The sequence below is a fragment of the Centropristis striata genome, chromosome 23 (genome assembly GCF_030273125.1).
Source record: "Centropristis striata isolate RG_2023a ecotype Rhode Island chromosome 23, C.striata_1.0, whole genome shotgun sequence".
In the NCBI taxonomy this organism is placed as follows: Eukaryota; Metazoa; Chordata; class Actinopteri; order Perciformes; family Serranidae; genus Centropristis; species Centropristis striata.
In genome coordinates this window covers 20,887,710-21,031,888 of record NC_081539.1, presented here as the reverse complement: position 1 = coordinate 21,031,888, position 144,179 = coordinate 20,887,710, and the positions used below count along the sequence as shown (strand labels likewise).

Genomic DNA, 144,179 nt, shown 5'->3' with positions numbered 1-144,179 from the left:
CTTGGCTTCTACCCTTATGTTGAGAGAAAGAGAGTGCAGTCATAGTTCCTGATCGAACATCGTCCAAGCATCATGCCATTAAAGAGCAAGGGAGCAGGTGAGCAAGAGACATAGAAACATAAGAGAGAAACAGGAAGGGTGGGGGTGCCCTCCGTCATTTCATCTTTTCATTTTTCCATACAAGTGACGGCAGCGTTTGATGGAGAAGCCGATTACTGTGGGATTTCGCTTTGTTCTCGGCCATTAGAGCTCAAGATAAGCGGCGGACAAGCAAATGGAATTTTCTCATTCAAATCCTCCACCTCCTCCTCCGCCATCTCCTTCTCTGTGACTTCCTTCTTTCTTCTCCTCCTCTTCCGCTCCTTTTGCTTTCTTCTCCTCATCGTTTTCCCAGCTCTGTGTCCACTTCTGAGGCGCTGATCAGATTTAGCCCTTGGAAACGAGATTTCAAGGGACTCAGTTCATCACACAATGCTGAGCCTGACCTTTGCTTTGTTTCTGTCTCTGTGTCTGCTTTGCTACGCTTCTGCAACGCGCACACATGCCGGGGCAGGCGTACACTTGCACGTTCAGATGAGCACACACTCACTCACATGCACAGATTACTTCTCTTTGAAGTGCGTTTGACACAAACCCACAGCACACTTTATTAAAAGTGAAAATGTGGGTACAGAACAATAAAAGAAACAAAGATGACAGAATGTGGATAAAACAGGCAACATAGTGTAAACTTGCTGTTTGCTCTTGCAAGACTGGGGCCTTTGGGTCTTGACTTGGTCTTTGAGGTGGAAGTGTGGGTGTTAGGTCTGATCTAAAGAGCAGGTACAAACTCTGATTCCCTTACATGCTTACACGTATTGTTAAATAAACTGCTCTAAGGGAAGAACTACACTCTTGTGGCTTCTTTTTGAAATGATAAACTCGGTGTAGGGGCTGCAGCAGGAGGGGAAAGTTGGTAATAATTTCACTTGTTTCTATGGTCACCCACCTATTTCCTTTCATTTCACATAATCTTTAAGTTTCTTTATTTTTTCGACCCCCTTCCTTCGCTGTCTATCTCCCTCTTCAGCTGCTAATACGAAAAATAAAAAGGTCTGTATACCACCTCCGCTCTGCTGCTTCACCTTGAGGAACAAACCCCCCTCTCCTACCCTCCCCTCCCTCCCCCTTCCTCCATCCATGGGATCATTCCAAACAAGTATTTCATTCAGGGATGGTAATCAGACAGACAGTCACACACACACACACACACACACACACACACACACACACACACACACACACACACACACACACACACACATACACACAGTAATGGCAGTAAGTGATTAGGTTCACAGATGAGGGATCATTTTTGTCCATTTTCTGGGAAACGGTGATTGCTCACAGCATTCATTAGCAAATCACAGAGGTCAAATGCTTCAGAGGCAGCACTCGCTCTTTTAAAACCACCTCGCACAGTCCAAGATGAATAAAATGAGACCGCAAATTAATAGACATACCACTAAACTAGCTCTACGGATGAAAAGGACACAGCGTTGTTATGTCCTTGATGTCTCTGGGAAGTTTAGTAAAATATGTAAACACCAAAACAGCACTTTTTATCCAGGAGTGTTAATGATCATCAAGAACCAGTTGCATTTTTACAACAAAATCTCTTAGCGGTGCAGTCGTACAAGGGGAACATGCAGCCTATTTGAATGGCACCGTGTGTGAATGTGTCATTGAAATGTGTAATCCCCGAGCAGCTGGGGAGCTGTGTGTGATGGAGAGAGCTGGGCTTCATCATAGCCTCCACAGGAGACGGGATGAGTCCAGAGTGAGAGAGACAGACAGAGACGTAGAGACTGAGAGAGAGAAAGAGGGAGGAGGAGAGACACCATACTGACAGTATGAATGATACATCATATGATTGTCTTGGACAGAGCTGTTCTCTCTGACTGCCTATACTGCACTCTCCAACTGTCCTCCATTTCACAAGCCCTGGTAGACTGATTTATTACTCTCAACAAAACTGCTATAGACTAGACTTGGTGTTGCTGCCCATAAGTTTTCAAACTTTTTCTCAGGGCAATATTCCCAGAATAAATGTATGTGTATGTGTATTTTTGTTTTTGTTTATTAATAATTTATCAGATATCTCCCCTGTCGCAGTGATGACTAATCTAAATTAACACGAGGATGTAAACTTTTTTTCATATTTCAGAATTTAAACCAGTATTATTAAGCATCAGTCCATACTTTTTTTTATTCCTCCGATGACAAGTTGTAAAAAGTTCACCTCTGTTTTCCAAGTGCTTTTGAGGTTGAGATTTTTTTTTTTTGCCTTGTTTGCCTGGTTCTGGAAAATCAAATAAAGGTGGCATATGAAGTCATATTTAAGTGGATATATCTGAAATGCACTTTTGTTTTATCTACTATCAACTGCTCAATAACAATCAATAATCTTTGAAGTGTGAAGCTTTTCCTTCCTTTCCTCCCTCCGCTCAACAAGCAAAGGGCCGGAATAAACACATGTCATCAGTTGGATAACAAGAATGGTGTGTTTGTGGGATGTAGGTTACATTTCAAAGGTTTGAAAGGCCAGAGAAAGCTACCGTGTGTGAATTATTGAAGAGGTAAGGGATAGGATGGAGAATATGAGTGAGTAGCATTTAGAGTTCAGAAGAGAGAGAGATGGCCGGCTCACAGTGAAGTTCTGTGTGCATGACTACGATGGGAAATCTATATACGCTAACCTTTCTTTGTCTGTAGTTTTATTGAAATTGACTGGTCAGAGGGACGGTATTTCATCAGAATAGTATGGAGTAGATTCAGTCCCTCCAGATTCCAGACCTCCTTCACTCCTCAACTTACAAACTGTGTTTGCACTGTATGCGGATGATGAAATCTTGTAATATGTGAGCTCCTACTTCCCAATTCTGTCTGGAACTCGTATCCAGCTTTTTCTTTTTTTTTTTTTTTACTTTCCTTGTTGATATAAACTCACACTCATAATAAATGTGTGTGTGCAAGTATTACACTCACAATCCAGCAGTTTTTAGATAATAAAACACTTCTGTTTTTCGGATGATATATGCCACACAATCAACGTATCGAAATATCATACAGTATGGCCATATGTCCTCAAAACACTTATGGGACTACTGTTTGTTTTGCACGAAAAGATATAAATTTTTCACTTCCATTTTTGCACCTATTTTCTAAATGTGTCAATTTACCGTAAATAGAGACAATCATCAGAAATGACAACATATAGAATTGCAAAGAGGATTAGGCGTAAACATCTCCCATATCTCCACCAGCCACCCCGTTGAGGGAGGGCAGGTCGGCAAATGGGCTTTTCACATTTCAGACACCACAATGTCACTCCATCTCATTGCGGCATCCATTACGTGCTACCTTGGGAATGAGGAGAGGTCCATGCTGAGAATCAGGGCAGAAAATGGCCGCCCGCGAGGAGGGGTAAAATGGCCAGCGTTATTATTCTGGCTCCCCCCCAGGGGGAATTGGCCTGAATATAGATATGCAACATTATAAAACCAGGTTATTATCTGGGTGCAGGGTAACGGCCTCTTGCCTCTCTCCCCTATGACACATACACACTGATAAACACACACGCACACGCATGAGCACGCGTAGCCTGCACATGTATTATAAAATGTGTGTGCAGCATCTGGGTGGTGTAGCACACAGTGATGATTGTAGCCCTTCTGGTGATTGAGAGATGTTTACTGCCCCTCATTGTTGCCGTTTGCTGCTTTTCATCATGAGTCTTTGTTTTTCTGATTATTTTCTTGCTTCTTTTATTTACAGAAAAATTAACATCAGACTTCCCTCTATTCTCTGTGCCTCTGCTCTCCCAGTGTACATAATGTCATTTTATGGTGCAATGATATTTCCGATTTCAGTCATGTAGACGGCAGCCTCATATCAGAGAGCATTATTCACTTATGGGCTGCTTGCTTTAAAATCTACTATTACTTTGGTAATAAATTTGTTATTTGAGTCGATATCTCTCTGTTATTTTTGTGTGTGTGTGTGTGTGTGTGTGTGTGTGTGTGTGTGTGTGTGTGTGTGTGTGTGTGTGTTTGTGTGTGTGTGTGTGTGTGTGTGTGTGTGTGTGTAGAGCAAGGATTATGTGGAGGTTTTACAGAATATACCTGGCATGTTCAGCTGTGTGTAGATATTCACCACCACAATGATCTTGCTCTTTTCACAAATGCACACATGGACAAATGGACATGTGGCACTATCTCTACATGCAGCATAGGATTGACACAAGCAATTTAAATTAGAAGTAAAGCTGCCAGCCCTCTCTCTCTCTCTCTGTCTCTATATGTCTTCCTCTTTCTATTTATGTTCTTATCTTCCTCTCCTCCTCTGTATCTTCCTCTCTCAGTTCTATCTTCCTCTTTTCCTCCTTCCTCTCTTGTTCTAAATTTCCCTTTTTTTCTGTTGATCTGTGCTGATTATGCCTGCCTTCCGTAGATTTGCCCCTTCCTTCCGATGCTTTTCATACAATTTAATAGCTCTCTCTCTTCTCTTCCTCCACCTCTCTCTATCTGTCTATCTGACTTCTCCAGGTCCACGCTAATTCCCTCCTTTATTCATGAACCTAACCCTGCTGGGTTAGTTGGCTTGGTGTGTGTGTGTGTGTGTGTGTGTGTGTGTGTGTGTGTGTGTGTGTGTGTAGCTTTGTGTGTGTGCACGAGAGGAGAGGCTGACAGTAAATAGGAATATGAATCTTTAAGGGCCTGCTGCTACTGTGGCTGAAATGACTTTTCAGAGCCGCAGTGATTTTCCAAGAAGGATGTTGATGAGGGCCGGATTGCAGGAGATGTGTATATGTGTGTGTATGTGTGTGTGCTTTGGTTACTGCATGTCTGTTTTGTCTCTCTGTGAATATAAATAAAAGGCAGCGATCTCAGTCTTCTTGTCTCCGAATCTCCTTTATAAATCTACAATCCTTTTAACTGTATAATCCGTTTTGTTTTCAGCAAAAAAAGCAACACTTGTTCAGTGCTTTGTTTCTCTAAATATGGATATAAAATAGCTCATCCATCCAATAATGAGGCAGGTTTCACATAACTGCTATATATGTTTCAGTTACTTGTAGATTAACTAATTTTTTATTAATTTCCCTGCCTGTCAAGACCATATAAACTCTAATAAATATTCCCGACGTCCATTCAAAATGACAAAACTTGGATTAACATATCTAAACTTCAAAGCGCCACTCTTGTTTTGGCTTTTTTGTTGTTACTGTTTTTGCCAAATCTGAGCTCATGGGCCCCCAGCTCCCCTGTGAGTGTGGGACCTAAATGACTATTTGAGCACCACAGCCATGTGTTCTGAGCCGAAAGTGTCAGGCTGATTACTCACTGCTGACCATGATGAGTCAGCAATAATTCATTAGCGGCCCGAGAGCACAGTTGGGAGAGCAGCTGGGGGTCAGGGTTGGGGTTGAAGGTCACATTTAGGGGGGGGCTGCTCACTGAATTAAAATAAGTGGCTGGCCTCGGAATGTATGCTATCAAAAATATTTGACATTTGGTGGAATTCAGTGGGGACATGAAATGCCAAATGTCAAAGAAAATGGGACGATATTTTTTTTAAAGATAACAAGTAAACTAAAACAAAAAACCTCCTGCACTGATAAAACAGTGCATGTAAATATTGTTGCTGATGTGTTGTATGTGATGTGACTGAGAACGAACATTTGCTGCCCAAACTGTATTCATAAATCCTGCATACATTAATCCTGTTTTTAAGGTGCAGCTATTTCACACAATTTCCTTTTCTCAAATTTCTCATTGATGTTTATAGGTCATCATTGTAGATAGTCCCCGGGACACACAGGTGGTCATTTCAGTGGGTCTTAATATTTCAGATTTTTGACAATTTGTACAAAATTTGTGAACAAAACAATGGTTATATCTATATGTTTATATTCATTATATTATTCATGCTGAAAATGAATCTAAAAATTAACCAAATAAAATCCCAAATCATGTCACATTTTGAGTTGAGTATAGAGAGCAACAAAATCAATCCACCCAGTATCAGGTGAACCCAATGTGATATGAGTGATGGGAAAATAAAGGAGTCAAATTATGTGAAACTTTGCAACAAAGCGTTTGTTTGAGGCTATGAAGGTGGGGTAGATAATGCCTGGATTTCACTTGGCACAGCTGCACCGTGTTCCCGCTGTATGACGAGACCACAGAAGCTGACTGCAGCCACTCCAGACGATGCTTGTGATTTCCCCAGATGTGTTTCAGTAGCGTACCAGAAGCATCTCTTTTCTGTGCTCCTCTAAAAATACTTTTGACTTTCCTCTCCTAAAATACGACCCTTTGTGTCAATGTACAGCAGCTTATTACGACCCTTATTTACGTTTGTAGATGATGGTGCCCTCTAGTGGCCATAGTAATATGAAGGATGTTAAGTCAAAAGTAATATTACGAAGTGTAATTGTCTGTAGTCTACAGCACCAGATAGTAGAAAATAAAAACAAACAAACACAATAGCTGTGTTTCCATTTAAGACGTAGCAAATTTTGAAGCAACATTCTGAAATGTCGCATTTAAGAAAATGTGAATTAGGGACGATTCCCTCAACTGGATTAGAATAAATAAAAATGTGACAGAAAACACACTTTTATCAGAAGATGGCAGTGTAATTTATTCAATGTTGGCTAATCCGTAGGTAAATAGTAGAAGAAGTAGAGAACTGCAAGTGAGGAAAAAACAACAAAACAAAGTTTGCTAATCGGAAAACTTTGGCCACCCACAAGAGAAAATCTTCAGGAATTAGATTCAATTGAAAAACGTATAATTGTTTTTTCATGTCAGCTCGACGTTGCTGGCGGAGTGGAACCAGATAATCAGTCGTGTGTTAAATGTCCGATATGTCAGAATTTATTCAGAAAAAATGTTTCCATCTCTTGTTTAGCGCATTAACTACTTTTTTTTTTCTTCCCCTCAAGTGAAAACTTTTTCAAAACTTTTATCGGATTTTGGTGTTTCCATCCTTTTCTCATGCAAATCTTTATAATGTGCATAGAAATTTGTTGACGGGAACAAGACTAAAGAAAACAGGCAGAAAACAGGGGTGGAAGCAAGTTTTTTTTTGTTTATTTAGATTCTCTCAACATGAATGTGTTGTTCAAAATGAAGCATTATCGAGGAATAAATAGGGTGCTGCGATAATGAGTTTACTGCATCCTGTCAGCGTACCTGGCAACATCACTGGCTCGTCTATGATTAGTATCTTACCTTTTATGATTTGTGCGATCTTAATTATGGAAACCAGTAATGGGACATGGATTTTACACAAATTGACCTCATTAAGTAACAGTTTGGTCATAATTCACATTTTATTGTCTGAGCACAAAAGAAAAACAAATCAGACATCATTTTTAATGTTTTTTTTTGTTTACTTTCACATTTTAACTTGCCTCCAAGAAAAGCTCATCATGCCTCACAAGGTTTGCTCATAGGCTACAACTGTTTTTACATTAGATTAGATTTAGCTCGAGATGGAAAGCTTAGAAAGGTCAGTGGGTGAGATACTCCTGTTTCATAAACTAATCAAACCTGACAACCCCATCAAAAAGGTCCAGGCAACTGCTGACAGATTCTAAAAGAAATTTGACTGTGTGTGTGTTTGTGTGTACATTTACTTCTTTGGTGTGTGCGGCCCTGACTCTGTGGATCTGTACCTGCTACTCTGGAGTGTCTGTCACTAGCCTCCATCACATTACCATACAGCCGTGACATCTCTGGCAGCCTTCTGAAGCCTCAAATCTGATAAAAACAGAGATAAATCTGATCTCTGATCTTCCTGATGAATATGATAAGACCTGCTCCAGGTTAATGGACCTTGACACCTATCAGGGCCCCGGGAACCGCTGATCCTGGATCAGAGGTGGAAGAGACTGTGGAGGTGGAGTAAGAGGGAGTGAGATCCGGGAGGGGGGGTTAGTAGAAGCTGCCCTGGAGAGGTGCTCGCTGGCTGGGCTTGGATGACAGCCATGGCTGGGTGACGGTCCAAAGCTCCATGCAAAGCCCCTCTCTCTTGTCTGTGGGAGGAGGGGGGGCTCTTTCTCAGACACACACACACACACACACACACACACACACACACACACACACACACACACACACACAAATACAAGCACACACACAACTTTCTGTCTCTCTTTTCCTGTTTTTAATTCTCCCATCCTATCTCCTATCTCCTCTCTCTTCTCTTGTCTCTCTCGTGTATTCTTGTAGACTCTCACTCTCTTCTATTTCTGTTTTCTCTCTCTATCTGTCTCGCACACACTCACACACATGCACACTCACACACAGGGATCTGGGGGATATATAGGGGTGTGGTAGAGCTAGTGATGGGGCTCTGCTTTGATGCCCAGTGGGAGATTACAGGGCCAAGAAGCAGAGATAAAAGTACAACCGAAACACAGGTATCTGCTCTTGCTTATGCCTTACAAACACATTCACACATACACTTACACACATCCATAACACATGTTCCGAGTCAAGCTAGGATGCGCACACACACCTACATACACACTAACATCTAATGGCTAGTCAGTGACACTGAGGTCTTAGCCCCTGTCTGCCAGTCCTCATTTGTTTCCCCAGCCCCTCCTATGTGTGTGTAGCAGTAGCACTTGCTACCGGGTGTCTTGTTACTCCTCAGAAGGTCTATTGATTTAACTCTTGCCACAATCTATAACACTATTGTCTTGCCTTAAGTGTCTCATCTGTACAATTCACTGGCAGGAGTCTATACATCAAAAACCCTGCCTGCTTAAGGATATTGGTATTCTGCAACATGCTGGGAATTCTTTTTTTTTTCTCAGTGAATTTCACATTTCTTGCACACTCAACCTTACTTTTTTAAAGCGAAGATGCTCGCAGCTAAGCATAACACAGGCTGGTTTATTTTTACTACTGTTGTGTTTACGAAGTCAATAATTTATTTCACAATATCATATAGCAGTGGTGTAGGGCAGGAGTTATGTTTTAGATTTTGTCAGAGTGGGACGTAGGTTCAGCGTTGTGGGATTTTGACATATTAAAAAAAAAAAAAAGTTATATATATAAGACATTCGCCCTGACTGAAATATAGACATATGCCTACAGTTGAGGAAATAAACACATAGAATACAACAAATCTTTGAGTTTGGGGCTCAAAAGACTTTGGTCTAGGTTTGTTGCCAGATCTGTTTTAGTTAAAAAATGTAAGTGCCTTCATTGTAAAAAATTCCATTTCTGTTTTTGATTATTAAGCAGGTCTAGCTGCTTATAAATACGGTTAAAGTATCAAAACACTCAAATCACAGAGCATTCAGCAAATAATAAGCCAATAGGACTTCTCTTAACTCTTTTCTTAACTCAAAACTTTACTAAACTTTATTTTATATATATATATATATATATATATATATATATATAAAGTGCTGCCACAATGACATTACAGTCATTCCCTGGCTGTAATGATGGTGCAGAGGCACAGGAATACAGACCAATCAGAATAAACTAGGCTTTTTTGGGAGGGCTTAAAGAGACATGCGCTAAAACAGAGTGTTTGTAAATACAGATATATTCATACAGACGGTATCATCATTTGAATATTAAAGTATGTAAACATTTTCTACTGGAAAACCCAATAAAAAAGGTATAAACCTCAAAATGAGCATAACTTCACCTTTTAAAATATACTTTTAGTAACACTCTGATAACATAGATTCTGCATTGATGTATCCATTGATATTTGTTCCTTTTTGTCCATGTACATCAAATCTTCTTGCAAGTAACAAATCACCCTGCTGGAAAAAAGGCAATCGCCTTGACTGGTGTATGAGAGATGCTTCTAGCAAGCAGCCTATACACTCAGATGTTTGGTCTGCCCTAAAAACCTTACAGTCCAATATTCTTTACAATATTTGTAAGCCCTGTATTGATATTACTTTTATACCTTTCTGAAGCAATAGCGATAGGAACTATAAAAACCGTCAGTACTTACATAGTTATTCAGTGGATGTACAATATTTTATGAGCTTTAGTCCACAGTGCACGAATCTCAAGGTTACCTCTCAGAATCTGGCAAGAGTTTTACAATTCAAGTGGCCCCTCGATACAAATGGTTGACAAGGGAGTTCGTCCACTTCTGAGAGCATTAATTGATCTGGTATGAATGTTTTGGAGGAACCAGGATGGGTGGCTGAGCATGTGAATAGCGCTGTCGTAAAATAGCAGAATTCCAGAACCATACAGTTTCTTTACCTTTTCAGTGACCCACGTTTCTTTGAAGATCTATGCTTCTTGGACCAGAGTTGAGACAGACTTGTACATTCAATGTTGGCAGGTTTGCTTGAAAGGTATAATTGGGTTGTTGGTGCTGTTTGGCCTGCAGCATTGTAAGCAGCTAATTGGTAACATGACGGTAGTTTTTACAAACCAAATGGAAGATATTGGCCTTGCTTACTTAAAAATTCACCTGAAAAAGCGAAAAAAAAAAATTAAAAAATACTTTTAAGCTGACATTATGAAAACTCACTTTTTCAGTGCTTATGCATATGCGTTTGGGGACCTACCAACCCACAAACTTTGAAATAAGACAACCGAGTCAGTTTTTGTGGGCTATCTAGATCAGAAAACACAGGATTCAACAAGCCATTCAGATTTGGCTCCCCTTCTCATGTCACAAGCAGATTAATTTGAATATACCGGCCCAATGATTGAGTATCTCCACCCACAAATGCCTACCTTTTGCAAGAATGGGTCCGATTTTTCTCACAAGCCAATCAGAGCAGAAAAGGCTTTTTTCAGGTGGCGGGCTTAAAAAGGCATGCACTAAAACAAAGTGTTTCAGACAGAGGGTGACAAACTGTATAACTTTTGTTTTTATAATATAAAAGCATGTGAATATGTTCTAGTAGAAACCTTAAAAAGAGCAAACTTTGTCCCCTTTATTGCACAGACAAAAATGTGTTTCTCATGATTGTTATTGGAGCATCACTTCTGTGATTGGTATACCAGCATTATGTACTGTAGAAATATAGGGAAACTGTAATATATGTATGCACATTTGCAAGCCTAAACTCATGAACAATGAATCTTTTTTAACTTTTAGGCATCATAAGGTAATACTAAGTTCTTTTTACTGACAACGTTTTGTATAAATCATTACTTAATGTGAAAAACAGTATAGTTAATGTTGATTTTGAGGTATATTCCATTTTACGGCTACCATAGCATACAGTACATGTGGTAGTATGCTTTGTTTGTTTCCCACGTCTCTATCCATCCACAGGCTGCTTCCTGTGTCCATACTGAATTAGCCTTCAGGTTTATGTTTTATCTCTCACCATGTTGCCAGTGCGCTCTGCCGCTGATCTCCATCTGCCACTCCATCTATCCCACCATCACGCTAAGAACCTAAAGTCACACAGAGATCTGGTTGTCACGGTGAGGGCCTCTGTCACCGTGGAGACATCAGCGGTGTAATCCGCAGGAGGTACATGTACCTCATCCTAGTTACCGTCGTCTGGCTCAGCAGGATATGACACGGGCCCAGCAGGAAGTGGTAGTGATTAGAGAGCGACAGGGTTATGGAGATGCCATTACACAGGGAAATGATCAGAGGTGTTTCATTAGGAGTCGCAAACACACGGCGGTTGTTTTTACCCAGCATCAGTACACAGAGTGCAGTGATATAACAGAAATATTCATCTTCTAATGGCAACTCATCTGTCTATCTATCTATCTATCTATCTATCTATCTATCTATCTATCTATCTATCTATCTATCTATCTATCTATCTATCTATCTATCTATCTATCCATCTATCCATCTATCCATCTATCCAAAAAAAAAAATAGTATTCCCTCTCTGATGCACACATTTTCACAAATAATTCATTCCATCTCTGTATTGGTCCAGAATATTTACACTGGAAATCAAATTCTGTTGTTGTTTCTGGTGCAGGCATGAATAAAAACATGAGGGTGATTTTCCAAGGCAGAATAATGTGCCATTGGCGCCTTTTCCTCTGGAGTTCCATTGCCCTAAAATGAGGCCGGTCAGACGGGGAGTGATGGCGTTCCATGATGGTATTATACGATCACTACCTACCCGCACGCTTCCTTCACCCTCTCCCGCGCTCCCTCTCTCTGTATCCCTCCTGCCTCATTTTAGCCTCACCCCAGTGTCCAAATACTAAAACCAGCCATTTTGGATTCGCATCACTGTCATTCCATTATGATGGGAGCATGCAAGCGTGCACGCACATGTGCAGAGATCACAAATATGTATGGAGTAATGCACACACGGCCACACACTGGCATTGTTTCACAATGGTAAAATCCCCCACAAAAAATATCTAACATTGTGAAATGAATTTGTGATGGAGAGATATTGTAGCTGCTATATGCTGACAGGCGTTCAACGTTATAACAGTTTTAAATGTCAGTATACAGCACAGCTGGAAGGGAACATGGTATACTGTGACTCCACCGATCTATTTCAGTAGTGGCCTAATTGGACTGATACTCCACATACAGGAAATACATATGGGTGCACTATAAATATATCCTTTGACTAGACTCCTGGCACCATAGATGTCATAAATACATAATTTAACCAGTGTTCACTGTCCAAATTATGTGTTGCTCTCTCCCTTTGCATGGTATATGATTGGTCCTGTTGTCCTTGAAACGTGTCAGAATGTCTTTTTTTAGTCTGTAAGCCATCAATATGTCTCAGTGAGCATTCAACATTCCTTTATTACTGCACTCTGGCCATTACAGCGGTTCTAATTCTTATTCTGTCTTTGAATAGGCAGTACATCCGAGCCAGGCTGTTCATTTATCCAAGCTGAAGGCTTCTATTGAATGTAACAACGGGTCTACGCAAAGTAATGTTCATAGCAGGAACTTGATCCTCGGATGATGGCTGTGTTAAGATGGCAGATAGGGAAAGAAATCCTCCCCAGTGGTGCCTTCATCTTTGATATGCAGGCCCTCCTCACATATGGCTCCCTCTATGAATATTTCACACGTTTGTTTATATATATTTACGCACATGTTTTTATTAGGGGGAATTATGTCTTGGAAATGTCAAGGTTAATTTCCTGGTAAGAAGAGAGAGTGAGACATGGGGGCGAGGCCTGCAACAAGGAGAGGAATGTAGAGGATTTGAACGTGTGTGTGTGTGTGTGTGTGAGTCACTCAGTGGGTGCATGTCTGTGTTAAACAACCACCCAAGAGACGACAGTAGCCCATGTAGAAGGGATTGAAATACCTTTATTATTCAGACGTCTGTGCCACAGCCATAGGGAGGGTTTACTTTTTTCCACCACAGATTACTGAATACATGCCCTAAAATGTCATTTGTAATGTATTCTATTAGATTATTCAAATTAAGTAATGAATTCCAAACATTATGGTTTACTTTTGGAGTACTTCAAAATTCTCTTGCTGAGTTCATATATTTCCATGCCAAAAACCCATTCCTGATAGTGTCCTGGCTGTGCATCTCCTCTGCCACTGCCGTGTAGCAGGTGCACTGCACATGCACAAATATGTTTATGGGAAATGCGAGCCACATAGAAATTTTAGAGCAAAAAAACAAACTAGAAGGATGTCAAGAGTGTGCAGACTTCCACCAAGGCCATCCCACAATGTTAATGAAAGAAAAAAAATATTTGTGTACCTGCCCGTGACTGGATCCACCCCAAAAGGTTTTGGCTTTTTTCCTTGACCAACCTTCTACCAAGTTTCATGAAAATTGGACCAGTAGTTTTTCCATAAGCCCCCTGACAAAAAAAGAAACAAACAAACCAAACTGAAAGCAGAACTTTGTTGGTGGAGGTTATGCAGTTATCCCTTCAGGTATTCCTTTTTTTAAAGACAGTAACTGCATTCAGAATACCACCAATTTAATGTCACTGGAATACAAAATATAAGTATTCCATTACTCCCCAGCCGTGGTCATAGAAAGCATTTTCTTCAGATTCAGAAGGAGAAAGGGAGAATCACAGGATCAAGACAGGGAAAAGATGTGTAGCAGAATTATGCATGCTAAATATTTTCTTCCATTTCAGCTAAGGCTACATACATGCTAGAAAAAAAGAGAAACAGGCAGGGCAAAGGTAAATCATTTTTATTTTATTTTCTCCAACAAGATAATTCAAGTCAAGCACATGTAAAAATGTGTTACTCAGAAACAATAAAGCAGTAGTTTCAGTGAAAAAAAACCCTCATGAATCAACAAAACTATCTGGACATGAATGCAGTCGTGATGATAACAACTTTTACCACTCTGTCATGAAAGTGAAAGGTTAACACACCCAAAAAGAATGAGAGAAACCAGCAAAAGGTGAGCTGGATGAAATAGTTGGTGTTCAGTGAAAAACAAAATATCGCTGTATCTTTACATGCACAAACAAGAATTAAAGTGCATGTCTCTGTTTCATTCTGTGCCCCTGCTCTTCCTTCCATCCAATTTACCCTCTTTCTTTCTGTTTGGTGAGACATTTTCTCCTCCGCTACAAAGCCAACGTCATGTTCAGAGCTTTTCTACATAAGTGTTTCATGTCACTCCTTTTCCCCTAAAACACACTTGCCTATTCCGTGTGTTCTTGGTCTTATATTTGGGTTTGAGAGAGGATAGGTAACATTAAAGAGCTATCACTTTCTCTCTCTGTCATTCCCCTTCTTCATACAGCATTTGATCTGTAGCCAGATATGGCTTTTAGATGTTGATGCGGACACACACACATACACACACATGGAATACCTGCATGCAAACACATGCAACAACGCAAACACACTGTCTGACTGACAGATAAACTGTTTGAGGGAACACACGTACATGCACACTCAAACATGTGCAAAAACACACCTTTATCTCGCAAGGCTTTTATTTTGTGTATTTCCTCCTAGCCAAACATCAGAAGGCGAATACCATCTCACATCACACAGACAAACAACAATATTACAATCCTCGGTACTCAACAATGCCATTTTCAAATGCCCCACCCTTGACAACTTGTGGAATGGGTTGAAGGAAAGGAGGATTCAAACAAACAGACATGAATACACAACAAATACCACCTACAGCCAATAAAATATGCATGGCAGAGGACGACTACCTTTAAACTGACTACTGTCAGAATTAATAACATGCACAAAAACACAATAACAGCGACTGTCTTCCACAGGTGTTTGTCTGCGCCTCTTCATATTCTATTCTATCCATGTTGTGCATGTTAGTGCTCTCAAGTATTACACAGCTCAATAGTGCGATGTCAAAATGCACGAGGAGCTCAGATTATTTGACAAGAAAAAAATAAGCAGAAAAGAAAATATTTTTCTTACTTCTCTGTTTTATACAAATTTCTATGACACCCAAATAATAAAGTACCTCTTAACAAGACATACATCATTTCAACGGAATTATGGCACTTAATACAAAATGTTCTTGTCAAAATTAATGCACTCAGACTGTAAGAATGTGCCCGTTTGAAAAACCTTGATATCTTAGATCCCAATAACTCATCTTTTCTTTTACTCCTGCCTTTGTTCACTCTCTTTCTGATCTGTAATTGAAAAAGCATTCCATTTTTATTTTTCACCGCTATCCAAAGGCTAAATCCAAAACACCAGCCAAGAGGTTAGCCTGGTCACCTGGCACCCACAGGCACTCTCTCTCCCTCTCTCTCACTTTCACACACATGCACACACATACACACACCTGGCTGCTGTGCTTCAATAAACTGTAAATTCCTCCTCTGCGCCCACCATACCCAAGCTAACCCTTTAAAAGTCACCCGCCTCCACCTTGTAATGCATGAACACACACACACACAGACACACACATACATACTTACCCACAGTCACACACAACAGACAAGCCCAAACACACAAAAAAACAATGTGGCTTAGTGGATGGTATCAAATTTAGTGGCCACGGGGATCTGGCTGGGGTCGTAAATCTATATCTAACATGTGAGAAAATCTCTACATGAATATCTGGAGACACAGAGGGAGAGTGAGACGGAAAGACAGACAGCGGGATGCAGGGGGAGACAAAGGAAAAAGAAGCAAAGAAAGAGTCTTGTAGGGAGAAGGAGAGACACAGACAAACCGGCATCAGTAGGAGACAGGAGTCTGAGCGAGGTATAGAAAGAAATAAACAAACAAATGCAAGACGGTAGAAAAACTGAGTGGGAGAGTGGGCGACAAAGCACAGCGGAGGAGAGAAGGAATAAGTGAGAGAGATAAAGATAAACCGGCAGAGGGAGAAATAGAAAGATAGACGGAGCAAGAGAGTCACAGACGGAGACTATGACAGTGAGAGATATATGGGCGGAGAGACAAACTGAGGGAGAGAAGGAGGGCTGAGAGACAGACAGACAGACAGACAGACAGACAGAGAGCGAGAGAGATACATGACCCCTCTCTCTCTAACAATGGCTCTTCATGTGGTGCCCAGCTTAGCAGGCGAGCCGCTGGAATCAGGAATGTGGAATGTGGGATTTCAGGCTTGGAAGTGATAGCTACTGTCTGTGTGTAATATTTAGGGCCGACACAGGGAGCCTCTGGCACGCCATGAAACACATGGACGCCACTGCTTTTCTCAGCGGCGAGTCGCTCTATGTCTCTTGAGTGTGCGCGCACACGTATGTATATAAGTGTCGTCGCTTTGTGCACAAAGCCAGATATATGTACAATATTGTAGGAAATTTTAAAAAATGTGCATGTGTGAGAAAAACATTTTTCTTTTCACTGAATCGTCCTGTCATATTATTTCTGTCAGCTTAATGATAGTTCGTATGACATGTGGTAGAAGAAATCTCCAGAACTTTTACAGAAGTAAAAGTAGCAATTCAAAAGTTTAAAAATACTCTGCAAGGAAAGTGAAATTTTGACTATAAATAAAATTAAAATAAAAATACAAATTATTGCCAAATGGAGTGTTTTATTCTTATATACAATTATAAACTTTTTATAACAGGATTAGGATAATTAATGCATTATTTAAAACATTGTTAATTTAAATACTTTAAGTGTTTTTTCATAGTTTAATCTATAAAAATGCATTATATTTCATTTAGTTTTTCTCTATGAAAATTTCTATCTTCCATCAAAGTGAATATAGTTCAGAAATATATGTAGTTTGCTTCCAAAAATGTAGTGTTATATTAGGAAATAGCATAAAATGGTACAGTAAGTGTTTAAACCCACTCCGTTACTGTTCACCACTGTTCTATGTACAAACTTGATTCCAAAAAAGTTGGGACATTGTCTAAAACATAAATAAATCAGACATATTTTATGCTTACACTGATTATTTACACTGATTGTTTGTTTTTGTAAATATAAACTCTGAAGTCTTAAATTCGATGCTTTCTGTTTTTATTTACATTTTACACAACGTCCTGACTTTTTTTGGAATCAGTGTTGTATATCATAAACCTTCGTAGAAGCCCTTAATAAGTGTCAAAACTTCGATCCACATTTAAAAAGTTGAGCAAACTGTGTTACGATGAATGCAATCTCCCCGGCATAAAAATGAAGTTGCAAGCATACACACACTGTGTATTGTCATTTTAGGTCTCTCACTCTCCGTCTGCCTCTCACACACAGTGCTAACACACACACTGCTGCTAACACAGGAGACAGTTGTTGCTGGCCGCCCCAATGCCTGTCATGGCTGTTAGGCCAAATCCCATGAATTATGGCTCTTCCAGATGTAAGAGATTTCTAAGCTGCCTCCAACGGCCTGCGGTCTGTGGTGAGAGAGAGAGGGAGAGAGAGAGAGAGGGGGAAACAGAAAGAGAGAGAGAGAGAGATTTGGGTTTATGCCGTGTCATCCAAAAATCCATCTTCCTGTCTCTATCCCTCATCTTTATTATCTTTCTGTATTCTATCAGAAGAAAAACTGTCATTACTTCCAATTACCTTCGGACAAAAATATTATTTTACTTATAACACATTTGAAATTTCTCAGGAATATGTGACTTACAGTACATCTGTGAGGAAGAATGACTACCTCGTACGCTCCTATTTTTTAAAAGTGGGCTGGAAATTGGATATTTCTTGGATGAATATATTTTTCCAGCTGAATGAAAGTGTTTGTGTGAAATGAAATCACGACACATTTCACATTTCCCATTATATTACCTGTTGGTGATTTTAGAGCATTGGATGTAAAATTGTATCATATTTAATGTACCTGTGCAACATTTACATATTCATCATTAATTACCAGACTGATTGATTTTATCAGGAGAAATTTAGTACCCGTGATTGATTTCCTAAAAATACCAGTTGCTGCGGGATTATTGACACATGGATCATTTTGTCTGACCAGTGCATTAGCTTAATTTCCCCGTACGCACGTCAACACTTAAAATTCAACCCCCATCGTTCTCTTACTTCGTTTGGTGTGCTCTCACTCTTTCTCTCATTAGTACTTCGTAACCAGACAGTTTATTTGAAATTATGAAAGCATTACACTCTCTGATGTAGCAGTTTAAAAATCAATAGCTGAAACCCTAGCCGCCTCACTTAAGCCCTCTCCTATGGCAAAGGGGATGTCTCTTTCTCCCTCTCTCTTAAATGGTAATTTCATTTGCAGTCACTAAGACCTCACCGATAATTACCAATGCCCTGAGAGAGAAAGGCGAGTGAAAGAGAGATGGGAGACAGGAGAGGGAAAGAGGAGAGATGGATTAAGAAAGGAGAGTGAATGCCAGTCATTAGAAAAGCTTTCCTCTCTCCCTCCTTTGATCAGAGTTAAGAACACATTGCCTTCGCTCTATCGCTCCCTGACACCAACCTCTGAAAAGAAAAGATGGAGCACAGGCGGGGGAAAAAAAGGTGAGCGAGGAAGAGACAGACAAAAAAATGATCCCTGAAGTCTTAAATAGCAGGCCTTAATTTTGACATTGAACCCTCTCTGTTCTTGGGTTACACCAGGGCCGTCCATTTTCAGAGAGCTCCACCATCCATTTTTTTCTCCCCCTCCCGTCTTCATCTCTCAAATGAACTAATCAGAAAGAGGAATATGAAGTGTCCTGCAGGATCCATTTCTCTAGAAGCATATGGCAATGATTGATGGGGGACAACTTTGACTTTCTCAGGTCATCCTCCTTGCACACATCTGGGAGCATGCAATAATTCTCTTAATTTTAGACCCCGTCTCTTCCTTCTGCTCCTTCTTTTTCTGTCCTTTTTCAAAGAACTTCAATTTCACTTCGGGAAAAAAAAGAGCCTCCACTCAGCCTATTCCTCCTCTTTCTCTCTCTCAAGGCTAACACAACCAGTCATTTTGGCTGAAATAAAGGTACCGTAGTGGTTGCCAGATGTTTATAAGGACTGTTGGGGCAATCCCCTTGTTTTTTTATGGCTCCCATGATTTTTCTTTCGTGCTTAAAAAAGCCTTAAGAACCACTTATGTCATATGACTACGGTAACTGAATTTACCATATGTGTAATGCTAGTTGATATTTCATCATGACAAATACTGTAAAAGAGCCACAAGGAATATGAGTTACCTATGTTTATTGCTGAATGGTTTTCAGTCTGAAGGAAGCTTCTTTTACAAAAATCCCTAGATTTATGCACATCCAGTTCAGACTAAGAGGGAAAATATATTGTTTTGATTGCTCTATTAATTCAAAGCGAAATGAAATAAATAAAAAACTTAAAAGTTATAAGAAATTATCTATATTGTTACTTAAAATCCAGCAAGCTTTAAATTTTCAGTGTGTGTGCATGAGAGAGAGAGGGGGAGAGAGAGAGACAACCATCTCAAACCGCCCCGACAGCAACTGGGCCTTGTTAGCTGTGCATTGAAATCATCTTTGACTCCGGGTTTACAATAACAGAGAGGAACTTCGACCACTAAATGCTTTCGGGAAACCCGCCCGTCCTCCTTCTGCCATGTGATGATCCCACCTCTGAAATATTCAGCACCATTAACATTCCGATGGGTATCATCCCCTTTCAGACACAATTCGCTCTGCTCTTCAGACCTGTGGGCCAAGGCAGGGAGAGGCCCGGAGCAGATGCTATCTGTTCTCATTCTTCACAAGATCTCTCCTCCTCAGAACGCACACTTATGACTGTTATATTTGGTGCAGAGGAAATGATACACTGGCAAGTAACACGCTCTTGTTTTTAAACTAGAAATAAATATATAAAATAGCATTTAATATGCAAAAATTGTAATAGAAAATGATTTTCTTTAAATGCTGAAACATTTGCTTCCATTAACAACCAAATCAGGCAGATTAACATTTAATTTAATTTCATGTCGTTTTAATTGTATTTTTACTTCAGCTTGTTTCAGCTAACTTCATTTCTCTCTTTAGATAGTGTTCTGTTATCTTTAGATACTCAACCATTAAAAACTTCCATCAGCGTTATTGGCCAATAAAAGCTGAAATGTGTTTGATCTTAATTGCTAATGATGTGACTATGTGGCTAAATTGTTTTGCCAATCAAATCTTGTGTTCTCTCCGATACTTACAGCTGCTTTCATGTTGTCAAGGCTCACAGTTGAACTGCCCACAATTAGCTAGGTGTGTGTGTGTGTATGTGTTCGTGTGTGTCTGTGTGTGTCTCTAATTGTGTGTGATCATGTGAGAGATGGAGCACTACACTTTAAGCACAATTAGCCAGGCATTTAGGCATCTTAATTGGTGACATTCGATCTCAGGCACTCGCTGATGAACCACTTAGCAGCAGACTTATGGATTAGCAACCAGCACATCTCTCTCTTCTCAGATGTAACTAACAGGTCAGGAATTAGTGCTCTTAACGCTGCCTTACAAATGAAGACAGCAGTATTGACTAACATGGAAAACTACTTTATCTTCCAGTTTGCTTTTGCTAAATCCAGTCTTCCTCCTGTCCTCTCTTCTTATCATCTCACGTCATGTGTTTTCTCTTCTTATCAACTAAAAGCAAGCTTTTGTTTAAATTTTGCTCTCTACCGGACGTTTTCAACCCGCCATGCGGGCCACTCACATTTGGCTGAGACAGTATTTGGCGTTTTGTTGTCATGACGCTGAAGCTGTCTCAGTTGTCTGGGCAACATGCGCTCGGGCTCATGGGAGTCTCATAAATGTCATGTATCGACGGAACCGCTCTGAAGAGCAGGAAGTCCTTGCCAAAAAGAAGATAGATAGAGCGCCACTGGTGTTGGGGATGCCATGTTGCATTAAATCATGTTTGCGCGTGAATCCAGACGTACATGTGCACAGATGTACATGCAACCATGCATACAAATACACTGACACTTGCCAACATTTGTGCTTGTAAACAGGCAGGTATGCATGCAGTGATCAACAACAAAACTTGAACAGATATTACAGATGTGTGAACAAACTGTTCCACCTCTACCCTTTATTCTTGCCCTCCCCTTTCAAAGTAAGCCACGTTCAAGGAGCCAATTCAGCAGCCTCCATCCCGCCCTCTGTAGGTGTGTCACATTTTCGCCACACTTTCCCCTCCCCAGGTCACTGTCATGTGCCTGGACCTACTGAGCAGAGAAGCTTTAAACAGGAGAGACAGCACTTGTCCGTTAGATTAGCGTGTCCCCGACGTCACATGCCTTCGCTTGCACACGTCACCACTTGTCTGGAGGTGCCTGTCGAGCCTCATTAGAAAATGCCAAGATTTAAGGAACAGAGAAATTTTGTCAAAAGGTAGACAAAAATCTCTGGGATGCATGTAACATGTTTTCCCTGAATGTGAGGACATGTATTTGATTTGATCTTAGGTATGGTATTAAATAAGTTGTTTTATTTTCTTTTTTATTAATAAAAATGCCTTTTGATTTTTTTTTCTTAGATCAGAAATAAATATTTCTGACCCCACGTTATTATTATTCAACACAAAACACATATTCTAACCAACAAAGCAACTGCAGGCCGAGGCGAGGGCCAGTCGGCATTTCAAACGCCCCTGAGATTCCAGATATTCTAATACCGTGGGACCTCCTCTCATATTTATTGTGGGAATCAGAATTTATGATGAGTAAATTGGGCTTCTTCATCTGTGTGCCGGGGGGGTTGCAACATGCGGCCGAGATGGCTTGACTTATTGATTACAGGGAGCAGTATGCCCCATTTCAAAGGGAAGGAGAGCCCCCGCCACGCAACTTCTGAGAATTAATTTGCCCGGCATGGGCCTTCATGAGAAACACATGTCCGTACACACACAGAGAAACGCAAGCATAGACACAAACAGGCACACAAAAACCAAAGCCTCCAGGTAAAAGAATCACACACACACAAAAAGAGCTACACATGCATGCAGCCTCCCTCCACCCTCCCTCCCCGACACACATACACACATACATGAGACCAATTTTTGCAGTGCTCCAGGTGACAAGACAAGGCCATTCTGTTGTAACCAAAGATTGTGATCATATTTGCCAGCACGGGCATAAAGACACACCGAGGCATCTCAAACATTTTCCCACTCTCTGTGAAATTTTTTTTTACCTAGAAAGATTTTTGTTTTAAAAAAAAAAAAAAAATTGTAGCTAATTTGTGGTGTTCATCTTAGTTGCAGGTATTTCTAAATTTCAAATCTGAAACCTTTTTTCTGTTTCCTATTGTAAATTCAGGCTATTTTTCAGGAAAAAAAACTAACAAGAACTGAAAAGTGTTTAAAAAAATATTTTTGGCCTTTTCACCTTTCACATAAAGTAGCATCCAGTGACACTGTAACTGTACTGGAAGCAAATGCGACTCCGACACAGTCTCATCCAAAGCGTTTCTCCAGATCGAGCCACAGCTGAACTATCAGTGGTTCATCCCTGGCATTGTCCACTGGATCACCCTCTGCACTCAGACACCAGCTCCTATTTCACCAGCAGCACCCGCGCTAATTTATCATCATGGTCATGACAGACAACACATCTGTGTGTGAATGGATTGAGTGAGGACAGAGGGAAGTGAAGGAGGGACAGCGAGGGGAGAGGGGGGTTAGAGAGTGGGTAGAGTAGGAGGAAATATGGTAGCAAGGAGGATTTGGATCGCACAATCGGCGAGGCTTTTTAAGGGTCATATTTTGTTTGAAGGGCCCCATCCTACCCTTCGCTCGACCTCTCTCTATCCCTCCTGCCTCCTCCCTCATAACACGCTGTCAGCTAACCCCCTCGGCAACTGGACAGCTCATTGTCTTGGGCTATCTTATATTACAGCCCATATACTGCAGGTGTGATATGGAAAAGCATTAAAGAGCTTAAGGAGTGAATTGAGAATGTGGACCTGCAGAGGTTTACATTGTCATATAAAAAAAATATAAAACTGCGGCTCCGCAAGCTACGAAAGGGCAAGTCCATAACGACCGGCTTCTTGATGCTGCTCCCATATAAAATATTCTTTAAAAAATATTTATAATTTATTTATAATGTAATGTCGGTTGCCTGACGCCGCCGTGTTTGTGAGCGTGGCCGAGCTGAGCACACATTTTAGTGATGAGCCTGATGGGCAGATAGGTGGAAATACGGATGGACGGCAGATGGGAAACGCACTTTTACACACGTGTGTCTTGTGTTCACATGTGCATGCTCATATTCATACAGTATTTGTGTGTGGTTGTGCGTACATGCATGCATACATGTCGAGACAGCAGGTGTGCGCATACACGCGTTCTCATGTGTGTGTTCAAGCAAGCATATCTGTTTACTTTTGCTCCCAAAAAACCCACTCACATTTGAATGCAGGAGACAGGACACATCTCCCTGCTCTGTGAGCCGCTAGACAGCTCAGTCAGAATATTTTAGAGTACACACACACACACACACACACACACATACACACACACATATGCCTCCCTGGGGTACCCCATATGCGGCGCCTGGGGAGTGCAAAATGGAACTTTTTAAAAGCCAAAAACACTTCTCCCGAACAAACTAGTCTCGCTTAATAATACCACACCCATGTTTCTCTCTCCTCTCTCACGACAGGCCGTCATTATCTACAAGGAGTGGGTGTTTCGGCTGCTTTTTAGGGAAAGGTCGTGGTTGTTGTTTTGGTGTCTGAAAGCCTTGCTACATGACAAGGCAAATAGACTATAAACTATTTGGAATCTATGCATCAACAAATAGATTTTGCTATTGAAATAATAAAAAAAAAAACAGAATGAATTTGGGGATTTTGCGTAAAGGTACGGGGACTTGCAAACTTCTGAGACATTCAACTGACTGAATTGCTTATTTTGGACCTGCAGCAATATTTTGATGTGCATTACATTTAGGAATCAAGAAAATCTATGTTGTTGGGCTTCTTCATATATATATATATATATATATATATATATATATATATATATATATAGACACCACACGAAAGGAGCTTGGGTCTTTTTTCTTCAGTTGAGGTAAATGAACTTATGTACACACAGACTCACAAAAACAAACACACGCAGACTCCAGGCACACAACCAGTATGTATACAGACAAACACACATGCACCTTCTGCTCTTATGAAGATAAATATGGCAAGGGGTAGATTTTCACCCGCACCCACTGAACGGGACACACACATTCATCTTTGCTGTATTTGGTGTTTTGGGGTGTGTGTGTGTGTGTGTGTGTGTGTGTGTGTGTGTGTGTGTGCGCCTGTGCAGAGGGGGACGCATATTGGGGATACAGCAACAAGGGTGTATGCACCTCACTGCTCTTTCAATGTATGGAAATGTATGTGCATTTTTAAAGTAGGGGGGCTAAATTTATTTCTCTTCCCCACGTGTACCCTTCGCCCCTTCCCCTCTCTCCACACCTCATTCCCGAAGCTGATAGACCTATGGATGCATGATAGATGGAGAGAGAGGGAGAGGGAGAGAGATGGAGGGGGTCTCTGCATGGATGCATACATGCATGCATGGATGTATATACACCCCAACCCCACCCCTTTCCTCTCAAACACACACTATAAAGCCACTAACACACACACACATGCATACACACCTCTGAATGCAGGATTCATGCGCATACCAAACGTAATCCATAGTTTTACATAATGGGGAGGTGGAAAGAGGGGAGGCGAGCCGGCTCCTGTAGCTGGGTGATAAAGATAATATGAATCATCTGACTCCTTTTCTTTCTCTGTGTATGTATACACATTCACCTAGGGAGATGCTGATATGCTATAGGGGAATATAATGAGATATGGAGAAGGTCCCCCCTGATCGTCAAGAACACATGTGGGTCATATGTGTGCTTTGTGCAATTTTCACAATGTATAAGGATTATGCTTCACGGTATGCAGAGATTTAAGGAAATTGCTCCAAGTGCAAGTCACATGTGTGCAGAATGGCAAAGCTATTGCACTATTTGCACGTATTGCATAAACGCAATCGCATTGGGAATGCACAACTGAGTGCACTGTTTTGATATGCAATTGATGGATTTTTTTGCATGTTTGTATAATAGTATGTATATACTGAAAGATTGGAGTTTGTTTGTCACTGGATTTAATTAAGCAAAAAGTATGCAACACACTCTACATACAAACAAAAAGAAAAAGTCACTGTTAATTATTCAGAGAAAGTTAATTTTTCTGAATATAATTAAAGGCATTTAACCATCAGGGACAGAGTGAGATCAAAGATGTATATTTGATGTCATGCAGATAGCATTTTTAAATTAGCAAACCCTCTTAACTTTATAATTATCTTTGGTGTGAGAACTGAGGCAGGAAGTTCTTTTGTGTTAATTCTGGGGCTGAAATAGTCTCCTAAGAATTAGATGAAAATTAATTAGAAATAATTGCAGATAGACATGCAGATTGCATTTACAATGCAAATAAATCTTAGCAGAGCAGAACTAAAGTTTCTTTTTTTGCCAGTGTTTTTCTGTAATAACAGTAAAAATATAAATATTAACTTTACATGACATTTTAAAGCTTTTTATAGAATTTAATTATATATTTTAAGTAAATAAGGTTATGTTTAAACTAAACAATTTATTCGTTCGCCTTAATTTCAACACACGTGATAATATTTCCCTTTTTTATTTCTGGCAAAGGATTCATGTTTTTAGATGTGTGTATCACTACCGCTCTCTCTCTCCCCCATCTCCCCATGTTTCTGCTGAAGCTGACACACACAGTAATGTCCAGATATATCAAGAAAGAGAAATAGAAAGAGGGAGTGAGATAGGGTGTGGTGTGTGTGTGTGTGTGTGTGTGTGTGTGTGTGTGTGTGTGAGAGAGAGAGAGAGAGAGAGAGAGAAAGCGGGAGGGAGAGAGGTTGAATTCTATCTCCAACTATCAGTGGCCCCACGGAAAAATAGAATTGTTTCCTCCATATTAGGAATCAAAGCTAAGCCCGGTGTTATTGTGTCCACCATTTTGACTGCAGCCGACAGACCTTGAGGAAGCAGGTGCACTGGGATGAGTGTGTAGGTGTCAGTACATTTTATTTATTCATTTTCCTTTTTGGATTTTTGCAGGTCAAAACGCATGCTTCTACAATTGTTGAATATTTATGTGTGTGCATTTGTGTTGTGTTCATATAAAGTATATATATCTATGTATTATCAGGTGGTGAATATGGGTGACCATGTGTGTGCCTGGTGCATAAGCATGTTCGCCTGCAGGTGTCCATGCCTTGTGCATTTATAGTCCCAGGGAACTGTTGACCTCACCCACCGCCCCCCGCACAGCCACACTGTGTGTTTCTAGAGGACCCTTGAACTTGACCATGGAGAGAGAGGGGTTACGTGGTTGGAGCTGAGGCTTAAAACAAACCACTCTGATGGACAAGAAAGACAAGGGGGGAAGGGGTGGTGTTGGCTTGGGTTGGGGGGTGCATAAAGGTGGAGATTCAAGGGGGAAGCTCCCCAGGGTGTATGTGTGTTGGCGTCGGTGTGTCCATATGTAGTTGATCAGGTCTTAGAAATCTCTTCCCTCAGTCAGTCATCCTTTCATTTGCTCATTTCATAGCTCCACTTTCACTATGCTGGACAGATGAAAACTACATATTATATCAATATTAATGCTTTTTCACAATTAATGTCTTTATTATCAAAAAAAGGAAATTATTACTTTTTTAACAATAAAACAGCATGGTGTGATTAAAAACCTAGTTCACTTCAGCAACATGTGTGTGCTGAGATATGCATGCTGTGTGTGCTCTTAGTTTTAAAATGATGCATTGATGCTCATCAGGCTCATCATGAAAACAATATAAAATTGTCTATCATATATTTTTCTATAGTGTTTCCATCATGATGTTGAAATATTTACGTCATTTTGACGGCGCTTTGTCTTGTGATCCTTGCACATATGAGAGAAAGTTGGAGGGAACCAAAGAGGCAGTGTTTTGTTAATAAAGAGTACACAAAAATAGGCTTTACCATGTGGTTATTTCATAAAGACTTTTTATTTATTTATTGAAATACCAGAAAAGTTTCCATATTGTAATATATATTGTTATCAAGGTATGAAATGGCCTTTGTTAGGTGTTTTGGCTAAATCACCCAGCCATCGTGCTCATTTTAATATTATTATTGCTTGTGCCCTTGCATGGTCTTCCACAAATGTAGATAGTATTGTTTGGATCATATAGTGCGGCATAAATGCAACACAGGAAACTAAGCAAAAGGTAAACCCTGAAGATGTTTAAATAAGAAGTATTTATGGTTTTATAAACTACTAAAATATGAGCAAAACACCACCAAATTAAACAACTAAATACTTCCAAAATGTTTGAGTACATTGTGAACAGGTGTTTGTTTGAATGTGTGTGTGAGACACCAATTTACCAAATAGATGTGGTCAAGATGAGTTTAAATAAGAAGCTGCAGGAGAAGATGAAAGGAGTCAGACGTAAGGGAGAGAGAAGGAGAGGAAGAAGAGAGGAGGAGGGTTAACATGGAGACGAAGAAGAGGAGGAGGAGGTGGATGGAGAACAGGTGGGGGGTTGGAGGGTGTTGGAAGAGGTCAGGGAGCATAGCATCTTTTGGTGAGGAAAATGAGGGTGCGTGTGTGCGTGTGTGCATGTGTGTGTCTTCCTAATTGTGAGAAGAAGGTGAGGGGTGAGGTCTAGGCACGCTTCTCGCAAAAACAGCAGATAGAGATGGACAGTCAGAGGCAGCGCAGTGCTGTGTGTGTGTGTGTGTGTGTGTGTGAGAGCGTGAGCACATGTGTATGCATGTGCGTGCGCCTACTTGTGTATGTGCGTGCACGCGCCCACGAGTGTGTGTTTTAATAGCCACAGTCAGAGAGCCTCTGTCAGACGGTCAGCTAATTGGCCATCTTACAAGTACAGAGGAGGCTGCTCGCAAATTGGCAAAAAGGGCAACCGGCTTCAATCTGATACCAAACTCCTTTCTGTCACGATGCTGTCCATTAGACAACAGCTTAAGTCAGGGAAATGGAACAAAAATAAAGAAAAACAGAATACAAAACAGGGGGAAAATAGTGGCGTAATTGTGCTTTGGAGACTTGTGTTGTTGCGCTTGACCCGTGTGTAGCGAGACAACGGGGATCATGCCAGATTTAGCGTAAATAAAAATTTGGGGGAAACATTGTCAACACATTGGGCTGCTGTGTTTTTATATTTGTGTGTGTGTGTGTATGCATGTGTGTTTCCCTGTTGCAGAAGCCTCATGTATTTTAATCCATGTAAAGTCCCAACTGGGTTCCAATTAGGAACAGGTTTCCTAACGCCCTGAGGGGAAACTGATAATTATGCTGTTGACTGTGTTTGTGACTTACAGTGTGTGTGTGTGTGTGTGTGTGTGTGTGTGTGCGTGTGTGTGTGTTTGTGTGTATGTGTGTGTGTGTGTGTGTGTGTGTGTGTGTGTCTTCAGAGGGACTTAACCCAGTGTATGATATTCTTCTTTTTTTTAATCTTTCTGTTATGTTTACAGTGCTGACGTTGTTAGTTGTATCAAATGATTCTTCATAATTAGACACGATACAGAGATTCAAATCCTCTTATCTTAGTTGTTTAACATGAGTGCTGAGCCCAACACACACACTTTTATATCTTGTAGTGCGCTGAATCTAAGCTTGAAGGCACAACAGGCAAATATAGATGAGTGTAGTTGTTTCTGAATATTTTTTGGCCTTGTCTATTAAGCATATGTTTGAGTGCTTGTTTGTGTGTGTAGTTTAGAGGGACTGTACAGTGGGTGGTAGCTTATTCTTTTTCATCTTTCTGTAATGTTTACCCAGCTGATGGTGTAAGCTGTTCCAAATGATTCTTCATAATTGGGCATGATGCAGAGATTCAAATCCTCTTATCTCAGTTGTTTACACACTGCTTTAGGTATAAAATCTAAGCATGGAGGAACTGCAGGGATATTGATACAATAAATAAATATGAATACAGTATCTGGGAATCTGTGTGTTTGGTGTTTTGAGTGAGACAGGTAGCCGTGCCCTAATGCTCTTAAACTCCCCGGCCGCCGTCTAACCTTGAAAAGGGAGAGTGACGCTGATGTAGTGGACAGCACACCTCTCACATCTAAACCTAAATGTTGAAAAATGTCCCCTCAGATAAAATGGATGACCCCACTGTGAAACCCATCGGTATAAATACATTGTTTTGCAAGGCTGAGCTGACAAGAAAGCCAAGAAAATGTTGAATTTTTCTCTGTATGGTTTTCTGCTATTTGAAAAGGCTTGCCATAGCGGCAAAAAAGCAGCCCTGTGTTTATTTTCAGCACTGCAGTGTTTTGGGGATGCTAAGGCCCTCCTTACTGTGTATTCATGAACTCTTATTGTGGTTGCCACTATTTCCATATCATGTCGGTGCAAAAAAACGCCTCACAGAGGGGAATTGAATATGAGATATTTACAGCGTTTTTCTTAATCCGTACAGATGGACACGCCGGGGTATGTACATATCGCTGTAAACTGTTGTAGACTTATTCATATCAGACGAGATTCTGGGAGGGGGTATGGGGTTAAAAATCCAACTCCAATTTACAAATCTGAGATAATTTTCACACTCCCCTCTGAAGATTTTTACATGGAAATGAAGGGAGTGGAGGGGCACAAGGAATCTTTTGAGACTGCAAAACAGCATAATTGTTTTGCTATCCAGTCGGGTGTTATACTACACATAATATATGGTTATTTCATACAGCCCCCAGACTGCCAAGATGTTTTCAATTTGGCACAGCCCTGCGATCATGATATCACAGAGAAAAGAGAGAGAGAGCTTCCAGTCTGGGATGGCCAGAGCAGTGAGAGGGCGATCATTTTGCCAAACTCAAAGGCTTTTTTTCCCCCCTCTCTCTCTCTCTCTCTCTGGGACGAATAATTCCACAGTTGCTGAGGCACTGAAAAAGCAATCTGCGGAATACCCCAGGGTCATGTCTGTGGCCGGATGATTTGTGTGAAATGTCATACATTAAATATAAGTTTAACATTCAGCCCGGTGCACTGTAAAACTGCCCTGTCGTTGCCACAGTCCGCCATTTCCCTCTGTGCAGGGAGGGTTCGGGTTCAGGAAAGCGGTCACAAAGGAGTTGGACACACAAATACACACACACACATACACACCACCCCCTGTGTCTGCCCAATCTTAGAGGGAGTAGGAGGGAAGGGGGGTGCGGACGACGGGGAGTTGTGAGGCCATTCGATCCACAGCTGCATTTCATTTACGAATGCGAGAGCACTAACTTTTTTCTTGAAAAATATATCTATATAATTTTTTTTTTTTTCAATTTCATCTTGTATTTTTCCCAGGGAGCTTTTTGGCCAGACAGGCATTGAGGGGAAAAAAAGTGAGGGGGAAAAGGGAGGTAGGGGAGAGGTAAGACAGACGGATGGACAGAGAGACGGACAGTTTGTCTAGAGGCAGGTGTTGAATTCGCGTCCAGCCTGAGATGAGAAAGTAAGAGAGGAGGTGAGGAAGGAAAAAAGGGTTGTAACTAATTCATAAAGTTTCAGGAAAATAGCAGCCGCTGAGAGGAAGAGAGAGAGGAGAAGCAAGAGAGACAGAGGAAAAAGGTGTCTCCAGGGACTTCAGTGAAGCAGTCATCCCAGAGAGAGAGAGGGGAGATTCTGTCCATCCTAGCAGATGAGAAAGAAATGACAGAGAGGGTACAAAGGATGCCATCCGCCAGATGGACAACTGATGAGTTTTCTCCCTTTCTCTTTGTCTTTCAATGTTTTTTTTCCTCATGGCTTGTTTGTTTGTGCTCAGTCTGAGCCTCTGGAAAGTTTCTGTCTGAATGACTACAATAAGATCATGTGTTTGATATGTAAAAGGGGAAACGTTGTGGATATTTCAGAAATGTGAAATTCATTGAAGATGGCCAACTTTGGTGATGATCAAAGGGCAAACACTGGATGTTTGGAGTACAGAACGTATAAAACACTATATCTGCCCTGATTAAGATGTGCCAGACCCATTTGATATTGTTCATGAATGCAATTATGTACCTCTGTGCTTTTTCAAAATATTCTTATCTTCTTGGCACAGTTCAATTTACTTTTTGCCTCGTGGTGTTTGACAACATTTGCATCTTAAAAATCCATGCACCCTTTCTACAAATTCTGCTTATTATTGCCATGAAAGAGCTTACCACCAGATTTATCAATTTCACCTTGAAGGTGTTGTACTCGCCAGTGCATTTGTAAGCAAGTCGGAACTCTTTGAAGACAAACACAGTATCGTACAATCTGTAGCCCCCCCTTTCCCACCCCTCTCCTCCCTTTCGACTCCCACTTCAAAGCAGAAAGGCTTAGATGAAGGTTTGGAAAGAAATGGAAAACAAATTGTTCATTTGTATCTGGGAGGAGACCAGACACTTGAGCAAATTCTCCCTGCATTCTCTCTTTACACATGCTGCAGTAAAGTTATCTTAAGGTGGGGTGCGGGAGAGCCAGAAAGAGGTGAGGCCCAAGCAATTGCTGTTTGAAAGTCTCAGACAGGCAATCAAATGTGTTAATGAGAGCGAAGCTGGTCAATGATCACCTTCAGGTTAATCTGCAGAGATATTTAATGTTTACAACTGCAAAAGAATTTCCTGCCATGCCCTGTAGGAGAAAGGAGAATTGATGTATTTACTCTACTGTAGGTAAGAACTAAAAAAAAAGGAAAATTTAATGCAGTATTTATTTGTTTATAGTAATTGTATGTATTAATGAAATAGTTAATGAAATAGTCCACATGTAAATGCACCAGTGCACATCCAACAGAAATAAAAATGATCTTCTTTTTATTTATTTTTTACCATTTGTATAATACTAATAATAAACTGAAAACAGAAGTGTACCCAAAAAAACTCTAAGGTTATTACAACAATAATCAACAAGGTAAGGTTGTCAAAAGTATTGATACTTATTAATACCATGCGATATCCACATTTGGTGCTATCAAAGTACAGAAGTTGTTTTTTTTTTAAAACAGATACAATAAGATTTTCAACCAAAGGCTGCACAGATAAAGCAATGAGGAAGTTGTTAATAACAAAAGCATAAAGAAAGAAAAATCCTATTATGTGCACCTAGGACATTTTTTCTTTTTATGCTGTGGTATCAAAAGTGGTTTTTATTGTATTGAAGTATAAAATTCATGACAACCTTACAACAACCTGTTAGGCTGAAGTCTTATTTGGCTTACCTATAGATACATAAAACAACAAAGGGTGCACACTTAACACTTGTAAGAGACCCATCTCCATGTGTTATATTATAGAAAAATATCATTTACCTTTGATCAGGAATAAAATTATGCTCTTTCAATGACAAAATAGAGAGGCTTTTTCATGTCGAAGGGCAGGCCTGACTTTGCTGGAGTCAAATATATACCCTGAAGGAAAGAGAAGCATGGAGATAATATGCATATCACTCTGCGTTACTCTCAAAGGTGATGCTGGAACCCCAAATTTAAACAATCTAAAAGATAGAGAAGAAACTGCTCCACGCTTAAAGTCACCTCTGCACCAATTTATCATGTCAGTGTTTGATTGATGAGAAGAAGGACCATGTGGCCCAACAAAATTGTAACTGCCACTTCTTAGTGTTAGTGGCCTCCATTCAAGCACCAGTGCAGGGTACCTGGGGAATTTCCACCCATGTGATATGTGGAGGTTAAAACTGGGATTGAAAACCTGAGTCAGGGCCATACTGTAGGCCAGTTTGTATGACAGTATCTATGCATTAAGTGCATCCCAGTCCACACTGTATATGGCTGAGGATCAGGAACTCCATAGCATAAGGGTATATCACGGTAATTCATATATGTTTTGAGCTTCAGGTCTGTGATAAGGAGAAATGGGTTGATGGGAGAAGGCCAGACTGCGGCTCCTTGGCCATTATCCACAGGCAGGCAAATCAAGCCAGCAAATCAGGAACAATGGAGCCCTCAAAGAGCAGAGTGGGGATCAAAGCAGCGCTAACTGGCCATTGCAATCCAATTGAAATGTTCACTTTGCATCTCTCCAAAGGTAATGGATGTGGAGAGTGGGAGGTGAAAAGAAAGGGCTGCCCGCTCGCATTTGACGTAAAATTATGGAAGGTAAGAAGAGAAAAAAGGAGAAAAAAATGCACGTGACAGCCCTGGCCTTCTCAAGTCATCTACTGTAGAAGCTTCATAATGTCCCTTGGTTATTTTGACTTTGAATTTGTGAAGACCCATTTTTTCACTCCCTTTTTTCCCTTCCTTTGAACCTTCCAATGGTAACATTATGATGATATATGAGATGCTATACTATGGCCCTTGTGCATGTGGAGTAGGATTGAGGCAGGCTATTTCTTAAAGTGTCCTCTCGCTCGCTCTCTCTCTCTCACTCATTCTCTATGTCTCTCTATCTGTCTCTCCCTCTCCTTCTCTCTTTGTCTCCCCCATCACTTTCTCCCTCCATCTCCCTATCTCTCAATTTGAATGTGTTGATCACCTGGGGAGATGCTGCATTAATGCTGACGCCCAGTAAAAAGCAGAATCTCCTCTTTATTTATCTGCACTAAAATTCCTCCCAATCTTTCCAGCACATTTCACTCAATCACGCAACTCAGGCCATTCCATTAGCCACACAGGGGCGTTTTACCTCATTGAGCACAACACGCCCCGCACTTCTATGAATATAGATTCCCCTAAATTATGTATAATGGGAGTGCTCAGATTTTAGCATTTTTACTAAGAGGGTTTGAGGGTGTATGAGTTGTTTCTGCTGCTTTTTAAGTGCATCTTGAAATTCACCATGTCTGCAAGAGACTGAGGATGATGTATTTGCTTCCTTGAGTGTGTGGATCGTAAATGGAGTAGTGCGGATGTGTATGAACATCTAAAGTTGTCAATAGGTCAAAGCAAGGTTCACCGGGTGTATGTTTGTGGTTGTGGGATGAAAGGTTAAACATAGATTTACAGATTTTAGATGTCACTCCTTGCACCTTCTGAAAAATCTGGATTTTCCCAAACAATTCCTTTGAGGCACATACCACAGATAGTGGTATTGCTACACCTTTTACTGCTCTATTTATATCTCAGCTGCCCAAGTTAGACCTATCTCACAAGCAACTGCAAGGTCTTAGACTAGGAAGTCTGAATTTGATCTCTTGTTGTGCTGAACATTTTCTGTTCCGAGTGTGAGCCGTGTGACTAATTGGATGGTAAGTAATTTTAATTCACATGTTGGCAGTTGGTGTCCATGTTGCTCAGCGGGTGGGAGGGACACAGCCGAGCAATATCAACAAACAGACCAGCAATTCTATAATCAGAACAAAATCAACATCCTCATTACTGACTCCGAGCTGCTGCCTACATCAAAACGAGCTTCAAAACTCTTTCCCCTTGTTTTCAGCGAGTGATTATGTTTAGTGTCAGGCCAGACATATCAACTTTTGTTTTGCACACAGGCACGTTCACCAGAATACTAACAACCTATCGGGGGGAATAAAGTCAGACATGTTAAAATCGGATTCATATTTAGATGTTTATTTATGCAGCCCTGTATTAATCTTCTTTTTTTTCTCTTCATTCAGTAAAAACATACCAATCACCAATATGTAGTCACTGTTTCATGTATGGGTTGTGAAAGTGTAAACACGTCATGCCGGCACATTTTTCATCAGCTGCTTTTAAATCTCTTCCAATGTGAGTGATGGATGTTCTGGATAAAGGCATTTTTGGATGGTTACAATTTAAAAAAAACCAGCCATGGCTGTTTTAGGCAGAGGGAAAATTAACAGTAGTTGGGGGGAAGTCATCAACATACACTTATAACAATGTTTTAATTGATGCTTTGCCTTTATCTTGAAATACAGCCCGAGCAGTAACTATGTTTCCATTGTCCACTATTATTGGCAACAACATTGTACAATTTTTTCTTTTTTTTTTCTTTTTTTACTTTTGGATACTTGGCAAACTGTGATTACATAGCTGAGTACCAAAAGCAATTATGTAGTGTACTCTGCCCTTTTGACATCTTCCTGTCTGTGCTACCACTGAGCTACACTGAGTTTGGAACCTTTAGGTATGTGTAGTCTACCTGTGGTTTGGCTCCTTTTACACTGAAAAAATATAATAGCAGTGGAGAACTGTGTAAATGCATTGTTTACCGGTTTATAAAAAAATGTGTACTGAATCTTCACATTTGCTCCTCTTTAAAAAAAAACTGTACATAGAATGTCACAAAAATACTTAACAATAGACCTTTTTTTATATATATATGTGGATTTATTACAGAGCAAGTAGTCTAAACCAGTGATTACCAACTGGGGGTTCATGAACCTCAGGGGGCACTTTTGAAAAAAAAAAATGAAATTATGATTAGATTAAAATAATGTACCAGCTGTAACACCTGAACACTATGTGTTGCTGTAAGAGTAAAAAAAATAGTTGGCAAATGAGGACAGAAGTTTAAACAGGTAGCTAGAATTAATCAATGGTAGAAATACATTGTTGCAAGTACTGATTCAAAAGATTAGTTCAAAGTAATGGATAAATGGTAGAAATTAATTGCTATAAGTACTGACTAAGATATCTACTGAGATAAATGGTTGAAATTGTTTGTTAAAATATTGTCCAAACATTTCAAAGATTTTCCAAGTACAACTGCTGACTAAACCAACCTAAATATTGACATTCCAGGTGTCTAAAAAAATTAACAATCCATTTATACATTTGAAACATGCATTGGTAATTGATAAAGGGAAACATGAGTTCATCTGAGAGGACTGTGGGGGAAGCTCAGTCCAAAAAGATCAGGAACCACTGTTCTAAGTTAGAGCCTTTATGTTGTCCAGCAGAAACAGAAGCCATTAATGTATAAACCATTCTGGTCCAGTTCCTCCTGCTGCAAATGGGCAACACTGCCAAAAACACTGATTAGGCTGAGCACAGATCTGACCAACCAACACAGATGGATCAGAGCCGGACCTCATGCAGCTTGGCCACACATAGCAGAATTCACTCAGCTGTCCTATATGATTACAGCCTATAATATATTCTATAATATCACATGACTGTGCATTTTATTTGCCTGCAGCTAATCTTGGCAGAAACCAGTCGAAAGTAAAGGCCACTAGGTTGAAGGTTTCCAGGTTCCTCCTGCATGTTTCATGAACATTGCACCCATGACACCTATTGAAATTATGCCGTGGAAATTTAAATATATGTTGGAATCTTTTTTAGAAATGATTCTTGGTGATAGAGGATACGGCGGCAGTATGCAGACGAGTGCCAGAGAGGCTGTCAGAGCCTGTTTTAGGTTGAACCGGGCCTCTGACGCCGGCTGTCCCTGTTGTTAGAGCGTAATGGACGTGTCACCCCCGAGGAAAGGCTGCTGGCTGCTTGGGTCACCATGCCCTTCAGCACATGACACACACGTCACCGATGTGACAGGAACATGCAAAAAGCATACAGACACCATGGCAACTGAATCTGTGCAAGTGTGCGTGTGTGCATTGAGCGCACAGCTGTGTGTGTATTGATCTGCTGTGTTTTCCAAACTGTATTATTGACCTAAATGTTGTTTCTAACATCTAATCTGTTCTAGCTGAGATGTAATTTTATAAAGAATTTAGAAACACTTGTTAGTTTCACTTAAGAAATTGTCGGCTGATGGAAATTTATTGCCGCGATTCAGATGGATTGCTTTCATAAAACCTGATGTTGCATTGAGGGAGCCAAATATAGTAAGTGTTCCAGTAACTGTATGATGCCTCAGCACACACATATGCACACCCACACCCACACCCACCCACACACACACACACATAAACATACGACAAACACTTTCTCATATACAGACGCATACGCACTAACACTTGTTATCGATCTACAGCTTAGCTCATGCCAGCAGGTAGTCCAACTCACCGGTTATTCTGAGGAATTGCTTTCAGTAGCTCTATCCGCACACGCACACACACTCACACACAAACACTTCATGATTGTTTCCAGTGGTTAAATCTACACAATTTGTGCACAACCAACTCTTAAGACACCATCACCTCCTCTTCACAGATCAAGGGCTGAGTTTGTCGATACCACGCACACACACACACTCATAGCCTTATAACTGAACCAAGTTTAATGCCGTGAGAGTGTCAAGTTGAATACTGTTGCATAGTTAGAACAAAATCCTTTATCCTGTCCTCTCATCCCTCCCCTTCCTCCTCTAAATATTGCTTTTCCTCCTTCTCTGTCATAGTCATGCTTTTTGAATTCTCTTTACAGCCGATAACACAGTTTTGGAGTGTAAAGGATAAGGGATTAAAGCATTTTGTGTGAGTATGTATGAATGGCTTGGGCGTGCTCATGTGCATGTGCATGTCATGTTTGTTGTGATCCCAAACGGCCGGGGCCCTGCCTCAGCCGCCGTGTCCCCATTTTTGAATCTAATTTGAAAACAAGTAAGAGGAACACAAAGTTCAGTTTGTAAAAAGCAGCGTTTGGTACAATGGAATGTTTCTCATTAAAGTCAATCAGCCAGTAGACAACAAAAGAACCTTTCATTGAAGAATATGAAGTGAAAATAAAAAACAGGGCACTGCTTTAGCTGGCACCACTTTCCTTGTAATATGTTATGTGTGCAGCCTCCTCCTCCTCCTCTCCCAAAATCGGCCTCTCTTGTTTAAAACGGATCGAATTAAGATGTTCAAGGATTTTTTTGCCCTTCTGAAAGGTCATAAGTCTAATGTAATTATAGCACATAACTGCGGTAAGGGAAACACATGCCAGGAGATGATATGAACATACAAGCTGTAAACTGCAACTTTCTCTTCGCTAAGCAGAATGTTGCTTTTTTATGACTGAATCAATATCTTTAACTAAGGCTTGTAAAGCAGCCCAGTTAGAGACTTTATTTAGGCTTACCTCTGCCTGACCTCCTCTTACTCCGCCTTGACTTTCCCTGCATGAGAACAGCAGGAAGCCTTGCATAAGAACCAGGACGCATTACGTACTGTATATATGAAATTGCCCCGATGTGGTTCATTTTGAAAAGGACATTTATTAAATTTATCATGATGTATATACTGTTTCTTGATATGACTATACTCCAAACTAGGCTAAATGGATTCTCTTTCACACTTTAACATTTCAAAACTATTCAATTTGCATGTGATGTGTCATTTAGAATATTAAAACCAAGTCAGGCATTTAAGATTTACAAAATGCTAACATTAAACACAAAGTAATAGAAAAGGTTCTGCACTCAAAATTTATTTTTTAAAAAGTCAGCGTGGCATTCCTGTATATTTAACTTTTTAAAACATTCTAAAGTGAATAGAGTAGTGGGGCAAACTGACAAAAAAAGGAAAGAAATAAAAAGTTATAAAAACATAAAGGCACTGAAGGTGTACTCAAGAAAAAAGAAAGACGGAAGAGAACAGAGAGAGGACAGTGTAGGTTGTTGTAAGTTCTCATCCTACAGAATTGAATTATTTTTAAATACATTTTATGCATTTCACATGGCGTTATCTGAAATTCTGCTTCTCTGCCTCTGTGCAGGATACTCTAAATGGACCTCAGCAACATGCAAGGTGAGGGTCATGTGACTAGCAGGAGTGGCCGAGCTAGCACTTTCACTGGCAAGCTAATCTGCTCGCATGTTAACTGACAGCTGATCACTTTTGGCAAGATGCTGCAAACTTGTCTTACTGATGTGGGTCTGAAGATATTATTTTATTTTAGCTTTTAATAAAAAAAAAAATCTTGCAATGGACACATTTGTTGCAGCTATACCATTTCCCAGTGCTGACACTGCGCCTTGGAGATAGTCTTGGTTAGTCTTGCACCTCCAGACCTCAGTAATACTGAGACTGGAAAGACATTATTTTGGGGGTTGTCCGTCCCATTCTTCTGAACACGATATCTCCGAAAACACCTTGAGGAAATTTCTTTAAATTTGGCACAATGTCCACTTTGACTCAAGGATGAACAGATACGATTTAAAAGGTCAAGGTCACTGTGTCCACACACTTACTCAAGAGTTCATACACTAATTATGACCAAATCTATTGAATACCTTTGATCAAGTCTTCAGGTGGAAACTGCATAATGATAAGCTGGCCAAGGCATACAACTGCAGGACAGTAATTCTGGTTAATTGAAAGGATTCTTAAATTTACTCAGTTATCTAAAACTTTTATTTGCATGAGTTTTAGACATAATATTTTTGGACAGAGGATGACTTGCTACAGGTCTTTAATTATTTTGTCTTTTAACGTGAATCGTTTTTATATTTTAAATATTTTTTATTGTTGCATCATTTGAATTCTTTTTTGTTATAACTAAATGAGGAAAAGGAACAGACCCCCCAGAAGACCATAACATATATCTGCTAAAAGTTAACTACAGCTCTTTACTCTTGTTTCTCTTTCCCTCATCCCTATCCTTCACTCTGTCACAGCTTTCCTTCTGCACTTCTATCCTCATCCGTCACCCATTCAGCTCAACAGCTCTGACAAACAGAGCATCGCACTATTTTTTTTTCTTTCAAAAATGAACAACAAATGTACCTTTATTTAATAATCAGTCAAATTCAAATTCAAGAATGCCTTTCATCAAAACACACCAATGATTATATTGTATAAACAGCCTTGCAGTGTTACCTGTCTAACCAAGTTATTTCGTGTCTAAAAAATCCCTGTTCTGATCTTTTGTAACCTGGTGAGGTTGGCTGTAATCTTTCTCCAGCTGAGACAGAAATAAAGAGAAAAATTGAGCAAAAGAGAAGAAAACTTATAATAATTATAATAATCAGCGCATTGACTAACCAACAAAGAAACAGGTGTGTGTGTGTATGTGTGTGTAGGAGGATGGAGGTGGCAGTGTGAGCATGCTCTCTCTGCTATTTGCTCGACTGGTAATCAGCCAAACACGCTACAAGTCTCCTGCTATGATTTGCCCCCCGGTGTGTCTTCAGTCTGAACGCCTTTGAGTAAGTCAGTGTTTTTCTATGCCGACATGTGCATGTATTTATATAGTATATATCCAGTATATATGTCTGCTCATGTCAGTGTGTGTGCATGGGACTGTGTCTGTGCATGAGTGTACTGTATGTCCATATGTGTGTGTACATCTCAAGATTTATATTTGTTTCCTGTGCCTTGCCCCTGCTGAGGGGTATGCCCAGACTGAGGTTTACAGCTTGTATGTATGTGTGTGTGTGTGTGTGTGTGTCTGTGTGTGTGTGTGTGTGCAGTCTTACATGCTCACAGATGTGTGTGTGTTGCCGGATGGGAATACAACTCCTAGGACATTTAATCTAGGGTGAATTTCACGCTAGTTACTGCTTGTCATCAAACGTTTCTAGCGTAAAATACTGCAGCGATCTTTTATTGGCGGATGTTCGGGACGAATTCACTGTCAGACCCCTGAGTGCCCCGCTGCCCTCCAGATAGACTGAGAGAGTGTGTATGAGTGTGTGTGAGAGGAAGAGACTAATCGTAGACAAAGTTAGTTGCCTCCATTTTGATGCTTTTCAGTTGAGACAAATGGATGTTTAAGTGTGTATGTAAGAGTTTTAAGTGCAGATTCAAACTTTGTACCGCAGAGATTCAGACATGAAAGCTTTTTTTCTTTTCCTGCACGCACACACTCACACACAGATCTGATCCCAAGCTTAGGGGAAGACTGATCCAGTATATCTACAGTCGTATGTGTTCACTTAGCAAGCCACAGCTGCTAGCGCCATTACTATGATTTCCTGTGTGTGTATGTCTCTCTGTCTATCTGCCCCCTCAACACACACACACACACACACACACATCTAAGGGCCCTATCCAAATGGGTTTTAGCAGGACACATATTTTACACCCGCCTGAGTCGCTCTGATGTTCAGGTGCTTCACTGTAAAATGTAACCCAGGTTGTCTTCTAATGCATATCACAGCCTGAAAAAAAGAGGTATTCCCTCCAACCTTTTAAAAAACAAAAGAACTTGTAATCTTTACTTTTAAGCGTCTGAACAAAGGAAGGAGTAATCTTTTTTTTTGTTTGTGCCTCTATATCAAAAGCTTTTGGTATTTAAGCGGGCAGTAAAAAAAAAAAGACACATTTGTTTAATAGAATAATCCTTCCTGTGTTTAAGATGACTCTAAAGCTTTCAAATTTGAGCCTTAATGTTTCGACAAGCTGTTCAATCAGTTGTTTTTTGAGGACATCGCAAATGGCAGGCTGTCTCTGAAATACGTTTGCTTGTTTTACCTGACCCACTTTTCCCTCGCTGTGTGTGTTTATGTGTGTGCGCTGTCCCTCTTTGCTCAGAAGGTTGTAAATGTAATCTTAGACACATGTTACTTCGGCTGATGTTTTTCAGATTGATGTCAGTTGCGATTAGCATATCTCCTGCCAAGACACAGGAGTGCTCTTTAGAGCCTGGCCTCATACACACTCGCTCTCACACACACATGTATACGCAAACCGTTGGGTAAACACAGCTCAGCTGCCATTTTGAATGATTGCACGATGATTATTTGATGCAGTGATTTATTTTGAACGCAGCCTGTAAGTAAACTGAGGCAGGAAAGGATGAGAAATCTGACTGACAAGCTCCAAAACAAAATTCTACCCCAAGACAGTCTCCTGACACCCCTTTCCCAGCAACATATTATTACATCCTGGCCCCCCAAAAAAACATTTTAACACTCCCTGGCCTCCAACTTTAATGTCACCCTGTCTGTTTCTTAAAATGCCGTCTGCAGCGCGCAGCCATGTAAATGCAGCTGTGACCAACACACTCTGTGCCGAAACTGTTTCATTTACATTCATCTTGTGCTTGGGAATGGAGAATTCCTCCTCCAATGTAAGACAGCAGGGGAACTGTGCAAAACGAATTTCTCGCCATCTCTGGAGAGGGAACGATATAGGGATTCAGAACACACCCTTCAGACAATGGAAGAGGAGGGGGTCTTATTTTCTCTTCTCTTCCCCCCCTCTTTCCCCTGTCTCTCTCCACACCTCCCTGACCCTGCTTCCCCTCAACCTGCCCAGCAGAGTGAGAGAATAAGTGTAGCACCAACAGGGGGTGGGGGGTTGGAGAGAGACAGAAAGAAAGTCAGATAAAAGTAGTTAAAAGAGGGGGAAAAGGGGAGAGGAGTGGGGGGTGAAGTAACAACAGGAGAGTGACTGACCAAATACCCAGCGACAGAACGAGAGAGGAAGACAGATGCAGAGAGGGAAAGAGAGAGGGGAGAGAAGATGAGAATATATATGCGGTGGCCAGTGTTGTGAGACAAGGCAGGTTGCTGTCACTTTAAAAATGACTGTAATAAAAGTGACCGTCGGAAGATGGATCTGGTGATTTTGGCTTGCTAATCAGTCATCTGTGAAGAGGACCACAGCCCAGATTCAGCGGCCGCCTGACACCTCTTGATTGATGCCTGTGCCCGATAAAAAAGGCCCATTAACTGTCCTCCTATTAAAGTGGGTGAAATGGCAAAAAATGCTCCTCTCTCCCACTCCGCTCCTCCAATCTCTCTTTCATTTAAACCCTATATCCTTTTATATTTCTGCCCCTTTTTTTCTTATCTGAGGTTAGTCTGTTCTTCTTCCAGTTATTATTGTGGGAGAGATGTTAATCAGCGAGGCCTGCTTCTGTTTGCGTGTTGTTCATGTGTGCACCGGATGTCACATACTGTATTTGAGTACAGTCTTCACACTACAAATCAATAGTCCAATAGGTGGCCTAAACACACTAGTCAGTGCTTCAGCTGGTACCTGCGTCACAAATTCTTGTTGATTATGCAAATGAGCCTGCATAATCAGTGATGTCACAAAGTGTATGACTTCCTGCCTTCTTTTTAGCCTCATGACATGCGTCAAAAAATAAATAAAAATAATGACCCGCAGCTGAATCTCATATCTCCTCATCTCGCCTTCTCTCTTAGACACACACACACACACACACACACACAAACACACACACACACAAAGATTGCCTGCAATAATAATAACCCCACAGACGACAGCTTCAGCCCCCTCCCTCCCAGCCCTTCATCCCCACCTCACCCCCCTCCCACATACAATCAAACAAAGCCTCTCTCTTACCTTGCGCATGACCAATCCTTCCATCTCTCCCTCTTTTTTTTTCCTCCACCATCCTATCTATGCATGCTCTTCCCTTTCTGTAAACCCAACCACACCTAACAGCAACACCTTGCACTCTCCCGACCATCCCACAGCCTACAGCGCGGCACTCACACCCCCAATAAATACAGCCCTGGTCTGCCGTTTTCCCATCTATCCCTTTTTCTCTGCCCCAGTCTCTTTCCCCTCTCTCTCCCTCTCTCTCTCTCCCTTTCTCTCTCCCTCTGTCTTTCCCTCTCCCCTCGCTCCTGGCTGGTGCTGGTGAAATATCAGGGCAAACGGATTCCAGCTTTTTTCTCTGGCTCAGAGGGGTTGTTCTGCGCGATTTGGCCCTGGGGTGCATTTCAGCGCTTCTGATGTGAGAGAGGGGGCGAGAGAGAGAGACAGGGAGAGAGAGGGCAATGGAGAGAAGGAGAAGGAGAAAGAGAGAGAGAGAGAGAGAGAGAGAGAAAGGGGGCATTCAGAGGTTTTAAAACGACAGGCTTTTGACCAGCGTTGAACCAGCAACTCAAGGTGTGCATGCTCTTCGTAGCTTACAGAGGCCTTGAGGTGATCTCCATACATAATCAGGGCAATCCACCTCCATGACAGGTGCGCGGCCATCTTGGAATCTCTCTGAGCCAGGGGACTTGAACAGAATGTCCGTGATCATGGAAAAGATGAACGACTGCAGCGCCACGGTTTTATTGCTTTAAATAAATTGACAGGTGGCCAAATGATGAGAAGAAAAGTTTTCTTTTTCACTATCAGTGTTTTTATTGCCAAACAAGATTGTCTGGTATTTTGATTTAATTAGATTTTTCCACTGAGCTGCTTCAGGACACCCATACGAAGATAATAACATTCTTCAAAATGTGCATGTATTATTCATTTAAATCTGTAAAATAAATGTTTTTTCATTAACTTAGCTAAAACCTTGGAACAAACTGGACAGAATAATTTAGATTCCATTGAATTATTATTTCTTATATTTATCCGTTTAAACAGTTAAGTGGAAATGTTTCTGGATTTTGTAGTTTCCAGGCCCTTTATGTTCTTCAAAATACTTTTATTCAAAAGGCATAATTTGCAATAGAATTTATTTTGGAATTTCCACAGCTGATTGTGTTTTTACTTCTCTTTTGTGTGTCCGTGCACGTGTGCAGTGTGCACAAATTCATACATGCGTGTGTGTGTGTGTGTGTGTGTGTGTGTGTGTGCGTGTGCGTGTGCGTGTGGGTGCGTGCGTGTGTGTTTATGTTTCCTAATCTCACATCTCACTGTGGGGCGTTCTAAAAGGATTTGTCATTCTCAGCTCAGTTGGGCTGATTGTGAATTAAATGTATTTTTAGGCACCTTTTTTTTCGTCCTTTTGTGAACCCAGTTAGAATTGAGGTCAGGACACACAAACACACACACACGCACACACACAAATGCACACTCCATCTCAGGGAAAGACACATAGCTTTCAGAACAAATCACTGTTGAACTACCCTGTGTGGAATGATTCTGACATTTTGTTTGGGAGAAATAGCATTTAATTGAAGGGAGGGGCGATACGGATGGCAGTTATGCAACCAAGGGAAAATGTCTACATTTCAACCCAAATTGAAAACATAACAGAGTTTGTGTTTGTGTGTATCTGTGTGCGTATGTGTGTGTGTTGAGGGGCTGCTTGCACCATTTCACTGTTATCCACAGTTCGACTGCTTGTTTGATTGTGAATTAGTTCAAGTTATGGGGTTCATTCCATAAAAACAATATTGACTTTGCATTATAATACAAAGTAATCCCTCTTTCTCTCTGAAATCCATCTATCTGTCATAGTTGAACTACATTTATAGGTATGAAATTTACATGTTTGGTGCAAAAGTGCAAATCTCTCACAACATGCCATATATTCACTTTGCTGTTTAATTAATTTCAATTTGTACAATTATTATTTTTTTTACAAAATTAATGAGCATTTAATATGATGGAAATTATAGACTCATTCATTTAAATTTTAATATCCAAAAACAGGAAAAGGTTTCTTCCTTTTCCACATTAACTGAGGTTGCAGAAGCTTTTAAAATCATTATATGCTTCATTTCATAATTTGTCTTCGTTATAATAAATTATATTTCTTAATACATGTTGATGTCCATAGGGAAAATCATATGTCTTTAGCCTCCAGCACAGTAAGGTCAGAGGTCAGACTCTCAGAACAAGCATGTGAAGCTGGAACTGACTCAGTTTTTTTGCTCAATGACACTTCGGCACGGTAGACTCTTGAGCGCAGGTCATCCGGTTTAATGATGATCACTAGGAAAGGAGGCTGAAGAACCCTCATCAGGACTCTTTTAATGCAGCGAGGAAGCCAACAAGCATCTTTCAGGGTCACTGCACAACTCAAAAAAATGACGCCTCTTTCTCTCTCTTTCTTTCTTTATTCTCTCTTTCGCTCCAAGCGTTGCCAATTTGTCTGAGCCGCATCCGCTAATCCGTGCGCATTTACGCATTGGTCATTGCGCCTGCGGTTGACTTGGCTGGCTTGATAGATGATGGCGTTCAGGCAGGAGACTGACTGACTGTACAAGCTCACAGCTGACAACAGTGTAGGGTGGTAACTCCGATTTGTAACGTGCTGCAAATAGCGAGTGGTGAAAATAATATTTATACCTTGAATTATCAAAATATGTCGCATTTACTAATTGTTGCTAATTAAAACAAATCATTTTTTCTACGCCATGAAATTAAATTATTCAAAAATGCGTCATATAAAGTAAAGCATTAGTTTGAAATAGGGAAAGAATAAGTTAAAATTATTAAAATGTCCTTTTTTTCTTCAAAAAACCCTTATCCAGAGGAAAATAATTTAGTGTCACAAATATGGGCCTGCTGCCAAGGAGAAGTGGATTACAATAATGTTAGTTTTAAGTCATGAGTAACGTTACTTTCTGAGTAAAAATCCCAACACTGCACGCTTCTGACGTTTTTCCCCTGGATGTCGAGATGTCAATCTGTCGCCACAGAACTCACTTCTCGGTACTGACCGGGTTATTTGCCGTGTTGGGACGGCCCACTGAGTGTCAAAGGAGAGGAGAGGGGAGCTCAGGGAGGTAGGGGGTTGTGGGGGGCATGGATGGATGGATGATGGGGTGGGAAGGTGGAGGGGTGACGGTCCCCAAGAGAGAGGGAGAGTGGGGGGCTCCTGGAAAGGACCTCTCGGACCACTAAATTGACATGTTCAAGCTCCTGGGTTGTCATGAAGAAAGCACTCTAATAAGCCATGTGACAACATACAGTGGAACAGTCTTACTTTGGTGAGGCCATTAAATAGCCGGCCTTCTGTTAGACTTCATATTCTTATTGTTTTAATTTACGATAAGTTACATTTTATTTTAGTAATTTATTTTTAACATAATGTATACTCGCATATTATAATTATTACTAGTTATATTGTTTTGCTGTTATTATTACCCGAAATTGCCTATTTTCGTAATATTTTTAAAGTCAATGCTGCATTTTTTATTTTTTATTTTCTATTTGTTCCTGCGATCTTTCTCAATATTTTAATATGCAAATTGTAGGTAAATTAATAATTGAGAGACATTCAGATTATTTCGATCAGCATTTTTCTGTGCTGTCAATAACTTTCTCTTCATTGATGCGGAGCTTACAGGTGCTATTGTTCCCATCCAGCAGCTTTACAGGTCTATAAGTGTGTGTGGATCTGAGTGATAATCAATAGAATTTGGCGTTGAACGGGGCTGGAGGCGTGTGTGTGTGTGTGTGTGTGTGTGTGTGTGTGTGTGTGTGTTGGGGCATCACGAGGAGGCCGTTTTGGGGGGCTTTTTATTCCTCGGTCCATATATGGAGGACACTCACTGGACGCGTGTCTATTAAAGAGGGATCAACAATGAAAAAGATCGGAGGACCAAAGGGCCAAGTGGGAGGAGGGCAGCAGGGCGAGGTGAGACTGAATGGAAACAGCAGTGGTGTTGGTGGTGTGTGAGAGAGACGCACACCGGGGAGGGCGTGTGTGTGTGTGTGTGTGTGTGTGTGTCTGAGTGTGTGTGTGCACTTTTATAGTGTTGATTTCCTCTCGCGAGCGACCGAAATGCGGGCGACGACGTCTGCCAAGTCACCCTTCTCCTCCTCTCTTGTTTCTCTTCTTCTCCTTCTTCCACTCCTCCTTCTCTCTTGCCACTACACTTGTTCTTCTTCGGGAGCAATATCCCGGCAGCCCCCTGCCCCGCCTGCATCTGGGTAAAGACTTTACAGTCAGGGGCCATCGATTGCTCTTATCAAATAAACAGAGTGGCTCCGGTGGCTGCACGGACCCACCACCTGCACCTCCACCCCATCCTCCTTCCCCTGTCTCCTAATCTCAAGTCCCCCCCACCTCCTAATTCCCCCCCACCTCCTCCCCTGTTCGAGAGCCCTAGCAGCTGTGGTCCCATGTAAATTTTACATGATTGGCACCTCCTTATTTTACCCCCCCTCAGAATGTCCCGATTCCCCTGTTCCTTACCCCCCTTCATATCATGTTGCATATTAATGCACAGTTTATGCAATAGCTCATCTGACAGTGTGCACCGGCTATCATGCCCATGCCTTTCCCTGGGAATTTGCATACCTGATTATAGTGCCTGAAGTGCTTGATTGTTGCAGGGGTAGGGTATGTGATGCTGAAATGTGATATTTGGTGTGGAGACAGGGGAGGGGTGCTCAAACAGTTCCCCTTGACCCTTGAAATGCAACGTAATCCCGTGTGGCCCCATTTGATTAGGGCATTTTTCTGTCTAATTGTTGTCATCAGGACTTGCACTATCATTGTGCATCTGGAAGCACTTTGACATCTAAGTCAGTGGTTCTCAAAAGTGGGGTTCAAGAAACCTCAAAGGTCCACGAAGGCCACGCAGTGCCCCCCAACCCAGTGAAATGTTTAATTTCACTGTGATTTTATTAACCTGAAATTATTCCAATTACAGAACATGTGTGTGAACAAAGGTTGCACTTGTATGAGCATTAGCGCCACACTGACAGCAGGTTTAAAATTCTAAATCAATAACACCAACAACAAAAAACATATTGGGAGTCCCAGGGACAGAATCCAATTAAATGGGGACCCTTGGCATAAGGTGTGTCCATTTGGGGGTCCTTGACATGAAAATGTTGGAGAAGCCCTGATCTAAGTGACTGAGGCAAAGGGCTGCATTGACAGTCTTTGTTTCTTTTTTTTTCCTCTTCTCTGCTTTTTTCCTCTCTCTCTCTCTCTCTCTCTCTCTCTCTCTCTCTCTCTCTCTCTCTCTCTCTCTCTCTCTCTCTCTCTCTCTCTTAAAAGGGAGCGGAAGAGTGGGCTGATACCGGTCTCATGTTGCGTATGGATTTTCGTTTATATAATCGATTGAAATGTCCCAATACATTGATTTCGGGTTCAGTGTTTTACAAACAAGCGTTTATGGGTCTCGATTTTATGTTAGGGATGATTCCAGTGTGACACCGATCCGCAAAGAAGTCGGGAGTTGTTGATTTTTAAATAAATGATCTAAATACAAACAAATAAATATCTATTGTTTCATGTATAAAAAAATATAAAAAAACTGACTCGGGATGGGGGAAGGCAGAGAAGAAGGGAAACAGGGTGAAAAAGACACAATATTGTGCTGCCTCTCTCCTTAATCAAATAAAGTGGTGTAAAAAAAACACACACACACACAAAAGCATTTCCTTCCCTCTGAATTTCTCCTTGAATTATATGCCATCACTAGTGTGTGTGATTGCGGAATATTAAATTAAAGTGGGATAAGTCCGCACCGAGGCGGGCTGCGTCCAATCCGCAACTCATTTCCCCTGTTGTAGCACCGCATCACTGCGCTCCTCTCTTTTCAATGACAATGTGCCAAATCTGGGCATTTTGAAAACACTTTCCATATGCTATTATCGGATCGCTACTGAGCAAGAGAAAGACAGAAAAGAAGAAAAACGGAATGTTTTATACCAAAGGTACCGAGAGTCTACATTTTTATTTCTCTTCTCTTTCAATGGCTTATTATACTTTATGCTTTTTGGGGGATTTAAAAAGAGGTAAGAGGAGGAAATATTTGAAGTTTTTATAACGATTGCATATTTATGGAGCGTTGTTGGATGGCTTTAGGGCTGAGTGTGAAAACGTCGAGAGAGTTTATGTTGAGCATATATGAGCAAAAACTTCATTTTGTCCCACTGTTTTACTACGTTTTCCTCTTTTACTGCTAAAGAGCCAGTTGTTTGTGCTTACTTCTCTGTGGACTGTTTTGTCAGCAAACAAGTTATGGAAACATTTTTCTTTGACATTAATTTCGCTGAAATCACAGAAATAATTCTGCCTTTTTGATTTATTTGCAAATAATTGATTTTGCAACTCTGCGCCTTAATTTAACACAGATGACAATTTACGAGTGACTTTACATTTCTAAGATTTTTCTGTTTATTTATTTTTTCTTTTCTTTTGGTTAAAGTGCACTTAAGATTATTGCACATATTTTGACAGAAATATATTTTTAAAGCATTTCTATTTGGTTTAATTGAAGTGAAGTGGGTGTTATGTTGGTGTGACGCGTGGAAAGAGTTACTCTTAACTTGTTATTGTCTGTTTTATGGGCCTTTGTGAAGCTTGGCTGTTTGTGTGTTTGCTGGACGGGAGTTGGCCAGTGGGTCACTGTGGCAGGTTGCGGGTCAGAGCTGTGGGCTTTTGCGTGTTTTTTTTGTGTGTGTGTCCTGAGGAGGCTAAGGGGTCAGCCTTGCAACCCCATGAGGGCGCCGGCGCATAGGACAAACAAGGTGGAAGTCTATATGCATCCAGAAAACACTGACCAGCTGACCGTTAGGACTAAACATGCAGGACAGGCTACATAAATGACTAAATTATTATTTTTTTAAATTACAACACATAAAAATCAATTTTTCAGTTTGACTTGAGAGAATATATCGATGGAGTAACTATGGTTCCATCTCTCAGTGTGTCAAGCCTTTAAGGTAATATCTCCGAACGATTCAAAGCTATTGATCCACTGAAGTGGCATAAGATCACTATGAGTGTTCAATCCTACCTTTCATACCAGCAGATGCATTAAAAAATAAAACACTTTAATTTTTAATAAACACACTCACATACCTATAATTAAAAGAGTTTAATTCCAGCCATCCTGCTCTATGTTTCTCGTGATGCCACTAAAACATTTAATTTATTTGCTTTAGAACACACAAATACTGTCACACTCACGCGCGAACACGCACACGCAGACACACACAAGCAGGCACACACATGCAAGACAGCAGACCGGAGTTTGCAGATAAAAATCTATAATTAATTGAGGATGCTGCTGATATGGAAATGGGCCGAAATATTAGTTAACGCGGTCTATTGTCAAGCGGTCCTCCGGAGAAAGAGCATCGTCTGCAGGGAGAGAGGGAGGGTGGAGACCGGGGGGATTTACAAAACGCAGGAGGTTAAGATAAGCGGCAGCCTGTATCACTTCTCTAAATCCGCTTTGTACTTTCTCTTTTTCTCACTGAAAACAAATAAAATGGCAGCGCAACTCCGCTGAAAATGTCAACAGCGCGCACATTTTTAATCATAGAAAGTGGGTAATAAGCACATCCTTTCTCAGAAATGCAGATGCTCGTAACCTATAATAAAAAAGAAAAAATCACGATGGTTTATGCGTACAAAAGTCATCCGTTTAGATGTATAAAGTCGCACATTAGAAATAGGTCCACTCCAAACAGCTTTGGGAAGCTCGACGCACGGTCCCGGTGGACTTTTATGCGCGTCCGCTGCAGCAGCGGGTCGAGTCGCCTCTCCAAGCCGTCTGTGAGCGACGCCTCCCAAGGCTGACAGGGCTAGAAAACCCCCCTGGAGGACAGGGAGGCAGCTGCAGCAGTAGCGGAGGCAGCAGGAGCCTTGGATCCGGGTGAAAAGTGACGCCTCTGTTCCCTCACCTCGACCCACCCACCCCCCTTTGTCAGAGACCTCGCTAAACCCAGAATAAACAGCCTCAGGTCGGGTCGGGCTCGGATCTCTTGGCTTCTTAAGGATCCAGTTGGTATGGGTGCAGTCCAGTCAATGTGGCTGCAAAGTAGACCTAGTAGTTCACTTGCCAGCAGCAGCCTTATCATCACATCCCAAGCCCCGGCTCATGCAGTTCAATTCACCCCCAGCTTCGATTTTTTCCATGAAGGCGAACAAGATCTCTTGATTTTCTCCCCGATTGAGACTGTGTAAAGTCTTCCTCTTGCCCAAAAGCCACTATTAAGAAACCGGGGGTGAAACACACAGTAAACGGTTTGCATTGAAAGGATATAGGGCCAACAGACCGATGCACTTTGTAAGGACACTAAATGTAAACGCCAGTGAATGGAGCTTTGAATAGAGAGGGGGATTTTTGTGTGACCCTGTATTGGATTTTGCAGTTTGGCTCTATTGAACCCACACGGGGCCTCAGCGGTCCCGAAAGGGCAGTGATGACTTTCCAACATGTGGTGGATTACTGTGATGCATTGTGCCTTTGATTTTTAAGCTTTGTATATGCAACAGATCAGATACAGTCTCCTCACTCCGAGAAAATCCAATATATTATAATATAATACAATAAAAAAGACCAAAACGTACATCCACGTGTGCGTCAATTACTCTCCTGTGTGTGAATAGATTTTGTGTTTTTGTACATAAATGATATTACCTATAAAACGAATTATACATTACGTGCAGGCCCGTTTTGATGCGCGACACAATATGGATGTATGGTTTTGATTCTCCGCATCGGGTGTATTTTTTCAGTGTTTTTATGCACATTAGTGATAAAAAGTGTTATTCCTAAAGTCCATATATTTTTTATTCATTTTCATAAATTGTTCCAAACCTCAGAAACTCTCACATGTATTTCTATATTCTCGGAACGTTTCTCGGAACCCACAAAGACTCTGCGCATCTTCTAAAATATATAATTCACTTGTAGTGTCATAATCAACAAAATAAAACTGAGCTTATACACGGGTTATTATCATATAGGAAGAAGGGAATAATAATATTTGTTGAATCAAATCGAGGGAAGGTGTGTGGAGCTGTGTGCGTTTCTGTGCAGGAATATCCATCTGCAAAACTTGTTTTTATAGAAAAAGATGACTTCTAAGTACTTGTAAGTAATTGTGAGTCCAGCCTGTTTGGTGTACAGGAAGCGGTTGTCCATTGTTCTACATGTGATTTGGCCCTTAGAGAGAAACCATACAAAAGGATTTTTTTTCTGCGAGCATAGACCTATGCGGCCGCCAGGGCTCCGTGTGCGCGTCATTTGCAATGTGGAGACTGTTGATCAACTCACTAATTACACTTCTCTCCTCTCTCTCCCTCCCTCTCCGTCTCTCTTTTGCTCCCTCCCTCTCTCTCTCTCTCTCTCTCTCTCTCTCTCTCTCTCTCTCTCTCTCTCGCCCTCTCTCTCTCTCTGTCTCTCTACCCATTCCCAGAGTGCATATCGGGAAATAGACACACAAAGACATGCGCACTCAACTTAATCAGCCATTTTTTTAAACAGGGCTAAAACGATAATAATTAGCAGAATAAAGACATATCGGATTTTCATTTCCTTTCCTCCGTTTCCCGACCCCCGTCCACAAGAGAAACTGCGAGGCAGCCCGTCGACACGTCGTTTCACCGCCACCGGAACCAAAATAAGGGATAGCTCTCTAAACGCTTGACATTTGTGGTTTTACCCCCTTTTCCCAATATAAAGTTGGAGGATTATTGTAATTTTCCCTGTTTTTCCACGTTTTGATTGTCCAATTACGCAAGCCGCTGGATGTGACTGTTTTATAAACCCAAGAGCAAAGAGAGAAGCGGAGGTGACGGCTTTGGAGGGGGAAGAAAGTAAGTTTTTTCCTTTCTACCTCTCCCTTTAACTTTTATTGAGTAGTTTGGGGTGTGTGTTAAATTTAGGGGTCGGCTATCGATTATCTATCTCGCTGGTGGATCTTTGACATCGGGGCTGTTTGGATAACAGGTGCTGGGTGTTTTTAGTCCAGAATAAAGGCGGATATCGTGATGTTAGTGCAACTCCGGCGCTTTGGCTCCAATAAAACAAGCGGCTGACAGGGTCGGAGGCGTTCTTACGCATGTGTCCGTGCTATTACAGTAGGCTACCACGTCCAGACCTGCCTTTTTGTAAAGTTTATACTATTGTTACGTGTTGTGTGGTGGAGAGACACACTGGATACTCCACGTTAGATAAAACGACACGGGATGAGCGATTCTTTCCTTTTGTGGCTTTGCAGTGCGGATGTGGTGTTGCCTTTCCAGGAGTCCGATCCCTCGGACATGTCCGCTCCCAGCTTGTTTCTAGTCGAGGGCTCCGGCTTCATGTCCCTCCTCACTTCCCGGCACATTATTTCAGTCCCCAACCACCAGATATTTCATTTATAGAGATAATTCAGGTGCACTGCATTGCTCAAAGCCAGTTTGAACACATCGGGTTTCATGCACCTTCCAGACATTCACCAGCAAAGTGACGATCAGACTCCCGACACGATCCCCTTCCGTGTGCGAAAGTGTATATCTTTAAAATAGTCGGAATAACACCTTTAGCAAATGATCGACACATAGACAGTGTACATTTGACGATTCTAGTCCGTACATGTTGACCTACTGCGCTCAAAAAGTAGTCTCACTTTACCGAGGCGTGGGTGGCTGCGTCGCCCAGGAGGGAGAGCGATCGTTGGGCTACTGATAGCACGGCGAGTCCCTTTAGAGCCAGCCAACTCCTGGCTCTAATCTTTTTCTTTACCACCGGCATTTTGAAACATCACAATGTATCCAAAACTCACACTCTGCTGTTTTTTATTGATATTGACACATTTTAATTTCCACCTTTTATCCACAGTCTATAAGTTCCATTTCCACCCTCGGTCCCCATCCGCGTCGGTGGGCTTATCATATCCGTATATAAATTGTCCCTCTCTTAAATCCCAGAGATGCGGCTTCCAACATCTTCTTTAAGTTGTCGGTTGGTGTTGTTTTGTATCAATTTAGAGAAGCAAGAGCGCAGAGGTAGGGCTTCTCAGGTATTTTTGCGCCCTGATGGCTGTTTTTTGAGGTATAGACTTGGCTCGGATTGGGACGCGACAGTGACAGGGGGGACATCGATCGCACGGGAGGAAAAAAAAAACAAAACATCAGGGCCAAGGGGCCAGTCAGTCTCCAACCCGGGTATGTAACGGTGTAGTGAGTGTGTGTGTGAGTGTGTGTGAAGAGACTGTACGATGAACGGTGGCAGCACTATCTCTATTTATACACGGCTTTCAGGCGTTTTTATATGGATTTCAGAGCGTATTTATCCCCCTAAATAGAGGATTTTAAAACGGTTTTTCCAAATTTGTTTTACTTTTAATTTAGTTTGGATTATTGAATGCATACAGGTTTTTATATATAGAGTGTAAGCATACTTTTTCACAAAATACGGGGTTTCCTTTAGAATCTCAAACAGCAAATGTGGACCGTTATCACTGCTTTAATTAACATAATTCTTCATTATATTATTATTATCATTATTATTATCATCATTTTTATTATAACAATTATCATCTTCATTATTATTATATGTAAAGACACAAGCTGATATTTAAATTATAAAAACTCAACTAAATTAAATAAATCATTCCTGTTTTGTTTATCAATTAAATGTTTACTTAAATCAGATCCATTTACACATTGTTAAACTATGAGTACTGATGAATGTTGGACATGGTGGATCTAGTCATACGATGTAATTGCATCTGCATAAAAATTCTTTATTTCATGACAAAAAAATGTATTCTCGGCCTAATAATTAAAAAGAAAGTGAAATCTTGAGAGGAGATGATCCTGTCTAATTGCAGTGAATTTCATCAGTTAATGACAGTATTGTCTCACTCTATAATAAAAACACAACCTCTGTGTTATTTTCTTGTCTTGCAAATGAGAGACTTTTGGAGGTTTATGTTTGCAGAAGACCAGGCCCCTTGTTTTTGTTTTTCTGTACGGGGTGTCTTAGTACTATCAAAGGCTGGGTGTGTATATCTCTGCATGTTAGTTAAGCAGCTTGTAACGTTCATTTTACCCGTAGCAGTGGAGGGGAGGGATACAAAAACATATAGTGTGAGAGATGGGCTGACAGCCCTGGGAGGACAATAGCTGTTGGCTTGAAAATGCTTCTTGATTATTAAAAGCTAATGCATTTTCAGCATTGCAGCCTTCATTAAGGGTGCGGATGGAGGGGGGGGCAAGAGAGATGAGAGGGTACTGGGAGGAGGAGAGGATGGGAGAGGGAGAGGGAGAGAGAGACAGGGGCTGAGTCTGTCCTATAACTCCTGGGCCCAAGACACATGCAGCTAGAAGATTGGCTCGGGCCTCTCCTAGGGGTCGACAATGTGTCATTTCCACCCGGCTAGATTGCCCTCTGCCTATCTGATATTAATGTGCAAATCAATATTTCAGGGATTAAATTTCCCTTCTTCATTTTTTATGGTTTCTACCTCAATAAGTCTCCCGTCTAATAGAGGAGGCTGGATGATTTAGAAGCCTTTGCTGCAGAAAGAGAGAGGGAGAGAGAAAGAAATAGAGAGGAGCTTTGCAACAAGGCTATCGCTGCATTTTAATGTTCTTCTTCGTGGATCCCCCATAGGCCCTTAGTAAGGAGGGCTATATCGCTGCTTTACAGTGTAAAGACAGCCAATTTGGCTAAAAGGGCAGAAAGGGAAAATATGAGTCCGGTTGAATACTTAAGACGCTGTGGTAATCCGAGTAGCAGGTATTAGTGAAGGGAAGCTCCCCCCCTCAAAGACACACACACACACACACACACACACATACACACAGAGCTACATCCAAACCTGCATTACCAGCCGTCATGCTTCGGTGAACAGTATAGCTTACTACACGCCAGACTGCTATAACAATATATTTTTTTCTTCTTCTCTTTCTCCTCCACTTTTCGCCTTTTTTGCATAGAAGCCCATCGACATCCACTGGAGAGATTTACTCTCCTGCGTAATAACATCTGGCGTATGTGTGCGATAGAAATGAATCACTCTGACACAATGACCTGTGTATGATTATTGGGGAAGGGAGGAGCGTATTACCATAGTCATAATGCTGCATCTCATTGAGAGTCAACTAAATGAGCTTGGACCCTTTGACTCCCCATAGACATTCATTAAGGGACAGTGCACACAGAGGCGTCTGTCTGCCAATAGGTGTGTGTCTGTGCATGTGTGTTTATTTAATCCTCCTTCCTGTACCATCTGGTGCGTGTGTGCATGCATGTATACGTGCGTGTCCAGCAGCAGCACAGTGTGAATTCCCCCCACTCAGCCCCCAATCCCCTCGCTTATTCAGCCTTTGCAGCCGAGCAGAGTAGACTGTTTTAACATACCCTTGATAGGGAGATTGTCAGCGAGTGAAAACACGAAAAGAGAGGGAGAAAGAGACAGAGGAAGAGGCACAAAAGAGCTCTAATTGTAGCACGACCGCTTGGCTTCCTCCCTGATTCACGGCCATTACGATGTGAAAAGCACAACCGCCTGTCCTCCATTATCAAAACGGCAGGCCTACACACACTCTCACATCCATACACGCATACTCACTGGGGGGAATCATGTAGATTTTTTTGTCTCTTATCTATGGCCCAAATAACTGCTATCATTCTGGTCACCAGCTTTGAGGAGATTCAATATTGAATGTACCCAGCATTCTCCTCTCACGTATAGTGGGTGGTTGAATTTATAAAGTGAAAATAAATTCTTAATTTCAAGGTTTCCAAACTGGATCATCGTATTTGACTCTGATGGACCAAGTTGTCTTTTTCAGATTCTCTCTTTCACACTTCTTCCTTAGGTTTTTTAATAGACAGTGTTTTATGCAACATGTATTATGCAACTGTTCAAAGCATGTAGTTTTTGATGCAAAGAGCTATCTAACAGCTGAAAATTTTAGAAAGATCAAGGTGCGATGTTCTCTTGGAAATGTAGTCTGTGTTTGTGTGTGTGTGAGGGGTGACGGTCTGCAGTAGTAGTGTCAAGGTCTCCTGGCTCAGCGAGGCCTGTAGGGGGAGAAGCTAAGAAGTCCGCAACAGCTCAGCATTATGTCTCAAAGAGGGGGGCTTCCTTTGTCAGCCCTGGGGCACCACCGCTAACACACACTTTCTCTCTATCACACACACTGAGCGAGAGGCGGAGGAGGGTTAAAGACTTGGAACGAGATCAAGCCCCTCCGTAGCTCCCAGGGAGGGTACTTGTGAATATTCGAGTTTTAGTGTAATTAGCACTTAATTATATTAACATATGCAAATTGTCAGGCGGAGAGCTTGTACCGCCGGTGGGTATCGGCTGAGATACAAGTGACTCTATTGTACCACCACGGCAGAAAAAAGAATAATGGGTGTGTGTAAGGCAACCAGCCAGCAGCCAGCCCCCGTGCTAGCACATAACCAGCTAGCTCATTTAAGTCTCTGGCTGGCCGCTTTGCCAAATTTCATTAGTAGCCATGACGACCTGGCTAATTGTGCTGACTAATGTTCCCTGATCTGTCGTCAGTCGGGATGGGTGTACATCCTTCTACCCCCCCAAAACATGAAAGGGGTCGAGAGAGAGTGAGAGAGAGAGAGAGAGGCCCGACTGTCCAGATCAAACAGCACACAATGACTCCTATTTACACACGTTCCGCTTGTCCGAGCATTTGCATATTCAAAAATACTCTGCCATCTTTCCTTGTCTGCTCAGTGTGTGTGTTTGCATGTGCACTCGTGCAATGGCAAGGTTGCGCGCATGTGGCAGCAATGTGTCGGATGGGACAACAGCAGTTCAGCTGCGTGTCGTGTGTGTGTCAGTCTGTGTGTGTCACATGTGTAACACACTGCTGTCTGTGAAGCGAGACTGGGACTGTGAGACTGGTATGGCCCTGTGTAGCGACACAGCTGAATTTGTTTTTGATTATTGTACAAGACTGAGATTCTGGCAAAGAAAAGCTTGGGCCTAAATAACAGGGACAGGGAGTTCTGCCTTTGAAACTTTCAGGCCGTCTTTTCATTCCATCCAAATATCTAATTACAACACATCTTTATAGCTACCCCCAACCGAGCAGCGGGACTTTCTTTTTTAAGGGGGAGGGTGGACAAACATTTAATTTTCTGTGCTTCCCGCTAGCCAAAGGTGGATAGAGATTGGGCCTAGTTGGTGCTACTAGTACTTGCATGCTAATCCTGTTTTTTGACAGGAATGTAAACTGATATAATTGCTTTTCAGAGGCAGGAACGGCGGTTTATACAAGTGTGAAAGCACGGGAAAGGGGATTAGCATTATTTTGCATAATGCTGGGCAGGCGCTGAATGGGGCATTGAACGCTTGACTGGGTGACAGAGATGAAAGAGAGATGAAATGCTCTACCCCTCTTCTCTCTCTCCCTCCCTCTCTCCCCTCCAGTCCCTCTGTCTCTGGCCGCTGTTGCCGGTAGAGGACTGTTTGCTGGAGAGGACCCCGGAAACACCAGGCTGGTGTTTTTGGCTGTTTGTTCGGATGCCAGCAGATGGAAGCTGTCATGTGAGGCAATATGTATGATAATAGAGTAACTGTGGTAAACTCCTGGCTTCCTAAGCCTTCATGTATATACTAAACTGCATCCCTAAAGCACTGGAGTGTGCAATTATGTAGTGGATGGATGTGGCTCAGGTAGCATTTACATGGAAGGAAGGGAGCGGCTTTCATGGATCAAATCAAACTACACTGTTCTTACATTTCCTTTATTGAGATGTTTGCGAAGGATTTGGTCGGATATCGTCTTGGTAGAGGGAACTGTGGAATTGCGAGGCAGGTGTGTTTTATATGAATGCCTGCGTGCCTGCGTGCGTGTGTGAGCTCTGCTGATAGTAGTAGGCGGGCACACCAGGCTGGTGACGCAGCTCAAAATTGCCACCGTGACTTCCATATGACCCGGCTCGACTTTCTGAGTAATTTATGATCAACCGTCATCATTGCTATTGCATCTGGCGTATGGAAATGATCCCTGGTCGAGGGAGGGGCTCGAGGTTGGGTAGTGGAGAACATGAACGCCACAAAGGCCGGTGTGGCCTGTTTTTGTTGTCTCTCATTGGACAGGATCCTCTTTCTTTGACCTTTTGCACGCCTTCCCTCGCCTTTCATATGTTAATGCTGGCCAGACCCGAGGAGGAAACGTGCTGGAGCTGAGTGGAGGAGGACAAAGACTCCCTCTCTCTTTCTCTGCCTCCTTTCCACGCTATATCTCCTCTTTTCTTGCCTCTTCCCCTCTCAACAACTTGACAGACTTTGGCATGAAAGGAAGTGAGTGCTTAGCGGATGGGAAAGGTGGGGATGGTGTTCTCGCTGTGACCTGCACCACCTGTGAGGATCAAGTGCGCTGCAGCGATCCTTGCTTATGTGTATGTGGAGTGTTATTTTGAGTGGCCCTTGTAGTGTGTATTGCAGATCGGTAATCGTTTGAGCCGTGCCACCGCTAGTGTTATGGCTCAGTCGGTTGAGGAGTGATTTGTTGCTCTTCGAGTGAAGCTAGTCGAGTTGTCATAGAGGGTCTATATTTCTCCCCGTCTCTCTCAGCTCTGCCAACTCTATGTTCTTACAACCAGTAAAGTACTGTCTCTGGCGGGGTAAAAGGATACTAATATAGTTACTACAACCCTCCCCTAACATAATACTCCAGTGCACCACTGTTGAGCATGACGTGGTTTCGGGGCTCTTCTGGCTCTGTTATGGGAAGGGGGCATGTTATCTGTAGGAAATGTAATTTTTGTCCTCATTGAAATCGTTCATTATTGAGCGCGGTTATCTAAATGTTTTTGTTGCTGTTGGTCCTGCGCCAGTCAGGATTGCGTTACCCTCTCTCTCTCTCCCTCTCTCTCTCATGTCTCTATGTCTGTCTCTCTCTCATCTCGCCAGGCCTTCATCAGTCTCCATCAGTCTCTTAAGGGAAAATAGAAAGAGGGGGATTTTTCTCTTCCCTCTGTGCTCCGTCCCGTTCTCAGGCTCTCCTGCCTATTTTGCATCAGCCATCTCATACAGGATATTAGCCATGGAAAAACATGGGTCTGGGTATTTCATTTAGAATAATATGTTTATTCTTTTCATTTCAAAGTGGAAATGGAAGGGGGGGGGGCTTGTTGGGTGGGGAAAGAACAATCGGGGCCGTGTGTTCGAAGGCTCGCTGTGTTTGATCTGAGGTCCTGTGGGCCATGGGGGTGGCTAAGATTCTCAGGTTTAGGTCAAATAAAATAGGCTGTTGAAAAAATGAGGCCTCTCTCTTTCTCTCATATTGTCTCACTGATTTGCTTTCTCTGTGGATCTCTGTTGGTGTCTGTCTCATGTTCTCTGTTGCTTTCTGTCTCGTCTTTCATTTGCATCTCTGGATGTTCTTTTTTTCCTGTGGTCTGACAGTCAGGTAGGGAGGGGAGCCAAATGCAAACAGTGATTGGGCTATTCAAACACAATAGATATTTCTAAACTTTGACAATATTGCTGTACAGATGTAACTTATTTTATTTCTGTAAAGCAGTGCAGACGTGAAGCTGCCGTTACCTTTCAGACTGTGACATTTCCTGTCCTCTATACTCCTTGATGCAGTCACTATGAAGGACACTTGCTCAGCCCTTCAGGTCCATGTGAGTGCCTCAAAGTCCTCGTCTAACGGATTCCACAAAGCATTCAGCAGGATTTTGTTTTAGAAAGGTTTGTCCCTCTTGTACTTACCAACAAAATAATGCACAGTACAAAAGGTTATATGCCACATTTTATCGATTGCTCTCAGAAGTATTTTCATTGCTTTAAAAGCTGGCAACGTAAAAACAAAAAAGGAAAAAAATAATAAAATGCACAACAGCCTCGTCCAAAGAGAAGTTAAAAAGACAAGCTCTGAGTTAAGAGGGGGGGAAAAGTTGATGAATGACTAAGCTTCTCCAGGTTTGAGAAAAGATGCACCACAATAGCACAAGACGTCTCATGACAAATGATGCATTCTCCCTCCTCGTTGGCCAAAGACAAAGGCGGGGATTGAAGAGGCACAGAGCCCGGTCACAGGACAAATGCACATTAATAGACCTTAAGGAAAACTGGAGAAATAAGGAGAGAGTAATGCTGTATATCAAAAAAAAAAAAAAGATTATAAATAAGATAACAATGATAAGATACATGTGTTAGAGCATGTTTCCTTTCTCTTCAGTGCAGGTATTTTATTTGCATGTGTGTCAGCATGTGTTTCTCATATGCAACATGATTGGCATGTGGTATTCCTGAAGGCAATAACATGTGGATATCAAGGCCATTGGCAGGGCTCGTCAGGGAATAAGTGGCTAATTAATTATGCATGACTTGTGGGCTTAAACAAACAGTGTAATGAGAGATGAGACGAATTTACCAAAGAATTTAGCCCTAGTTGCATGGAGACCTTCTCAGTTATTCTAATAATAATAATAATAATAATAATAATAACAATAATAATAATACATCTCAAAATCCTCTGACTCTCTTAGCATGGAAACATATATCATTTTTCTAATGCCCACCAACCTGGCCAAATTGAATATGAATCATTTCCTGGACTAGTTTGTAACTACGGAGATGTATGAACAGTATTAAAGCAGAATCTTTCCTTTTCAAACTTCGGTCTCAGTCTGATCTAATACAGTCAAGCAAGCATGTGTCTCCACAACTCCCCCGAGAAGACTCCAGCCAACACTATCCCTCTCAAACCCTGCTTCTTTTTTCTGGCCTGGCACCAGCCATGGAATAATCTTTAATTATTTGCTTTTAAAAGACGAAAAAAAATAAGACTTTTTTTTCTTTGACAGTAAAGAAGAAGAGCAGAGCAGGCGCAGGAATGTTCTTGTATATGAAATTGTAGGTATTAACAGGGCCGGTTTTGTCAGCGGTTTCACTGATGTATCAGCTCTCTGCCCCTAGACTAAATAAAGAGGGGAGTTTTGCAGTGTTTCATCCCAGTTTAGATGAGCAGATATAGGAGGGCTTTGGAGGAATTGTTAAAAAAAACAAAGTATGGCTGAAGAATGGACCTCTTCCTTAACAAAATACCCTAAACAAATGTCAAGAGGTGGTGATGGATGGTCCGCTGTTCTTTTCAGCTTGTCAGACACACTCATCCTTATACCTTTTTGTAATATTGTAAAAGTACTGGGAGAAATATTATTAAAACACTAGAGCATGCAGTAATTGCTTGCCCTTTCAGGATATATGTTATGTAGAATTTCAAAATAAGATTCATATTATATTTGTTCGAATGTGCCTTTGCTGTGCCGTAAGCGTTATCTGTGCGTGTATGTGTGTTTTAGAGAGAGCGGAGAAAAAAAAAAAGAGAGGGAGAGAGATTGCTGACTCTGGTCTTCAGCTGCCTTGTCATTGACCTCCACGGTCCCCTGGTTGTCACATTAAGGGCAATATAACCCATACGCACACACACAAAAAAAAGAGAAAGACGGCATAGAAAGAGTCCTTTATTTCATGTTGATAATTTTACAGTAAGTACACAGTGAGACCTTTTTTCTCTGTCTTCCACGTTAGATTTCAATATGTTATTGTGTCACTTATATCTAATAGCAGTGATTTCCTGCAGCGAACAGCAAGGTAATGGGTCCATTTCATCTCGGTTCCCTCTCAGCGGGCTGGCTCTGGATTTGCGTGACATGGTGTTTATTTGATAAAGGAATATTATGGTGCTAATCTAAAACCACGCTAATTACATCTGACAGTTGTTTGTTTGTAGTGAAATCCAATTAAAATGTACACTTTTCAACTCAATTGCTCACCACCACCCCAACCCCTCCACCCCACCCATTCTCTTTCCTCCCTCCCACGGTAACCAGTAAAAGAGCCTATGATGGCATAAATAACAACTGTGCTTTCCTTGTGGTTTTTGTGAGAAGAGGGCAAACTCACAACAGCTGTCAGAAAAAGGGGGTTTGTTTAAAAAGCAAATGGCTTTGGTCTAAAGTTCATTTGGAGACCTCTCTAATTAAATAGAGAGCCAAAAGCTTAAGTTAATTAGTAATTCCCTGGGTCCAGAAATTAGACCTGTCACGAGTATTCGAGCTCTTGGAAAGCCAAAAGGTATGTGTGCATTTGTGTTTTGTGTGTTTTTCCACAAATCGCTTATACCAGCTGCTCCCATCTCTGTACACAAGTGTGCCTAAATGTGTGTTCATGTGTGCTTTTTTCTTATGCAAGGCCTGCACATTTTTCCCAGTTGAAATGCTCAAGACATTAATAGTCTTTTTGTGGCGTGTCAGAGAAGTGCTTCGGAGATGTTTAAGTGAGGGGCACATAGCTTGTGGCGTCAGTCAGGATACCTGCCCTATGATTATGTTTATGAAGATAATAACAGGGCTAGGGTCCCGCCGAGTACCGTCTTTAGAAAACAGTAGGGGTTTGAACTTTAAACTTTATTGTTACCCCTGGAAAACAACTGGTCGCCATGTCAGAGAAATGTCTGTACTAGTAGCAAGGTGTCTCTCTGTCCAAAGTGTTTAAAGTGTAAAAGCAGATGTTCTCTTCTCTTCTCTTCTCTTCTCTTCTCTTCTCTTCTCTTCTCTTCTCTTCTCTTCTCTTCTCTTCTCTTCTCTTCTCTTCTCTTCTCTTCTCTTCTCTTCTCTTCTCTTGCATTCAACAGTATAATTGGACAGATAGCTACAGGTTAAGCAAACATAAATCAGCTGACTTTAACACAATGGCGAGACAAGATGTCCCTGCCCATTCGGACCACAATGGAGTAATAACTAGTATTTGAGACAGCCAGCAACCACACTGCTGTGGTACAATGCATTGACTAATATCCTATCCAAGCTATACTGCCGGCATGTTTCTCAGCCACTTGATACGGTTAGATATCTTTCCCCAAATAGGGCAACATTTGTGACATTTTTTTTTCCTTTCCTAAAAAGGAATGAATGTTAGGCAACAAGTAGCCGGAGTTGCTACATTAGTTTGTAATGCTTAATAATAGGTTCCAAAATATCAGCAGGACTTACTGCTCTTGCAAAACTGACTTCAGTGCTGGAAAAGTACTTCATGCTTTTAATTCCCGACCTCTGTGCCTGTGATGAGGCAAGTATTTTTAGAATATATAATGCAATTTTTTTTAAATGCTTAGAATAAGTTACACATACAAGTTGTTTCACAAGCATCACAGTTATCACATATTAAAATAAGCAGAGAATTGGAGGCTCATGGTAGTTGATACAGTATAACCAGCCGTTTATATTTGCCAGGTGGATGTGAAATGCCTGCGTCAGAGACTGCTCTCTGTGTCTGTCTGTGAGTGTGTGCTATCCTTGACTGACGTGGACAATGTTTGCTTAACCTCTTCTGCGCTGCACTACCACGGCCTTGTCAATTTAAGTGTGCATGTGTGTGTGTGAGAGAGAGAGAGAGTCCAGCAATGGTAGCTTTCATTTTTAATGTTCCCAGCTGTAATTTTTTCTAAACAAACCTGCTGAGAGGCAGAGTGAGATCCTGGGGTGATTTATAATTGTGTGCATCTACACACCCCGATAGAAAACACGCTTTTTAGAGATTTTTTTCAGGCTTTGTATTTAGCAGGATTATTAATTTCACTTGGCAAATAATCCCAACCCTACCACCCTCTTTTGAATTGCTGTGTTATTGCAAAGAGGAGGTGTGCGCCTGTGTGTGCATGGTCTCATGCTTTTGCCTCATCCAAAGGATAAGGCTGTGATTTATGTAACAGCTAAGCCCTTTCATATTGTGTATGTTGTACCTTACAAGAGCATGATGAGCAGGCTAGATTAATATTTATTTAGCACAGGCAAATCAAGGATTAAGCAGTCATCATTTTAGCACTAATCCATGTCTCTGGTGAGATGCAGAGACAAAGAGAGGCAGATTACTAAACACATAACGCCGCAAAACCACAATTAGTTGGTGACTTGCTTTTCCTCAGCTGTGCAGAAAAAATTATGGACAGTAGATGTGCCGACACACACACAAAGTTTCCCTCTGCTACCTATTGTTGTCAGTGTTTGTCTGCTTCTGCCTGACTTTTAACTTTTCTTTCTCACCCTCCTCCCCTCTTCAAAAGAATCCCTCATTGAAATTAGCGGTGGTTTGTCTGATTCACTCATCTGACGTAAATGTGTCTCATGATCTTTCCACTGTCCGAACACACATGCACACACACTCTCTCTCTCACACACACACACACACACACACACACAAACACACACACACACACACACACTGACACATGCAAGAGCAATGAATACTTCTTTCTTAGCTCCAACCACGTGGGAGAGGGACAGTTTGCTTATACTGTGGGAGTCTCTGGGTGTGTGTGTGTGTGTGTTTGTGTGTGTGTGTGTGTGTGTGTGTGTGTGTTAGGAGTTACTTGGGAGTCTGTAAATAAAATTACATTCTTTACTAATTGAGTTAAACTGCTTTGCTGGAGATGTGGCAAAACAGATGAAAGCTGCCTGTGTATGTTTTGTGTTTGTATGTTGCGAGTCAGTGTGTGTGTGCAAATCTGAGTGTGTACGGCCGTAATCTAGTTAGCTCTTAGCACTCTCAGGTGGTAACCAACAGGGATGTTGTGTGTGTGTGTGTGTGTGTGTATTGCTGTGAGCTAGTTCTGTCCTCAAGCTCTAGCGCATGCAAAATGTCAAATGTAGCCTTGCAGAAGAAATAATCAAGAGCTGGAGTTGGAATAAAAAAAGTAATCCGTGTGCGTATGAGTGACTGTGTGTGTGTTGTCTGTAGGGGGGCACCCCTCACATGGGGAGCAACAACAAGGAACAGCAAAGAGGCCAAAAAGAGCATTGGAGAGCTGTTGCAGTGAAGTGAGGGGTGAGTAAGGAGGGCAGGGGAGTCGGGGGGGTCCAAACCAGATGTGAGGGCGATTGAGAGAAAATAAAAAGAAGAGAGATAAATAAAAAGAATGGACAGACAAGTCGTGCTGCGATAGAGAAAGACAGGGAGAAGCACAGAGAGAGAGAATGGCATCCTCAGTTCCCCTTTGCCCTCCTTCCTCTCTCTCACCCAGCCACTGAATGTTAATGGCTTTTCTGCCTCACCCCCCCCTACACGCACACACATATACACACACATCAACACCCCCCCTTTTCCAATCCCTCCCCATGGACACTGGTGCTTTGTTTGTGGCAGTGCTTCTATTCTTTCAAACTTAATTACCTTCTTGCCTTTTGTGGCGTCAGGGGCTGGAAGTTTTGCTCTGTGGCAGTGGAGGTCGTCACACATTCTTTGGCGGTGCATTCCCTTAATCTGGGGGGGTGGAGGTGAAGGGGGGGGGGGGGTAAAGAGAGTGAGGGGAAGAGTCGAGAGAGTGGAGCTTCCACCAGCATGCACTTCTAAGGTGGTTATAGTACCCCCCTGTGCACGTGTACGCACGCGTGCACGGTCATAATAGTCAGGGCATAGGCTGCCCTTTGTTTGTGCGGTTCATTTCCAATCAACCCTAATTAACTAGAGAGTGTTTCCAGATTGCCGGCAAAAGAAAAATCCCCACTTTTTTTCACTCCCCTCGGTCTTTGCTGTTTTGAGTTCGAGGAAGGGGAGTTAAAAAAAATGGAGGCATTAGCTATGTAGATTGGCTTTGCCTTTGATGCTGGAAAAATCTTTAGCAAGGGCAGTAAGTGGTGACTGCGACCCAGCAGTGTCTGACTGTTTATTTTCATGTTTCAGTTTGAGTTTAGTTTGAAATATTGCCTCTTCAAAGGTGCAAGACTTGTGCATATATTTAGACTGGACTGTGTAAGCCCAAAGTCCATTTGTAAAAATGTTAAAGCCAGTCAAAGTTGTCTTTAATCCATTAAACTTTGTCTCTATGAAACTGTACAAGCAGGAGATAAACACTGGCACTGATCTGGGAAACACATCCAAAGTATTATAATGAAAAACTGCTTAGCAGAAATAAATTTAACTGGGCTCTCAACTCAATAGGATGTCCCAGAGTCTTTGAGGTGGCTGTCTCTAAGCTGTAACTGGAGGACATGATAGATGTTTTCACCTCATCCTGGTTGAAGTTAGGATAGGGGCTGGTGTAATCTGATCCTAAATCAGATTTCAGGACCCATCCGTAGCTTGAGTGATATGATTCTGCTGTTGGTCTGAGGGAGAAGAAAAGACAAACATAGCCCCTGGGTTCACTATTTGTTCTAACCTGGTCAACAAGTTTGTTTTTGCATACTGGAGTATTTTAGTGTCCAATGACGCTCTCATCTCACATGTTGCTGATTATTTCCAAGGTCACCCAGATATTTTTTTTCTCTAACAATGAAATATCAGTTAAGCACCCGAGGGCAGTTGGGTTTATGTTACCTGAGCAACCAATGAGACCAATTTACTTGTCATCAACCTGAGGGATAGAACCTGCATACCTACTCTAGAAAAGGAAGAAAAGGCCACTTCCGTCCTCTACCTTTCTCCTCATTATCCTGGTCCCCCCTGCTCATCTAAACCTTTCTCTTCATTCTTTTGCCTCCTTCTACAACCCGAGATCATTGCTCATGTGGGCGTAATTTTGATTTTGATTTGCTAAAAGGCATTTTTTTGTGGAGTAGGTAATTTGTCGAACAAGATTCCTGTGCTAAATGGAGTGGGGCTTGCTTTAGGTGTCTGGGCCGCGCCTTGCAATAATGATAAGGTGTCTTTTGGGTAATGAAGGCCTTTGCTCACTAGGGAGACACAGGGAAGAGGACAGGCGGACAGAAAAGGGTGTGGGGGGGCATCGGGGAAATCTACTGCATCTAGGGTCTAATATTACACCTCCAGGCAACAAACAAGAGCTGCATGAAAACCCTTTGTGAGATTAAGAAGTAAAGAAGACAAAAAACACTTGGTCACGCAAAAGCCCTCCCCCCTCTCATCCTTTTGCAATTTTCTCCCTCTGTCCTTCCTTTTAAGACTTTAAACAGAGAGCATTAGGCCCTCTTCTGTGATTGTGTGCATGTGTGCATATGTGTTTGTGCACGCATGCATCAGCGCTCTTTGATGGCAGCCGAAGCTCTTCTCGCATTGTGAGGAAAGAGATCATTCCCCTCCTCCTTCATCCACTTCGTTTTTCATCCCTCCGTTTCTGCATGGCAACAAATAAACAGGTCTAATTAGACCAGAGTAGGCCTATTCATGGCACTGACAGTGGGAGATGGATGCAGGGGCTTTCACAGAGCCTTTCGCCTTTGTCTTTGGCTAATGCTTGGTGACATTTTGATAGAAGATTTGGTGTTAGACTGAGAGGCCACATGCCGAGAGAGAGATGACCTTCTAGGAGACCTCAAGGAATGGACACATAGTCTCACGCTGTCTTCTGACTTTGTTGTTTGACTTTAAAAGCTTTCATGGGTCACCTTAAAGATTCAGTCTGGATTTAATTTTGCCAGTTATTAGCTGTGCTCACATGTGTTTCCAAACATTTTGACAAGCAGAAGAAAAAAAAACGTTTCAGACCGACATCCCAAAGCACAGATCTGCCTAATTCCAGTGTTTACAGATCTTATAAATATTCGCAGCAGTATTAACAGCACTGTCTGCCCTTGCATTAAGATATGGGACAGTTAGTGGTGAAGAATTTGAACCTAACAGATCCCCATGTAAACAAAGACGGCAGTGTGGCGACACTGCAATTACAGGTTTGGCATTTAACAGGCTGCATCTCTGGCTAATGCGTGATCGTCTGACAGGAGGACAAAAGTAGGAGGAGACCATGACATCACCAGGAGCTCAGTATCTCAGGTCTGCACTGTGGACATGTTGTTGTAACACTTCATGTATTATCAGCACATTTATTACAACTGAACAAGCTTATAATTGAGGGCCCCAGCCAACAGGATCCAACTTCTATCTGAACCAGGAGTGCTTTAAGAATAACCAGAGTCAGAGGGCGAGGAGAAGAGTTGGAAAAAAAGGGGGAAAAAAGAGAGAAATCCCCTGATTTAGACTGCCTCTCTCTCAGGGAGCTACTGAAAAGCAGATGGAGGGATAGAGGACAGAGGAGGGGAGGGGGGAGAAAAACAATAGGCCAAAGAGTTTCTTAGCCCCTTTTCTCCCATCAGAACTAGCAGTGTCCAAACCAGGCATTCCTGGGCTATTATTTGCCTCTCACTGGATCTGATCTGCCACTTTAATTACCTTAGTGTATGTGTGTTTGTGTGTGTGTATGTGTGTGTGTGTGTGTGTGTGTGTGTGTGTGTGTGTGTGTGTGTGTGTGTGTGTGAGCGAGCCTGTGTCTGTGTGCATGCGTGTGAAAGCAATGGGACATGCTTAATTAAAAAACAGAGGTAGGAGCGGCTCAGGCCATCTCTTTTGTTCTTCTGTTAAAAGAAGGGGAACTGTTTCTGCAGTGTGGAAAAACCTGGGCTTCATTGTTAGTTTCTCTCTCTCTTTCTCTATGTATCTGTCCATCTATCGCTCTCTTTCAAATGAAAGTAATCTGGTTGGTTAGCAGAGCGAAGGAAGCCGGTGGGGGAGAGAGAGAGGAACAGCAGTAACATGATCTGCCTTAAAAGAAGCAGGAGTGGGCACTGCTGCTGTGGAAGGTGTGAAGCCTGGAGAATGAAGCAAAACATAACTTTTCCACATATTTATTCTTGGGACAAAGTGTCAGGTAATCAGCTTTTATACAGCTGATTACAAGTTATTATATTGATCTTGGCAAGTGTAAAGATTTTCGTGTCCGAAATGTTACTCTGAGCTCAGAAAGGTAGAAGAGGAAAATATTATATTCACTTGATAACAACACCAGACACCTTTTTACTTCTCTGTCCAACTATGCTAAATGAACTCATGCTGAATGGATCAGTATGACTTTAAACGCCTACACCAGGCTGCACTGCACTTCATTGCTCTGTCATAAGAGAAAAAGCTAAGAGCGAGGACTTTAGCTTTTGACTTAAGATCTGGCATCCATCTCCACTTTAGAGTCCCCACATAAGGGTCAATTATTAAGATACACTGATGTCCATCTAAAGCATTAGTCAAGCAGTGTTAGTTTGTTTGTCACTGTTCTGTTGGTGGCACAATTAATGGATTAATTTCAAGCCAAAGATGACAAAATAATGGACAGTTACGTTATTGTTGGCAGGCAGCACACATGTAAACAGCTGCTAACCTGTTAGCATTAGGGGTGATATGTCAGTGCCAAGTGCTTAACACATTGGCTTACCCATAAGACATAATTCCATACTTAAAGTGTTAGGAGATGCATAATTCATAAACCGCAGTGTTTTATGTCCGAGCTACAATTCAAAGGGGTTGCTCCCCAATGAAATAAGCAGTGAAATGACACCAGTGACAAGTAGTAAATCCTGTCGTATGTGTCGCATTAGCTCTCAAACCCACCGCTTCTGAACAGCTTTACCCTCAATCACATTAAAGACAAACGTTGGTGAGAGGGACACTGGTGGAAATATGAATATATGTTTGACTGGAGTGAGAAGCCCAGTATGTTAGGTGAACATAATGGATGATTTATGGTAAAAAAAAAGAATTAAAAAAAAGCTAACTGAGCTCTAATTCAAGTGGATGTGCAAAAGCTTTTATTTTATTTTATTTTTTCTCATATGGCCAAATTATGTTTTACTTCTTTTGTTATACATGCAGCTGAGCCATATCAATACATTTAAAAATTTGTGCTTAAACAGGCTGTGTGTGTGTGTGTGTGTGTGTGTTAATACCATGCATTCTTATGGCATGACACATATTTGGCCTGTTTCAACTCCTTGCTTGTTTAGAATGCAAAGCTAATTGCTGCTAATTTCTTTGCAATTACAAGTGTGAGTTAACATGCAGACAGGTGTGTGTTTGTGTGTGTGTGTGTGTGTGTGTGTGTTGAAAACCATAGTTGTTATCTTTAAGATCTGTGACTTGGGCTAAAAATCACTCGGGTTAAAAAAAAACAAAAAACAGATGGAGTTTACTGTATCAGGAGAGTAAAGATAGACATTGGTAGTGGTCACAGAAATATACAGTGTGTACACACAAGTGAAAGGAACTATTGACAGATTATTTTGCACTCCTTAAAGATGCTTATAAAAATGTGAAAACTGCCTTACTGTACCTTCCTATGCTTACAGAGCGACATGTCTACCTCCTGCTTTTTGCCACAACCATGCTGAACAGATAAGCACTGAAATTAATTTTCTGCTCCTTTTTCTTTAATCTCACGAATAGAGAGACTGAAGCCGAGTGAGACACAGAAAGAGAAAACATAATTTCTCCCTTTTAATCTATCACTAGTCCCCATGGAATCATCTCTGGGATATGTCAGATTAGACCTGATTATAGCGCGTGCACACATGCACCCACAAACATGCTCACACACATGTTTGATTTCATTCCTCACGCTTTTACTGTCCCTCCCACTGGCTTTGTTTAGCCCTGGATTGTTGCAGATTAATCCTCTAATTGCTTTGTAGCTTTGTTGTGAGAGAGAGGGAGTGTAGAAAAAGAGAGGGAGAATTAAGCAGCAGGTGGATTGGGTTAAAGGTTAACATGGCTCTTTAAAGCTTTCTTTTAATGCCAGCTCATTTACACGCAAGCATCTGAAAGGCGCTGGTACTGTATCAAGAGGAAAAAAAACCCTGGCATGCACAACTAGTTCATTTGTTGCATTTAGCTGAGCAAGAAAGCAGTTTCTTCTAAGTAGCAATGAAGCCTCAGTTCTCAAGCTTTTAGTCTGTTTTTCTTTTTCTCTTCTGATGGTTTTGTATCAGTTGTTTCTTCTTGTTCTCTTTAGGTGACGGGAAATTACGCACATGATTACAAAATAAAATGACTGCGGGGTGGTGAGTGTGTTTGTGGGCTTAGGAGGCTTTTTTTTAAATATTGTGTGTGTGTGTTTGTGTGTGCCTTTGCTTTTGCATTTGTGGCTTGTTGTGAAAAGCCAAGAGATTGAAGCAGTGAGGGGTTGAGAGATGGGCAGCCGCCCAGGATTGATAACATCTCACTGGTATTCCAAACATCATTCCTCATGGAAGCTCATTCTTTCTCTCTTTCGGTCTGTCATACCTCCTATAGGACAAGACGTTTGAAATTTTATAAATGTGAATAGTTTAATTTCACGATTTAATCCTGCATCTACATCCTCATCTAAAATCAAAATTAAAAAGAAATCAAAATCAGTTCTACGTCTTCTTAGCTGCATGACAATATACAGTATATACTTTCCTTGTCCACACAGAGTCTGAGTCATACCTTCAGGGCATTAATAGGTTAATAGGTGCTGCCTAATTAGCAACTCCTGACTGGTAAGAACATGCCAAGACTGATTTAGCCAATGATTGAAGACTCCTCCAACTCCAATCCGCTCTTCCTCTTAAAAGAGGACATTACCTGTTCTACATATAAGTCATTTGATAAAGTTGGTTGGTAAATATTATCTCTGTGTGTAAGTAAAGTTTCCCACAAATTGAGAGTGTGCAAAGCTGGCTGGTACTAGCGTGACATCATAATCTTTTAACACAGCATTAGCACACACAGGACACAACAGAGCCGAAAACTTCCAGAGTTGCACAGTGGTATGTCGATCACAGAGTCTATTTACTAGACAATTGGGTTATTCCTATAAACTTCCCTACTGCAGGCTGTCGTGGGAGCTGCTTCATTCATTTATACCTAATTTCCCCTGTTTCCAAGCTCTGGTCCCTGGGGTCAATAAGAAACGAAACTTTTGTTCAAGGATGGTTTTTTTCTGTGGTTGTGGCAAGCAATCTCAGTCTGCCAGTTATAAGACGAAGATGCAAGCGGGAGCAGTTAATACTGGATTTCTCCACTTTTGAAAAGTTGTCATGGTGCTAGCTATTTAACAGTGTTCTTATTTCTGGTAGGTGGTAGGCAACACAGAGGAAGGTTACTGTCATGTTTTTTGTTGCATCTAAGAAACACCTCAGGATCTTTTGCTGTGTATTTTTACCTGATTAGCACAGGCAGTATTAAAATTGTCAACCTCTGCTCTAGAAATCAGTTTCATCCAAATGAGGCTTGCAGCAACACAGTTCATATTAGGTTGAATTTGGGGTGAGAGTAAGTGGGAATTAATTATACTAAAGTTAGAATTAGCCAACATTATCTGCTGTCTAAGACCATTTACTAAATCTCTGTTGTCCTTTCTGATTTTTTGTCTTTCCCCACCTCAGGTCCCTGTTAGGCTGGATGCGATGAGATCCCTATGTAGTGGTCGTCATGGCAACTTGTGACTCTCCCCCTATGGTGTCATCGCGGCAGCAGGAACATGGTGGCCAGAGGCTGGACGCTGCTGCTGAGGACAACTCTGTCGTCGCCATGGAGACCAGTGTCGCCAACAACAACAACAACCAACCGTCGCCTGCTGCCATTGGAGAGCCAGAGAATGGCCTTGGAGAGCCCGCTGTGAGCCCACTGAGGTCCACTGCTACCCCCACCAATGTCAGTGCAACCACCGACCCTGTAACTGAACAGAGTCGGAGAGAAAGCTTTACTACCGGTAACAAAGGGAGTGTTACCGGGACTTTACCAGGAGGAGGAGGAGCAGCTTTGGGTTCGGACTGTTCTGCCCCTGCCACATCTCCCGTGGCACCGGCAAAGGAGATCCCCTGCAACGAATGTTCTAGTTCCTTCTCCAGTTTACAAAAATACATGGAGCACCACTGCCCCAACGCCCGCCTGCCTACTACTGGAGGTCACGAGGAGGGTGAGGAGGTTGAAGGGATGGTAGGGGAGGAGAGTGAAGATGAAGGAGAGCGTGAGTTGGGTGTTGCAGAAGTGGGGGAAATGAACAGCGAAATGGAGATGGAAGAGGATAGTGATGTGGAGAACCTGAGCGGCGAGATCATCTACCAGCCCGATGGCTCTGCTTTCATCCTGGAGGACGCCAAAGAGCAGTGTGGCAACCAGGGGGGGCTCACTGGGCCTCTCCAATTCAGGGGCCTGCTGTCCCCCCAGACCTTCCCCAATGCCCAGGCCAGCAGTGGCCAGAGCGGCCTGAGCCCAGGGGGGGAGCGGTTGGAGCAGCCCGCTGCACCCATGTCCTTCTACCCCCAGATCATCAACACCTTCCACATCGCCTCATCCCTGGGGAATAACCCCCTAAAGGCCGACCACCCCTCCTTCCCAAATACCTCAGCTGGAGGGCTGGCAGGCACTCGTCCCGTGTTGCACAGTTTCCGTGTCTATGACCTCCGCCACAAGAATGACAAAGACTATCTGAAGGCGGATGGTGCAGCCAAAAACTCCTGTGTGTCCAAAGATGTCCCCAACAATGTGGACTTGTCCAAGTTTGAGGGCTGCGTAGCCGATGGGCGGCGGAAGCCTGTGCTGATGTGTTTCCTGTGCAAGCTGTCTTTTGGCTACAGCCGTTCCTTCGTGACACATGCTGTCCATGACCACCGTATGACCCTGAATGATCAGGAGCAGAAACTGCTGAGCAACAAGCATGTCTCTGCCATCATCCAGGGCATCGGCAAGGACAAAGAACCTCTTATAAGCTTTCTGGAACCAAAAACCCCCCCCAACTCTGTGCTACCCCACTTTCCTACACCTGCCAACTTCCTAGGGCCAGACACGGGGCTCCGCGGCTTGTGGAATGCTTTCCACAATAGTGGGGAGAATACCGATTCCCTTCAGGCAGGTTTTGCCTTCCTGAAGGGCAGTGCCAGCAGCTCCTCCAATGACCAAACCCCCAGAACCCAAACCATGCCAAAGGCTGAGACCAACCCAAACCTCGGGGGAGGGGCTGGTGCCCACAGAACCCTCAGTGGGAGTTCTGCTGCTGCCATTGGTGGCAACCTGGAAGGTCGGAACTCTGATAGTGACTGCAAGGGCCACGTTAGGGACACATGCACTTTGCAACCCAATGGGCCGGACCTGAGCCAGTACCCGCATGTCAAGCGGGAGCCCGGTGCAGTTGGAGGAGAAAGTCCAGAGCAGGATGAGGATGCTTACTCCAATGGTGGTGGAGTAGAAATGGAGGCAGATGAGGAGGAGGAACAGGCCATGACCATGGCAATGACAGGCCAGCGGGCCGACAGCACCAGTAGCAAAGATTTCCCTCTCTTAAACCAAAGTATTTCCCCCCTTTCCAACAGTGTGCTAAAGTTATACAGTGACAGCAAAGGCCCTGCATCCACTTCCTCTTCCTCCCTGACTGTGTGTGAGAAGCTGGAGATGGAGAAAAGCCGCCTGTCCGCTTCCCTGGAAGCTGCCAGAGAGCGAGAGAGCAGCAATGACTCCACCTGTGAAGCCCTGGCTGGACGGGATGAGTCGTCGCCATCCTCCCATCCCCTTGACATGATGATGTTGCGCAGAGATGACGAGAGTCCTGGACCTCTGCACCAACACTTAGGGAATCCCAGTACCCCTGGAACCCCAGGGACACCTGGTACCCCTGGTCCAGGTGAAGGGTCCCCAGGTAGTGGGGTGGAGTGCCCCAAGTGTGACACAGTCTTGGGATCCTCACGGTCACTGGGAGGGCATATGACGATGATGCATTCACGTAACTCCTGCAAGACGCTGAAGTGTCCCAAGTGTAACTGGCACTACAAGTACCAGCAGACACTGGACGCTCACATGAAGGAGAAACATCCAGAGTCTGGTGGATCATGTGTGTACTGCCGCACAGGACAGCCTCACCCTCGCTTAGCCAGAGGCGAAAGCTATACCTGTGGATACAAGCCTTTCCGCTGCGAGGTCTGTCCATCTTTTTTTTTTTCATCTCTATGGACTTCTGTCTTCTGTCTTTATCTTTTCAATATTTCCAAATTATGATAGATAACTTTTATCCTTGATTAAATTCTCTTGGTTTGGTGTTCATATGCTGTAAAGAATATCATAATCTTGACAATATAGATGATGCAATATTCTTTTGAAGCCTATTTTGAAGTACAAGTAGTCTTGTCTTTCTCTTTTTATTTAACAAGTATTACAGCTATAAAGGTTAAAGTAATTATCTCAAAACACTGACTGAAGAAAAAATGAATTCTAATACTAAATCATTAATCAGATATCTGCTAGTTTCTGTTATAAATGCATATAATATATATCATGCATCACTGTATTAATTCTCTTAGGTATGCAACTACTCAACCACCACCAAAGGCAACCTAAGCATCCACATGCAGTCGGACAAGCATCTGAACAACGTACAAACACTCCAGAACGGTGGCACTGAGGTACAATACAACCACAACCACAACCATGCCAACCCTGTGGCCAGTGCCAGCCTTGGTGGAGGCTGTGGTGCACCCTCGCCCTCCAAGCCCAAACAGAAGCCCACTTGGCGCTGTGAGGTAATGCAACAACAGTATCATTGTAGAGCCGTGGTAGCCACATACCAATTTGCTTGATTCAATGTCTAAACAATGAGCCATTTATTTCCCTCTGCGTCACTATGTCTATTATTTTTCTTGGCCACATCATCTGACCTCTGGTCATTATAAAACAGAATTTCTCATACTTTCTCACATTATCTCCAAGTATTGTAGAAACCATCAGAAGTTCATCATTATGACGGCATTATAAAAATGCTTGCATTTAGAGTTTTTCTGTGGTTTAAGCTGTGATTAATATTTTGGTGTTGCTTCAGTTTTTGCCAATGCCCTTTTTTAACATTACATAAATGTAAATGATGAATTGACCAAGTGTTTTAATTTTAAATCAATTATATGATGAATTACAATTTCATTTGAAGTCTTAAAACAATGCTTTGATGATGATGATGATGATGATGATGATACCACCTTCCGTCCAACAGGTGTGTGACTATGAGACCAATGTGGCGCGGAACTTGCGAATTCATATGACCAGCGAAAAACACATGCACAACATGATGCTGCTGCAGCAGAACATGAAGCAGATCCAACACAGCCTCCATCTGGGCCTAGCCCCGGCTGAGGCAGAGCTTTACCAGTACTACCTGGCTCAAAACATGGGCATGGCAGGTGTAAAACTGGAGAGCCCAGCCGGCAGCAGTGGCCCAGATGCTCAGATGATGATTAACCCGTTCCAGCTAGATCCTGCAACTGCGGCTGCTCTTGGATCTGGTCTTGGTGAGTGATTTTAGAAGTAAATGAACCAATTACGTATTGGGCAATTAAAAAGCCAAAAAAGCCATTTCTAAATAATTAGAAGTTGACTTTTTAATATATTTGCCCCCAAGCTTGTATTTGTTTCTCTTGCTCATCCTTCACTTGATCAGCTTTATTTTTTGTTTCATATATCTGATGCCATCTGGGTGTTGTTTATCTCTCTGCCTTTCCTTTGTTGCTCTTCATTTTTCTTCCTGCCCTCTCACCTTCTCTTTTTCTGCTCCCATCCTTTTTACCTTGCAGCCCTCCTCCCCCTTGCCGCACCCTCTTCTCTTTCTCTTTCCCTCTTATCTCTGCTCTCATATTGTCCCTCTGTCATTGTCTCCTTTCTTTGACCCCTCTCACTGATTAAAAAATGATTATGAGACGCCACATGAGAATTATTCTTAATCTTTCATTTGTAATTTTCTTAAGTCAGCTTAATCCCCCCTATACACACCCCTCCCCACCTTTGCTCACCCTGGAGAGGACTCACACACATGTACACACACACACACATACACGCACACATACACTCTCACACAGCAGGAAGCGGATTCCCGTAGGAGTGAGAGAGATTTAACAATGACCCTGCAGTGTTACACACCCACTCCCTCCTCTAGTGTGGAGGTCACAGCCCAGCCAGCAGATGTACTCTCAGTGAATTACACTGATAACACACAGCTCCCCATAGTGAGCGAAGCTGTACATAGGTTCAGATGGTGTGAGCAGGATATTTAGATATTCAAATATTCACTCAGCCATGCACATATTGATCAAGGATGAGTATTCATCAACACAGTTTAATTTAAGTTAATGTTTTGCTCACAATTTGCTTCCTCATCCAGGTAAAAATTGTGTTTTTTAAAACCAGTACGTGCCATCACACAAACACACATCTCCTTATCCACTAATTGGGGGAATTATACTAAAACTGTTTTTAAAAAATGATTCAGTTAATATGTAATTGTTAAATCCTCAGTGCTCCAAACACCATGTTGAGATATTATCTGAAAAAAAGACATGATGAGCTTTGGTAACATGCATAGAGAGACAATGAAGGGATCAAATGAAAGAGTTAATTACATTCTATGAATGGCAGATCTTTTTTTGTCTCAGGGTGGGCGGGCATAAGAAAGAGGAAACTTGTATAATGCATTGATCAGCTTTTCAAATCTCTGCGTGGATGTGAGAAATTCTTAGAGCCCTAAAACCGTTGTCCCACCATTGCTGAGAGGAGTAATTAAAGCTACCTGATGAGCGAGTTAGCAAGTTGAAAAGGATGATTGTAATTGATCCTGATTCAATCCTATTAGGGTTTTTTATAGACAAGACTTTGTAAGGAGCCCTAGTCCTCTGCGAGGCTTTATTTTATCAAATCCTTTTGTGTGAGAGAGGCCTGCATGGAGGACTCACTTTTCTCTCCACGGTTAATTTCATTAAAAGAGCCTTTTCTCTTTCTCTCTATCCTTTAAAACCTCCCTATGCATGCCAGACTTTCATTTTCATCCGAGCTTTGTCATTCTGTCATACCTCTTTGTTTATATATACCATTTTTCCCTCTGTGCCTTCCTTCTATCTGACATGTTACCCTGCGATGCTTCCATGTATGTAATCTGTATGAAATCCCTAACTCTTAAAACGCTTTCTGTCTTTTTTTCTGTCTAACCTGCATTCTCGCTCATATATTCCACAGTGAATAGTGACCTATCAGCGGAGTTGCGGCTTGCCAGTGGACAACTGATGGCAGATGACCTGTCCTTGGTGTCCACTGGTGGAATGGGGGGTATGTCCTCATCGGACCCCTCCCTCTCCTCCTTATCGCCACCCATCAACGACCCCTCGCTGCGCCTCTACCAGTGCGCCGTGTGCAACTGCTACTCCACGGACAGCCTGGAGGCTCTGAATGCCCACGTCAATGCCGAGCGCTCTTTGCCCGAAGAGGAGTGGCGCTGCGTGGTTGGCGACGTCTACCAGTGCAAGCTCTGCAGCTACAACACGCAGCTTAAGGCCAACTTTCAGCTGCACTGCAAGACAGACAAGCACATGCAGAAGCACCAGCTGGTGGCCCACATCAAGGAGGGAGGCAAAGCCAACCAGTGGAGATTAAAGTGTGTGGCCATTGGCAACCCTGTGCACCTCAAGTGCAACGCCTGTGACTACTACAGTAACAGCGTGGATAAACTGAGACTACATGCCACCAACCAGAGGCACGAGGCTGCCATCCGCCTCTACAAGGTAAAAATGCATTGTTATTTTTGCAAGACACTGATACATTGAATAGAATATAGCATAATACAGCATTCTTACTAGTAAACATCTGTGGGGAACACAGTCATTTTAAGCCCAAATTTAGAAAAGACACATATGTTTTTGTTTATAAAATCCCTGCCCCTTCCTCTAAACTGCACTGTCACATGGATATAAAGTTCCCATGAGAATGTAATAGCCGAGATGGAAAAGGTCACTGTTACAGTACCCAGGATGATATCCATCAGATATGGGTATATATCCTGTTTATGACCAGCGGGCACAACTGTTACTGTTAATTATATGCAGTCATCGAGTTTCAAATGTTTCAAAGTTTTGATTATATTCGGCTGTTAGTAAATCAGTAGTCCATAGTCAGTTAACTGTCTGTAAATAATTCTGGAATAATTCTTAATTGGTAAGAATGTAGAGCCATATTAACAACTTCATTTTGAACAATGACAAAATTAAAATACAACATATATTCTATAAATGATACTGGTATATAATTTCTATGTAATACACAGATAGACACATTAAGATTCTAAACAAAAAAAATATTTATGTACACTGGCAGACACAGACACTGGTTCTTTAGGACAATAGGGGAACCTTATTTTATCTGGGGATTATTTGGTGACTTGTCATTGGGTTACCTCACTAGTTGCCAATCAGAGCAGTGAACTCACACATAAGTCACTTACTTAACTAATTAAACTCTTCACTCTTTGGGCAATAAACAGTTCCTGCTAAGAAATTCCAACACAACCAATATTTGGCATCTTTCTCCTCTCCAATATATTTAAGGTGATTTAGTTTGTCAGACATCTCCTTCAGCTTAATAGGATGCTGTTACATTTCCGAGGCCTTGACCTACAGGACAGGATCAAGTGCATTACATTAATGAGGATTTCTTTACTACTGTACGCAACATTTGGCAGTGGGAGGTGTTTGTGTGTGTGTGTGTGTGTGTGTGTGTGTGTGTGTGTGTGTGCGTGCGTGTGTGTAGAGACAGCAGTAGTAAGAGGATATAAAAAAAAGATTGTACTGATGCTTCTTAAGTAGAATGTATTTTATTACTTTTAATTATTTAAAAAAAAAACAACACTTTCTTTAGTACAATAAGAAGACAGTGTTTTACCATGTTAAGTCTTCTTTTTGAGATATGATTTTTTTTTTTATAGCTAAAAAAATTGTGAAGTATTTGAGAAAAAGTTAAATTGAAACTCCCAGGCAACAATAGATTTATAAAGGAATTTTACTTGACTGACCCATCACACTTCAGTCACTCCTTTGAATCAGGTTTGTGAAAGGAGTTCTTGCATTGCAAAGTAATCTTGAAGGAATTGCATTTATTCAGAAATCTGTGTCTGATTCTTACTTACAGTTTCAAGGCTTGAGTGGATTAAGCACTTTGGCATTCTTAAGGTTATTTAAAACAGTCGTAGTTGACTTAAACAGGATGTACGTATTGACACAGGATTGGCCGACTGTCTGGCAACGGCTGAACTTGGCATGGGATGAGTGGAAGATGTCTACCCTCCAGGATTGTTCACTAATTGAATCAAAAAATTTTAAAATGTATAAATTCTTAACACAAGAGCTGCCTGCACGTTGGCCTACATATGGCTATTATATTGGATCAGCTTGATTAGCCCACACTAATCAGAATCTCCTTAGTGCCAGAGAAAGACTTTAGCATAAGTGTGTGTGTCTTTGTGTATGCATGTGTGCCTGAATTTTACAGTGTTGAGCCACTGTTGGCAGCTGTTTAAGTTGATTTAAAATGAGGCAATAGCCCGATAGGTTACCTAGGCTACACTGAACTCTGGCAGCTATGTAATCATGCTAAGAAAGCTATTTATATCACTGGTGATTAAATGTACGAACCCAAAAAGCACAATCAGCAGTGTAGAAATAAAACAAAGAAGCTTGTCTGAACATTTTATTAATTTAGTTCTTATTTTGCTTTCCAAGAAACAAGGGAGTATCCTTTTAGGCACACACAAACACCAATTTAGCCAAGGCAAGTGAGGGTCATCCCAATGCCCCCTATGTGCACCCATACACCCCTGTACCTCATCTACCCACCCACCTACACCGCAGGCCTCAACAAATCTGTTCCACAGATGACGCTTTTAATGCCTCTGGCAGAAATCCCACTATTTTACCCTTGGACATGTGGTAGTAAAGCAGAGAGAGGGGAGGAGAAAGCATAGAGCAGCAGAGCAAAGGCAGAGGGAAAAAAATCATTTCTTTATTTGACCAGAAAAACACCTCTCCTTTTATGTATTGGCAGAGGTGAAAAGCACATGGGGATGGAGGTAGCTTGGCCGGGCGCATAAAAGATCCGAGTGTTGACGACTTTACCATCTGGTTTTTTGGAAACACAGAATATCTTTATGGCATGGGAAACCATTTGAAGATACAAACAAAAAGCATATTCAGGAGATTTTATGGCTGCTTTGTAGCAGCAATGGAGTACTTCTAAGGGGAATTGAGAGTTTGAAAGTGTTTTTTTCCAGACTTTGAAACTGCAAGAGGGAAATGACATTAGCAGCACATGGACATCTAGTCATCTGGTGTCCAGGGCACAGCAGGTGGCGCAGGAAGTTGTACGCCTTATATGGAAAAAGCGGAGGTCTACGCCTCGCTGCTTATTGGAGAGGAAATGTAGGAAATGTGATTGGTTTGGTTTTAATGAGAATGCTATTGCACAGGGTGTTTTTCCACATTATCTCTCAGGACACAGAATTTAGTTGGAAATTCAACATGTGTATAGAAGCATCAGTATTATCACAGCTGTCAAGTACAAATCTTTATCCCCTAGATACTCTGTAAATGACAAAATGGAAGATGTTTTAACGTAGCGTTTGTATGCTAGCAGCCTGTGAGGTAAGCTCTGCATTAAATGTAGCCGTAGCATGGCGTGTCCATAGCTGGCCTGGCTCGTGTTTGCCTTAGCATTGAATATGATGATGTATGGCTTCGTTATGATTTTTAATAACAAACACTGGCCTTAATACACATGGAGACAGGAGTAAATCTGTCAGTGCCATTCACAAGTGCTGCAGGGCTAAGTAGGGGGTTTAGTTTGTAGTGAGCATGTGTGTTTGTGTGTGTGTGTGTCCACAGAGCTTTGAGGTTTAGATCTGGGCTGTGCTTGCCCCTGGGTCATTAGGAGTTGAGAATGTTCATGGTCAATGTGGCATGGTCAAGGACCACACACACACACACACACACACACACACACATATACAAACACTCACTGTCTCATAGGCCATGGCACCTGTTTCTCAGATGGCTGTCCGAATAAATCTTAAACTGTCCTCAGCCACCACCACCCCACCCCTGTCTGTCTGTCCAGCTTTCCGTCATAATTCAAGCGGAAATGGATGTCCGGGGTCTACTGCACATTTCCATTTCTCTGTTTTTCTTTTCATTATTTTCCCCCCGTCCTTCTCTTCCTTCACGCTCTCCTTTGAACTCAGAATCTTAGGCTTATAAAATGCTCAACTTTTTATGACAGAAATGGAGGGAGAGAGGGAGGAGAGAGGACATTAAGATAGAGCGCTTTGTTAGTGGGACATACAGAGAATGAGAACAGAGATAGAAGGTGTCTCTTTCTCTGTCTCAAACTCTTTCACTCCTTCCGTCTTACCCACTCTCTTTGTTTTGTCTCTGACTCTCTCTTTCTATCTCTCCCCTGGGGAGCCACAGATAGGCCATCTCATTACCCATGATCCTCTTGGCAACACCATGGCCGGGAAACGAGGGGTGGGGGGAATTAAACGAGGGGAGTGATGGGAGGAGGGAGGGATGGAGGGAAAAGAAGAAGAAGGAGAGGAAAGGGGGCTGGATTTGTAGATGCATCAAAAGAAGAGTCTCCCCTTTTCTCATTTTCATTATCTCCTTTGTATTTTTTCTTTTCTTCTTTATTTATTTATTATTTGCTTTTTTCATCAACCATGGGACTTTTTTTTTCTTTCAATCTCCCATCACTGCCCCCCACTCCCCCTCCCCTCCTCACATTTTATTCTCCTCCATCTCCCTCAGATGGAGATGGCTGTGCTTATGCATCTGTGATATTAAGTCTACCGCTGTGCCTTGGCTATTAGCAAGGGTCAACCCTGCCCACTCTCATTTGAAAATCAAATGGCCCTATATATATGCAGCCCAAATTATTGGACTGTCATTTGGACTTGTGTGATGGGGAAATGGACAGGAGATTGACTCCCATAGATTTGCATAAAAAGCCATTGTGCCGGTCCCCGGAATAGAAAAAGAGACTGGATCTATTTCAAATGCATGGCACCATTTATGACACACACACACTCGCACTCACACAAATGCATATGTGCACTCAGAGATATGGTATTACATACATTCATAGAGACACACTCACGCATACAGTAACTGCACTCGCATACAATTGTAGTCTTGGTTATCAAGTTACCATTTTCCACTTGAGCCTATGTCCGCTTGTTCCAGACACAGGCTCTTGATCAGTGCGTCCTTGTCTCACACTCACAGACAGACCTAAAGAGTTTCTCTTCAAAAAGGAATGTTTGCAGACACTTCACACTAGATGCTACTTGACTGGAAGATATAGATTTTCATGTTCTGTCATAGAGACTGATGATGCAGCCTGCCGCCGAGAGTTCAGCGCTGTAAACCTGAGCAGACGAATGAATTCACTTCAGTGTTTTTGCCAGAAAGGTTGTCTCTGTCTGTCTGTCTCTTTCTTCATTTTTCAATTCTACAAGTTGCTCTTTTGCTCTCTCTCTCTCTCTCTCTCTCTCTCTCTCTCTCTCTCTCTCTCTCTCTCCCTCTCTCTCTCTCTCTCTCCCTCTCTCCCTCTCTCTCTCTCTCTCTCTCTCTCTTTCACTCTCCCTCTCTTTCTCTCTCTCCGGCAAAGAGACGCCGGTTGGTAGATTATTCAAATCGTCTCCTCTTTCACCTGCGTGGAGATTACAATGGAAATCTTTCAGAGGTCCGGGGGTGGTGAAGTGGGGGATGGAGGGTGGCGGCTAATTAAAGCATAAAAGCAGGTGTGTGTGTGTGTGTGTGTGTGTGTGTGTGTGCTGTTGCTTTGTGTGTTTGACAGAAAGGTTTGAATGGATGGACTTCCCCACCCTCCCCCTTCTTCCTAATAATCCTCATAGATATTAATAAGAGTATCACCCCTTCTCCCTCCAACGCCTTAACCAGATGGTCGGCAAAGCATTAATGTGTGTGTGCAGTGTCCAGCTTTGGTCCAGCTCCTGATTGACACTCATACGTAATGTTTAATTACCCTAGCCAGCTTCCCCTCCGCTCCTCTCTACTTCTCGAACCTCCACTGATTTAGCTAAGGCCTGCAGACGGAAATGGTAAAGTCCTTTTTTTTTTTCTTCAAGCAAGGTGTGTTTCTCAAAGACAAAGAAACAGACAGGGCTGGTTTTCTCATATTAATAGCCAGATGTGATCCTCTTCATAATCATCCCCACTCCTCTCTGAGCTGTGGGTCATTTGGACCGAGCCGGGGCCAAGCCATTTGTCCATGTGCAGGGGACTGTGAAGCAGATCGGGGCTGACAGGTATGGGAACGATAGCAGAGAGGGCGGGGGTTATGGAGTGTGTACAGGGGTGGGGGGGGGGCAGTGTCTTCCAGACCACCAGAAGGAAGGGAACATCGCAAGGATGCAGGAACAAAGGAGCTAGCAGGAGTTTGTTTCCCCCCTTTGGCTCATCTAAAAACCCTCCCACCCTCGCTATATCCCCACCCAAATACACACTTCCCTCCTCCTCCTTCCATCCTTCCACCCCCTACTCACACACTTGTCTTCCTCCTCCTTCCTTTTTTCAATCTTCAACTCCTCCCTGTAACCTTCTTTTCTCTTGGGTCTAAATCATCCTGTTGGGACAAAGATAACAAGAGTGTTTTTTTTTAAGAAAGGGAAAAAAAAGGAATAATCAAAGAGGCCGCATCTCAAATATGATCTCTCGGGGCACGTTGCCTTCACTTTGATACCTTGATTTGATCAGAGCTGCATCAGACAGATCACATGGCAGCGAGATCAGATAAATATTTTTGTGTAAGTTCATTAGCTTTACTTTTGAAATCATCTGACATTAAAATGCGTGCCTAATTTGTCTGAAAGTCGTCTCAAAAATCTGAGTCTCTTTATACTTTATGTGTCAATTAGGGACAAGAAGCTGTTCTAGAAATAGTCTGAAATGTTACATCAGCTTTAGAATGGTATTTAGATAGAACAATCACGCTTTTCCTCTCTCATGAAGCTATCAGGATATTGATATGGACAAAGTTGAACTGAAATACTCCTCAACGCCCTTCCAAATCAATAATCAATCGATTGGAGGTAATTGTGCCTCCCTTGGAACGGTCCCAAGTCGCTCTCTCTCTGTCGCTTTCTCTCTCCTTCTCACACTCTCTCTGTCATTATCAGCATGTGGCCCAGTATTCGGCATTTCAGCATTCCAGCTGTAATTGATTTTAACCATTAGGTGCTCAGTGAATAGATAAGTAGTGGGAGATATTCGATTATACGGTGAAAGAGAGAGATGAGGATGAAAAGAGAGAGAGAGGGAACGAGGGAGGGAGAAGGATTGAGGGATGTTGCCGGAGAGCTGGAGAAAGAGGAACTGACCTGTCCTGCTGTCTATCTGTCTCTACCACTGGTCTTCCATCCTTGCAGCAGCACAATACCACTGACCTCCTGTGAGTTCAAGCAGCTTAGTTTCTGCAGGGTAATCCCTAATGCTTTGAAATAGACCTGATAGAAAGCCCACTTACTTGTTCGGGATTAATGCGGGTTGGATGGGGGGGTGGTTTGGTCCTTCAGTTTTCGGCACATTTAGTTAAATTAACCCATTGGAATTATCATATTCAATTCTAATTGTGGACTTACTTACACAGGGATCAGGAGTGGACTGTCTTTAAAAGCATGTTGCACTTTATGATATGCAAACAGATGGGAGAGTTGCATTTACATCCATCCATAATATCGGTCACGTGCATTACTACTCCTCCCTTCTCTATTGTTTATGTTTAGATTTACTATGCTGGTGGCCAGAGTGCTATTATTCCTTTCAGTAGTTGCCCATCCCCTACAGAGGCCATTTTGAATCTGAGTGCAGCTGAGGGTGGTATTGCTTTCCCACTGTTTTCTGAAGATATAAGTCTGATTTTTTTTTTTCACTCTGTCCTTTCTCCTCTTTTCCTCGTTCTGGCAGGAGTGTAGGTTAGGACTCGGGGTAGGGGCGGATGGGGGGGTTGGGGGGGAACAAAGGCAAACATTTGAGTAATCTTCAAAGAGCCCATTGGTATGTTGAGTGGACGCTGGTATGCGGACTGCGGCTGAGGCTTTTTCAGGGGAAAACAATATCCTTCCTTTAGACGGCAGGGGCCTGGGCAAACACTAACAGCTAGGCGACTCTGCCCAGTGCTGCCACCGCTATCAGCTTACCCCCCACCACCACCACCACCACCACCTCCCCTGGCTCACACAGAATGGTAGGGTCCTCTGTGTTGCCTGAACAGCACAGAGCTCATCATTATTGGTTTATGGGGGTAGACAGAACATTGCAGGTTGTTGAATGTTTGAATGAGTTTATGTCAAACATTTTTGCAGAAATGTTTTTTTACATGCAATAATTAACAGTATAATACGCAACACTTCACAATTAAAATGTAAAAAAAATGAGTAACTAAGTTATATATTTTGACTGTCTGCCAGAGGCTCTCGTAAAGAAATTGCCTTTTTATTTTTCTCCAGTTTTTAGCCACAATTTTACGTCACACTTTTAAGTCATTGGACTGAATAACAATATTAAGAATATTAAGTAATCAGACAAAACAAGACAGAAGCATAAACAGAGAGCCGCAGGCTGAAATCGGACGCCTTCTGTAAATAAAGTAGGGAGGGATCAAGTGTGCCATCTTGTAGGTCAACTGCAAGGCATTTGATTTCCTGTGGCAATATGCAAAACCTCGCTGCTGAAGAGGTGCTTTCATTGTGCTCTCCCTGGCAGAGGTACCACTCCAATGTGGCTCACACACACTTATACACAGCCTGTATACACAACAAGTCACATTGGTTCCTAGGAATAAGGCCTGAACTTTGCATTTTGCTTTTTGTTCTATGATATGTGATATTTTACTGTTAGGAAGTACATTCTTAAACATTATTAGCAGATTAGGCAGTTTGTGTGTGGTGGTGTATCTAACAGAAACGTAGCATGATAGAACTCTTAAAGAAAGAAGAAGACAGTCTGCCATTTTGTGACAGTTTCAAAATGAACTCCCTTTGTCCAGTAATCACTAGCCATTTTCTCACGAGGATCCACCCCAGGGATAATTTCTCCCATTTCTCTGTCATTAGTAGGGCCTGGTATTAGGCTTGTGTTTTGTTCCCTGTACCTTTTGTTTTGTGCTAAGTGAAACCATGCGACAGGGTAGGGGCTAACTGGAAAACAATACTCCCCTTCACAGGCTCAGGAATGTGTAATTAGTGATTTGAACCCGACTACGCTCGTCTAGATTCTTCCCTATCATTCTCTCCCTCTCTCTCCCCGTCTCTTGTTCTTTTGTTCTCGCTGTTATAGATTCTCACTCTCTTCGCCTCTCAATCTATCGGTTAGTTTCTCTCACTGTATGTTTCTGTCATTCCTTTTGTCTAACTCTCTCTAATAGACATTTTTCAGCAAGTCTCCATTACGTACAGAGCGAAGAAAAACAAACTTGGCAAAAATCTCTACTCCGCTCGGCACCAAAATTATTTTCCCTTCTCTTCCCTTTCAGTTTTAGTTAAATATAACAACATCAGTGTAGTACAAACCTCTTTGATGGTGCCAGCCAATAAGCTGAAGCCCCAGATTTTCCCCTTTATTTTTGTTTTTCTCCCAGTCTTTCATAGATTCTGTCAATTATGCCTTGGCTTGATTTCCCAAAAGCATCTTTGCATGTTGGGAAAAATGGAAAATGATGAACCCTACCCAAAAGCATGTTAGTATTTCAGCAATATCCCTCCCCTTGCACAGCGCTGGAAAAAGATAATCCCACAAGCATGTTAGCATTTCAATGATCTTGATCTCCACATTTTATGATCTCTGTCCCATTGTGAGTCGATGGAAAAGATAATCTCTGCTGCAATATGGTTTAGGGAAATGGGGAGGTCTGGTCAGTCTCACCTGGCTGTGATGGAGACAAGCGGGGGCTTTTAGACCCTAATGGGCTAAGGTCAGGATGGCTAATAGGGAGTAAGTGGCTGAGCCATGCTGTCTAAATCTAATGCTAATGTAAATACTGATCCATTTTCATGGGGGGGTGGAGGTGAGCTGGCTTTCAAGACACCTAACACATATAAATGCACCGATGAGAAGGAAAGATTTGTCCTGGTGTTTCTGTCTCCTACAATCTGTTATTCCAACTGCTGGATCAGTACATTATAAAATATGTGGCAACTGTGCTGGGGATGCAAAAAAGGTATTTCCTAAAATTTCTAGACCAGAATAAATGGACCATGTGATAAATCAGCAAGATTGTTTTTTCCCCTTGTTTCGTTGCCTTGGTCTGCATAACTTTTCTGTGTCTATTTGTGTGTCTGGGCAAGAGAGAGTAAGAGATAGAGTCAGAAGGGATTTTTCCAAGCGAGGGGCCAGAGGTCAGGAAGCTGTGAACTTCAGATTGACCTTTGCCCCATATGTCAGACACACTTACGTCACCGCTACAAGTGTGTGTGTGTGTGTGTGTGTGTGTGTGTGTGTGTGTGTGTGTGTGTGTGGGAGTCAGAAAAAATGGAAGGCAAAGATTTTTCACTGGACTTACTGGAGGTACATTATTTCCCAAGCTCTCACAAAGCCCTGTCACTATTGCGTCCTCATTTTTTTATGCTGACAAATAGCAAAGAATAAAGACGGAAAAAGAAATGGAGTGAAAAAAGAGGGAAGACCAAGTTGAATGGAGAGAGACAGCCCAGAAGTGGAGAGGAGTGTCAGAAAGCTAGTACGAAAGACTCATTGTGATAATTCATTTATTTGACTTGCCGACCATTATGCGTTGGATGCTTATTATTATTGGGTGACCTAAGCTAAGCTCGCCCACAGTCCCTGCACTTCATGGACAGGCCCCAGAGCTCAGATCACATGTAAATGCCAGCAGAGAGAGCCGAAAGAAACAGGAGAGGCAATTTAGCTCTAGGAAATATTTTTCTTTGCATTTATGAAAGAGAGAGCCCTGGTAGTAAAGAAAGGAAAGACGGCCATCAGGAAAAAAAAAGAAGGTCGGGTGGAAGGGGAGGGAGGTTTTAGCTGGGATTGTTTTGTTTTTCCAGTATCTTTAGATCACACACAGTGGCCTTGTAGGACTGAGAGAGAGAGAGAGAGAGAGAGAGAGAGAGAGAGAAGCAGGAGATGTGCAATGTGTCTGTATATTTGTGCATATGCAATATGCGCTCAGCAGTTTTTGTACGTGGCTTCTATTTGCATATTTGTTTTTGTGCGTGTGCAGCACTGAATCTGTCTCTCTATACACTATATTTGCTGCTCTCTTTATCTGTGGAAGCAAGGTGGCACATACCTGGGCCCTCAGCATCTCCTTTCAGCAGTGCAGTCTGCCAGCGAATCCATTGGCAGTGATCTTGCGTTACATCTATGTCTTGGGGGCTGAGCGGCGGTTAGCAGTAACATGTGTTAGGGAGGTGGTAGCACTGATGGAATTCTACACTTGGCAGCCTTCCAGGCAGCGCTGGTATGTGTTTAAAATACTTTCAAGGAACAAAACACGCTTTTGTTGTTTGCTGGGCCAAGTGGGGCTGTTTTTGTCTCCGATGGCCCCCGGGGGCCCAGGGGATAGCACCGGAAGCTGGTGACGTTCCAAAAAGAAGGTATACCCAACAACAAGCACCATGCTTCCCCTTAAAAAAACAGCGATGAAAGGAGATAAAGAGGTTTTTATTTTCACAATGTGCACGATTCACATTTGCATGCATGCACATACTCTCAGCAGACACAAATAGGAAAACAGGATGTATGTACTGATTCTTTACATATAAAACGCGTACACACACGCTCTGACACACACACACACACACACACACTGGTTATTAAGACATAGCTGCGGTAGCAGAGGGTTCTTATTTTCAGAATGTGTTCATTAGCTGCCTGGTTCTACACTTAATGACAGGAAAGAGTCATGTTTGTACTGAATACCCTAATTTGTCATTTGGTTTATGGAGGAAAACACAACCCCACTGCTTTGCGCTGCTTTCAAAATATTTTTGTCATATTACCAGTGCACTCACACAATCACAGGCAAAGACAAAGAGACAGACATAAAAACACACTTGTGAGGTAAAATCAAAAAATGTGGAGTTGAAATTATTGATACATAAAAACCAAACACACAGATACAGTGTGAAGAAAAGAAGCGCTGAAATTATACCCTCACCCACCCACCCACACACACACACACAAACCACACACACACTTCACGTACATGTACACGAACAGAGAGATAAAAGAAGTTGTGAGAAGATGTCTTTTGCCTTGGCTTATTAAGAATTCAGTTAATGAGGCAGCTTTGTCACCACAGATAGAACAAATGAATATGAGACAGCAGTGCTTCTTTCCTCCCCCTAAACCCAGGGAGCGAGCTGAGGGGAGGTGTGTGCGCTTGTGTTTATGTGTGTGTGAGAAAGGTGTTTTGTAAACATCTCATTCTGCATAATGAATGCAGTCCTCTGTCATCCTCACCCACACACACACACACACACACACACACACACAGCAGCAGCAGCAGCAGAAAACCACTACACTAGGGAGCTTCCCTTACCTGTCAAATTGACTCTCCTCCCCTCTCCTCATACAAGTCCCAGTGTGTGTGTGTGTGTGTGTGTGTGTGTGTGTGTGTGTGTGTATGTGTGTGTGGGTGTGTGTGTCATCGACAGGGCTGACAATGTTGTGTTTTTGACAGGTAAACAGGAAGTCCCGAGTGTCATAATTTGCATTCTGCGTGTACGGGGGTGTTAGTGCACCTCCTCCACCATCCAGAGATGTCTGTGCCATGTTTAGGTCCACCCAGGGAGTGCTGTTTAGCTGGTTTTGATTGGCCCACAGGGAGTGTTAGCTTATTTGGTTGTTTGCCAAACACTAATCCCCAACAATTAACCACCAGGCACTCTGGAGAGGTGCCATATTGACAGAGATGGGCCTTTTTGCCATTCTGCACAGCCAACACACACATAGGCAGACACTCATATGACACGAATGTATGTACACGCACACAAATCAGCTGCAGCATAAATTACATACACATTTCAAGCAGACACACACAGGCGCAAACCCAGGAGCAGGAACAGTGTGTTTGTGTGTTTGAATATGCATTACACAGCCCACGCCTGGCAGGAGTCAAAGTGCTCCTTTAAAAGTTCATAAATCATGGATGTTCTGGCCTGTGATCACCAGACCGCCTGCATTTCAGGCCTGCAGAGTGCCAGAGAGCGACAGACAGCCCTCTAGTTTAGGTCTTAAACAAACCCTCTGGAATGTGCTGATGGGGAGAGAATTAATATTAGGCCTAAACCTATCTGGCAGCCCAGTTCAACCCCAAGTATATCATCCAGCAACGCTCAGCCTATGCCTCAGATCCTGAAAACAAATAGAATATACGTTCCGACATGGAAGGATGTGAAGCATTTTTAGACCAACACTGATTTATATGAACATTTTATAGCCACGCAGTTAGGAGCCCTCTATATCCTGATAAGACTCTCAACTATCATACTTGTCTCTTCTGCGAAGAAAAAAATGTTCACTTACAAAGCACATTTTCAATTAGCTTTTCTTCTGTGAAAGTTGTTGTTATAATACTGAAGGTTGCCACTGGACGAAAGGAAAGGACTTTTTTCATTCAATTCAAAGTAGCCTCCATTTTTAGCAGAGTGGTCATGAAATAAAAGTCTGTTGGAGTTCAGACATAGTTGAATCAAGAAAGAACCAATATGACCATGCAGTGAAAAGTTTCACTTCTTGGTACTTGAAGTCCTTCACTTGGGGCATTTACCTTCTCCCAAATGGTAAGGAGCAATCCATTGTTTTACAGCAGAACGCTTTGATTTGCTTATATTTCAAAAAGTTATAGTTAGAAAGAATCAGACAAACATTTTGAAATGTTTATATTTAATGCAAAATATGAATTTAAACCTTTTTTGTATGCAAGTTTGCATGCACTTGGTATTTATGCGTCCATAAGCACAAGTGTGTGTGTGGTTTCCACGGTAAAGCTCAGCAGCCCAGTTCTCCTGCGAGGGAGGGAGGGGAGAAAGAAAAGAAGCAAAGAAAGAGAGAGAGAGAAGGAGCGAGGGAGGCCTCTTTTCACAGAGAAACAAAGATAGCTGTAATTAATGGCCCTGAGCTCTGGACTAGGGGAGCTTTCTTCTGACAACTCCGACTTAATTAAAACTTAAGACTTCTGAAAGGGCCTCTGACTGCGAGGGGACGTCCCACCGTCTCGTGAGAAAAACCTCGTAAGATTTCCTACAAAAGAAAGAAAGAGGGAGAGACAGAGAGAAAAGATGTGTTAGCGGCTGTAGCTATGTTGCTAATCCCTGTTTGTCAAAGGAGGAAGGGGGGGGGGGGGGGGGGGGTAGGACTCACACACCTGCAGCTAACTGTGCTCCCCTCCACCCCTCCTACCACCCACACACACTCTCACACACCTCCTACACACACATTTTTCCAATCTCTCTCTTCTTGCTCCATATAACTTGATGCAACAATGCTCAGGAGAAAATATTACCTTGCTAACTTTTCATGTGTTTCAAGAATGAAACATCTTTCTATAGGAGCCATGAGAGGCAGAGTGGGGTTATCACACACACACAGACGCACACACACACACACACACACACACACACACACACACACACACACACACACACACGTCATTATGTGTATTAATTCATGCATAGAACCCTGCACCTGTTTCTCACATGGCCGTATGAATAAATCTTAACAAAGCATAAACTAACCTTCGTGAGCCACCTCTGTGTCTCTGTCTCTTTGCTTTGCTCTCTTTTCCTCCCTGGATCTCTCTCTCTCTCCCTCCCCTCCCTCCACAGAGGATCAGATAATAAAAGCTTGGCCTGGTCTTTTGTTTTTGTGCATTGTTCATTAGCCCGGCAGCAACAACAGAGGCACACTTGATATGCTTGGCTTGACTGGGTGTATGGGAGTAGGGCAAGGTGGGATGGGGGCTGTGCGTGCGTGCGTGTGTGCATGTGTGTGTGTGTGTGTGTGTGTGTGTGTGTGTGTGTTAGTGCACGCACACACATCGAGGTAGGGGGTAGCTTTGCATGGCTGCAATGCCATTAAAGAGGCAACTGGAAATTAAGGGCTTGCAACTGACAGCACACGTTGAATGAGAAACCCCTGCAGCTGCCAACAATGAGGAGAGCTGGACAATGTGCATGTTAAAGACAAAACAGTGTTCTGAACTCAACCCCTTGTCTGACTTTCTGGGTGTTAATTTTTTTGTCACCTAAAACATATCCAGGTCATTTGAATTGTGTGGTGTCTAAACATAAGCACATTTACTCTATCTGTTACTGTGTTAATGGTATTCACTCTTTAAAAAAATATTAATCAAGACTGTCTTTGTCCAAAGAGTTTAATTACTGCTCTCCATTGTAGGTTTTTCTGCCCTTTCACTGTAGTGAAATTAAATTATGTGGAATGCATATATCAAAGGTTAAAATTACATGTTGTAAAGAGTGAAGGACATATATTGTAGAAAATAATGGGATTTCTGGCTGTTGAAATGTGTGTAGCAAAAATGGAAGCAGGGTAGAAGAGAAGGCTTTTATAGCCATAAAGCACAAAAAACTGAGAACAGGATTTTGCAGACAAGCATCACTTGTTGCATTTAATTCACCCAAATATCTCTGTAATCTCACAATTATTGAAAACACTAGTCTGATATAAAAATTCTGAGAGGAAACAAATGTAACAGTGAGAACAATAACTCCTTGAATCAACCACAGGACGCCGTAAAACGTGAACTCCATCTAACATCTGCACCGTCCTCTCCTCTCTTCTCTTCCGCAGCACTTGCAGAAGCAGGACAGTGCGTACAGCCCGGAGTCGTGTGTGTACTTCTGCACACTGTGCGACTACTCCACCAAGGCCCGCCTCAACCTGGTGCAGCACGCCCGATCAGCTCGCCACCAGCAGAACGAAGGACTGAGGAAACTCCAGCTGCACCAGCAAGGCCTGGGAGGGGACGAGGATGGACTGAGCTTCCAAGAGCTGTTCCACGTCAAGGAGTGCCCCTCCAGCCAAGGTCTGTGCCTCTTTAACCTGCTTTGTCTGTTTGCTTAAGTTGTTGTGACTTGAGTTTTTTGTTATTTCAAAGGCTATTTTGTTGTTTTTTTCTTTACATTTAATCATTATTTCCTTTTTTTAAAAAATCAGAAATCTTTTTGTGTTTCTCAAATTTTTTATTACTGATTTCAGTTGTTGTGGTCAGTTTTTTTGTTTGAAGTCAGAGTCAACTTTCTTGACTCTTTACTCTTTGACTCTTCTATTTTCTCTTTTCTTGCACCACTCCCTCTTTATTCTGTCAAACCTCTCTCCCTCCTTTCCTCCCTCCCTCCTCTGGCCTTCATATCCAGATCACGTCTCTCGATACAGACCCGTCCATTCCTCCTAATCTCTCCAAAATGAGCATACTGTTCCTATTAGGCTGCCGCGCTTATATGTGCAAAACACACACACACACACACACAAACACACACACACACACACACACACACACACACAATGTCCCGTGCACGGGGACATCCCAGGCAGGCAAGCTTTCAGCTTATGAAATTTCACCTTGGGAGTATCTCATGGTGAAAAAGCTTGTACACACATACGTTAGTCACACACACATACGTTAGTCACACACACACACACATACGCACACACACACACACACACACACACACGTATGCTACGGCTACACAGTCTCTCCCTGGAGTGAGCTTTCATTTCCTTTCTCATGACCAAAGCAATTTGGCTTTCATTTAAGACTCTCCGTCCTGCCAGCAGCTAATAAGTGTAACAGAACTGTAAAACATTCAGAGAGACAAAAAAAAAAAAAAAGATTAATCGTTTTTCTTTGAGTGGGGGTTGGATGGTTGGTGAGGGGGTTGCAGGGTGTAAGGGGAGGGGGCTGCGCTGTAATTTAAACCAGAAGACCAAGAGTCAGGGTCCATTATTTAGTCATCCCTATGTTAATGCTGCCGGGAGAAAATGAGCGCTTAACTTGTTTTTGCTTTGCTTGACCTGAAGGAGCGGGTGGGATGGGGTGGGGTGGGGGTAACACATTTTGAATAGCATTCCAGAATAGCATTAGTCCATACATCCATCTGTGTGTGTGTGTGCGTTGTGCTCCCCAAAGTGTCCTGTTTATACTGTACATGTACTCCCAAAACAGATGGGGGCCCAGCGCTTAGAAACATATGTGAATCCCAATGCACACACACACACACACACACACACACACACAAACAGAAGAAGAGCTCCCAATCCTGAAATGGAGACTGTAGCCAGCGTACGTTTGGTTTTAATTACACATGGATCAAAGTTTCGGTGAGATTTGGGGTGCAGCAGAAAAGCATGCTTAGATAAATCATTACCGTACATTTTAACATCCCCCCTCCACCTTCCCCCTCTCTCTTTCTGCTGCTCTCTTTTTGTATCTCTCTCTCTCTCCTTCTTTGTCCTGCTTATTCCATCTCCCACTCTCTCCTGCTCCTGTCCGTTTTTTTTTTTAATCCAGAACACAAGCCCAGCTTCAAGCCTTTTTTTTCTCTTCTTTTTACATCTCAAACCAGTGAGCACAGCTAGGGTTTAAACCTGTCACAAGCAATATTCGCCCGCTGCACCTATTTCAAATGTTCCACTCTTAAAACACACCATATTTGTTGCTCGGGCCCTTGTTTTATACCTTGGCTTTGATGCCACATGGTGAATTTCCATGAGGAAGCTAGTGCAAAGCTTAAGCGGACGCTGGCAACGTCCTAAATGTTAAGCCACTTTTTTGGATGCCCTCCTTTTGCCCACTCTATATAATTTTTAGTGAACAACAGTATTCTTTCACAAGGTACGCGGTAAATGTTTCAAAGGTATTTCCTTGTAGACCATACACATTTGGCAGGTGTAGGCAGAGGGGGGAGTAAAAGTGTTTCAACCAGAGATCAAACGCTGAAAGTTAATGTAATAAATCGGGTTGTATTCTTGTTCTAAAGTAATGTCAAATACAGCATTTTTTGGATATATTTTTAACTTTTTTTTCTTTTCTTTTTTTTTTAGCTGAGCCCTTATTGCGAACATTACATGCTACAGTAGGTTATGTTATATGGAAGAAAATGTATGTTCTAGCTGCTTTGGTTTCCTATAGTGATAGATGAATGTTTTCATGGAAAAGGCTCTATAGTAGGCAACATTTCCAGCCAGTGTTCAGTTTAAGGACCCTCTATTTGTGTGTACGTGCATGTGTATGCGGGCTGTTAGTTTTCTGGGGCTACAACTCCTGACTCGAGCACTTTCTGTTCATTAGAGACTGGTATGAAAAAGATTAATTTAAGTGCTGACCGGTATCTTTCTCTTAAAGCCTGGGACCTGGCACTGAGCCAGATAATTATAGGCCCATTTGGGAATAAGAGTTCTAATGCTCTGGACTTTATGTACATGTGAATGGCTTTCATTAAACAATTTTGATGCTGATTTTATGGCCTAATTAAGGATACAGTACTGCAGAGAGACACACCGCAAGGGTATAGGTGTTTTGAACAAAGACAGGAGTGTACAAGGAACACTTCTGTTGGACTGCATTGTGTGCATGTCAATTCATGTGTTTGCGAGTGCATGTTTATTTGAGAACCTTTCACTCTTTGTTATCCTTTTGAGTCTGTAATTCCCCCAACCTGGGCCCAGCCGTCTCATCCTTTACACTAGGTAAACACCATTGTAAAGGGAGGGTGAAGTGTGTATGTGTGTGTGGACGCTGACTCTCGTTGACTTTACTGCAAAAACTTTGTGCCATGAGCCTTCAGCTGTGTCCTTCAGAGACAAAAAGCCCACTGTGCCCGCATTGCTGGGATAAATCGTCAGTCTCTGTGTACAATTAGAAGTGTTAAAGAAAATTGAGTTTATAAAAAATGCCAGTTTGCATCAGACGAGCAAGCATTAATGAAATGCCTCTCAACATGGAGGACTCAGAGGCCATTTTGCTTTGAGGGTCATCCAAAAGTTGTTAGAGAAATTAGATTTTTTTTGTGCCCTTCTCTATAATGAAGTTACGCCCTGAATAGAGCTGTTTAGGAAAATTCAAGCAGGAAAAGAAAAATATGACAGATTGCGAGTCACGGGTATTCCATCATCGATTTTATAATTTGAACAATTTGTTTAGCTGGATTTTTGGAGACATTAACAGTCTCTGAAGTTCAGTTGTTACAGGGATTTTTCTCCCTCTGTTGCCTCCTCTGTCCCAACCATTTGACCGTTTGTTTAGCCATAAAGAACACTATGAGGAGGGGTGTGTATGTGTGCACGAGTGTGTTTTTCTATGTGTATGCTCGCCCATTAGCCCTGTGCTCCATCATGTGTAAAACTCCTCATAAGCCAGATCAAGCAGAAACACTAGGGCCTTTTCTGCATACTTTACTTTCTGTCATTTTTTCCCCCTTTCGTTCCCTCTGTCCCTCACAAAAAGGAAAGGGAGATGGGATCTTATGGAGGTAATTATTTCTGAGAGCCCAGCCTGTCATCCATCCCTCCACCACCCCACCACCCACACATCTCCATCCCTCTATACTCCCCCCAACCAACCCACCGCCACCACCACCGAACATGCATTAAAGAGGGAGGGAAAGGACCCTCTTTGTCTGAGTCCCCCTTTTAAACAAAAGACCTCTTCTGACTTAGAGAGGCCGACAACACTTTTATCGTGTGGGTGTATGTGTGTATGTGTGTGTATATGTGAGTGTGTGCATGTATCCAGAGCCTTTTGTTTTCTCTGAGTGATAAGGCTCTGGGTCATTTTTGGTCCTAGTCAAATTAGTGTAGCTGCGCTAACCATTTAGATAGCAGCTGTAGGCTAAAAATGGAGCCTAATGGACACTTATTATCCCTATATGTGCTTGTGCTTCCAGCAGGAAGTGATTGAACACGGGCAGAGAGCAAATGTGCCATCTTGCCTGTTTCCAAGTGCACCGACATTCCTTGTTTCGCTGTTTATCCAACCCAAACTGTACGTGTCAGAACTGAGTCAAAGCAGCAAAAACGATCATTCAGTTTGTAATGTGGGAGAGGGCTTTGCTGTTTCCCAAAGAGCATTTCAATGTGATGACACCAAGGCATCTTTTGAGCTATTAGGTTTTCCCTCCTCCCTCACTTTCACTCCTTCATCTTATACTTTTTTTTCCTCTGGGTAGTGGGGGTGGTTTCGCCATTCCAGCGGTTGTCTTCTTTTTTTTTAAAGAAGGTCTCTCCTCAGACAGAAGTCTATTTCCAGGGTTTGTCTCAGTAATTTGTGGCCATTACATAAACATTCACGGATGGCCGGAGGAGTGAGAGAAAGGATGCAACACACACCCAGATCTAGCTAACCGCTGGAGTTAGCGCACTGGTGGCCATTTTCTTTTTCAAGTCAGAATGCAGTAGGTGAGAGCAGCTGACTGACTCATCAAAGGACAATTTTCCTTTTTTAGTTACTGTTTTGTGCTTGCATATGCCATCCCTGTGATGCATTTATCCCTCTATGTTTAGATTAGAAGTTTAATAGGTTAAGGCAGCCAATTATATTGCATATTGATTTGCTTACAAACAACTGATTGCCTACAGTTAATAAATTATTCGTGACCTTTTCTTTCTCATTTACTGTGAAACAGGAAGTTACTTACATAAAAGGTAAAGTCCACAGATTTCAGTCAGGCGGGATCCATTCCCCGCATAATAAAAACTTGGAATGTTATTTTATGTGCCCAACATGAGTAAAATGCAGTTCCTGTGGCAAACTATTCTGATGAGAGTGATGTGATGTTCCCCAAGAGGATTTCTGTGAAGTATGTAGCTTTTTATTGCTGTACAATTAGCTGGAGACAATACACTGCATTTTAAATCATTTGTCAAATCAAAATAAGACACATTCATATATGTATATTATTATATTTTCGGCAAGTAGCAATTTACCCCAAATTTCCCAAAACCATATTCTCTATGGCTGAGGGAGTAAAAGATGTGGTCATTTTTTGAATAATTCCATCCAAGCGAATTATAATTACTTTGCGGTCTGTGTGTGCACATAGGAAAAAAAGGGCAGCAGGCTGACTTGTGCCTCAGAAAAAAATGAGCCTCGTTCACCATAAACTATTTTTGAAATGGTGTGTCGAGGCGGTATGGGCTCAGGCCGATTGTTTTTCTTTGAGTTGAGCAGCTCTTTGGTGGAGGGGTATTACCCGGGCTAAATTGTTCCCTCATGTTTTCCGCCAAGGTTCTGTGCCCACCACACTGACAGTTATAATTTGCAGAAATTGCACTGATTATCTGAATTAGCATACCTGACCAATGCCACATTAGTCTTATTTACAATACAAAGCCATGGGGCTATGAGGACGCATACTAAATATGACTTAACCCTTTGAAGAGGGGACTGGCGTCACAGCGGCAGGACGTCTTTCACGTCGGTGATATCAGGCTTAAGGGCCTGCACCATATGGAACTGAAAGAAGTGGTGCATGTAAAGTCCGAGGACCATATTGAAATCACAGGGTTATTGCATGTTTTCCCTTACTCTAAGTCCCTTTCTGACCTTTCTCTTTCAGTATTTTTTTCACCTCCCAGCTCTTGTCACCATCTTGTTTCCTTCCTTTTTTTTCTGCCTTCATCGTTTTCTCCCCCCTTCTTTCTCAACCCCCCTGGTCTTCTTTATTTTCTTCTCCCTCACCTCCATTCTTTTCTCTCCCCCAATCCCCTCATACACCCTCTGTCCATTGACTCTTAACCACAGATGGACAAAACAATGGGCCATGTCACACAGCATTAAGACAAACAATCCGGTGATGGGAGGAGGGTTGTGTGGAGCTGGAGCCGCCGTAACCAGGCAATACGCTCACTGGGTCCAAGCAGCCACTAATCTCAGACCGCGATGATACAATTCACAGATGGACATTTTAGGCAGCCTATATGCACACACACTCACACAAAGAAGGAACTTTACTTTAGGAAGAAGTATTGTCAGGTAGAATTTCTGCCATTCCTTCCAACAGTCTATTCTTCTGTTGCTCCTTTCTTCCACACTCTCCTCTCTTTTTCCTTTACCTCATCCATCAGCGGGAGGTATGGAATTGATAGCAGCTATTGATTACCTATAGTGAAGGCTAATCGTCGCTAACCGGAGGAAGCTTTGCAGCTATAGCAGCTGTCAGTGGCTTGTCGTGTGTGTGTGTGTGTGTGTGTGTGTGTGTGTGTGTGTGTGTGTGTGTGTGTGTGTGTGTGTGTGTGTGTGTGTGTGTGTGTGTCTATATGACCCTCCAGCGGTTCAGTTGCAATAGCTGTTCCTCTGCAATGTTTACTTACAGCACACTAATGGCCCTCAAGCCAGACAGCACAAGAAACAAAGATTCTGGACATTGCTTCTCTTCCCAGAATAAGGCATATGTAATGTCTGCCCAAAGAAACACTAAGAGACATGCCAAGTTTCACCTCCCCACCTATGTGAATAAGACCCATCTCCCTCTCTCCTTTTCTTCATCTCCCTAATAGGAAATTTGAGCACACTGTGTGAGATTAAAGCAGAGAATCAATGCCTTGTGAGCAATAATTTCCAGACAAATCTCTTTCATCTTTTTCTCTCCCTTTTTTTCCCCCTCGTTCTCTCGTTCATTCTCTCTCCCACCTCCTAATGCTAACAGGGGGTCTCATGTCATGACATCCCTCTCGCTTTTATCATGTCCTAATAACACTCTGAAAATAGAGAGAGAAAAAGAGGAATGTGACAGAGAGGGGAAAAAAGATGCTGGGAAAAAAGAACGAGAAATGGATAGACTGATAAAAATCCATTGAATGAGCCTTGGTCTTGATTTGTGCTTTGATGTGGATGTCTTTGTGCAAATTAGACAAATATGCCTGCTGCTTTAGTCATCTTGGAGCTCTTCGTAAGATGCCATCTCCCTTTGCTGTTTTTTATGAAGGAAGAGAAGTAAGAAATGAGTGACAAGTTCATTTGGGGGCATAGAAATATACGTTTGGGTGACTGAATAGAGAGACAAACACATGGTGAACACACGGTGAGGTTATGTAAAAGAAAAGTGCTCAAAGTAACAATAATAAAAGTAGTTAAATAAAAATAGAAAACAAAGAGAATGCGAGGTGTATGCAGAAAAGACTCTGGTGTTTCTGCTTGGTTGGGCCCACAAGGTGCTTTACCCATGATGGCACATAAGGCTAATAGGCAAGGATACACACATGCATACACACTCGCAAAAATACACACCTTGGTCAGGCCTTTGTTTCAAAAGCAGGTTAATGGGGAGTGAGGAAGAGGAGCGTTGCAATTTTCTGCTCTTTAGGCGCCAGAGAATTCTCTCCAGTGTAAGAGAGACCAGACTCTCAGCGTAATAGGCATTTTACACCCTCATCACCTCTTACACACAAACACACACGCACACACACACATACATGCAAACACACACTCACCAGAAACGTGTGGGAGTGTAATAGGCATTCTATGGTGTGTATTGCTGGTCCCCAGAGTGCCAGTAAGTGTTAGACATGCATAGAGTCGGCAATGAGACAATCAGCATGCTGAAATTGAAACCTTGTCTGGAGTCACACAGGAGGGGAGGAAGAGGAGCAGAGGGGGAGGAAGAGGAGAGGAGAGGAGAGGAGAGGAGAGGAGAGGAGAGCGCACAGATGGCACGAGAGAAGGAGATGAGGAAGTGGAATAAGAAGAGAGGAGAGACGGAGGGAGAGGAAGTAGGAACTGATGTTTGTTTAATTGCCTCGTAAGTGATGACACAGATAATTATGTCGAAAAAAGAGATGCTCCTCTCAGGCAGGGCCGATGAGCAGCTGTATCTGTTTTTGTGCGTGTGTGTCGCCCTGTCTCTCCCTATAGCCTCATCAACTGTCGTCCCCTCCAGCCACATCAAGTATAGGACACCATTAAAGCATTACGGTTTGTGTCATATCATATCATTCAGCTTAATTAACAGAAACACACACACATACACACACACAAAACACACACTCATCATTTGGAATCATTTTAATTACTCTGTAACATCCTGATTATTAATATCTCCGCTTCATATACCTGGGGATATGAAGACGAGTTCACCTATATTTCCTGCGCTGTGTTTGCAGGCGTGTGTGTCCATGTGTGTGTAAGTGATGCTCCCTTGACTTCATATCTAATTGTCTTTTTTAATGACAATATTCCACTGTGTGCCGGCTGTATGTAATGAGTCAGGGTGTGTCAAAGTGCAGGCCTGAGCTGTCTGCTTGAGTTAAGCTCTTCCCGTCTACTGTAGAAGCCTCCAGCGTACACACTCGCGCACGCACACACACACATGTGGCACACACACTCGAAGAGACAGTATCAATGTGGGAGTTCCTGTATCTGACACGAGATTAAGAGGGCCAAGTGGAGGAACGTCGAAGAACTGCCCTGTTGCATTTGCAGCAAGGAAAAAGGACCATCCTGTCACACACACGCACACACACACACACACACGCATGCGAGCATCCTGTGCTGTAAGTGAGCAGTAGCCTCCCTTGCATTATTCACAGTGGCCGAGTGATCGAAGCCTGGTTCAATAGCACTAAAGCGGCGCACGCTGGAGAGATTTGTCTTACAAAACCTTGACACACACACAGGCGCACATATGCTCTCACACACATTGATTTTTGGTGGTGGGAATCTCCCAGGCTTTGGACGAAAGGCAGGGACGTGAGAGGGGCTTCCCCCGTCAGAGCAACCCCCTGACAAATGCACACATATACACTGACACACTCAATGTGCACCTTACACACACACACACACACACACACACACACAGTGCACAGGCAAATACTGTAAGTACATCTTTAATTCTCTCAAAATGAGATTTGATGATGATGAGATCCAGCGATAGCATGAATAAGAAAATGAAATAAAAAATGGGAGATGGGAGATGAAGGATCTGCCCCTTAGATCTGATGGGGTTTCATTTACAGTAAGATGAGCTGATGGTAAAATAAAAAGCAAGAAAAAATGTCTAACTGATCATATTTCTTTTTTTGCTGACTCTCCTTTTTTGCATTTTACCATCAGCGGGCTTTTTGCAAGCGAGGCACAAAAAAAAATCACGCATTGCCTGATATGTCATATCTCTCCACTGCAGTGTGTGTGTATTTTCACACAGGCGTGTTCAATTTAATGCCTTCACTTGATTTGAATGGCAATTTTTCCCCCCCTAACACATCAGTCACTTCATTCAGTTTTCTTATTTTCTTCACAAGCTGCGTATACCACCCCCTCTGGCGTTTTTGACGTATTAACATGTATCGACAAGCCAGCACTCGCATGCCTGTAAACACTGACGCACAAATGCACACATACTCACACCTCTGTCCCCTGAAGACATGTGATCAACCAGACCCAATCCCTTGTAATCATCTAGAACCCACACACACACATAGTTCCCATTCAATCCTGGGTAATGGTTTGGGGCAGGGGGCTGAAGCGGTGGGCTTCTTTCCCTTAGCCCCAGTGTCTTAAGCTGCCATTGATTAAATGTTAACTGATATACTCGGCCCTGGCAATCTTGTTAGAGCTGGAGCAGGCAGGCAGCTAGACAGACAGTTTAGGACCCGCGCCCTCCTGATCAATAGCACAGATAAAGATTTCATCCATCAATGAGCTCCCAAAACAAAAGGTATCTGATACCTGATTAGGCCCGTGGGGACAAATACACACACAGATTTGAACATGAACACACACTCACACATTGCCACATGGGCTGAAGCACAAGAAGAGACAAACAAACACACTCAGATCGCAAATAAATGCAGTGGGATGCAAAAATCTGCATGTAAGCTTAAATAAGCAAATATTTTACACTCATACACACACACACACACACACACACACACACACATTACTTTCACTCACTTATTTTCTCTAGAATAATACCTCCACCAACCCCATCTGAAGTCAATCAGTTCCACACCTAATGGTGTAATTACAACACGTACACACAAGCAAACACACACACACACACACACACACACACACACACATATGCACAGTCAAGTTTGCAGATAAGGCAGCCCTGACTTTTCCCGGATGAAGGTTAATTATGCTGTGTTAGTTCACTTAGGTGTGTGTATTTGTTTGTGCATGCAAGTGTATGTGCATCTTTTCTCAGTAATGTGTGTGCGTGTGTGTTTCCTCAAATGCACGTGCATTTAGATCCTCAGAGCATGCCAAAGGCACCGCAAAACGGCTGAATCAATGTCTGGGCGACCACCACTGTTAAAGTGTATCAATAATGTTCCCCTATCTTCTTTCCCGGTTAACGTCACACGGCAGTTTGAAAGTCCAAGCCTAGCCGCAATTAAGACTTAATTATAAATCAATATAAGGAGTCATTTGAATATTGATTCTTCCTTTTCCTCAAATTGTTAACATATTCCCCACCCTGTCTACGCGTTTTTTCTTTTTTTGTTACAACTTTAAAGAGAATCAATACTTCCCTTTACAGTCATCAGAGAAGTGCTTTGGCATAATTGGAGCCAAAAACACAACGGGATATCTTCATGGGGTTCGATACCCAGAGGTGGTCAGGGGGTAGAAAATGTCACAGCCCCTCAAATTCTGATGGCTTTTCAAATACAGTTAATGACGCTTTGTGGTTGTCAAAGAGTGATCTAATTTTAGGGGATATTGGGTGACATTTGTTGTCACAATGCCAAAATGCATTTCCATAATTTTCACGGCTGACATTTTCTTTGATATGACACTGTATCAGAGCGCACTTCAAAAATGATATCAATGCAACTCTGTAACCTGCATTTCATTAGATTAAATGATATCTTTGCTGTTTTATTTTCCTGCTCAACCATTTTGAGGGGCTGTGAGATTTTCAAGTGGCGTGTCAGGGGCCGGGAGTCTAATGCATGGAAACATGGAGCTTTCTGTTTTCTGACGGCTAGCAGAGATAAGGTAGAGATATGGCTCTAGCACTGGCTCAAATCTAAAACAGATCCCGCTGGGGGGGTTGGGGGAGTTAAGAAAGTGAAGGAAAGGAGGGAGGGAGGGGTGGAGGTAGCAAGAAAAGGGAATATTGTCAATCCTCTAAGTGTCTGGCGGTGTCTCTCTTTCTTTCCCTCTTTCTCTCACTCTTTCTCTCCCCCACTCTCCCTCAGTAATCTGATTTATTCGAAGCATATGTGTGCTGCTCTGTCTTTGTCTGCTTCTATTAGGGCCAGTGGGGGCCCATATGACATTGTTTAGCCAGTAATGAAATGGACATTTTTTGCATGTTTTTGAGAAAGTCAGAGGAAAGCCAACACTCCTTATTTGTAACCGTCTGCGAATACCATCTCCGGGGCAGTTGCCCCAGGTCTGTGTATTCGTGTGTGTGTGTGTTTGTGTGTTGCATGTGAACATATGTGCCCATGTATTACAGGTTCCATGTGGTCCTTTTGGAGATGATTCTGAGCAACCTAATGAATATTTGGGCTTGAAGATATTTTTCTTTTTCTTCCGTGACTCTATTCTTCTTATGTTGAAGAGTCCTGCCATCCTCACTAACCTCAACAGATAATAAGGCTCAGACGATGCACACATTTTTGTTTTGCACACTCCTCTATGATACATGGACTTATTGTCAGTGTATGAAATTGCTATGTGCTAATGGAAGCTATGTGGTGCTCTAGACTCAGTCGAATCCCCATCAATAAGGAATGTAGTCATAGAAAAGCATTGAAAGTGAATAGAATGAATGGAAACCTGACGTTTTTGTCATAATTCTTTGGTTCAAACATGCTAATATCCTGGCTAAGAATAACATATTAAATTTATCAAACATACAAAACATATATTATAAAATATCATAAATGTGAATTCACATTTCGATTCTCTTAATCTTATTTTCAAGAAATGAATTGGTAACTATAAACCCATAAACAATGCAACTTTTCATGACAATATAACTGTATTTTTTATCTGTGCTTTCTATCTACTTAAATCTTTTCTTTGATTTTTATCCAGGATTACAGTCTTGTTTTTGGTGGCTCTGAAAGCAGATGGTTTTTATGCAGCTAAAAACGGGACAGTAGCCCAATAGGATAAAGATCTGTTTAAGCATTATCCATTTGGCCACTGCCCGTCACAGGCCTATTTTAAGCATCGACACAAACACACACACACACACACACACACACACACACACATATACACACACAGCTATTCTCTTAAACCACGGCAGCCATTTTATTAGATTCCCTGATTCCCTGCCTCGTATTAGTTCTCGGAAAATAAATAAACCTTGAATACATGACAAGGACCAGTCTGGTCAATTGGAAACTATATCTATCCTGCTGGTATCTTTGTTTACCAGTGTAGTGATGGATGGACAGATAGAGGGATAAATGGAGGCAGTGAGGAACAGATAGGATAGCTATATGGATGGATAGCTGTGTGAAAAGATATAAAAATAGATGGACAGATGGATAGATAGGTGGATAGATAAATGGATGGATAGATAGACAGATGAATGCAGCAGGGAGATCTTGTTGGACTGATAGAGTTGAGCAGGTATGCCGAGAAACAGCTGCTTTCTTCATTAGGTTCATCTATCGATCTCGGACCCTCGCTGTGTGTGTGTGAGAGAGAGTGTGTGTTTTTGAGGGAGAGAGAGGGGAAAGACAGCAGCCTCTGTAGATAAGTGCTGGTAATAGAACAGAATGAATTCTTATCACAGAGATGGGAAGGCCATTAACCCTCAGCTCCTAGTTCTCTCTTTCTGTCTCTGTCTCTGTCTGGTCGGACTCTTTCTCTCTCTCTCTTTCTGTTTCTCCCTCTCTCCGTCCTCCGGTCTGGACCTGACAGGGTCACGTTGGCGAGTGTGTGTGATATTTCCACTATGTGTGTGACTGTGTGTGTGTGTGTGTGTGTGTGTGTGTGTGTGTGTGTGTGTGTGTGTGTGTTTTTGTGGCTGCCGCTGTGCAGACTGCCCCATCGGCCAGATGTTTATAATCAGGGGCTAGATAAATATTGGACCGAGGAATCATAAAAGACCAGGAAAGACAGAAAATAGAGAAAGGGATGGAGGGGGAGATGAAACAGAGGAGAGGAATCTTCTTTTCAAATTATTCCTAAATCCCTCAGTAAGCTTGCCGTGCCGCCTCCTCAATTCACCTACTCAGCCTAAGGTGATTCAAGCAGCCGAAATGCAATATGGCTGTTGTGTAAGATGCAGGTGTTTGTGTGTGCACACGTGTGGAGGTGTACAGTAGGTGTGCTAGCCTATTGTATAAGGCCAGGTGTTGCGGCAATTTTTTTTTTCCACCGCTGAACCTTTTGAAGCCATATTTTTGTCCTGTGAAAACCTTTTGTATTTGCTATTAAAGAATCATTAACATCATCCCCCCCAGTGCTCACAGCAGTGAAAATGAAACCCCTCTTAACACGAAACAACAGTTTCTGTCTGCGCAGCAAGCAAGACACGCAAGCCTTTAATCTTGGCTATGTTTATTCATATGATTTTCTTTTTTTTCTTCCTCTTTTTTTCAAAAGAGTAATAGGTGTTTTGTTAGTTGCCTGCAAGACAGCGTAGCGGGCAATTTGAGCAAAAGAAAATACAATGAAGTGTCTCAGGAAGTCGTAATTGACAACAACAAAGCAAATTTGGAGCTGCTGATACAAGCGTTTTTTTTTTACACAAAAAGTCATTTTTTCAGCTTATTCTGTCAGTTCAACTTATTGACATTCACACCAGGAGCGTATTAAATGTGACAATCCTATTGTCTGGCTTTCAGAGTCGACCTGAAACAATAGATTTTTTTTTTTCTTTTTGCTGGTGTAATAAGTTCTAATGTGTTTTAAGCAATAAGTGGGTGGGTGTGGGTGGAATGGAGCGTGTGGATGGAAACACGTGTGTTTGCTTGTGCTTTTGTGTGTGTGTGTGTGTGTGTGTGTGTGTGTGTGTGTGTGTGAGTGTGTGTGTGTGTGTGTTTACATGTTAGCATGTGGGCTGTGGACCTGTGTGCATGAAATACATTGAGCACTGTGTGGGAGTATATGTGTGTTATGGGCAGAGGGTTTTTGTGTGTAGGTGTGTGTGAGCGAGTGCAGGTGTGTGTGTGTGTGTGTGTGTGTGTGTGTGTGTGTGTGTGTGTGTCAGCTATTCCCAGGCCCTGTGCAGGAGCTGTAGCCCCTCTCCGCTGGGTTGATGTTTAGTATTTTAGACATGCTACATTAACAACATCTGGTTAAGATCTAAATGCTTGTTAAACGCGCTGAAATTCGGGGGGAAAGGTACAGGGAGAGCGAGGGGAGAGAGGGGGGATAAAGAGGGAGAGTAGGGTAAATAAAGATTTGAGGGTGAGAGAACGGGAGGGAGGGAGATCAGTAAGTCTGTAAGGTTATTACCCTCGCAGTATTACCACTGGCCCTTGACTGTGTGTGTGTGCGTGTGCACATGGCTGTGACTGTGTGGGATGGTGTAATGTTTCAAAGCTTTCCCCTTTAAAACCTAGAGGCCAAACTAGAGCCACGCGCGGCGCAGGAATGTGACATCATAGGGCCCCTATTCCTCGCACACACACACGCACACACACACATGCACACACACATGCACACGTGGTCTCACAGGGGACATGACCAGAGTTGTAAGAAGAAATCAGCGTCAACATCACGGCTAAGTGGGGGAGACATGGCAGTCATGGGTGTTACGCAAAACATTAAGGCTGCATTACTACCACAGATACACGGAACACATACCATATCTAGTCTTTATTATTATTTTCCTGCATATAACAAAACGGCAGTCATAATATTGTAGCATATAGCAGCTACACAGTTTCTCACTCTAGTAGTTATTGCATTTCTCATATATTTCTTATATTTTCTTTGGCAGCAATTACCGTTTCGCTTGATGCTCCGCTTTCATAGTGTCTATGATTTAAGATAAACAATAATGTAAAAAAAAAAAAAAAAAGGATTTTTTTTTTACTCCTTTACCCCTTTAATGAGCACCATCCCAGCCCTAAGGAAGCAAATTAGAGGCAGCTCGGCCCAGCTAATGAATTCAGCCATTTTGGAGCCTCCGTGTCCAGTTCCTCTGCGTGGCATTGCTCTTCGGTTGTGTGCTGTACGGCTGAGTCCTCCACCGGGCACATAATGACCCGGCATGGCGGTTATGGGCCCTTAGGGGGGAGACGGGAAGGGGAGCGAGTGGTCTCAGAGCAGGTCATTATACAGCTAGAGGGCACACACACACACACACACACACACACACACACACACAAACCCACTGACACTTTCAATACATCCTCCATTGCCTCCATCTCCCATATGTCTACTCTTTCTTTCCAAACATCTCTTTCTATATATCCTCCTGCGTCTGTCTGTCTAAAACTTGTTTTTCTGTTTTATTTACGACTTAAATTTTTTCGAAGTGAAGTTAACTGTAAAATAATTTTGTCGTTAAATTTGTACTGCAATAATTCAAAACATATTTTCTTCTAAGGTCATGTAAACCAAATATGTTGTTTTTGTGGATTTGAGAGTTTTTTTATTGGACAAACAAGACAGTTATTCATCCCGGGACCTAATTGGTTGCAGTGGCTTCCAATTAATAGTTACATCTAAAAGCATACTGATTTGGCCGTATCCCTGATCAAGACTCACTTAATTATTCTTCCTCTCTAACGGTTAAATATAGGCTGGTGTTGGTTGCAGGGTAATCGGACCCAGGGTCTGTGGTTAGCTCGAGCTCACCGGCCGGCTTTAATGTTCCGACCGACCCACATCAAAGAGAGTCCCACCAGGCTGCCAAAATCACACACCCTCCACAGCCCGACCCACTCCCTGTGTGTGTGTGTGTGTGTGTGTGTGTGTGTGTGTGTGTGTGTGTGTGCGTGCGTGCGCAAAGCAGTGGAAGGTGACTGCGAAAGTTTTGCTCTGTGTGTCCTCTGGTAGCGATTAAGTTGATGGTTAAGAGAGTCCCTGCCGCAGAACCCTCTCCTCTGTCTCTCTTTCTCACACACACACACTTGCACATGACAACTCACATGCAAACACATGCAGTCACTGTCTCACTCACTTGATCAATGGCGCACATCCACACAAACACACACAAACACACTCAAACATGCGCACTCACACATGCGCACTCACGTACACACTCATGTGGTGTGTTACTGTCAGGGTCAGTCAGAGGGCAGACGCTGTGCTGATGTATTGAGAGAGCTCGTCTGGGAATGTCCTCAGTGTGGAAACACATTCCCCGTATGCACGCACGCACACACACACACACACACACACACACACACACTCACCCACAGATCTAACCGACTAGAAGGGGAAAGGAGTGAAAAAAAACACTGATGAGGCCCAGATGATCACCCCTCCTTTCCTCTCTTTTTTCTCTTTCTTCACCCACTCTTCACCCTCATTCCTCCCTCTCTTTCCCTCTCTCTGTTCATTGTCTCTCTTTTCTCTTGTGTCCTATCTAGCTACAGGTAGACTGCCCCCTAGAGGTTAGTTGAGATGGTGGTTTAGTAATGTCATGATCAAGCACTAGCTGCATCTATGACACCTTTCACCAGACCCATATCCTCTCTTTTTTTTGTCCTTTGAAAAGACAGAGTTTAATTTGCCTTAACATGCTCATAAAATATATTTAGCAAACATCACATCGAACAGTATCAAACTAAATAAGGTTGAAATTATGATGTTTGGTTTATTTGAAGTACATAGGCTTACACTAATTATTCTCTCAGTATGTTGTCAGAGATTATGCGCATGATAATGATCATTAACTTGTTGAAGATAGTTAAATGTATTTTTCATATAAATTAAGAGCTACAGAATATTGTTATAGTGATAATGTATAATATGAAAACAAATGTACAATTAACCTGTTTTTTAAAACTGTTTCTCTTTATCAAATTGATGGTATACCTAATTTTTTTACATACATGTGCAGAGAAGGGATGAAGGCAGACAATGACACAAGAGATGAAAAAGTGTTTTTTTTCCTTCTGCTTTTTGAGATTTTTTTTCTTTTAGAGACATTGTCCTGACCTTGCAGTATGTGAGATCTTCGAGAGCTTATTTTTCTCTCTCTGTATTTCTGTTTTGACCCTTCTCCCTCCCCTTCTTTTTCTCACTCTTCTGTGAAACATGCTGTTCGATTTGTGCCATTTGCTTTTCCTTGGCATCGAACAAAAGTCAAGTACAGAGAAAAGATAAACCAGTGATGAAAGACTTTAAAGCCGCTACACACAACAACATTTACACAAACACACACACACACACACACACACACACACACATGCTATCCTTCCTCTTCCCCTCTATACGAAGGTGGGGTGAATTAAAATACAAAGATGGACGCTGCAGCACCAGCAGTGAAAATTGCAATTTCTGCAGCCCGGGCTCTCTTGGCTGACAGGAGATATTTCATCCCCGTTGTCACCAACGTATTAATAAAACATCAGGAGCAGAGTGCAGTCCCAGTCTCTCTCTCTCTCCCTCTCTTTCACACAGACACACACATGTACAAGGTCGCACACATACACCTTGAAATAGACTGTGTGTACACATGTGCAAAATGCGTACAGCAGTCACACACATGTGCAAATGTAAAAATACAACAATGTTCATGAATCCGAACACACACACACAACCACAATTTTCCTCCTCAATCACATGCCAGCATCTGCCATGAAAATTTCATGCTGTATATAATGTCCACTTAATGTGTTGGCGCTTAAAGCAACGGCGCCAGCACTTAGTCTGTGTGTCTGTCTGTGTCTTTGTATGTGTGTCTTTTGTTGTGCGTGTGTGTGTGTGTGTGTGTGCACCCTGCTGTATGTGAAAGGGTTAATCATATCATGTTTCCGAGGGGGGTTTTGCAGACCCCTTGTGCTCGTCATACAATGGCCAAAGTGATTGTATGCAAATGCAGGCTGACCTCAATGCACCCTTTGCCTGATTTCTATGAATATGACTCTGTGTGTGTGTGTGTTGTAAAATATGGTTATTAAGGCAGCGCAGGATTGATGAGCGCAGCTCTTTTACACACACTCGCACAAACACACATGCACACAGGCACATACACCAGTTTCATTCTCTGGCAGAGTGAGGGGTTTGTGGTGAAAGAGACCCCCCTTCCCCCCGTTTAGAAGACATGAAATTTTTAACGGTTTTGCTCTGTGTGTGTGTGTGTATGTGTGTGTGAGAATTTGATACTGTGTGTGTATGACTTGACGCCTGTGTGGAAGTGTTTCTGTTTGATTTTGCATTTGTGTGTGCTACCCCGAGATGGAGGAGGGTACTATATGTGTGTGTGTGTGTGTGTGTGTGTGTGTGTGTGTGTGTGTGTGTGTGTGTGTGCGCGCATGCCTGGTTATCTGGCCTCTCTCAGACTGCTCAAAATTCATTACAAAGTGACATCAGCCCAGCCGGAGACAAATGATGGCTGGATGAAAGGGAGCGCTGGGGCTCGGCTAGGATTAGTGTTAGCTTGCGCTGGCGACACATATACACACATACACACTTGTACACACACACACACACACACAAAGCACACACACACTCACACACACACACACACACACACTTTAATCCACTGGCAGAACACTGCAGATACACAGAATTATCAAACAAGGGGCTGAACTCTCAGAGATGGGCAGGCTAATCTGCTAATAGTACAGAGCTGCACGTGTGTGTTAGTTTGTGTGTCTGTGCGTGTGTGAGCATGCACGCACATTTTTTACATAGGTAACGGAAATATATAGACACAATATCTATACACAGTAGAGTAGTGAACAGCTATAAACTCTCTACATGCATTTTTAATTTTACCTTGTTTCCTTGTAGAGTAGACTGGGTGTGGGCTATATAATAATGTTAATATATGGGATCCGTTTTTTATTTTTCTTATTTAAATAAAGTAGAATTCATAGCTTTTTCATACAATTATGTTTTACATTAAAACAGTAAAATTTGAATATTTCTGTTTTAATGTAAAATAAATATTTGTCTCACCTGAAGTAATAATTGGAATATTATACCAAACACAGAAAATATTTAACATTAAAAATATATATATATATGAACACACAAGCTTTAAATTAATTTAAATACTTTTTCTTTTTCTTTTCTTTTTTTAAAAGTGCCTTCTGCAGGGCTGCAACCATTATGATACATTTTTGTCACACAACTTCCCTGCTTTCAGGCAGTATGTATCATGTTTCAGCCACTAGAAGTGGCATGGCAGGGCTATTTTCAACAGAACATGTGTTCAAGTCACTGCAAGCATTATTTGCTGGTGAGATATTATGTACATTACAGTAAATCTGAGCTTGGTGTAGAAAAAGGGGGGTTTATGAGGATTAACAGAACATGTACAGCAGGAATATTTTTTAAATGACTCTAATATGATATAGCAATATCTGATATCAGATAAACCGTGGGAGGTTGCCCCAGCCAGCAAATACCCTTTTTTACAGAGAGCATCATGGGTAATGTAGTCGTTTTCTCTGTGTATTTTCAGAAGAGACTGCTGAGGATGGTGAGAGACCTCCTCGCTCTTCCTCCAGGCCTGGACTCAACCTCACTGACCGAGACTTGACTGACAGCAGGAGAACTGACCGTAAGTCCACACACACACATACTGTACACACACACACACACACACAGACACACACACAAAACACATATGAACCGTAAGCTTCCCTTCTTTTCTAAGTTATCGTTCATCTCTCGCTCTCCTTCAGATAAGGTTCTAACATGTGTGTGTAACATGTGAATGCTGCTGACTAGCCTCCATGTGACCTGCTTTAATCGTTTCCATCTGACAGAAAGAGAAAAAGAGAAAGAGAGAGACAGGGGGAGAGAGAAAGTGGAAAAGAAGGATAGAGAAAAAACAGAGAGAAAGAGAGAGGGATAAGTTGAGTGTTGTGGATATTACCAGGCAATGTCCAGGCCCCAGATTATTTTTTAATCAAATCAGTTTGCGTGCTTGTAATTTATAAGCGCCTTGCATTAATCTTTTCTCGTTCTTGTGCCCTCTCCGATGACATATTAATTTTTCATAAGCGCAGGATTAGATGGGGGGGGGGCTGTGTATATGTTTTTCTAATATTGCACCGCATCCTTGCAACCCTTAAATTAGTTTTTTTTCCCCCACCCTCCCTTCATTTTTCTTTCTCTCCTATTTTTTCCCTGTCTCAATCCATCCCTTAATTGTTGTCCAATCTGTGACCCCATCACCAGGCATTACCTCAGATAGAAAAAGAGCACAAGATAGAAAGAACTGTTTATCCGTTTGCAAGAATGGCAGTGTTGTAAGCAGGGAGGGGCAACAATCTGTACAAGACGGCTTGTTTTTTTTTTTTGTTATTTTGGGCAAGGTAGGGAGCACATAATGCCTCCGCTGCAAGGCTGTGGTCGGGATAGCCCTGGCTTTGTTAGATTTGATTTACCCAAATAAGAATTCATATGGTCTTTTTATGTATGAGATGGAAATCCATGGCTGGGGATGAATATTGCATGGGGTCTCTCTCTCCTTTTTTTTCTCTGTCATTGCATGGGGTTCTCTCGCTCATTCTTTCTCCTTCTACTAATGTCTCTTACCCCACTCACACACTCATCCCCCCTCCCGTCCTCTCCAACTCCCACACACGCACACACCTTCCAACTCCCACCCTCTATCCATCTCAAACTCCCTCCCCACCTCCTCTTCCTAGCATGCCATACCTAGCTCCATAATGTGAGGCTCAATGAGGCAGAAGGAGAGCTGAGTGAGGCTGGGGCCTATTAGTTTAGCTAGTCATCTATCTTTCAGCTCTATCTCTCTGACAGGCCTGTCTGACGGACTGGCGGGGAACCACCATCCATGCATTTACCACCGCATATTACCGCCAGCGTCATTTAACACCACCGCACACATGCAAAAAAGTGTCCAGGTCCCTCCTACTTTAAAGCGTGCTTACGTATGTGTGTGTCCCCAAGTGTAGTTTATCAGATGTCAGGAATCTATTTAATAAAGCAGAACTGTACGCCTTTTTATTTTTTGGAGGAATCGCCTTGGGTTCAGCTGCAAGTTTGGCTAGGAAGCCAGATATAATATTGCTAGTGGTTTTTTTGGTGTTTTATTTTGCATTTGGATTAAAGGAGGTTTCAAAAAGTCAAATGCCAGAAAATGCAAAAGGGAGCCTGGTGTGTCAGCGTGTTGTTATGCTAGGGTTATCATCAGGGACAGGGCCTTGTTTTTACTCTTTTTCCAGCTTAAAGTAGTAAGATTTAGCATCTCCTTCCTCAGCCCCAAATCTCTGGCAAGCTTGAAATGTTCAGATCTGTGTGTGTGTGTGTGTGTGTGTGTGTGTCCGTATGGAGATCTCCAGGGAAGGGATTACAGTGTGACCAAGTGAGCAGTGTGTTTGCGCACTTCATCTCCAAGACCAAGATCCTTTAAACAAAGAGGGGCAGATAGATAGAGAGGGGAAGACAGAGATATAGGGGGGAGGGGCAAGGAAACGACAGAAAGAGCTTTTTCCCTTGCTTCATTTACATTGTCTTTTATAATCCCATGTCACTTTAGATTAATTATAATCCATGTTACATTTTCCATGCAAATGTCCCCGATGTGGATTACTTCCAGATAGCTTTGTGCTGTGTGTGTAGATGGTGCATGTCGCCACCATGGCTCAGGGGCCCACTTCTTATAAATAACCAACTAAACAAAGGCCCCGGCATGGAAATGAGCCTGTCAGGCAGCCTAAGGAAATTACAGATCTCTACCTGCTTCAAATTAGCAAAGAAATTACTCATTGTTCCTACAGTCAAATGTTATGTATTAATTTCGTGTACAATTTTGAATTGTGCAGATAAGGGGGGGAGACAAAATGGAATCACATGCAAACAAGATCAGATGTTAAATATTCCATATCAGCTGGTTCACATTCAGAATATTTTCTGTGGGTTTATTTTATTTGCATGCATCTTGCAAATTTGCCCAACTTGAGATGGGAGCTGTGCTCTTTTTCTGTCTCTCTAAGATGAGATTAAAATATATTAAAGATATTAGCATGTTTAATTACAAGCCTGCAGCTATTCTTTTGTGCATGTATGTGTGTTTTCTGTGTAATGACAGCTTGTTGAATGTCTCAGACGATTTGTCAAATGTGACAAGGCCATGCTCATATTTATCTCTCATTAAAACACAAGCTGGAGATGGAAGAGAAAGGAGGGTTAGTCATTAAAAAACACAAACTACAAGACAGCTGCTGTTTAACGGTCTTTCTCTTCCTCTCTCTCTCTCTCCTTCTCCATCTGACTATGTCTCTATAGCTCACTCCTTTCCAGTCTCTCTCTCTCATTCTCTCTCTACCTCCCTCCGGCTAGATCTGGGCCTGCTGAGTGCTTCAGTGGGAGTTTGGGGTTCAGAGTGTGTTGCTGTAATGTTATCAGGTGACCGGGGGTCAGCCTAATGCGTAACCTCAGAGCAGTAGGCCAGTAAATCATGCTGGCCGGCCCTCCCTGGCCTGTTTTGGCCAGCTCTCCCTCCTAGATTTACTACTCCGTAACCTTAGCCAGTCTGCCAGGGCTCAGGACAGCTAAATTGAATACTAAATCCAAGCTGCCGCCACCCAGCCTGCTCCTTCTTAATTGACAGCCTTTTCCCCCCACTCTCTGCTGTGTGTTTGTGGGCCTTTTTTTTTTCTCCATGAAACGAAATGTCAGGAATGGAATCTAATTGTTTTGCAGCTTGTAAAAGAAATAAAAAAGAGAAAAAGATTGCACTAGGTACGATTTGATTGTTTTGAAATCCCGCTCCAAGATGTAGTTGATTTCATCTAAAGTCATAGTTGGAGAGATATAAGGATTCAATGATATGCTTGTTTGCGTGAAAATCTCATTTGCTTGGTTCGGTTTGCACAAAATATCTCACCCTTTTAGACACTAAAGGGCAGATTCCAAAATAGATCCACGGGAAAAGCATTAGCTATGATGGTGTTTTGAGGAACAATTTGAGATAGAAATATCCTGAGGTATTTAGAGCTATGGGCTGTCCCTCTCTACCATTTTTCCTTGTTCTTCCCTCTGTTTCTCTACATTTCTCTCTATCTCCCTCCATTGCTCTGTACTTCTCCCCATTTGAGCGCCCACTTGCGTGTATATAAGTGTGTGTATACGCAGCTCCCTAAACACCATTGACAGTTGCAAATAAAGATGGGTGGTGAGTGTGCCGCTCTCTCCCCCTGCAATGCAAAAGGGGTTGAGTGTCATAAATCACCTTTTGATTTATCTAATCAAGCAAGGTCCTGCTGCATGCAGACATTTGTCATTGGTGGATGGGGTGGGGGGGACGGTGTCAGGTTTATTTTGCCCCTCCGCTTCACTGGGCTGCAGCTGGTGGAGCCCACCTAAAGATGAAGGGATGGAGGGAAGGTGGGAAGGGAGGGGAAAGAACAGGGAGGAGGAGGAAAAAGGACACAGTCATTAAGTGTGGGGCGCAGACTCAGAGACAAAGGAAAATGAGAGGAGAGTCTCCTGCTCCTGTCTTGTTCTCAATTCAGCTCTCTCCCGTTGTCACCCTCTAATTATTTTAGCACTATTGAATGTAAAAAATATGAAGAAGGAGGTTTAAATCTAAAATAGGCAAACATATTTGATTTTCTTGGATAAGTTTAAAGATAGTGTTTGGAGTGTGCTGTTGCTGTGTTTGTTTTTGTGTTATAGATTATTATATCCTTGGAGGACACTCTACAATTTTGAATGCGATTCTATGCTTCGAAATACCTTTATTATACACATTCGCATAGCTTGCCATTTAAAGCACATAAGAGGCAATAGAGAGTACTGTTCTCTCAACATACAAGGTTAACCAACTGTTTTTCTCAGCCTGAGTGCCATAAGTGTTGATGAAAGTGCGAGGTCGAATCCACATCGAAACCAGAAGGACAGATCTTCATGTTGCACATAACACACACACACACACACACTACACAAACATACATTTACATTCAATATGACAGTAATCAATGGTGATCTGTGGGCTCTTTCCCCCGCCGCATTGTAAATGTGTTTGCAGCCCCTTGTCTGACAATCGCCTCATCTCCTTTTGCAGGGATGTAATTTAGTTGCAAATTGACTGGAAGAGGGAGGCAAAAATTGAAAGTTGAAATTAGAAATGGTCATAATAAATATGGGAGGCGGGACAGAGGCTTTGGAAAGGTCAGGTGATATGACGGGCGCTTCCAGGCTGGACCGATCTGACCAATGGAGTGTCAGAGGCCTGTCATGAAGCACATAATACACACACGTGCAAGCACATAGACACACACACACAAGCCCTGCAGGGGCCATCACAAGCAGTGGAAGACGAGATTACCTCGCTACTCTGAGCTGCAGAGCAATTCTCGGATGTTCTTGGAAATTCACATTGTGCCCTTGTGTTTTTTTTTCTCCCCTCTCTCTCTCTCTTTCTTCCTTTCTTCCTCCCTCCCTCTCTCTCTTGTCACTTTCCTTGACAGGCCAATATTTCAGGCTCCAGATATAGGGGATTACAAATAAAATAAGTGGAACGCCTACTTAATGCAACAGAATTAAAATGCATGAACGGGCCGGAGGAATTGATATGCGCCCAATACAAACACGAGCCACAGAATAATATGAAATACAAAATGTTTTTTTCAGCCCCCTCTCCATGTATCAGTGCTTTGATTTCCCTTTTTTTCCATTTGTGCATCTAGCGTGAAGCGTTGATTCGCAAGAGTGAGGCTCACATATTGCCTTGAGTGACCAGACGAGGGAGGGGAGGCAAGAGAGGGGAGTGGGGAGGGGGGTGATGGCTTAGGGAGAGAGGGAGGAAGAGAGCAAGGGAGATGGGGGGCTGGGGGGAGGGAGGGAGAGTTGCTGTTGCTGTGTCTTTGTGTTGTGCCGAGTGGGTAAATTGCAGTGGCAGAGTATAGCAGGGCCTGCATGGCTTGTATCTCAGGATGAGGCTAATGAAAGATTTATCAGTGGCTGCAGCATTTACTAAATACAACCAGAGGCTGATCTCTCCACATTGAGCCCTGCTGTTAACGTCACACACGCTTACACACACACACACATATACAAACAGACGCACATACACACAAGCAGCACTGCTACTGTACCACCAGCCGTGACCAAGCCCCGAAAATTTAGCATCTTGTACAGACAGAGAAGTTGTTGAGGCAGCTGGGGAAATGTATATGAACTAATGAAGTGTATAATATTACCATAACATTTAATGTATGTCGTGCTGTGATAATGAGCCTGCCTGAGTTTTCTCCATTTCACATGTCCTCAGGGCAGAAACACGTCAGTGTATATGAATGTGAATAATACACTCCATGCTTGTATCCATGCTTATGTTGTCTTGATGTCAAATCATCACCTATGTCCCTATGAATACTAATTTGTAGACTTGTTTATCTTATTCACTCATTTATATGTTTATTAATAGTCATTTGACCACTTTGTGATCTTACACAGCCACAAAATGTCAGACATTTCAATTTATCCATTCAATTGTGTCAGTTTTATATACTTCTAGGTTAATATTCCCATTTCTCATACAGTATGTATGTGTGATCTATGGGATACTATATATCAATCTGACATGGCCCTGTTACTCTGTTTCAACTCTTACGTTAAATATGTCATTCTGCTCCACTGCTCATTCCAAAAAGCTTGCATTTTTGAAAAATACATCTACTGTTTTACCATCAATCATTTTGTAATTTTGCAGCTTTGTTGTATTTTTCAAATTGTTGTTGTCATTTTTAACACTTTCCATTCTGACTCTATTTCCCCTTCTCTCATCTGCTAGGAGTGAATGCCACATCCAAAGAGGTTACCGGACCGAATGCTATGGTCAAACATTCCCTCCTGCCAGATCGACAAATTGAAAGTCCGCCCAAAAGGCCAAAGTCTGCTGAAGGAAAGACCTCTGCCAATGAGCAGGTAAAGGTTTGTTTTTTTTCACCTTTCCAAAGAAACTACATCCGAAGATTATTGTGTTTGCATCTATTTAGAGTGGATATCCAGCAACTTATATTCAAAATAAAGTGTTACATACAAAAAACTAATAGTTGGTAAGGCAGGTTCTCCTTCACAGCAGTTATTAAATCTAACCTTTGCTGTCACTGTGGGATAAGCTAATGGGAAGACACTTATGAACTGCAAGAAGTAGAAATGCTAAGCTAAGCATTTAGCAATTGCTGTCGCCAGCTTTCTATCAAAGGGTTAAACGCTGCCCACCATTTCCTCTCTGACAGAGCTTTTTAGCATCAAGCAAAGGAGGCCAGTCTTTGTGTTCTTAAGTGGAATACCTGCACTAGCCTTAGGCCTCCCTCCCTGCTTCTTCCCCCCTTTTTGCATCTCTTTAAATTATATGTGTTTTTAAATTAGATTATGAAGTATTAGCTCGTCTGGTTCTGGGCCCTGCAAGGAGGGAGGACTTAGTCATTTCAGAAATGGATTCTATTAAGACAGGTGGTGGGGAGGCAGCTATGTTCAGAGTACTCCCTGTAATGAGGGCAAGGCGTAGCTTGGGAGAGAACACACCTTTGTCATCTGTAATACTGATTAGAAATTCTGGCCAATCGTGTTTTCTGCTAATAAAATTGCATGAGTTGAGGGACTTAAGTGAATTACATGAAACATGGTTGATCTACATTTTCTGTGTTAAGGTGGGCAAGGGGGTTGGATGGGGAGAAGTGAATGTGGTGGGATGAGATGAGTGGGCAATGAAGAACAGGAAAGCCCCGTAAAATTAAATTTTATTTCGTAGATGTGCAGTTATTTTCACCCCTAACAGTGCAGGAGACATAGTTCTTGCATGTCTCCATCCTTGTTTGTTTTTAAAAGATTATGTCTGGCTTCTTTAGTGAGGGGCAGACAGTGCACAGACAGCTATGTTAATGGCTTTGTTGTGTAGGAATGAAACTCACTAAGGAGTACATTAAGGGGGTGATTCCTGATCTTGGATTAATTTAAACATTACACAGGATGTTCTTTTTCTCTACTCCAAATTAGATATTTAATATACCATGTTCTTGTTTTAGGTTCAGCAGTGTCCCTATTGCAACTACAGCAGTAAAGATGCCAACCGTATGCAGCTCCACGTGATGTCCCAGCATTCCATGCAGCCAGTGATTCGCTGCCCACTGTGCCAGGATGTCCTGAGCAACAAAATTCACCTGCAGCTGCATCTCACCCACCTTCACAGCGTGGCTCCTGACTGTGTGGAAAAGCTTATTATGACTGTAAGTAGCAGCCATTTTTTGCAAATTTGCAAGCTATTTTAAAACTGAAAAAAATGGTCACTTAAAGTGTTTTTAGACATCCTCCAATGTTTTTTTTCTTCTCTTTTTTAGTACTTATCTTAAGAAGTGAACATGAAATTTGAAAAAAATATTATTTTTCAGGACTGTCCAGTTCTCCCACTTGGCTTTTTTTTATGGCTTTTTTTTAGTTAAGGACAAGGGCTTATTGCAAAATATCCATAAAATGTTTATTGTACCTTGAGACAAAGCATTGACTGTTGTCCCCTGAGAAGAGCAAAGTATATGTTTAAAATAAGATTTGTTTTAAAGGCAAGAAAAGAGACGTAACACTTCCTCAACATTTACAAAAAATGGTGATAGAATCTACTATGTAAGTATTCACAAATTTATATTATAATGAATAAATTTATTTTGTCTTCATAGGTTGTTGGACCTGACACAGCATCACCAAATAATATAATGCATCCCCAAACTGGACAAGACAAAGCTCTGTCTTTAATGGATTCCTCTACCTCTCTTATTGATGGGTCAGGAAAGTCTCAAGGTGAGCAGAATTTGATTTTGATTTGTTGTCCAAGTCATAATTAAGTTTAACTTCAATATATCAGTATATACATGTATAATTATTAATAGTATTAATCAGAAAACAAAATATGATAAGTATATTATGCAGTGTATTGTCTATTGTATTTCAAATTGCATTTTCTATTTTCAGGAAACATCTCAAAGGATGAGCTGACCAGTCAAGATAAGAATGAATTGGACCTGCAGGGTGAGGAAGTCAAGCCCCCAAAGGAGGCCTCAGAGGCCCCAGGCTGGAAGAGAGCTAGTGGGTTAGGACTTGATAGGAAGTCCCCTGATACACTACAGGACCATCTCAGTGAGCTCCAAAGGCTCCAGCAGCAACAACAGCAGCTCTCAGTATCTGATCGCCATGTCTACAAATATCGTTGTAACCACTGCAGCCTGGCCTTCAAGACAATGCAGAAGCTTCAGATACATTCCCAGTACCATGCCATCAGAGCAGCCACTATGTGCAGCCTTTGCCAGCGCAGCTTCAGGACATTCCTGGCCCTCAGGAAGCATCTGGAAAATGGTCATCCTGAACTTAGTGAAGCTGAGGTGCAGCAACTCATAGGAAATCTGCCACTGAATGGAGATATCACTGAGAGTGAGGCCAGGGCCTTGGAGGAAGCTCAGGCCTTTGAACATGACTTGGACAAAGATGATGAAATGGACCAGGAAGAGAAGCCCAGTCCTACAGGAAGCGACAGTAGCTCTCTGCTTGATGACATGGGAGCAGAACCAAAACGGACCCTACCATTTAGGAAAGGGCCCAACTTTACAATGGAGAAATTTTTGGATCCTTCTCGGCCTTACAAGTGCACAGTATGCAAGGAGTCCTTCACCCAGAAGAACATCCTACTCGTCCACTACAATTCAGTTTCCCACCTGCATAAGTTGAAGAAGGTTCTGCAAGAGGCATCAAGCCCAGTTCCACAAGAGACAAGCAACAGCATTGACAACAAACCATTCAAATGCAATATTTGCAATGTTGCCTACAGCCAAAGCTCAACACTTGAAATCCATATGAGGTCAGTGCTCCACCAGACCAAAGCCAGAACAGCCAAAAGTGAAATGAGCAGCAGTAGCAGTATCACTGGTACTAGTGGTCCAGTGCCTGCAAAAAGCCCAGCCCCAAGCACACAAGGGAACAGCAACTCAGACACTGCTAGAAGTGGAACACCCTCTGCTAACAAAGAAAACACTGTGGAACCCAAAGAAGCTAACAGCAGCAACAACACAAAACAAACCGCAACTACTGACCATGTTTCAGCACAGGCAAGCAGCCACCAGTCAGCGCAGTCCTCAGCCCAATTGCAACTGCAGCTTCAACATGAACTCCAGCAACAGGCAGCCTTCTTTCAGCCTCAGTTCCTCAATCCAGCTTTCTTTCCCCATTTTCCCATGACCCCGGAAGCACTGCTGCAATTTCAACAGCCACAGTTCCTCTTCCCTTTCTACATCCCAGGAGCAGAGTTCAACCTTAGCCCAGAACTTGCGCTGCACTCAGCAGCAGCTTTTGGAATGCCTGGCCTTACTGGATCATTCCTAGAGGACTTGAAGCAGCAGATGCAACAACAACACCAGCTGCAGCAGGCTCAGGCCCAGCAACAGGCTCAGCAGCAGCAACAGCAGCAGCAGCAGGCCTCTCAAATTCAGCAACAGAAAAACCAGCAAATGCAGAACCACAAATCCAAAATGGAGTCCAGCACTGTGTCAGTTTCAGAAATTCAGATGTCAAGAGAGGCAGAGGACCAACTAGAAAAACAAGAAAACAGAGCAAAGATGCAAGGTGAAAATGCAGGTGACACAATAAATGATGGAGGAAAAGACAAAGACCCAAGAAAATCAAAGTTCCCAGAGTCATTGATTCCTCCTCCACGTATTGTGTCAGGAGCAAGGGGTAATGCAGCCAAAGCACTACTAGAGAACTTTGGATTTGAACTGGTCATCCAGTACAATGAAAACAGACAAAAAAACCAAAAGAAAAATAAAGACGGAGTTGAACAAGTGGAAATGAACACTGATAAGCTTGAGTGTGGGATGTGTGGAAAACTCTTCTCCAATATGCTTATTCTCAAAAGCCACCAGGAACATGTGCATAGTCACTTTTTCCCATATGTGGAACTAGAGAAATTTGCCCAGCAGTACAGAGAGGCCTATGACAAACTCTATCCAATAAACCCTGCTTCACCTGAGACTCCACCACCGCCACCACCACCCCCTCCTCCTCCGCCCCCTCCTACTCCAGCCCCAGTGACCACTCCCCAGCCTCCTACGACATCAATGGCCAAGCCCCAAACCCCAGTACCTTCCCCAGTTTCGGTCCCCCATCAGACCTCTCACCAACAATCTCACCAGGCACCACCACAGCAGCCACCACCCCCACCTCCACCACCTACCGCCCCTGCTGCTCCTCCACAAGTGCAGCTCCCTGTTTCTTTGGATTTGCCCCTTTTTCCACCTCTAATGATGCAGTCTGTCCAACACCCAGGCCTGCCCCCTCAACTTGCCCTCCAGCTGCCCAGTATGGACTCTCTTTCCACAGACCTTACACAGCTCTGCCAGCAACAACTGGGCCTTGATCCAAACTTCCTTCGCCAGTCCCAGTTCAAGCGACCACGTACCCGTATCACAGATGACCAGCTCAAGATCCTCCGTGCCAACTTTGACATCAACAATTCACCCAATGAAGAGCAAATTCAAGAGATGTCAGAGAAGTCTGGCCTTCCCCAAAAAGTCATAAAGCACTGGTTCCGTAATACTCTCTTTAAAGAGAGACAGCGGAGTAAAGACTCTCCCTACAATTTTAATATTCCTCCCATTACTACATTGGAAGATATTAGAATGGAGCCCCAGCTCAGTGCACATGAATACTACAGAACTGATGCAACCTTCAACAAGAGGTCTTCCAGGACCAGATTCACTGATTACCAGTTGAGGGTACTTCAGGATTTCTTTGACACTAATGCCTATCCAAAGGATGATGAGATCGAGCAACTTTCCACTGTGCTGAATCTGCCATCCCGGGTCATTGTGGTGTGGTTCCAGAATGCCCGCCAGAAAGCTCGCAAGAGCTATGAAAACCAGGCCGATGCTAAAGATAATGAGAAAAAAGAGCTGACCAATGAGCGATACATCAGAACCAGCAACATGCAGTACCAGTGTAAGAAGTGCAACATTGTGTTTCCACGCATTTTTGACCTTATCACTCACCAAAAAAAGCTGTGCTATAAGGATGAAGATGAGGAAGGTAATGAGGACAACATGTGCGAGGAATACATAGATACTCCCGAGCCAGGTATAGCTAGAACTAGCCAAGTACCCACAGAGCTCCCCAGACAGTCCCATGGGACTGCCAGCAGTTCTGGCTCAAGCTCGCCCGTGATGGCCTCTCCTCGTGCCAGTGTAGGGAAAACCTCCCCAAAGCCAGACATTGCCATTGAAACTGAATCCAAACAAACTGAGACTGCACCCTCACCTGTGATCAAGTCACTACCAGAACCCAGACCAGCAAAGGCTTGCACACCTCAGCCACCCCCTCAGAAAGCTCCCCAGCCACAAATGTCAAGACCCCATTCCCAGCCACAGGCAGCTGCCGTGCCCTCAAGTCCACTGTCCCTGGCCCTTTCCTCACTCACAAACAGCCTCCCTCACCAGATGCTTCAGTACCAGTGTGACCAGTGTAAGATTGCATTCCCCACTGTGGAGCTATGGCAGGAGCATCAGCACATGCATTTTTTGGCTGCCCAAAACCAATTCCTTCACTCTCAGTTCCTTGAAAGACCCATTGATATGCCCTATATGATATTTGACCCAAATAACCCCCTAATGGCTAGCCAGCTGTTATCTGGAGGCCTCTCCCAAATCCCCTCTCAGGGTAGCTCTGGTATGGCCTCTGCTGCAGGCTCTGGGGCAATGAAGAGAAAACTGGATGACAAGGATGAAGGTGCTAACGATAAAGATGGTGGAAACAGTAGTGAAGAACAACACAGAGATAAACGTTTGAGAACCACCATCACCCCAGAACAACTGGAGATTCTCTATGACAAATATCTACTTGACTCTAACCCAACAAGGAAGATGTTGGACCACATTGCACGAGAGGTTGGCTTGAAAAAGAGAGTTGTGCAAGTTTGGTTCCAAAACACTCGTGCAAGAGAGAGAAAGGGACAGTTTAGGGCTATAGGGCCCTCCCAGTCCCACAAGAAGTGTCCCTTTTGCAGAGCACTGTTCAAGGCTAAATCTGCTCTAGATAGCCACATACGATCTAGACACTGGCATGATGCTAAGCAGGCAGGCTTTAGCTTGCCACCAAGCCCACTGATGAATCAAGACAATGAAAGAGGTGAAAGCCCAAATAAGTATAATTTCTTTGACTACCCACAGCTGCCTACAAAGACTGAGCCAAATGAGTATGAGCTGCCTGCTGCATCCTCAACCCCAGTCAAACCATCTGAGGCGCAAATAAAAAACTTCTTAAGCCCTTCATCCTTAAAAGCTGAAAACTGTGATGAACCTGAAGGGCCTAATATAAATTCAGCAGAAGCCTCATCTTGTGACTTCAGTAGAATGGACTTTGATGAGACATCATCTATTAATACAGCCATTAGTGATGCTACAACTGGAGATGAGGGTAATAACAATGAGGTTGAGAGCCTCACAGCTAATGGAGGGGACAAGCTGATGAACAAGAGTGGCATGGCCACAAATTCTGATGGTGGCAGTGACAGGTTCCAGTGCAGCATGGTGAGCCCTGCCCTCAGCTTCAGTGGAAAGGACTGTGACTCTTACTATAGCTCCAGAGATGATGACATGGATGACTTCAACGACAGGAGTGAATCATCAAGCCTAGCTGATCCCAGTTCCCCTAGTCCCTTTGGGTCAGGTAACCCCTTCAAGTCCGGGAAAGGCAACAATGGCGGGGATAGGCCAGGCCACAAACGATTCAGGACCCAAATGAGTAACCTGCAACTTAAAGTTCTCAAAGCCTGTTTTAGTGACTACCGAACTCCTACAATGCAAGAGTGTGAGATGCTGGGCAACGAGATTGGACTCCCCAAGCGTGTTGTCCAGGTGTGGTTCCAGAATGCTCGTGCTAAAGAAAAGAAATTCAAGATCAACATTGGAAAGCCATTCATGATAAGTCAAGGCTCACCAGAGGGGCCAAGGCCTGAGTGTACTTTGTGTGGTGTGAAGTACACTGCCCGGATGTCCGTCCGAGACCACATCTTCTCCAAACAGCACATCGCCAAAGTGCAAGAAACCCTGGGAAACCAGGTAGATAGAGAAAAGGACTACCTAGCACCAACCACTGTCCGTCAACTGATGGCCCAGCAAGAGCTGGACCGCATGAAGAAAGCTGGTGAGGGACTCAGCCTGCCTGGCCAGCAGCAACAGACTGCAGTGGACAACAATAATGCACTTCATGGCCTCAGCCTACCCTCAGGCTACCCAGGGTTATCTGGCCTTCCGCCAGTGCTACTTCCTGGGGTCAATGGGCCATCATCACTTCCTGTTTTCCCACCCAACACACCTGGTGAGTTAGTATGACAACAGTGAAAAAAAAGTTACATAGACTAGAAGCTTTATGAACTGAGCTTTATCATGCACTATTTTATTCTACTATACTACTGTTTATTCTGTATCACAGTGGTGTTGTCAAAAAGTCTTATTTTTTAAAACTATTTTAAAACTTAAAAAGGGTGGGAGTTAGTGCATGCATGATGTCATCATCAGAGTTGAACTGCTAATTGATAATTCAGAGATTTTTTTACAACAAATGTATCTATATCATGGCTTTTGTTTGTGTTGTTTGTTTTTCCCCTTATTGTAGGTTTGGTATATTTATATTATAATATATTGGCAGATTGAAATTATCATAAAGCGCATGTGACAGTTTTGATCCATAACAAAATCTTAACACAATTCAGCCAGTGACAAATTAAGCATCTTTATCTTGTCATACAAACAAATTTCCATAGTGATTTGGAGTTGAATATTTAAATATTGAATATTTCCATATTTATATACCACTGTATTTCAGCTTTAGCGTCTCCCGGTGCTGGCATGCTTGGGTTCCCTACACCAGCCACCCCCTCTCCTGCCATGTCTCTCAGCACTACCCCAACCAAGACTCTTCTGCAGACTCCTCCTCCTCCTCCACCTCCTCTTCCTCCTCCTGTTCCCTCCACACCTTTGGCAGCAGTAAATCATACAGAGCAGCAAGGTAAAGACAGAGAGAGAGACAGCAGCAAGAAACCAGGAGACAAGCCACCTCAGATGAAGGTGAAGGACAGAGAGAACGAGAGCAGCTCACGCCCTGAGACCCCCAGCATAACCAAGAAAAGGGAGAAACCATGTCCAGCTGCAGGGAAACCAGGAAGTGAGACTCAGCTAGACGCCGCACAGCTTCAGGCACTTCAGAATGCTCTTGCTGCAAGTGATCCCAGCTCTTTCTTGGGGGGGCAGTTCCTGCCCTACTTTCTACCTGGATTTCCCAACTGCTTCTCCCCGCAGCTTCCTAGAGGGGTCCAAACAGGGAGCTACTTCCCACCTCTGTGTGGAATGGAGAGCCTGTTTCCATATGGCCCAGCAGCAGTACCACAAGCTGCCATGGCCGCTGGTCTCTCCCCGACCGCTCTCCTGCAGCAGTACCAGCAGTACCAGCAGTCCCTCCAGGATTCACTGCAGAAACAACAGCAGCAGCAGCAGCAGCAGCATCAGCAGCAGCAGCAGCAACAACAGCAGCAGCAGCAGCAGAAGCAACAACAAAAGCAGCAACAGAAGCACCAACAGAAACCAACCCATGTGAAGACACCCCACAGCATACAGAGCACCACCACCAACTCCTTCAAACCAAAAGAAGCTATAGATGCTAAGGATAACACCAACAAAGGCTCTTCAAAAGAAAGCACAAAAGAAGAACCGAAAACAGATACCAAAAGTACCATGGATTTTCCAGACGCTTTTATTGTACCGTCCGTCAAGCATGAGTTTATATGCAGGAAGTGCCAGATGATTTTTGCTGACGAAGATTCTGTGGTGCGTCATCAGAAGTCCTTCTGTTACTTAGGACATCCTTTTACTGACCCGCAAGAGACAGTGCTTCGAAAGGCAGTGAGCAACTACACTTGTGTTGCCTGCAATGTGGTTGTTAACGGGAATGAAGCACTTGGCCAACACCTTCAGTCGAGCTTGCACAAAGAGAAAACAATCAAACAAGCAATGAGAAATGCCAAAGAGCATACTAGATTATTACCTCACTCTGTCTGCTCCCCTACTCCTAACACCACATCTACCTCGCAGTCTGCAGCTTCTTCTAATAACACCTTTCCTCATCTCTCTCACTTGTCCATGAAGTCCTGGCCAAATGTCCTGTTCCAGGCCAACACAGCCCGGAAAGCTGCTTCCTCCTCCCCGTCTGCCTCTCCTCCTCCCCCCCTCTCCTCACCTTCAACGGTTACCTCAACTTCCTGCAGCACCTCAGGGGTTCCAACCTCACTACCCACCGAGAGTTGTTCAGATGAGTCTGACAATGAGCTAAGCCAGAAGCTGGATGACTTAGATAACGCGTTGGAAGTCAAGGCTAAGACGGCCTCTGGCCTAGACGCGAGCTTCAGTAGTATCAGAATGGATATGTTCAGTGTGTAGGAGTGACAAAAGGATCCCTTGCTTAAAGAAAAAAAAAATAAGACTTTTTAAACTGCAGTTCCAAAGTTTCTCTTAACCCAAAAAATTACAGTACCAAATGATTGACTCAGGATTGTTTTTCCCATATTGATATGCTGGCAAGATATTGATTGATTTTTGTTATGGACAGAACTGTTGCAGATGCTTGACTGAGCTTATATTGTATACAAAAACAAGGAGTAGGAAAAAATCCCACAGGCTCCCTTGGGGGGGCTTGTTTCAAGCCAAAAACTCTCACGATAGCAAATTGCACCTCAGCTGGATTGTTTTCCAAATGCTAGCATGTACTGTATGGGATGACGATCCAGAACCCTCAAAGAGAATCTCTCTTAGTTTAGATAGGTGTAATTCAGTAGCTTTAAATTCTCAGGTCAGAACATAACATTTCTCATTTGTTAAAGCAGCAACAAGCCTGGGTACACTTGGCTTATAACCAAAACATGTCAAGCTTTATCGGACGCATTTCCTTGATGTGTATAGAGTACCAAGAGACAATATTACTGTTACAGTGGACGATGTGCATATCCTTTTAGTTTTGCCCTACAAAGACAGTATGGTTTTGCCACTGAGGGAATTTAGAATGGTGAAGTAAATGTGTATGATGCCCCTGTGTTTGCCAGTTTGTATTACAACAAGCTGTATCTATTTCCCACCCCCTTTTTTCTTGTAGTATATACTAATCTGTGCCAACTCTTACCTTCTCACTTTTACCTCTGCTCACACCCTTTTCTGAAGAGGTAATAACTCTAGTTTTGATAGACTCTCTCGGATTATGTGAATATAACATTTTTCATTTGTGAATTGCTGTACTGTTACGGTACCTGCTTGTGTCTGGACTATAGTGCACTTATTTTGTTTTATTATTTGTCTTTTTATTATTTGAGTAGGCCATTTGTTAATTTAATAGAATTTTTCTGTTTGTACGTATGTCTGTGTTTTAATTATTATTTGTGTCTATTGCAGCAGCATATTGGTCCATATTTGTTACAGGATTGATGCCTAACAATCTAGAGACCTATTTAACAATTGGTGCATCCATGAAAGCAGTACTGTATACTTGAAACTGTTAAGGTACAAGTTGGTCACAATGTAAAAAAAGGTATGATCATTTGCTATACGTTTGCAAATATGCTGCTTTAAAAGGGGGACAACAGCATTTTTGTTGTATATTAAAAACATTTTCATGTACTTGTAGGACTTAAAACAGTGTTACACCTATACGCAGCCATTTAGTGTATAGGTTGACGTCCTCCCATCAATTCTCTGGGCACTTCTGATGATCTACAGTTAAAGTCAACATTTTAATTTTTCCACATTTAGTGATTTCAACATTGCAAAGTATTACCTTACAAAGTTTTGCTGCTACTGTGTAATGTTATTTTGCTTGCCATAAATTCTCTCAACTTTCTACCAGACAAAATACTGATCCATTAATTGCTTTGCTTTGCTATTTTTTATTTTATATTATTTTGTTATTTTGCTGTGGAACTAAGAATGTGAAAGCTGTCAAAGGGTGTTCAATTTTTTACGAATCACTTTCTAGTTTGGTAATTGAAACCAATGTGATTCATTCCAAAGTAACAGAAGGCTATTTGTATGAAAGAAAAAGGCTTGTGAACAAAGAAAGCTAAGCTGTTGTACATATTCGTAGTTGGCTGTGCATGGTACAAATTTATTAATATGAAGAAATGCAAAAATGTATTGCTTTTGGTATTTCCTATTCTGAGATGAGCAAGTAGCATGTAATGCAACTGTTTGACAGGTTAAATCAAATCATGCTTAGTTATTGTTTCAAACAATGAAATCAAGTAACATTTCCTCTTCTGTTTTATTATTGTAAAGGTGTTTTTTTTTTCCAAAGTTTTAAAGCAAAATGTCAGTTTTTCATTTTCTGCGTGAGCTTTTTAATTGTCATTATTTGGATTTTTAGTATTTTAACATTTACTTTAATCCTGAAGACACTTTTCGATTGTGTTTCATAAGAGACATCCTGGCCTCCCAAGGTGCAATTCTGCCATTGTACAAACATGAGCGACTGTCCTGATTCCAAAGGCTTTCACAACTCTGGCTTTTTGCCTTTCCCCACTCTGTGGCTCAGCATTATAAGACTGAACTGTCAGCTAGCATCATGTGCTAAGATGCTAGCATCAGACAGGACGCTTTCCACACCAAGGACTGGTAAAAGCTAACAAACCAACAAAAAGGATGGTCCAACAATATAACTGTACATAGATATTGCAACTGCACAGCAGCCAAAAAGAAAAAAAAAAGAACTTTTTAAAAAAAATGGATGGATTGTGTCATGTTTATGGGGACAGCCTTCAAAAGGCTGAAATTGGAATTGTTCTTCTGGATGTCAAAGGGATTTTCATGGCGCAATCATATCCTACACAATATGTACTCTTCAACATCTGGGTTACATAGGAAATGCACCCTGAGGTTTTAATAAGAAGAAGCCCCTATGGCTAAAACTTTAAATAAACTAAACCAAAAATGTTATTGATGTTTTATATATAGAGAGTAGTCGCATTAGTTTTTGTTACTGTACTGTTTGAGGTCTCAACTGTACCGTATCACGGTAATAACATGGTTTTGAAACCTTTTTTTTATTTTGTCACAGACCTGTTGTCATAGTTGAAATGACGTTTATTGTAGATGGTATTTGAACAACTTCTGGAAATAGTTCATCAAGTATGTTTGTTGCTCATTGTTGTGATACATTAAAAACTGTATCTGCAAACCAGTTTGGTCTCATCAAATATTCTTTATTTCATTTTCACTGGAACATGTTCTTATCATCTTTCATTAGCTTGTCTTTCACATATCTGATTGATTCGCAATTGATTAACAATTTAACAGCAATTTAGAATATACAGGTGTAACAACACTGTTAATTTTTTTGTAATTATAGTATTTTTTTTAAAATGTAGTTTCATTCGTATTATTAACTGTTACTTTTACTCTAAATATTGAAATTAAAAAAATAATTTTAAATCTGAAAATATAATGTGACATCTCAAATGTAAAAATAAAAAAATCCAAAGAATACTCATACTCAGTCATGGTCCTGAATGTAAACATAAGGGCATCTTTCAGGTTTTTAACAGTAAACTTTCAATTTAATGTAAAAAAAAAAAAAAGACAAAAAAAATGTAAGACATTCTACATTTTTTTTAAATACAGATATTTATTGTATGTTATCTGTATTTTTAAAGAAATTATCTGTAAAATTACTTACAGTTGATGTTATTTGGTGCTTGGTAACATCTGATGGTTAACTGTTTTTTTATGATTCTTTATTTTACAGTGCATATCTTTTCCTTAAATTTTCAAGTTGTGTTTGTCATACTTTAAACAAAAAAATCTTGTGTCAACTTTTTTCATTCATTATCCTTATCCTCACTCGGGTCCCGGGGGGCTGGAGCCAATCCCAGCTGACATTGGGCGAGAGGCGGGGTACACCCTGGACAGGTCGCCAGAGTATCGCAGGGCTGACATATAGAGACAATCACGCTCTCATTCACACCTACGGGCAATTTATATATATATCACCAATTAAACCTAAGTGCATGTTTTTGGACTGTGGGAGAAAGCCGGAGTACCCGGTGAGAACCCACACTGACACACGGAGAACATGCAAACTCCACACAGAAGGAGGCGAGCCGGCGAGAGTGCTAACCACTACACCACCGTGTAGTTGTGTCAACTTCTGATAATTGTCATTCCAGTCACAGACAGACCAAAATTCCAAATCATATAATGGGTATTTCCTGTCATTATGCTATTTGTGGTAATCTGACTCTGAGCAGATGCAGAGGATTATGTTTGGAAGTGTCTGCTAATCTGGATCTGATCAGGTGCAGCTCTAGACCCCTCCCATTAAAAGGCACATATGTCCACAATAATAAATCATAGATAGATAGATAGATAGATAGATAGATAGATAGATAGATAGATAGATAGATAGATAGATAGATAGATAGATAGAGGATTGCATTTTTTCTGCTGCTGACTATATACTGCTTTTAAAATTCTATTAAAAAGCAAAATGCATGTCAGTGTGATACAGGCGGGTGACTTTTTAGATCTGAGGTCAACAGATGCTGTCACATTAAAAATTGCACCTCAGGAAAACCTCAACACAATACATCACACCCTGCCAGCGAGACGTGTCCGCCACCAGTGTCAGGGTCACGGAGAAAGCCGACATTCACAAGTCGTTAAATCCACCTAATGAAATTTCACAAGGGCAGCAAAAATGAAGGGGAAGATGAGGATCTTTTCACTCTGGCGGAATCGGTTGTGGCCTTTTATTGTTTCGCTTAACACACTTCAGTGTGCAGTGAAACGGCCGCGACATGTAAAAGCCTCAAAAACAGCTTTTTTTCTCCCTCCTTCTGACTTCACCCCTCGCCCTTGACGAATGTGCTCGGCTCACAGGGTGCAACTGTTCTGCTGAATGGCCCTTTCCTGTTGCTCACCCTTAAAGCGAAGGCGTTTGCTGAGGTAGAGCCCCCCTCAAACCCCCCTCCGCCATATTATGGGATTGAATTGCATTTGACCTTTGTGGAGAACAATGGCTGAAGGCCTTTCATTTTTCTGGCCTTCTCAGCGCCTAGAAGAAGGACCTCTCTACTCTGTGTTTTCACTGTGGTCTGCCAGTAATTCACAAGCAGGATGACAGGGTGATCTATGCGCGGTAAATACGTGTGCGTCTGTGTACACGAGGGTGTACACAAGTGTATTGTTTGCCAACTCTGACTCACATATACTGAAATTGCTGTTTATAGGTCAAACTAAATATAAAGTCTTAAAAAAAGAAACATTTTGATGTGACTGTATTTTGGGGGCCACCCAATTTTGCTCCCTAACTGCACTGTCCTAGAATAAAAAGGCCTTGTGAAGAGAGTAGTAGTTCAGACACAGCTTTGCTAAAGAGGCCGCAGCAGTGAGCGGTCTTGCCCTGAATACACGATAAAAGGTTTACTGTAAATTCTAAATGGCGTTTTCTGCAACCCATACATCACTCATGACCATTAGGTTCCACCCTCACTGCACAGTGCACCCTTCTAGCCACAGCTTTCCAGATGATACAGTACAGAGGCTGCAGTTCAGGCAGATCTGCCTTTGAATAGCCTGCAGCCAATGGATTTTCTCTGGATAATACAATGTTTGGGACAGAGAGGCAGGGATTAGTCCAGACGGATACATCCACCACCCCCCACATGCCCAATCTAATTAGACTGGAATCAGTTTAAGATGAAAGCAAGCCCTAGCATCACCGCACTAAATACTGGAATTAGTATTCCCCGCATGGGAATTTAATGACGGAGACTGAAAATCCAATCACATTCACTCCCAGTTTAGCCCCTCATGCATTGGGCCTGGACAATGATGAAACGAAAGAACAACAACAATGATTTGTCTGTCAATAGATATTGACCAACATCACATCTGAGGCCACTTGCGTATTGGCGTTACTATGTTGTCATCATTTAACGAGGATAAACAGCTTATAATCAGATATTTAGACAGTCTGTTTCTGATGTAAACCTTTGTCACATCCTGACTCTTCGAGGGGCTGTAACAGTAATGAATCATAACAGGAAGACAGACAGAGCACAGTTTAGGAAAAACACACCCAAAGTCTTGTGTTTCTGTTTATGTTAATGTATCCGTTCATCTATGGAATTCAAATCAATTGTGCATGTTCAAATACACACAGGTTAAATGCCTTTATTTTGTGTGTTGGCCCCAACAGAAAAACAGTTAACCTGTTTTGTGGGAAAAGAAGGACTATTCTTGTCCTCGCTCATTTGTTCTTTTTACTTCGAAGGCTGCATTTGCACATTAAATCCTTCAACTGGGATTGGTGAAGTTAGTTATTAATCAGCTCCTTACATCAAAGCTCTGATTGCTGCATAGGAATTGAAACTGTCAAATTATTGCTATCAGGCAGACAGCATCAGATCCTTTTTAGTTTCTATTATCTTACAGACTTTGAGCCCATATTGACTGATAAAACAGAGCACATTTTGCAGCACATATTCATATGAAACATTCTCACAGTCTCTTGACTTTATCTTGCCCTTATTATTATTATTTCCCTACCTAAATATATGCCGTCAAGGGAACTCTATTTTAAAACCGTTAAAATGCAAGCCATATTTCAGCTTCAGGTTGGTGATTAACGGCACAGACCGGAAATAACTCCAGCACCTGTGTTCCATCCACCACACAATATCTCCTACACCTGCGATTCATCCACCAAAGCATTACACCTGAGAAATCAGGAAACCATTGTCCCCCGTGCACAAATACTCTACGTGAAATCTTATTATTTATTGCTGGCTGTATTTGGGGTTTATGCACCAAAGCAGAACCTGTTGTTTTTCTGCTAACAGGTGTAATGCAACTTTTCAACTCATCCAACAACTAATTCTGCAAAACTTTGCTACTTTTTTACCCTCAGGAGGAAATTCATTGTGCTTTTTTAGTAAATGAGGAGATAAATATTGTTTGCGTAGTTGGCAGCGCTGCATCAGTGGGGAAAAGGACACAGCGAAAGGCAACAAAAGGAACTATTCTTGTAGCGATGCATCCTTTAAGATGGGAAATAAACATTAACAGCATTTTCTGTGGATTTACCCGGGCGTCAACAAAGGCCACACACAAACTAACATATGAAAAAGGCAATCTAATCTTTTTTCTATATATCTTTCTTTTGGTATGCTTTTAGTGTTTGCTGCTGCAATACCTAATTTCTGAGGTACAAAAGGAAAGAAGGAAGGTGAGGAGAATGGAGGAGAATTGGGGGGGGGGGGGGGGGGGGGGGGGGGGAGCAGGAGTACACCTGCCTTATCATTGCATTGTGGATGAAGGATACAATCACTGCTGGCATTTTTACAAGACACACAGCCAACTAACACGTATTTTAAAGTGAAAGAGAAGGAGGAGGAGGTGTGAGGGAGGAAGAGAAGCAGGCCCGAGAGGAAAGGAAAAAGAGACGCAGACAGACAGGCCAACAGGCTGACAGAGTATGAATGTCAGGGACAGAGAGAAAGAAAAAAAGCAAGAAAGCAAAAAAGAAAGAAAGTAAGAAAGTAGGTGATATAGACAGCAAAATGAGCAAGTGATAGAAGTGAGAGTGCGAGCAGGAGAGAAAGAAAAGGAGGGGCGACCTGAGAGAAATCAAACATGGGCTCTGTGCAACAGAGGTACGTCGGCAAACGAGCATGTTATGGCAGCCCGCTGGGACTTCCCCAGCAGATCGTTTGTGCTGTTTCCCAATCTGTTCTGAGGAGCGGCACAGCCCCACATGGGGACGTGTGAAGGCGTCAAGATGGGATTGCTTAAGACAGATGAAACAAGGTGTTTTTTGATGCCATCTCGAGCGGACAAAAGCCTGATTTCCTGTTTTGCCTGTGACACAAAGGGTGCTGTGTAGTTTGCAGAACAGTTCAAGGCTTTTTGTTGTCAGGGCTGTAAATAACTAAACACACGAGAGGTGAAGTTACGGAGGTTCTGGATCCACATGCCAAAAACTGAAAAATACACTCTCGCTTTTTTTATTTTTTGGCATTTATAATATCTTAACACCTGTAACAAATATTACAGTTTTCTCATCAGTTTCTCGCTTTTTTTTCCCTTCAGTGTGAAAGCAACGTGTAAAGTGAATATCCTGGCATACGCTCATTTAATTCTGGACAGCCATGGCTTTCTTTACATTCACTGGACCCCTGAAACAATACCATAGTAACAGAGATCAAAGTGTCAGGCTTTGTAATATTGCTTTACATTTTAAAGGGCGCTGAGCAGCCAGGCTAAGGTTTTTACAAGGCACGCTGAGTCGTTGGGGAAATAAGGGAGCAATGGAGGAGGGAATGAAGGAATTTTAGGGGGTGATGGGATATGTCTCACTCTTTGTTCACGTACACACACATACACTCCCAAACTGAAATCATACCATGTGCAGCGGAAGAGCAGGCGGTGAGGAAATAGAAGCTAAATATAAAGTGACACGCTGCATTCCCTAGGTCATTCACAGGCCCTGCACCAAATCACAATGCTCCACAGCTCGTCGTTTATCACACACACAAGCCCAGAGTCTCACAAAGAAAATTATAAAGCAGCCAAATACGCATGCCTTGTAATTTATAGAATCACTGATGAAGGGATGAAGAGATGCATTGACATCAAATTGGCTCAGATGCTGGGTATTCTTACGGCCCTCTTTGTGTATCAACTCAGCATCCTGGCAGGGACATTTGTAACAAAAAGCTTTTTTAATGTTTAAATGAAAATTTTAATGAGGCCCTGTATTGCTTTTCCTTTTGAGTCTTTAAGAGCCCTCTAAATCATTAAAACTTGCTCCGTCTTTGATTTCAAGGTCATTTGAAGAAATAAGGCAGCCTTAAGTGGCCCTCGGACCAAAAGTGGCCTATATGCCAAAGACCGCAAATGAATGTAGCCTAATGCTTTTTAATTTGCATTCATCTTTAAAAACACAGAAGAGCCATCTCTAAGTTATAATAGGCTGAGATGGCAGTTGGAGGCCCTCTAGTCATTAGTAGCAATGCAGCTCCTCTAAAATGAAGGCCTTTCTCATCTTGTTTTAACTTAAGCCCATTACTGCAAAGATACATTAGCGTGCTGTCCATTCCCTGTTTGTCTGCATACAATATTTCCGTCTGGCTGTGCCTATATAGGCACACATATATGCATGGATTCACCTCCTTTTTTTTTGAGCATGAACACATGCAACACCACTATTCAGCAAACACATGCATGAAAACAAAAGATGCCAGAAACGGGGGACCTTAGGAGGAGACGACATGCATTGTTTGTTTAATCACGTGTTATGAGATGACTCTGTAATTATGTTGTCATCTGCCCGCTTCAACACGGCAAAACTGGGCCGCCACGGCATGCCTTACTCCTCGCTCATAATTCCACACTTCAAGCTTTAACGGTCAAAAGCGAGAGTTTTTTTTTCTTTCTTTTTTTCAGTCTTTCATCTTTATTCCTTTTTTTTATTACAAATACCACTGTGTAGAGACAGAAACTGTGTCTTTTTTCTTTTTTGGAACAGTCACATAAAGCCTGTTTGACAGGCACTATGTGTCAGCTCCTAGTGCATATGAGTGTAGGGCAAAAGATGGACGTTTTTTACATACTGTATTGAACTGATGAGACAGCAAATAGCAGTATGTCCTATTAAACACAGCAAGATGGGTCTTTCTTATTTTCTCTTATTCCCCCCTTCCTTCCCTTTCAATTTTGCTTCATGTTTCCTTCTCTTCTCTGTTCAATTTCCTCACCATTCTTTTGCCTCTTCCTTTATCTCCCTCTATTCTGTGTATGTGTGTGTGTTCTCTCTTTTCCCCCCTTTTCCGGATAGGTGGTGTGTGTCTGTGAAAAAACTGAACATCTCCAGTGAAATTGGTTTTCTGTGGAGAAACTGATGGATCACTCTGTGTTCTTGACAGGAGTAGGGGATTGTTTATGCCATACGGACAAATACATGTATACACACTTATACACACACACATGTGCAGGGGTGAGAGGACAAGGGGGGTTGTTTATGCTGAAGCAGAATTAATTTTTATGAGCCGTAGATTGCTGTTTATGGGAAAATACACTTTTAAGCTGCAAGAGATGTAATCTAGATTGTAGCATTCCCAACAATGAATTATGGTTTTGGAGGCAACAGCTGCAGCAGCCTTCCTCTCACCCTCCATTTCCTCAGCACACACACACACACACACACACACACACACACACACACACACACACAAACACACAGATTAGTAGCAAAATGTTACTGCTTTTAAAAACAAATGACTTCGCCTGGCAAATCAGGCACATCCACAAACACACATCCACACACACACAGAGAGAGAGAGAGAGAGAGAGAGAGAGAGAGAGAGAGAGAGAGAGAGAGAGAGAGATCATGAACATCAACCTGTAAACTAGTTAAACAAAGGAATTATTCCCATTTGCAGCCTGAACAGTGTTATTATCATCTTTTCCTTAACACCAGCAACCTCTATTAGAAGAGGTGAGAAATTATTCCATTACCAACAAATCCTCCTTTTCTTCTTCTTCTTCTACATACTGTACACACACATGTAGTACCACACACACTCTGTGCATGATAGAGGAGAAGTTTGCTTACATTATTATTAAGGTAGCATTAACTAACAGTCGCACACAAAAAGTCTAAATTTCACACCACAGTGCATCAGATGCATGGATCACACGTGCTGCAAAGACTAATTTGTTGATTAGTTGTCAAATATTAAATTCATCGCCTAATTACTATTTTTGATAATTGACTAATTGATTCTAGAAAATAAAAAGATCTGATTCCAGCTTCATAAATGTGAATATTTTCTGATTTCTTTACTCCTTTGTGAAGGGAAACTGACTTTATTTAATTGTGGACAAAATAAGACATTTTGAAAATAGTAATAATCATTTTTTCACAAATTTCTGACATTTTTTAGAATCTAATCAAGAACTAAAACTAATCAAGAAAATAATCAGCAGATTAATCAACAGTCAAATAATCCTTAGTTGCAGCGGAAACCCACACGAGCTGTGAAACATCCTCTACATTCATTTAAAGCATTTAAAGGACAAGACTTGCTAGAAAATAAAAGAGGCCTCAATTTAACTATTATTTTCAATTCTCTTCACGACTTTTGAGTTCTCAAAATGTTTGTTCGCCCTCCACAGAGACACAGATACACACATCAAATGCAGCAAATTAATGATTTTCTTATAAATGTCCCATGAATGTCTTTAATAATGATAAACATAGAAGTAATAAACATTTTAAAAGTAATTACAAAAAAATCTTAAAGGCAGCAGAAACTGTCTACTTTGGGTACATTTGAAATTTAAAATTACAATGTTGATTGTTTTGAAGTTTATTCTTGTGGATCCTAGCCACTGTTAAGAATAACAGTTTACAAGCATGTAGCTAATAAACGGATGCATTAGTTTTAAATGTATTCATGCAGGCCTGTAAAATTGTCCCCTGTCCCATTCATGACCAAATAAGCCCCTACTATCCAGTCTCCAGTGTATAACATCCTTGATTTCACCTGGAGTATCATGACTAAATAAGGTTTAAAAAAAAAAAAAAAAAAAGACTCCAATGACAAACATTAGTAATGCTAAATACATAACTTCTTGTGCAGTCAACTTGTATTAATATGTGTTGGATATAAAGCTTTTTATTCAGAGATTAAATTCATTCCCTGTATCTTTTTCCCCCAGTTTTTATCAGCACTCATGCAATAACTCGAGCGGAGATGGAGCAAATGTATTCCACCCATATGTATGAATGAATGAATGAATATGATTACCAAGTCTTGGACCCTCTCAAGGACAAAGTGCTGTGTTCTTCCTGCGTGTGCTGTTGACGGCCTTGTGTGTGTGCGTGTTTGTACGTGTGCTTTTGCATTTGCTGTGATGCATTTTAAAAACCTGTGTTCACCTTTGTCCATGTCTCCATTTAGGATGTATGCATGTGGCTTTGAATTAAAATGTTGTGAGTATATTTTACTTTTCCCAGTGTACACAGGTGTCTTCATATGCAATTAAAGGGTCACTTAGTCATATATGTGTGTGCTGGGGCTGTCCTCTAGGAGTTCATGCTGTATGTTGTGGTGTATTCTACTTCCTCCCCTACACACACACAGTACCCATCTTTCCCTGGTCTCCTCCCTCACCTCCTCAGTGACTGTCACATTCAAATGCAGCCGTTTGCAGGTGACGTACCCAGGAAATGCTGTCCTGTAATTGTGTCGCTCTGTCTTCCTGTGGTGAGGTAGCCGGTGGCTTGCCGCCTGCCTGCCTGCGACACACCAGAATTACCAACTGAGGGGTGAAGGGAAGAGAGGAGGGGTACCATTAAAATGCAAAATCACCACTGCGGTGCAGTGCGGCGCCTCGCTCCCTCACTCTTTCTCCGAGGCAGCCATCTTATGATGGAACGAGTATGTGTTTGATGGTGTGTGAATGTGTGTGTCGGTTTGAATCTGTGTGTGTGTGTCTGTGTGTGTGTGTGTGTGTGTGTGTGTGTGTGTGTCTGTGTGTTTGATAGAGTGTAGAGTCGAGCAGCGGCGAGGAATGGTGAGATGGCGTGGGGTTGGCAGGCGGGTTTGTGTGCGTGTGTGATTGTGTGCGTGTGTATGTGTGAGGCGGGGGTGATAAATCAGAGCTAGGTAAAGGCTTTTTAATGCAGCGGACCCCTCTCCCAGCCTCCATCTTCTGTCAGGGCTCAGTAAAAGATGAGAGCCCCCTGGGGAACAGCACTAGCCCGCAGCATAGCAGGACTACGCCGCAGGTCACACACACACACACAGACACAGACACATAAACGCACACACACAGGGGCCTGACGCATAGCCACGGACTAGGCCTTGTGAATGAGTGAATACATGAATAACTGAATCTATTGAATGCATGAATATATAAATAAAACTTTCCACAGGAGCCACGTTTATTGATGAACACCCCACAAATAAATGTGTTTTTCAAATGATTTCCAAATGAATTCCTAAATGATTTATGGCCGGTGATATTGCATTTATATCAGAGAAAATATTTTTGTAGAAAACAGAATGGATATTTGGTTCATTTCTGCCTGTGCTCCTAAGGTCAAACAGAGTCTTTGTCGATGATGTGCCTTGAGTCTTGAAGCGGCCCCAAGTTTCAGGGGGCCGGATATGAAAAATATGTGGAATTTGCCAACATCTGACAATACTTAGTCGGCAATATATCTCCTGTCTGATAGAAAAATGTGTTCTGAATTGCAGATACGCTCTCTTTTCTGGCATACCTTTTTAATTTGACTTTGAGGGAAAACACGGCGGGCTCCTAGATAGACAAGCAGAGATATGACTGCTGAATGTTGTGTAGGCCTTTGTGGATGGGGCAGAGAGGACTCCAGCAGCTTGGCGCAGAAGACAAGCACAAACACTTGAGAACATAATACTTGACAACGAGCCCAGAGTGTCAGTTAGGGGCCCTACAGAGAAAAAGTCTGGCATGTTTGTGAGGAGGATGAAAACAGAGACGATGAGAATGCCAGAGAGCTGATTCCTGGTTAGAATTTCAGAAAATCTTGGGGCTCAATTTATGTTCTTTTTTTTTTTAAATATAAATTTGTCTAGTTATTAAACAATCTGGTATTACATCTCAGAGGAGGGCATTTCACTGATGCCAGACCACAAAAGTCGTAATCTTGAAGAACTGATGTTTAAGAAAAAATGGTTTCATTTCAAGGATTTAGCTGAATTTATGTGTAGCAAGAGAAAAAAAGACTCCAGCATAATGTGAAGCACAGACTAACAGGCACAGGCTGCATTTTGTATATTATGCCGCACTATACTTGACCTGCTCTAACAGGGTCAGTTATAGTATGCATATATATTAATTTGGTGGGTGCTACAGGAATA

General features: G+C 42.2%; 1 protein-coding gene across 4 annotated transcripts; it reads left to right on the top strand.

Annotated features, from left to right (window-relative positions):
• The first annotated feature begins 49,329 nt into the window (after positions 1-49,329).
• On the top strand, positions 49,330-133,450 carry zfhx4 (zinc finger homeobox 4). 4 transcript variants are annotated; one of them, XM_059327370.1, is made up of 12 exons: positions 49,330-49,513; positions 73,711-76,237; positions 76,618-76,836; positions 77,301-77,595; positions 79,310-79,851; positions 94,969-95,203; positions 114,684-114,782; positions 120,993-121,132; positions 122,230-122,430; positions 122,875-122,995; positions 123,167-128,554; positions 129,062-133,450. In XM_059327370.1, the coding sequence occupies exons 2-12, from the start codon at positions 73,757-73,759 to the stop codon at positions 130,666-130,668; spliced, it is 11,328 nt and encodes a 3,775-aa protein (XP_059183353.1). In that variant the 5' UTR covers positions 49,330-49,513; positions 73,711-73,756; the 3' UTR covers positions 130,669-133,450. The 4 variants fall into 4 exon arrangements, with proteins under 4 accessions (XP_059183353.1, XP_059183355.1, XP_059183352.1 ...); XM_059327372.1 differs by lacking the exon at positions 49,330-49,513 and adding an exon at positions 53,056-53,411 and having other exon boundaries at positions 120,993-121,126; XM_059327369.1 differs by lacking the exon at positions 49,330-49,513 and adding an exon at positions 53,056-53,411.
• Positions 133,451-144,179: the final 10,729 nt, after the last annotated feature.

Excerpts from the sequence above, each read along its gene's own strand:
- zfhx4 (XM_059327370.1), top strand. The coding sequence starts at position 73,757 with ATGGCAACTTGTGACTCTCCCCCTATGGTGTCATCGCGGCAGCAGGAA. Across the intron at positions 121,133-122,229 it reads CTGCCAATGAGCAGGTAAAG|GTTCAGCAGTGTCCCTATTG; the intron begins GTTTGTTTTTTT and ends TTCTTGTTTTAG. Across the intron at positions 122,431-122,874 it reads TGGAAAAGCTTATTATGACT|GTTGTTGGACCTGACACAGC; the intron begins GTAAGTAGCAGC and ends TTGTCTTCATAG.